At 46.2% G+C, this 142,386-nt stretch overlaps 2 protein-coding genes and 2 long non-coding RNA genes across 10 annotated transcripts; 2 read left to right on the top strand and 2 right to left on the bottom strand.

The window, feature by feature from the left end:
- Positions 1–17,779: 17,779 nt before the first annotated feature.
- Positions 17,780–78,429, top strand: SMARCAL1 (SNF2 related chromatin remodeling annealing helicase 1). Of its 4 annotated transcripts, none has more exons than XM_082689091.1 (18): positions 17,780–18,122; positions 19,462–19,496; positions 19,923–20,797; positions 21,573–21,623; positions 25,061–25,294; positions 27,676–27,726; positions 32,472–32,658; positions 36,161–36,311; positions 38,881–39,039; positions 43,346–43,411; positions 51,175–51,315; positions 55,270–55,488; positions 61,527–61,597; positions 64,896–64,998; positions 72,125–72,307; positions 73,378–73,478; positions 74,431–74,527; positions 77,197–78,429. In XM_082689091.1, the coding sequence occupies exons 3-18, from the start codon at positions 19,981–19,983 to the stop codon at positions 77,434–77,436; spliced, it is 2,871 nt and encodes a 956-aa protein (XP_082545217.1). In that variant the 5' UTR covers positions 17,780–18,122; positions 19,462–19,496; positions 19,923–19,980; the 3' UTR covers positions 77,437–78,429. The 4 variants fall into 4 exon arrangements, with proteins under 4 accessions (XP_082545217.1, XP_082545218.1, XP_082545219.1 ...); XM_082689092.1 differs by having other exon boundaries at positions 17,780–18,204; XM_082689093.1 differs by having other exon boundaries at positions 17,780–18,263.
- An 8,459-nt stretch (positions 78,430–86,888) lies between these two features.
- Positions 86,889–141,669, top strand: RPL37A (ribosomal protein L37a). Of its 4 annotated transcripts, none has more exons than XM_082689106.1 (6): positions 86,893–87,000; positions 87,402–87,530; positions 88,148–88,230; positions 128,119–128,270; positions 133,555–133,733; positions 141,503–141,669. In XM_082689106.1, the coding sequence occupies exons 1-5, from the start codon at positions 86,998–87,000 to the stop codon at positions 133,698–133,700; spliced, it is 513 nt and encodes a 170-aa protein (XP_082545232.1). In that variant the 5' UTR covers positions 86,893–86,997; the 3' UTR covers positions 133,701–133,733; positions 141,503–141,669. The 4 variants fall into 4 exon arrangements, with proteins under 4 accessions (XP_082545233.1, XP_082545232.1, XP_082545231.1 ...); XM_082689105.1 differs by having other exon boundaries at positions 141,499–141,669; XM_082689107.1 differs by lacking the exons at positions 128,119–128,270; positions 133,555–133,733; positions 141,503–141,669 and adding an exon at positions 89,527–89,668 and having other exon boundaries at positions 86,889–87,000.
- Positions 133,131–134,764, bottom strand: LOC309843567. The gene is made up of 2 exons (XR_014300218.1): positions 134,699–134,764; positions 133,131–133,869 (listed from the first exon to the last, which is right to left on the bottom strand). It is a non-coding gene; the product is annotated as an uncharacterized lncRNA (long non-coding RNA).
- Positions 140,343–141,858, bottom strand: LOC309843563. Its single transcript, XR_014300214.1, has 3 exons — positions 141,713–141,858; positions 141,386–141,560; positions 140,343–140,513 (listed from the first exon to the last, which is right to left on the bottom strand). It is a non-coding gene; the product is annotated as an uncharacterized lncRNA (long non-coding RNA).
- Between the last annotated feature and the right edge of the window lie 528 nt (positions 141,859–142,386).

Genomic DNA, 142,386 nt, shown 5'->3' with positions numbered 1-142,386 from the left:
GCCAAGCAAGGAAACAGATTTAAAGGATGAGCTTGATATGGGGCAGGAGTTTTTGACCATTCTCAGTTTTCACAATTTCCTTTCATTAATCCCAGACTTAGAGCAAGTTCTTCTTAAGATATGTAACCTGGTTTCAGTGATGCTGTCGTGGCTGACACAAGCAGCTGGCACCTGTCGGGGACCCAGACGCAGAGCAGTGAGCAGCGTCCCCACTTCCTTGAGGCTGGAGAAGTAGAAATAGTGGCAGTCACAGGGCCCTTGTACCCAGTAGGAATGCCATGGAAGTCAGGGGCTGAGGCAGTGGCTTGCAGATAAGGCAGAATGAAATAACCTCATAAAAAAATGAAACCAGAGAGGGAGACAGACCATAAGAGACTCAATCTCAGGAAACAAACTGAGGGTTGCTGAGGTGGAGGAGGTAGGAGGGGTGGGGTGGCTGGGGGATGGGCACTGGGGAGGGTACGTGTTGTGGAGAGCACTGGGTGTTGTGTAAGACGGATGAATCTCAGACCTGTACCCCTGAAACAAATAATATATTATATGTTAATTTTTTTAATGTGCAAAAGTGAAAAAAAAAAAAAAAGTCGAAGAAGAAGGAGAAAGGAGAGAAATAGGCCAGAGGATTGTTCATGACTTTACTGAAATTCTTCTTTTTGGGATACTCTTTCTCACCAATTGATAATATTACTAGTAATAGCTATCATATTAAATCTTACTATTTTATTTGCAAATGAATAAATAAATAAATAACCTCATAGACTTGTTCCTGAACAATGGGTAAGGCAGCATTCTGGAAAGCCCTCAGACTGGTCAGAGAGAATTAGGATCTCAGCTCAGGCCACTGTAATCTGAAGCACTTTCTTTTATAATATCAAACACATCCTGAGGGGCCCCGGCGTTGTGTCAGGCTCTAAGGGTATAGGGATGAAATGGACATGATCCCTTCCCTGAGGGCCCTTCCTGACTAGGAGACTTTACCACGTCCCTCCAGGTGTCTGGAAACTGAGGGCCACGGTAGGAAAAGGCACTCAGAATCCCAGGCTCAGATGGAGGACTTCACTCCATTCCCTTTGCCTTGTTCACGTTGCCGGGCCTGTGGCTTAATTTTAGGAACCACCAGTTTGTAGGACCTGGGGACAAGGCTGGAGAGTATCCTATTCAGCCCTCTGATTTTGCAGACTTAGGAACATCTATATAGTAGGATCCGGTGGGTGGGGTGGGGGGAAGGATCTGATAGGGCGCGGTGTCCAGACCTGCCCTTACCAAAAGGGCTTTTTCTGGAAGCTGATAGCAGAGCCTTACCCCAGAAGTGAGGGTACATTACCGTTTGTGGCGAAGTGTGCAGGCTCACACGCAAGGATTCAAATCCTACTTCCAGCTCTGTGACCACAGACACATTGCTGAAACCCTTGAAGCCTCATTTCCTTGTCTATGAAATGGGGACAATAACAGCAGCGATTCACGGGCGTCCACTGGGGATCCAATGAAAAAAAAAATCTGTGTCAAGAACTTAGCACTCTGTACAGTACATTAAAAATGCTCCATGAGTTTTAATTATTTAAGAAAAGCTGTTTCTCAAAATATGCTCCAGTTGGGATTGATTGGCCTTTCTTTCTGCCTCCAAGTACGTGTCAGCTATAAACCTTGCTACTTTTGATATCATCAGTCATTACCAATGGATGAAAAGACCCTTGCTGAAGCTCTTGACTCTCATTTCCCTGAAACTCTAGTGCTTTTTCCTGCATCTCACAGCTTCTGTATCACTACTGCAGGTAAGATGTAATGTTCCAGTTAGCTACTCTTGTGTAACAACAGCTTAAAATGCAACTGTCTATGTTCTGTCTCATGGGTTTATGGGTCCAGAACTTGAGCAGGGCTTGGCTGGGTGGTTCTTTTGCTCCATTTAGTGTTGACAGAGGTTATTTGGTGATGCTGAGTTTTCCCTGGTGCAAATGGCTAGAATTCTGGGCTCAGTTGGGATGGCCAAGTGCTTACACTTAATCTCTTGATGAAGGTGACTTTTAAGGTAGCCAGACTTCTTTTTTTTTTTTTTAAGATTTTATTTATTTATTTGACAGACAGAGATCACAAGTAGGCAGAGAGGCAGGCAGAGAGAGAGACAGAGGAGGAAACAGACTCCCTGCTGAGGAGAGAGCCCGATGCGGGGCTCGATCCCAGGACCCTGGGATCACAACCCGAGCCGAAGGCAGAGGCTTTAACCCACTGAACCACCCAGGCACCCCAAGATAGTCAGACTTCTTACCTGGAGACCAGGGACTGTATGAGCCAGTGGAACAAGGGTATAACTTTGCTTCAGAATTCCCAGGACATCAGTTCTACTATATTCAGCAGGTCAGTCTAATCACTAAAGCCAGATTCAAGAGAAGAAGAATTAGACTCCACTTCTCAGAGATAAGAGTAACAAAGCATTTGCAGCCATATTCAATCTGCCAGAGGTAATGAGAGCCTACAGATCAACACTTTTAATGTAAAAATAGAAACCACTGGGGGAAAAATAAAAGGAAATATCTATGATTGTCTGCCCCCCCCCCCCCGTGGATAGGGAAACTCTAAGCATAAGAGAATTGAAAGAAACCAGTGATGCCAATTTTGATAGAGTTCAAACTTTTGTATTTCAAAAGCATTATAAACAAGACAGAAAATAAAACTCAAGCTATTAAAAGAAAACCTGCTACAACATAGATTAATGTTTCTAAGGTAGAAAATTAATAGAAATAAACAAGAACAAATAAAGCCAATAGAAAATCAGGCAAAGTAAATGAATAGACAATTTCCCCAAACAAGAAATTCACATGACCAAGAAACTCGCGGAAACACATCCACCTCAGTCCAAAAATAGAAATTAAAACCATCATAATATATTTTACAATCTTTTTGACTTTGGATGACCAAAAATACTCTTCTGGATCCTGGCAGAGATGGTGGGGAGACAGATATTTTTCCTGGAAATCAACTTGATAAAATATATCAAAAGCTTTTAAAATGTCATATCCTTTGAACAACTAATTCTGTTTCCAGCAATTTATCCCAAGGAAATAATTATCAGTGTGCACAAAGACTTAGAGACAAAAATATTCACTGCAATATTGTACAAACTAAGAAAAAATGGGAAGAAATCTAACATGAGATTGCTTAAATAAATTATGGTATGTTTGCATAGTGTAATACAATGCTCTCATTGAAAACAATGTAAAATATTCTAGTGACACAAGGACATTTTCAAAATACATTGTTGAAGGAAAAATTTACAGTATGATTCTATTTTTGCTAGAAAAAATATATATTTACATAGAAAACAACTTTGGTACCAGACAAATGTCATTGCTTCTACTATGGCCACTTAAAGGTATAAATCTACTCTTTCAGTATGATGGTCATGGATTGAACTGTGTTTTCATAAGGATATTCAGGTCCTAGCCTCCAGTATCTGTGAATGTGACCTTATTTGGAAATAGAATCTTTGTAGATTGCCAAGTTAAGTTGAGGTCATTAAGGTGGACTGCAATCCAGCATGACTGTGCCCTTATGGGAAGGGGAAACTTGGATACAACCATATACCCACAAGGGGAGTGCCATGAGAAAACCCAGCAGAGATGCTGGTGCTAACAGCAGAAACCAAGGAACGCCAAAGATCCCAGCAAATCATGAGAAGTTAGGGAAGAAGCATGGTATAAATCCTCCACCCAAGCCCTCAGAAGGAACCAATCCCACTGTCATCTTGATCTTGGACTTCAGGCTTGCAGAACTATGAGACAAGGGATTTGATTTCTGTTGGTCACACCCCTGGTTTATGGTACCATAAACCCTGGTTTATGGTACTGCCTTCACAAACGAATAGATTTGTGACCCTCACTACCAGATGAAGCTTCCTGGCCTAAGCTGGTGGTCTTCCTGGACTTGGAATTAGAACAATGAAAGATGGAGCCAGTGAGACTGAAAAATCATACAGACCTCAGAGCAGACATGAGGATCACATGAGAACGAGTGAGTGAGCAAAAGAAAGTGGCCTTTGGAGACAGAAGATTGAAGCAGGTGGACCAATAAAGCAGAGAAGCCCTGGGAGGGAGGTCTTGAGGCCCCCTTGGAGCCAGAGAGGGCAGCTTTGGTGTCTGTTGGAGTTTAGTGCCCTTGAGGCCCCGAGACTGTGTGTCCTGTAGGTTTTTCTGGAGTTCATGGCAGCCTTTGATCAATATTCTTGTGTTGGGGCCAGCTGAAGTGGATTTCCATTGCTTACAACTCGGAGGGCATTGAAATGAACAGTCAGGACAGATCCATAGTAAATGTCAGCACTGGGTATTTCCAGATGATGGTTCTTATTTCATTCTTATTTATTTATTTGTCATAGAGAGAGAAGCGAGAGCAAGCACAGGCAGACAGAGTGGCAGGCAGAGGCAGAGGGAGAAGCAGGCGCCCTGCCAAGCAAGGAGCCCGATGTGGGACTCGATCCCAGGATGCTGGGACCATGACCTGAACCGAAGGCAGCCGCTCAACCAACTGAGCCACCCAGGCGTCCCTTCATTCTTAAGTCTTATTATAGTTTCTTATTTTTCTACAAGGAACCCATATCATGTGTTTCAATTTTAAATTAACCAGATTAATTCATTTATTCATTCACTTGATGTAGTTATTGAAAAACTTCTAGACCTTAAGGATGCAATGAACAAACCCACAAAAATCCGTATCCTTGTGGAGCTAAAGATAAGGAAGATGAGTCAATAAAATATAACTGGTGATAAGGGTTATGGAACAAACAAGGCAGGGGAGGGAGAGGAAATTGCCAGGTTAGGGAAAGACTTTTAATTTTAAATACAGTGATCAGGGAAGGTCTCTCTGAGAAGGGGAGTCTTGAACCAAACCTTGAAAGAGGTGAGAGAGCAGGTCACTGTGTATCTGGAAGAAGAGTGATTTCAGGGGTGAAACCCACAAATACAAAATGTCTGGGGCAGCAACATGCCAGGAGGCTGCAGAGCACAGACCTCCGCAACCCCAGTGAGTGACCCAAGACAGACAAGGTGAAAGTCTCAATGTCTTTTCTGACCTGGCCTAAGAAGCCACATTCCACACCCAGTATTTGCCATATTGTATGGGCCACACAGATCAGCCCTATTCAACAAGGGAGGAAACTAAAACAAGAATGTGAATACCAAGCAGCCATTTTGGAGGCTGGCTACCACAGCTATTCTATTTAAATGATAATTTTGAACATATGCAAAGACTGATGATTTGCCAAGTTCAACCCAACACACTTTACAGGGTTTTTCGAAATATAACTAATTTGAAGTAGCTGGTAATTCTCCAGTTGTGACTTCCAAGGGACCTAATCTATGGTAGTCAATCTTCAATCTGCTAATCTCCTCCTGATTGTCATTTGTTCCCAGAATGAAAGAATCTTTAACAGACATCAAGGTAGCCAGCTTGAGCACAAAGAAATGGAATTTTGGGAAAGGATATGACTTTTCACTTGGAGTTACTTTTAATGTAATTCATCTCCCACATCCAAGACTTCCCATCTCTCAGTTCAAAATGCCAAATTCCTGTGAAAGGGCTTGAACTGGGTGTGGGTCCCACCCCAACCTAGACCAATCACACAGGGGTTGGCGTGGGGGGAGCTGTGGGTACGTGATACAAACTCCACAAGTGAGGACTTACCTTTGTGTAAAATGGAGGCAATTCCCAGAGAAGCACGACACCCCAAAAATATTTTCTATAAAGCTCACAGACATACTGTACTCTGATGGTCACTACTGAGGTTGTAACGTGAGACTGATTTGCTTTTTTGTATTATTGTATGCATGTTTGTTGGTATTCTGACACGAAATTATTTCATTTTTTAATATTTCAATATTCAATTTCATTATTGCATTATTCAATAATGAGTAATTGTTTCATTGTTACACTGAACAAAATCAATAGTCAATCTTTCATATCATTCTAGTATCCAGCTCGAAATTTCTCGACTGTTTCAAGGTGGGTTTGGTTTTTTTTTTAACATTTAAAACATCTTCGTTTTCATTTCTTTTTTTTTAACCTTTTATTTACCTTGACTCACATTTTGCATTTAATTAATTTGACTCATACTCTAATTTTTAGCCTAGCACAGGATGACCCCTCCAGGGGTCACTTTGGAAGGGTGTGGCTTATTTGGGGCTGGCTCAGGATTGGATAGGGGGTGGGTGCTCAGGTATAGCTTGATCTTTTGTAATCTGTGGGACAGTCCTGCACATGCCAGACCCCACGCTTCACACAACTTTCCAATGTCCCGCCACACTTTTATAGAGCTGGAAACTTAAAATCATCCGATCTTTTTTTTTTTAAATTTTTAATTTTTAAGAGATTTTATTTACTTATTTGACAGAGCACAGCAAAGGGAGCAGCAGGCAGAGGGAGAGGGGGAAGTAAACTCCCCACTGAGTAAGAAGCCCAGTGTAGGGCTCCATTCCAGGACCCTGGGATCATGACCTGAGCTGAAGGCAGATGCTTAACCCACTGAGCCACCCAGGCTCAGCCCCTCCTCTGATCTTTAAAATATAATGTTGTACACACAAAACAGATAATCATGTCAAAAAATGGGCAGAAGACATGAACAGACACTTCTCCAATGAAGACATATGAATGGTTATCAGACACATGGAAAAATGTTCATCATCACTAGCCATCAGGGAGAGTCAAATCAAAGCCACATTGAGATATCACCTTATACCAGTTAGAATGGCCAAAATTAACAAGACAGTAAACAACGTGTGTTGGAGAGAATGTGGAGAAAGGGGAACCCTCTTACGCTGTTGGTGGGAATGCAAGTTGGTACAGCCACTTTGGAAAACAGTGTGGAGATTCCTCAGGAAATTAAAAATAGAGCTTCCCTATGACCATGCAATTACAACACTGGGTATTTACCCCAAAGATACAGATGTCGTGAAAAGAAGGGCCATCTGTACCCCAATGTTTATAGCAGCAATGGCCATGGTTGCCAAACTGTGGAAAGAACCAAGATGCCCTTCAACAGATGAATGGATAAGGAAGATGTGGTCCATATACACTGTGGAGTATTATGCCTCCATCAGAAAGGATGAATACCCAACTTTTGTAGCAACATGGACGGGACTGGAAGAGATTATGCTGAGTGAAATAAGTCAAGCAGAGAGAGTCAATTATCATATGGTTTCACTTATTTGTGGAGCATAAGAAATAACACGGAGGACATGGGGAGATGGAGAGGAGAAGGGAGTTGAGGGAAATTGGAAGGGGAGGTGAACCATGAAAGACTATGGAATCTGAAAAACAATCTGAGGGTTTTGAAGGGGCAGAGGGTGGGAGGTTGGGGGAACCAGGTGGTAGGTATGAGGACACGTATTGCATAGAGCACTGGTCATGGTACATAAACAATGAATTCTGGAACCATGGAAAGAAATTTTTAAAATTAAAAATAAATAAATAAAATGTAAAGTTTTACATGTAAACAGAAGGGCTTTTTAAAATGGATTTTTGTATACATTCAGTGTACACTAAGAATGGAACTGCTAGACAGATTACAGGAAGATTGAACTTCACCGGGCTCAGTGCTTTTCCAGGGGTTGTCCAGTGTTTTGCTAAGTCACATTCCTGACAGCCATGTGCTTGTGGTAACTGAGTCTCTGACAGCCTGTACTAGCCTCCATCCGTAGCAGTCCTGATGCGGTGATTTTACTTGTAGGGTCCGTTTCATTGTCTTCCGGTGCTGGCCTCTATGTAAGTGTCCGCCAGCCCCTCATTATGGCCAAACTGGACACCGATGTCTCCAGCTGCATTTCCCTTAGGGTAACGTCCCGACATCCAGGTTTGGAGGGGGTCAGGACAAGAGGTGAGCATGCATTTCCCAAGCTCCCTGACATTCATTCAGGGGGCAAGGAATGTCCCTGTGGGTCACAACAGAAGCAGAACCAGCTGGGGCTTACCTAGGAAGAAACATTTAGTTGCCTCCCTCCCACCCTCCCTGCCACCCACTGCCACCTGCCACCACCACAGCTGCCCCAACCCCCCCCCCCATCATCACCACCTACCTTCAGAACAAAACTGCACTGCACTGGCTCCAGGGTCAACTTCTGTCTCTCCAGGCACTTCCACTCTGCCTGTCATTGGGCCTGGCATCTCAACGAGCATTGACGCAGGCATTAATGTCCCCATTTCACAGGTAAGGAAACTGAGACCCGGTTTCCACAATGTGGAAAAGACCCAGAAAAATTCTCCAAGAACCCTCACCTCCTTTCAGGAAGGGCTGGGTGGTCCTTTTCAAGTTCAGGCAGAAACAGGCCTTCTCTCTGTTCATTGCCTTTGTCCCTTTTTATGCCTGGGCAGGCTTGGAGGAAAAGAGGGGCTGGGAGGAGTTCTGGCCAGATGGCAGGGTAATAAATGACTCTGATTTAATAATCTGCTGCTCTCCTCTTAATTAAAAGGCTTTTCCCTAAATGACTTGCTGATCACCCAAGAGCATGCGCTGCTTGGGTGAGGTCTGGGGGCGCCAAGGGAAATCTAAACTGAGAGAAGGAGCTGGTGGGCCAGCTTCGGGGGCTCCCTTCCTCATCAGGTCTCAAACATATTCCATCTAATCACAGAGCAGTGAGGAACGAATTCTTCTTTGGGGTCTGGACTGGCCTGGAAGCTGACTTAGCCATAGGGTTTTTTAATTTCTAGAGCCAGATATTTTATCTAACATATACCTTGGCACTCAGGTTCCCCAAAGCCCTTTCTGGCCTTGGGGGTTGGTCAGATGACCTATGGCCAATTTTGCATAGTAATGTTACTTACACCCTTGCTCTACGGGGTAGTGCCGGGAGGAGTTGGGGTGCCCATCGTTCCAAGCACTGTCTACATCTTCAGCTGCAATCAGATGACATTGTTTAATAAGCCCCCTATTTCGTCTGTACAATTATAACCTATAAGTCCCGGTGACTAAAATCTGCTTTACAGCAATTATCGTTCAGCAGCATGCTTTCAAAGCCTTGTATGTAATTAGAACATGGTATTGATAAACTGTTAGCTAAAGATTTAGACTTTGAGATTGCTCATGAGGGATTGGTATAGTTAACATTGATACTGCCCTCCCCTCAACTTAAACTGTAGTTGAGAAACTGAGATGTCAGATTAAATCGAAGCCCACATAACACCCATGACCAAGAGACTCTGGCCATCACTTACTGCTTTAGATTTGTTCAAAGGACCCCAAAGATCATGCTATTCCAGAAACTAGCCTGTCACACTGGAACTCTTTTAAAACATATTTAATTTAGGGGCACCTGGGTGGTTCAGTCTGTTAAGCATCTGCTTTCGGCTCGGTTTATAATCTCAGGGTCCTGGGATCGAGCCCCACGTCGGGCTTCTCCTCTCCCTCTGTCCCCCACCCCAGTTCATATTTTAAAAAACAAAACACATTTAATTAACCACATTTTCTTTTTAAAAAAATATTTACTTATTTATTTAACAGAGAGAGACAGCAAGAGAGGGAACACAAGCAGAGAGAGTGGGAGAGGGAGAAGCAGACTCCCTGCTGAGCAAGGAGCCCAAGGCAGGGCTCGATCCCAAGACCCTAGAATCATGACCGGAGCTGAAGGCAGACACTTAATGACTGAGTCACCCAGGTGCCCCTAGTTAACCACATTTTCCTCAGCATTTGTGATTTTGTCATATTGGATCATGCTTGTAACTAGCACCCCCCCCCCTTTATTCTTGGAGGTCAAAGCCCTACTTATTCTTCAAAGGCCAGTTCAGACAGCACTGCATCCATTTTGCCTTCTTGGTCCTGCCCTGGCTCTGCCGCCCCCAGGGTTCTAGGGGAGAAGCTCTTTCCTTATCATGTCTCTGACATGCCTCTTCTTTCTTCCCCTAGACTTTAAGCTCCTTGAGACAACCTTTTTCTTTTCAATGTTTGCATTCCACCTACAGACACAAATAAAACAGAGTTACAGGTTTCATTTCATTCACCAGCTTCTATGTTATCAGTACCACACTATTTCCATTACTGTAGCTTCATTGTGTATTGTAATTAATAACAATGGAATAGTAATTTACTTCCATTGATCATTTACTATGTTCTCTGCAATGGGCTTAAAGGCTTTATATTATCTCATTTAATGGTGATAGGCAGTCTCTCAGATAGGTACAATGATCTCCATTTCACAGAGGAGGAAACTGAACTACAAAGAAATTAACTTGCTTCAAAACAAATGCAACAAGCAAAGCACAGAACTGTGTAGAGCCTATTACCACTTAAATATAAAAGGAAGGAGGGATAATTATGTTTTTCCTCAAGGGTGCACAAAATATACCCAGAAAAATAGGCAAGATATGGCCAATGTTTTTTGTTGGTTGGGAAGGGAATGGGGTGGTTGAGACAGGGATGCGGGCAGAAGCAGAGTCAAATTTTGGAGGCACCGAAGTGCATACAATTTGGGCAAGGGAAGCTTTTAAAGAAAAAATAATGCAGGGTGATGAATACAGAAAAATTGGTGTAGGTCTCAGAAGGGGCCTATGCAAACAGGGGTCCCTGAAGCCAAAGCTTCTATAGTTTCACGTTCAATCCACCTCCAGCCAGAAGAGATACCTTTCCCTGTATGGCCTTTTGCATGTTGGACTTTGAATCATGTGACTGTACTGCCTATCCCAAACGTATATAGTTATTTTAGTATATGTGCTGCCGAAGCGAGCACAGTTCTCTACTATATAGTTATTTTAATTAATATTTTAAAATGCCATCTCTCCAACTGACAGTGTGAAACGGGCCCTTTAAATTTTTCAAAAAGCAAATAACTGTTTCATTTATTTACAAGCAGAGAAGGATGTGTTTGCAGCAAGCTGGAGGGCGTGCTGAGAAGGACTTCTGGAGCTGTTGAATGCAAGTAGGGTAGCGGAAGACAGGGATTTGCTCTCATCGTTTAAGAAGTAGAGGCTTGTCCGGAAGCCTAAAATCCTTGAGTGTGTAACACACACAACACTGGACGACACATAATTTGCTGTACAAGTAGGGCCCAGAAGAGAGTCCTGATCTTTCAGAAGCTGACAAAGGAAAAATAAAATAAAAACTAAAATAATATTGAACTGATGGCTAAGAGCTGATTTTCCGAAAACAAGTGCTGGAGGACCAAGGAAGTGAGTGGCTGGATGCTAAAGCTCTTTCCCAAATGGATCTGATAGGCCGTGGTTTTCTAGGGCTGCATCTAGGAGTAGGAGGTCCTTAAAGTACACCAGGTAGAAAACACTCATTCTCTTAGCCACTCAATTAGGATAATTCACCTTCATGATGAATGGCGCCGCTCGTTCTCTCTGATTTAGTCTGTGCAGGCCCCCATCGAGTGCAAATACAGATGGTTCTGTTTGCAGCAGAGAGGACCCTGTGTCCTCCCCATCCCGATGCCTGAACCCGCAGTTGCGCGCATGCTCCGCGGAAGGAAAGGGTAGGAAGCCCCTCGGGTCAACAGAACATAAGGTAGCTAGCAGTTCTTTTCCATTTACCTTTCTCCTGTGGGCAGAACAGACCTGAACTTGCAGAGAATTCGGAGTGGATGCCCAGGAGAGTCTTCTGACAGTAAGAACTGAAATACTGGGATAAGGAAAGGAAGGCTTTCCCCCCAACCCATAGGCACGCCGCACGCCGGGTAGTTATTTAGATGTCCTCTTGGTTACTGTGGAGACAGGATACAGCCGCCAAGGCCTGTTAAATTTCCCCCTACTCTTGAACTTCCTCAACAGTCGAATGACGTTTTGTATGATGTTTTGTTTGGGTCAGGAGTGGGTCACCCTTTCTTTTCTATTGAAGCAGAGGAGGCAATAGATATGACCCTGGAAGTAAAACAAACAAATGAGAGTGGAGACTAGGGGAAAGGACCATGAAGTGTTTCGCTTATACTCCCTGAGAACTGAAAACCGGGAAGCAATTCAACACATACACGGAAATACGGAAAATAAGCTTTGGTTCATGCTGTGGGCAGACTGGACACGGGGTGAGAGGAGCAGGAAGAATAAGAAGTAAATAAATGGGACATAAAACGAAAAAGAAAGAATTAGGAAGAGAGGAACATATACAAGGAGACACACGATGTAAAAAGAGACCCAGATAGAGGGACAGGTGTGCCCAGGGGGACAGGTTAACATGATAGGGCTGGCCAGTTTTCATGGACTCTTCCTCGCCCCCTTGTGGCCTTCAGGGATAGTGCGCCACGCCAATGACAATCCAATGTTCAACTTACACTCCCCGTAGAAGCAAATGGGGTGGCATCACATGAGCAATTTCCGATGGAGAGCTCAGACTATACCCAGAGTAGAATACTGAGCAGGTGCTGGTGGATGACCCCTTCGTTGTAGGATCCAAGAAGGAGGAGCATAGCGAACGAACGGTAGTAAGTAGGGCATCTGAGACAGTTGTCACCTCAGTGTTACTGGTGTCCTTGAAGAAGCTGCTTTGCTTGTCTTTGACCCCATTTTCCATGAATAATCATGGAAAAAAAGGAAAGGTTCCAATTCGTACTTTGGCAATGAAGCTTCAGAAAAAAAAAAACAGCAGTCCCTAAGAGAGTTCCATATAGTACTCTGATTTTCTAAGCCACTTTCATATGTCTTGCTGCCAGTGGGAGGTGAGCAATGGAGCCCTGAGTGTGGGTGTGTTCTGGCCTCAGACATTCAGGCTCCTGGAGGAGAGACGGTGCTGGAGCCTCCCTCCGGCAGCTTTCCAAAATGAGCATCCAGCCAGGCCAGCATCATCCCTTCCCTGGACCCCTGCCATGGCTTCTGAAAAGGCCTTCCTGTTGGCACTCTTGCCTTCCTCCAGGGCACGCTCCACTCAGAGGCAGGAGCGATCGTCTCAAGACACACATTGGATCACACCATTGCAGCATGGAGCCTTCTGGGTCTCCTTACTGTTACCCCAGCAAAATCCAAACTTCTCAGTGTGGGCCTGCAGGACCCTGAAGTTCTCTGGCCTACTTGCCTCTCAAGCCCACTTCTCTCACACTGTCCGCAGCCACACTGGCCTTCATTTAGCTCTGCAAACGTACGCAGCTCTCTTGTCTGGGTGGACTGGTACTGGCCATTGCCTCTGGTTCAGAATCCTCCTTGCTCCAATATCTACAAAGCTGCTCCTCTCCTTCAGTCTCAAGGTTAATGCCTGCCGCCCCCGCCCCCCCCATCCCCAGGAGGCCTTTTCTAACCAAATGGTTCACTCTTTAGTCTCTGCTCGAATCCTCTGTTTAGGTCCTTCAGGCCCCCTTTTTTTCTTTCTTTCTTGTCCGCATAGGTTTTATGGAGAAAGGGTGACATATTCAGGTTCTTCTTCACTGTTGCAACCCCAGTGCCTTTGCACTGTATGTGGCCCCTAGAAGGTCCTTGAATTGTTGTTAAATGAATATATGAATGGATGGATAAATAAAGCAGAGTTTGGGATTTTGGAGAAGCGGAAAAAGTGAAATTTTACAGGTCTAAAAAAACTGGATGAGGGTGTTGAGGGGGATGATTTTGGCAAAGGATATACAAAGCCATCCTAGGCAGAAAATGTGCCAGATTTGAGAGAGAAGCTTGTGAAGTAATCACAGCCACCAAGACCAAACAGTTAGAGAAATTAAGATGCTTGGAGAATACTCACACCAAAATATGGAATGCACAGCATAGAAATAATCCTGGAGTTTCTGTCTTCATCATACATTTCAAGTTTTGGGGGAGAGGAGATCTAGGGAAAGGCAGACCCACGAGAGAGAAAAACTGAACTGTCAGACTCAGAGCAATTAAGTCCATCAGAACGGAACAACCGCTAAGGAAGGTGAATTTCTTGGCTTATAAACCTTCACATTGCTCCTCTGTGCTTTGGATATGTAAATGCCTTTGCCAACTGGCAGCACTGGAGGAGGGAACAGCCTCCTTATCCACCCAAAGTCTTGCATCTGCTCCAGAATCTTATCTGGTGTAATTAACTTGAGCGATGACATGCCCTTGAGGAGGCTGTCAAAGGTCTCTCCCCAAAGAGCTGTCAGGCTCTCTGAGGGGGGGTGGGGTCAGAAACAGAGGGAAGTGGGAAGCCCACCACCTATGTCACTAGCATGTAAGCTCCAGGGAGAAGGACCTTAACCTGTTGTAGGTTCCCACACATACTATCAGGCAAGAGCAAGTATGCAACAGCTGTGTAATTAGTGTCTAGAAAGAGCCCCACACTGGGACCGAGGTTTCCTTTCTATGCTGGCCTCTGCCTGGTCTGTGACATGCAAGCTAACTTCTCTCGTGCATTTTTACAACACACAAATGCGGATCTGACCTCTATTTCCTCCCCTAGGAAACTATATAGGCTCTCTAGTCCCTTCTAGCTTTAAAATTTGATGTATCAATATTGCTGTAAATCATCTGTGTATCAATGTGTATCTGTCCGTAGCTCAACTAAACCTGACTGATAACATGAGTGGACTGCTCGTATGGTTGTCAGATAAAATACAAGACACCCAGTCAAATTTCAATTTCAGATAAACAACCAAAAAATTTTTTCAAGATTTTTATTTATTTATTTGACACAGAGAGAGAGAGATCACAAGTAGGCGGAGAGGCAGACAGAGGCAGAGAGAGAGGAGGAGGAGGAAGCAGGCTACCCATTGAGCAGAGAGCCTGATGCAGGGCTCGATCCCAGGACCCTGGGATCATGACCCGAGCCAAAGGCAGAGGCTTTAACCCACTGAGCCACCCAGGTGCCCCAACAAATACTTTTTTAGTATAAGTAGGCCCATGCAATATTTAAGACAAACATTTAGGACCTTGGCTAAATCTGACAATTTTAACTATTTGTCTTCTATCCTCCAGATGTTGTAAACTTTTGGAGAGATGGTAATAGACCTTACTCATCTTTGGAATCTCTTACAATGGTGTCTGCCAGATTTTTGGATTTCACAGACGAAACATGATAGGATTTTCTTTCAGGGGAAAACAATTTTTTATTTTGGTAAGTAAAAGTATTTATAACCATCATGACTTTACTAAAGAAAACCAGGTAAACATGAAAAAGTGACACAAACTTTCAAATCATTTTAAAAAATTACGTATAATTATGTAATTATATAAATCATTTAAAAAACTTAACTTTACAAAATACTCATTACATTGTCCTTTTGTGTGTGTTTGTGCGTGTGTGCGTGCATTTCTAAGGCAACCAGGCGATGCTTCCAGTTTGCGCTGCCCAGCTGCCCCGTGTTTGGGAACTTCAGCTGTGTAGTGTTTGCCTGAAGGCCTGGCATCACTTTTTGACTTTTCTACTTCAGCTGCCCAGGAGAGTGAGTTCAGTTATAGTTCAGCTGTCTCAGCTATCCTCTCTTCTCCCTCCGTCCCCTGACTCGTGTGCTGTCCTCCAGGCCTTCAAACTTCTAGGAGGGAATTTTCAATCTAAGTTGGCTTAAAAACCTGAACTATGGGGGAGGGGGACCTTGCCTATAGTAAGGCCTCAACAAATAATGCTGTTGGCAAAGCAGATGTAAATATTAAGTGGTACCTGATCATACCACTTTCTGAAGATGATTTTTCTTTTTCTTTCTTTCTTTTTTTTTACTGAATTCTTTTCTTTTTTTTTTAAGATTTTATTTATTTATTGGACAGACAGAGATCACAAGTAGGCAGAGAGGCAGGCAGAGAGAGAGGGGGGAAAGCAGGCTCCCCGCAGAGCAGAAAGCCTGATGCGGGGCTTGATCCCAGGACCTTGGGATCATGACCTGAGCCGAAGGCAGAGGCTTCAACCCACTGAGCCAGGCAGGCGCCCCTTTTTTACTGAATTCTTATTTTAATTTCCCATTCTTAGGATTTTAGAAAGTTAGGAGTTAGAAATGTAATCGGAACTCCCAATGCTAGACCTACTGAACTGGGGACTTAGAGGGATAAGATCCATAAAATCTGGGATCTGAGTTCCCCTGGTCCACATGCCCTCTTAGTAGGTATCAAAGGGCAATCTGTGGGGCGCCTGGGTGGCTCAGTGGATTAAGCCGCTGCCTTTGGCTCAGGTCATGATCTCAGTGTCCTGGGATCGAGCCCCGCATCGGGCTCTTTGCTCAGCGGGAGCCTGCTTTTCTCTCTCTCTGCCTGACTCTCTGCCTACTTGTGATTTCTCTCTCTGTCAAATAAATAAATAAAATCTTTAAAAAAAAAAAAAAAGGGCAATCTGTCGTTTTCCAGGAGAGAAGACTGAGCATAAGAGAGTGAAGTCACTGTTATATAAACGGGGGCAGACATGGGTGAAAAGCATAGCACCCAACCTTCTTAGCAAATTAATGGACTCTGTTGGGGGGACTGGAAGGGCAGGGAAAAGTGTTCATTAGTTTCTGTTCATCTGTATAATAGAAAGTTCATGCTGGGTGTAGAGAAATGAAAGACCAAGAAGATTTACCTCGAATAAGAGCAACATCCATCTGGCATCTGTTTTGGGATTTTTGCGGTTCACTAAGCATTTCTCTTGTCTTGTTTTGATCCCCAGCACAAGATTCGGCAAGGAGGTGGTGTTTTCTACCTTAACTTTGCAGAGGAGAAAATGAAGGCACAGTCACCGTGCTTATGTGGCCATAGAAGAGGTAGAGTGAGACTGGCCCACTTTCTAGGACTTAGAGCCACTCAAGTGGGCGAAGACAGGCCAATGTCTTTATAAGTTCAAAAAAAAAATTTTTATATGTTCCAAAAATGATGTTGTGTTTCAAAAGTCAGACAAGTTCTATATGAGTATTATAAGAAAATCCAAATCATTCAGGAAAATATAGGTTAAAAAGAAGAGTGAGTTTTGATGTTTCCTTTCCAGACATTTTTCTATGAGTTTACATGCTTTTATAGTTAAAACAGCCTCCTTTCCTCCCTCCCTTCCTTCCCTCCTTTTTTTTTTTTTAAGATTTTATTTATTTATTTGACAGACATGGATCACAAATAGGCGGGGGGTGGGGGGGGTAGGCTCCCCGCTGAGCAGAGAGCCCAATGCGGGACTCCATCCCAGGACCCTGAGATCATGACCTGAGCGGAAGGCAGTGGCTTAACCCACTGAGCCACCCAGGTGCTCCCCTTACCTCCTTTTTTTGAATAGCTCAATATATACACATTGTTGTACTTTGTCTTTCTTAAAATTATGTCTTGGCCATTTTTCCAAATCCTTAAACAGAGATCTACCTTTTTGTTTTTAAGTGAGCCATGTTTGAAAACTGAATAGCAACATTCATGTACACTGACAATAAAGAAATATTATATTTACCACCAATACGTAATAACTGAGTTGATTGTGAGAAAAGGGGTATTGATGTTCAGAAATGGGGTAAACTGACTCTTAACAATGTCAGTTTAGTAATTTCCCCTGAAGAGTGGGGACTTCAGAATCACAATCACAGCTAGCCTAGCAGAGCCTTGAAAAAAGTTAGCAAAGAGTTGTCTTAGTTTTCCCACCTATAAAATGGGAATACTAAGAACACACGTTCCATAAGGTCATCGTGAGGATTAAAAAAGAAAATTTACATTAAATGGTCAGCACAACAACCGACGAAAACAAATGGTGATTGACGCCGCCAAAGCTCCTCGTCCGGGAAGGTCAGGTAGGAGTTGGACAACGGGTGGGGCTTAAACGGCGAGGTGATCAATACCTAGAACTGATGCTCCAGGAGATTTTTTTTTTTTTTTTTTAAGAGCTACCAAATCAACCGGCGCCTGGGTGGCTCAGTGGGTTAAGAGCTACCAAATCAATGTCTGGGATGCCCCTTGGGACAGCTGTGACCCCGAGACTCCAGCTTTGGAAACCTCAACTTTCCAGGCTTTCAAGATGTGGTGTTTGGCTAAACCTTTGTGGAAACAAAGACTACAATTCCCAGGCTGCATCACTAGAGCCCCGCTCCGCCCCGCTCACGTGGTTGCGTATCGCCTAATCATCTTCAGGCTCTTGCCCGAAACTACAGCTCCCAGAAGACCTTGCAGCATCGGTCCCGCTCTCCCGGCTCGTCACTCCCACTTTGCGAAGCGTAATTGCGGCCGCGTTGCTCATTGGGAAGCGTAGTTCTGCGGTGACCGGGCCCCTCCCCCTCCGGGCCCAGGCGCCGCAGTAAGGCGGACGAGCTGGCGGCGCTGGAATACCTGCCGTTAACCGCGCACCCGGAAGGGTAACCTGGCTGGGGAGGGGTCTGGAGACGCTCCTGGGGTCGGGGTGGCCGGCAACGTGATTCGAGTTCCACGCCTGTATGGGTGAGAAGGCGGACGAGACCAAATGCCAGCCAGGAAGAGGGAGTGGGCCAAGGGGACGGGTGAATCCAAGTGGAGATAATGGGGGTGGGAGTGGGGCGTGGCGCTCCCTTATGGCCTCGCCTGTCCGAGGCGCGCGCGCGCGCCCAATCCGGTGGAGCAGGGCTGCGGGCAAAGGGAGGCGGTGGGCAGTCTGGGTGGTGGGCTGTCTTTAGGGTTTGGGGCCGACTAGTGAGATTTCTTCATCCTCAGGGCCTCACCTCCCCTAGCTCCTGGAGGCGGTGCATCCGGCCTTGGGTCTGGGGAGTTTGGGGGTGTAGGGGAGCCCTGGTTGGAAAGTTAGGAGTGTGTTACCCAGGGAGCCTAAGTGCTTCAGCTCTGCCCCAGGAACAAAGCCTTTCCCAGATCCTTCCTTATGGGTGGTTGGAGGAAGTGAGAGGTCTCTGGAGGTACCCCAGAGAGGTACCATGGACACTCCATATGGTTTGGAGCTCTTCCCAAAGGGAGTCTTCAGCAGCAAGAATAGCTTTGAACCCTCTCGGTCTCAACAGTGCTGCTGGAGTCATCCCCATGTCATCATTGTAAGCATTACATGGCAGTAGGTTGGATGGAGGCTCAGTCTGAACCAAGCCAGAGAAATTGGGGTCCAGCTCCTTGGTTCTAGAATATTGTAAAAGATTGTATGGTTCATAGAGAAATATCCGGAGTAAATTAATTGAAAAAAAAAATCAGGATACAAAACAATGTGTGTGTATATGTATGTGTGTATATATATATATATGTATGTGTATATATACACACATACATATACAATGTACATTTATATTTATACATATACACATATATAATATACATATAATGTACATAATGATCCTTTTTTGTGATAAATACTCATATCTCCTAAATATGGGGCATGTATCTTTGGATATTAATAGGAAAAACAGAATAAATTAAACCACCAACAGTGCTTCTTGATGGGTGGTGAGATTACAGATTAATTTAACTCTTTTTTGTACATCTTTTTGTGGCATCTGAGTTTCCACAATGAGCATGCACTACTTTTTTTTCCCCTCATTTTTCCAAAAAGTCACGGTTGCTTCACAATGGTGCATTTTGAAGGGGAGGCAGTAAGGCTCACTGCTTTGTGGCTTGCACCTGCCACCTGCAGCTTGGTTTCCCAGAAATGATAACAGGATTGAATTAAAAGGGTGAATTTAGTGTGCAGTTTACATGAAGCTAATGTTTCTTTCCTTCTTCCAGCTTGGCAGGAGTCTGTTAGCAAGTGTCTCACCATGGTATGTGGTTGTTTCGGTCTATGTCAGTCTAATCCATTACTGCTTCTGGTTTCAGATGTCATCCTTCTCATCTGATAGATGAGGTTGCACTGCCTAACTTCCTTGGGGTCTGCTCACTCACATTGGCTGGGGGATGAGGGGGAGAATAATACTACAGCTAAAATACCTGCTTAGTTTTGCATTCCATCTCACCTTGCTCTTTGCTTTTTGTCAGGGTCTTTGTTTTAATATATGCTACTTACTGTCCCTGTGTGTTGGGGGGGGCGGTATGTGTGTGTCTGTGTTCAGTTATAAAAGAAACCTTTCACATATCCCTTGATTGTGCAAATTGTGCATTTCCTAGAGGAAAGCTTTTTAAAATCAAGGTAGGAGCATGAAAAATAAATATATTTAATGTTTATTTCAATATTGTTTTTCCTTTCTCAGCTTCTGCCAAGTTTCTGATTAAAGACTGACGTCCCCGCATAAGCATTTCCCTGTTAAAATGTCCCTGCCTCTTACAGAGGAGCAGAGGAAAAAAATTGAAGAGAACCGGCAAAAGGCTCTGGCCCGGAGAGCTGAGAAACTATTAGCAGAAAAGCATCAGAGCGCAGGCTCTGGCTCCTCCATTGCCACCAACTCTCCCCAGTCCAAGCAGGGCCCTCTCTCAAACTTCCCCAGGGATCCTTCTAAGCCAGAGAACCATGGTGTCATTTTCAGGCAACAGAATCTCAGCAGTTCATCTGATGGTGACCAAAGACCTCCTAATTCCCATAGTTTTCATCTAAGCACTCCAGAGCAGGCAAAGGGGATCTGGAAGAGGCAAGATGTGCCCACAGCCTGCCCGAGCCGCAGTCCATCAGGTCAAATGACTCACACTGCTATCTCTCCTCCCTCCGCACAAGGTCCTCCAGAGGGCCCCAGCCAACAAATGTTGGGTGGTCCATTAGGTAAAGGTCATCCTCCAGCTTCACAGGAGATCAAATCCACACCCGTTGCTCACACAACTCAGGAGCCTTTGTCCAAAGCCAAGAGTTTCCAGAAGACACTAGCTTCTTTCTTTGGACAGCCACCCAGGGATTCACCCAAGGCAGTGAGGCCCTCCACCTCGGGGCAGAACAGTTCTGACACCAACTGCGGTTCAGGGAGTGTGACACCTGGGATAGAAGGAAGGCACCCGCAGAAACTGGGGGCCTCACACCACAAAGCAGGAAGCTCCCAGGAGGGAAGGTGCATAAGAAGCGGCGATCGCTTCCAGGTGAAGATCGGGTACAATGCCGAGCTCATCACAGTTTTTAAGCGTCTCCCCAGCAGAAGTTACGGTAATGAGGCTTCCGTCTTGTTCTTCACATGGTTTTTGGTTTTTTTTTTTCTTTTTTCTATTTTTAGAGTCTCTTTTAATCTAACAGTTTCTCATAAATATGAAGAGAGTGCATTGGCACATTCTGTCCGTCCAGTTGTTGAAATTTTTGTTTTAGCTCATGTTTCCTTTTGTAATAGACGTTCCTTCCAACAGCTGCCAAACTTGGGGGCTGCCGCTTGGCCATATGGAGAAGGGATGAATATTTACTGGGAGGCCAGTTCCCCCCGGGTGCTTTGTTTGTGTTGTAGCACTTAAGCATAACAACAGTTTTTTGAGATAAGTAAATGTTAATTCCATTTTCAAGGCAATAGGGCTGGCTCAGTAAGGTGAAATAAGACGCTTGAGTTGGTTCCTATTGGAAGGGCAGAGCCAGGCTGTGCTATCTCTACAACAGCCCAGAGGGCCTGCTCTTTGTTCGGTGTGCCTGGCTACACTGGGTCCCAGAGAACTTGGATTCTGGTCCCACCTCTGTCTTCTGCCCCCTTAGGCGAGGCCATAAGGTTCCAGGGCCTGATGCGTTGCACTATGTGGAGTTAATAGCCCCGTCCTTATTTGTATTTGCTCTTTGTCCCCCACAGGGAATCTGTACAACCGTAGTGGCTCTCCATTGACTGTTTTTCGAACCGAGCACTCATTCATTCATTAAACCAGCTTTTACTGAATGTCTCAGTACAACTCAGAATGACAGTCATCAACCCCATTATGGGCAACTAAGTACTTCTGTTTCATTTCAGATCCTGCCACCAAGACGTGGAACTTCAGCATGACCGACTATGGTGCCCTAAGTAAGTAGGCACGTCCTTGCCCTGCATGCAGGGAAATCCTGGTATTGGGCGGCCCCTAGAGCAGCAGATGTAGTCTGGCTTATGGTTTAGATGGCGTTTAGGGCACTACCCCAGTGCCCTTCTCACTCACGGCCAGCCTACTGAGGCAACTCCCTGGGTGAAGGTCACTGTATTAACCAAAGCCAGCACTTACTGGAGCCACTCTGCCGGGTTGTTCTAAGCCCCTCATACAGGCATACCTCGGAGACATGGTGGGTTTGTTTATAGACCCCCACAACAAAGCAGGTAGCACAGCAGAGTGACTCAGATGACTTTTGGTTTCCCAGTGCATATAAAAGTTACGTTTACATTATACCGTAGTCTGTGAAGTGTGCAGTAGCATTATGTCTGAAAAAACAGTGTACAAACCTTAATTTAGAAATTGGTTGCTCAAATGTTACAACCATCACCTGAGCCTTTGGCAAGTTGTAATCACTCATCCCAGATCACCATAGCAAATGGAATAATAATGCAAGAGTTTGAAAGACCACAAGAATTACTAAAATGTGACATAAAGACAGGAAGGGAGCAAATGCTTTCGGGCAGGTGGTGCCAATAGCCCTGCTCCGTGCAGGGTCGCCACGGACCTTCAGCGGGTAAAGATCTGCGACACGTGACACGGCACAGAGCAGTAAAATGAGGCATGGCCTTATACACTAACCCTTCTACCTCTCACAACACCCGTTTTACAGATGGGGAAACGGAGGCCCGGAAAGGGTAGGTAGCTAAAATGGGGTCACACAGCTAGTGAGGCATACACCTGGGATACAGACCCAGGCAGCCTGACCTCCGAGCGCACATTCCCACGGGGCTCCTGGCTCCAGCCATGACCACCCTGACAGGACTGCTCAGCGGACAACCACGTCCTCACAGCCCTCTGCACAGTAGGGACAAGGGGTTGCCCGGGCAGGCGCCAGTGGGCCCCTTTAACCCAATGCAGTCAGCCGTCGGAGCTCTCGAGGGGCACCCCTCCATCTTCCCAGATTTTGTTGACTCTTAAACGAAGGTTTCCGTCAGCCCTTGGAGCCTGGAGCCTCTTCCTCTGCCAACACATCAGCCCTGCGTGTTCGGGCCTCCCGTTTTCTGCCTCTCCTCCCGCAGCCATTTCACTCCTCTCTCTTTCCCCACCCAGTTCAGACAGGGGAGAGGTGAAGATGCAGGACCGGGAGGTCACTTCTTTGCAGGTGTGGGGCCTTGGGTGGGAGTCTCTGGAGTCGCCAGCACAGCTTCTGGGGGCAGGGGAGGGGCAGCCCCCTGCACAATTCCCTGTGTCTCTCCGTGGCATCCACTGCTTTAAATGTGTGGCATCGGGTGGTGTCCCTTGCTTGGTAGTTGCTAGTGACCTTTTGCGGGGGAGGGGGGTGACACTCCCTTACTGTTATTTTAATCCCTGTGTTAGGTGCTGGGAGGGGGAGGGCCTGTACTCCCGATTAAGACTGCAGGTTTCAACACCTGCGTTTCTATTTTTGCTCATTTTAAGCCAGTGATTTCCACGACCGTGGTTTTTGTTTGTATTATCGTCTTTCTACTCCTGTACTCACATTGCATGGGGACTTGGATAACTTCTGGTTTTACAGGTTGATTTTGGTTTTCCTTGTGGCATGGCTGCTTTTCATAATGCCCTACATCTTTTTTAAAAACCGGTTATTGGGCACAGAATTCTCTGTATAGCTTTCAGATGAATGTTACTGATTATGAATTAGTTAGCTCATTTGTGTCCTTATCAGCATTTCGCACACTTGACTTGCTGTCTACCGAGATGTCCCTTAAACACTGGTGCAATGGTTGTGGGTTCTGCATATATCCCTGTTCTTTTTTCCCCTCTGTTGAAGTATAGCTGACACACGGTGTTACATTTGCTGCAGGTGTACAACATGGGGATTCCACAACACTGTGTTGGTCTGTGATCAGCACAAAGGTAGCTCCCCTCTGTCCTTGTTTAATTTTCAGATAGGTTTATTGTGTGCCTTCCTAGTAGGTTATCCTTTTTATCCGTGTAATCAGTGTAATGTGTAAAGACTGTCAGTCTTTCTGTCATTTTGCTTTCGGCATACCTGTGGATTTTGCCTTTTTAACCCTCCTGTACATACATTGTAGAACATGTGGAAAGTATATCGTCTTGCAAAGAACAACAACAACTACTCCCCCATAATTTCCTTACTTAGTTAACCACTATTATTATTTGATTTTCTCCTTCCAGCCTTTGTTCTGTGTGTTATAATATACACACTTTATCTACATGATATGATTTTTATCTTGCTGTTTTTTACTTTTTATCTTACTGTTTTTACTAGTGTTCCAGCAGAAGCATTTTTAATGGCTAATTCCAAGTAATGGCAATACAGGTATCCTCTATCAGATACTTTGAGCCCCAAGAAAATGATTTCATACTGTTGAACTAATATTGGTTTTTGTATTTTTGTAACTTTTTGCTAAAAAAATTAATGGTTGTATAACATTCCATGGTATAAATATGTCATAAATGGCTTCAGTCATTTCCTTTTTGCTTCACTTACCTTTGCTCCCGGTTTGCGTAGGATTAAAGTTTCAAGGAGTAACTTTCTCCATAGATCTCTGTATTTTCAGTTGTTAGTTTGGGCAGATTCCTGGAAATGGAATCATTAGGATCACTGTTTAAGACTCTTGTTCCAGATTACTAAATTGTCTTTAAAGGTTTTATTCCCAGGTAGCAATGCAGAGAACTGGTGGTGGTGGTTGTTGTTTTTTAATCTTGCACATTTGATGAATAAAAATGACTTTTTATTTCTCTGATTATTTGTGAAGCTGAACATTTTTCCAGGTGTTTGTTGCTCATGTGCCCCTCTCTTCTGAGTTCATGACATCTCGGTCTTCTTGCATTTTGTGGTCTTAGTATTTTCTCAAGTGCTGGCTCTCCTCAGATTTCTTGCAGAAGTCTCGATTCGGTAGTTTTGCATTTCAATTCCCATTTCTTTGTTGGTTTAGACAGTTTAGTTTTACCTCATCAAATTGACTAATCTGACAGTGCAACCCATAACAGATAGAATCGGGCTCAAACTGCATTTATGGGCTGATGGTTCTGTGTCTCTTTCCCTGGCTCTCCAAGCAAGAGCAGCGGTGACCTGGGGGTTGGGTTCCGGGACTGATTCCCGGGCCGTTGGCTTCAGTAGCTTCTCTGACCCAGCAGCATCAATTACCCATTGAGTTTGCACATCTTGGAGCCCCTCCTTCTCCTGTCATTTCTGAGTTGCAGGTTTTGTAACTTGAACACTTGGGGAGCAAACATTACATTCAGTAAAGACTGGACGTCCTGATGCCCCAGCGAAAGCTCACTTGCAGGCCTTCCTGATCGAACTGTGTTTCTTCCCTCCCTGTGTGGAAGTCAGCCACCTTGTCACATCTCTCCTTTTCTTCTGCAGTGAAAGCAGCCCAGAGTCTCCCCACGGTCACCCTGCAGCCTTTGGAAGGGGCCGAGGACAACAGGGAGTCACCCTCCACTTCTGGGGTAGCCCAGACCTGCCTGCCTTTAGCTCCCTCGCTGGCCTTTGTCAAAGGGCAATGCGTGCTCATCTCCCGGGTCCGCTTCGAGGCAGACATCGGCTACTCCGAAGACCTAATCGCACTGTTTAAGCAGATGGAGTCCAGAAATTACGGCAAGTAATTGGCTCTTGCCTTATTCCTAGGCTACATGATGGTCTGTGATCTCTGGGCAGGTTATTTCTCTCTCTGTTTGAATGTTCGGAAATGACTGTTGTCCCTTAAGAGAGCTTGAAACACAGGCATATGCCATAAAAATAAATGCCCTTGAGTAGACTGAGTCCATGGTTGTCAGATTTGAGCATGCATTCAAACTGCTTGGGGGGCTTGCTAAAGCAGATTGCCGAGACCCGATGAGACCCACTCCCAGCGCGATCGCTGGTGCCTGGTACCCACCCAGAGATGCTGACTGAATTCATTTGCGTGGCCAGAATCGAACACCACTGGCCCAAGCAGAGCAGTTCTGCTTTATTTTTTGTGTGGCTCTTTAGAAAGTGCCCGGTCAGAATCAGGATCTGAAGTTGTTTTGAGATTTGGAGCTGCTGGGTCTCCGCATCTTGGGCCGCGTCACTACAAAACCACATGGCTTGTATGGCTCACTGATCTTCCATCCTTGAGGTGGTTTTAGTCTTTTCCTTAGGTAAGTAGGAATCAGACCCTTAACACCTCCTGTTTCGGAGACCTGTGTTCAGGCAGTGTCGGGGGGGCAGCTCTCTAGAATTACTTGCTCTGTGAGCTGTCCTCCGGGTTTGGGGCTCTTTCAGGAGGAGGGCGATGCCTGCTATTACATTTGTGTTAACTCCCAAGGGCAGCCTGCTGATAGGATTTAAGGGAGAGAGGCCGGGGCCTGGCCTGAGTCATGAGACAGGCCTCAGGCACGAGAGCCAGCGTTCTCTGCCTCCCCTGCTCCCTTGGGATTTTGGCTTCAGTGTGGGGTCGGTCACCCTTACAGGCCAGTGCAGATGGCCTGTGTGCATTCTCCAAGTGGGACCTTTGAAGTCACACTCCTGATGTGGCCTGCTCTGCTGGGAATGTGAATGACTAAAATATCTACCCCTAGTCCCTCCCAACTCAGATATGCAGAAACTGTGACTGGATTTTTTTTTTTTTTTGGCCATAGCTACTCTTTAAAGACTTTCCCGTTTGTTCTTCTGCCCCTGGTCAGGATCAGGCTGTTGTCAGGAGGAGCCTCCCATGCAGTTCCCACGTCAGGAGTCATCTGTGTGCCTTCGATCTGTCAGATTATATCCCAGCTACCTTGCTTTTTTCCCTGACACCAACTTGCTGTATTTGTGCTGCTTGGTCCTTTACCACCTTGTCCTCTCAGTGGTCATGCAGAGAAGACTCAATGTCTTCGGTCCAGAAGGCCTTTATCTGGTGGAAGCTGTCATGATTTTCTCAGGAGGTAGATCAATAAGAAAACTCTAGAGGAACTTAGCCGGTGCTGGGGACTGAGATGCTTGCCTGTCTTGGTCAGTATCGGATGTAGTGTGTGCTACATGATATGCATCAGCAGAGGGTTTCCTACTAATAACAACAATAATAATTTATAATGGCCAGCTTGCTTCTGAGGGCTCACTGTTTACCAGATACATGTTCATAAGTGTGTTAATTGTTTATTTTTTTGAAGGGGAGGTGTAGAGGGAGAAAGAGAATCTTAACCTACTGAGCCACCCAGGTGCCCCATCATAAACATTTTTTTTTTTAAGATTTTACTTATTTGACACAGAGAGAGAGAGATCACAAGCAGGCAGAGAAGCTGACAGAGAGAGAGGAGGAAGCAGGCTCCCTGCTGAGCAGAGAGCCCAATTTGGGGCTTGATCCCAGGACCCTGAGATCATGACCTGAACCGAAGGCAGAGGCTTAACCCACTGAGCCACCCAGGCGCCCCCATCATAAACATTTTGAGGCAGGGGCTCTAATGTCCTGATTTTTGAGGTGTGGGCACTGAGGCCCAGAGAAGGTACATAATTTGCCCAAGGTCACACAGCTAGGAAATGGCAGAGCTGAGATTTGAATGTTGGCTATTTGTCCTCTCTGACAATGTGCTGCTTGTTTCTGTGTAAAATAAAGCTAATAATGGTGCCCAGCTCTTGGGGTCATGAGGAGCAGAGGAATGGCACCTGTGAGTCTCTTGACACTATGCCTAGCTTAAAGTAAGCACTGAATAAGTGTAAGCTACTATTATTACCCCCATCTTGGAAATGGAGGGCATTTCTGACTTTCCGGGCCATCCCTGGTCACGGATCCCTGTAGGTCCCCGTAGGACCCTCTGTCACTCCCTTAACAGCACAGTATTGTTGGGGTGTCTGCTTGTCTTTTCTCCCCGAATTCTGTGGCAGCCTTGAGGGCAGGTACTCTCCGTTTCTATATCCCCAGTGCCAGGCCCAGGACTAGCCACAGAGGCCTAAATTACTGGAGATTTCTAGAACCGGGGAATGAATGACGCATCAGGAGGGTACAGGGTGTCACACTTGCTTTTTTCCTGTCATTGCAGATGTCAAGACCAGGAAGTGGAACTTTCTCTTGGAAGAGCACAACAAACTAAGTGAGTTGCCTGCCTTGCTTTTTTTATATCATGCTGCGTTAAGCTTTCATCATCGGCCTTAAGTTTAACGTATTTTAGAGGAAGACCGCCCCCCCCCGGCCCTGACTTCCCGCCTTTGGTAATTTCACATGCTCGTGTGCAGGACAAGTGAGGGGGAAGATGTTTCCAGGCAGCCGAGAGGGTGGCTTTCCAGCTGCGCACAGACGCAGAACCCCCTCTTCCATCAAGAGTGTGGCTGTACGCATCAAATTCCTAAGGCCCGTGAGACAAGTATTAGTTGGGTACTTGGGCATCAGACATGAACTCAGTTTGCTAGTGTAGGTAGGAGCCACTGTAGATTCCCCCTAAGAACAGGCTCTCGGTTTACTTTAGAACCAGATGACCAGGGAGGGTCAGAGAGTCTGCGTGGTTATGGGCTTTGGAATAGGCCTGGGCGCACACGCATTTAATGAGCACTTTGGAGACTGACCAAGGAAGGGGTGTGTGTACGGGTGTCAGTACAGGAAGCAGAAGCCAGTTGGGGCACACCGTTCGTCTCTGTGCTCTGCACGGGCGGGGCCGTAAATTCTAGTGTGCCTGAGAGAGGGGAACGTGGGCACAGCTCTGCCTGTCCCGGAACACCCATCTGTCACCCATCTACCAAGCTGTCACATGCCCACAATGGGTCCGCAACTGGCACAACTTATGTTCCTCTTGCTTGGACCCCTGAGGACTCGTTGGGCCTCCCAGGCAGTTCTGGTCCCAGTCAGGTCCAGAGACACAAGCTTCAGCCGAGGAGCTCCAGGTCGTTGCCCATCTTGCCCAGCAGGCCAGGGCTGTCGGCAAGAGGGAAGAGCTGGGTTTCTTCCCTCGGTCTCCTCGTGTGATTTACAAGGTGAAACCGGGCAGATGATTAAACATTCTGGGTTCCCTCGTCCTTCCCGTGAAAGAAGGGGTCTCCAATCCGTATCTGCCCTACGGACAGAAATTCAGTATAAGGGAAGTGCCTTTGAGTCCTTGCAGAGAGACTTGGTGCAGACTCAGGGTTCAGTTTGAATGCAATGAGATCCTTATTTAGTATCAGCAAAGGCTAGCGGCGGCAGAGACGATGCCTGACGCGCCGAGAACCCGTGGCCCTGCTGTTTGGAACTTGTGATTTGCAGCGAACTCGTTGGCCAGACCTGAATTATTGATGAGCAATGGGCCTGAGTGTTTTCTTCTTGACCCCTTGTTTTTCAACCACAGAAAGACATATAAATATGTGAGCCATAAAGACTGACTTTTGTGGACCAACATGTGAAGCAGGATATGGACAGTGTTAGCAGAGGATTGTAACGAAAAACCATGGCTTACGACTCACATGACGTTATATAATGATGGGTCCACATCTTGTGTGGGCCATAGACTTTGGAAGGTCTGAGGGAAATGATGGATTCTTCACCCAGAAATATGCACATAATGGCCACACACAAAATTTTGCCTTTTATATTAAGGACTCTATGGGTCTGGAGTTAGGAGTTCTAGAATTAGGGCTCAGATTGCTGTTTTACGTGTTGGCCTGTCAATATAGTGTTTTATAGAAAAGAAGATGGATTCTTTCCACTTCGTAGAGTGTGAAAAGCTTGAACTCAGAGAGAGAAGCCTGTAGTTTTCCCTTCCAGGAGCATTGCAGGGTCACAATAAAGTCCGTGATGGAAATCAGGCCACACGGGTGATCTTGACTTTGTAATGTGACCCATTTGGAAACATAGAAGCCAGACCTGGGAACAAAAGGCTGAGGATATGAGGCACTGCCCAGTGACCCAGCCTAGTCCCGATACCACTGCTCACAGACCGTAAACCTCGGGGGCCCCACGACCCTCCCCTCACCCTGGGTCTTGTTCCTGACCCTGAGCTAGTGAGTGTGTGCCTCTGAAACTCATTAAGAAATGACAATAAGACCCCCTGAGCATATGAATGATGTGGTGATGATTATTTCCTCCAGACATAATCATCTAAGTGAGCTGCCTAGCTGGCTTATTTTATATCAGCAAGGTATATCTAAGGCAAATCTAAGAGTTTCCCTCCTCCCTCTTTTCTCACCGACTTGAGGCCATTTGCCCACAGTGAGATTGGCAAACGGCCTTTTGTTTTCCCCGGGCTGTCACAGTCCAGAAGGGCTCTGCATCCCCCTCACTGGTCTGGTCTTGTCAGCTGCTATTTGAAAACATGAGCATCTCTCTGCTGTGTGGCTCCCTAGCATTCTGCCAAAGAGCTGTTTCACAGAAACGATTTCTAGATGACTCATGAAGCCAGACAGCACACTCCTGTCATCTTCCAGCACCTGGAAAGGACATCCGTGAGCTGGGGGGCGGTCTCAGAAACACAGCCGCGCGGCTGAACTGGCGGCACAGGGTTCGGGAGGCAGGAGCTGGCGGGAGACAGAGCGGAGGTTGCTTTTTCCTCCTGAACGGCTGGAAGAACATAATGCTCGCCGAGCTCCACATTTCGCACCAGCCGGATCGTCAGGCCTTTTCTAAGCTTCCATCAGGTGTGTGAGTGCTGGCGATCAGCAGGATTAAAATGAAAATGGTTTCTGAAAGCACATGCGGTGCTCGGTCTCCCGAAGTGTGCAGAAGTCAGCATGTTCAAATTGAATTCAGAGGCATAAAATGTATTTCTCCATCAGTATGGGAAGTCTTTTTTATATGAAAGCCACCAGCCTCACCTAATTTCTTACCGTGATGATTTTGTTCACCCAAAGCATTTCCAGAAATAGCTGGTATATACATTTAGCAAAAAATGGAAGTGGATTTAAATATATTGAGAATACAGAGAGACTTAAGGTAGTGGTAGATGGCCCGGCCCTCCATGTTCAGATCAGTATTTGCTATGGTAGCCAGCTGATGGTATGGCAGAGAACTTGAATATGTTGTGAGCATATTACATATTTATGTATATTACATATATATATACATATAGCACATTACAACATAATTAGGAAAACACATAGCTATATGGAGTACAAAACCAACAACCGTAGAGTTTTGAATAATATTGGAGAAGAGTGAAATATACCCAGTTTCTTATTTGGTTCCTTTTACCAAGTTCCTGGAAACAGCCCCTTGGAGGATGACAGTGACTCCCAGGGTTCCCACTTAAAGGTAAAGGATGAAGAGAGTCGAAGATCTGCAGACAGTAGTTACTCTCCCAGGTAGATTTTCCAAAGGACAGTGGTAAAAGGGAAGGATATCTCGAAAGCCACCACCCATAAGACAGTGGGCTGTAGTCGATAGGTAGTAATTCTACCACTAGGGATGTCTAGGCCTGTCATCTTTAATTTTTAACTTACCTCTTTCCTCCCCCCAGAATTATCTGTTTTATTTGTATCTCTGGTTTATTCTTTCTCTGTTTCTCTATTAAATAAAGGGGCTTTTTTTTTTTCCTTTCTTAATTTTAAAATCAGATGAGGCTAAATTCCTTCAAAAAGCAAAATCATTGAAATTAATTTGCTTTCATTTCATGAGGATCCCAAGTAATTTTTCCCTTGAGGTAATGGGTCCAACTGGAAGGAGAGAGTTCCCCCCTCTCCAGAGGAACCACTGGAACCACTCTGGAACCACTCACTTGGAAGGGAGGTAAAAACCCCTAAATACAAGCTTTAATTAAAGAGTGAGAGTAATGATCACTCCCAGTAATAGTTGAGACTCTGAGCTTAGCAGAGCTTGGTGAGTTATTTCTGTGAAGATAATAAAGACTTGAGGCTTTGTAGGCTCTGTGTTCTCCCATGTGCTCAAGTCAGCCACTGCGGCAAGCCTGCAGCCATAGATGCTCCATAAGCAAATCGTCATGGCCGTGTTCCCGTCACACTTTGTTTACAAAAGCAGGCAGTGGGCTGGTTTGGCCCACAGGTCTTAGCTTGCCAACACCTGCTTTCGAGGGCGGGTGGGGTGCTGTCAGGTTACCTCCAGACCAAGGGACTTGCCAGCTGCTTCACCGCTGACGTCACTGCTCAAACTCCCCTCTCTCAAGGGGAGATCTGCGTTCTCTTAGGGAAAGGGTCACCAGGGTGCAAGGCCACTTGTATTTTTATCACTCGGTGGGCTTTGGCATTGCTATAGTTGTCTGTAAATAGCCCTCCTATCCTCCTGATCTTTGTTGGAAACACCTAACAGCTGCTCTGAACAGGGCACAGCGCACTTCCTTGCCTGTTGGCAGCAGGTAACGTCGAGTTCTCATGTTCTGAAACATCAAGACCCAAAGAAAACATGAAGAGAATGGAAGCAAGACAAGATTTATTCATTCTATACCTTGCCCTTTTTGTATGGGTCTTTCGGGACTGATTTTTAAGAATGTGGGACCTTACTTATTTGAATGGGAATACTAAAATAATTTCTTTTAAGTTACTTTAGGTCAAAGAAGAATCAGTCACAGAAACATTTTGCAATTCTTCCCAGCATCCGTGTAGTGTAAGGCAGGCGAGAATTCTACCACTGAACCACCCATGCCCGTGTAGTGTAAGGAATCAGTCTGGCGGGAGACAGAGCGGAGGTTGATTGCCCTCTTATTTGCAGGAACTAGGAGTAGAGAGGGAGCTTTAGGTCTCTAGGCGTATGTACTTGCTCAGGATATGACTGTCAGCCCTCGGTGTTCTCTCCAGTTACAGTTTTGAGAAGGTGACACACGGCAGAATTCCAGTCACTGAGCTCTATCTCAGAGCCCCTTCACGGTCCTTCGCTCTCATGGTCCTTAACCTCCAAGTCACACACCTCTGTCCTCCTTCCTAGTCCAGAGCGTGCGCTGCCTTCCGCAAGTTCAGCTGGACCCTCTGCCCAAGACACTCACCCTGGCATTCGCATCGCAGCTAGAGAAGACGTCTCCCTGCCTCACAGAACCCATCCCTGAGGCAGACCTTTCTGGAGTGGACCCCAAGCTCGTGTCCAATCTGCTGCCCTTCCAGAGAGCGGGAGTCAAGTAGGTTCTTGGGTCTTCCTCTCTCCTGGACTTCGTGACTCACACAAACTGGGTTCAGATGCTCCTCCCTCTTTTAAGAACACTCACCTTGCGTGCACATCTGGAAGCATCTAGGCACTGCGCAACCAGGTGTGCTGTAAGCAAAGCCTGATTACAACCATTTATTTCAAATTCCATGAGTTAATCAGGACTCTAGATCGCAGGTGTGCAGAAACCCAACTCAGCCGCCACCAGACCGGTGCCTAATCTGAAAGGGAGCGACCCCAGCTAGGCTTCCAAGAGGGCGAATTCAAAAGACTTCAGCCGCCACCAGACCGGTGCCTAATCTGAAAGGGAGCGACCCCAGCTAGGCTTCTAGAATTCAAAAGACTAGAAACCCAACTCAAAACGGGTTCAAGAAAAGAGATTTTTCAGTGTGCGTAGTAGAAAACCAAGGGTCTCCAGAGATCTCATCAAAACTCTCTGTCCCACTCTCAGTTTGGCTCTCTCCTGTTTGCTTTGTTCTTAGCCAGGTGCTCCTCAGGTGTGGCGGCTAGGGCACAGCAACCCAGTGGAAGCTCTCTTTCCTGATGGCCCGACACTGAAGGGCCTGGAATCCGGTGCCCATGCCAGGACCAGTCACTGGGGACTGGGGAGTCTTACTGGTGAGATTGGATGACAGGCCCATCCCTGGAGCCAGCTGGTAGGGCCCCAGTCCCCAAGTTACTTGGACTGAGAGTGGAAGGTGTTGGTTTTCCAAAAGAAAGTCAGGGTGTTCTTATTATAGACAGAAAAGAAGATAAGCCCACATCGTGACCTGTCCTGTTTTCCAGAGCTTCTTGGGAGAAGCCAAATGACAGGTTTGAACTTGCCTTCTAGTAAAAACACTGAAGGCCAAGGAGAGGAAAGAGATGGTAAGAGCTTCATCTGTCATTCAGCAGTGTGGCTGGGGATGTAAGCCAGGATAAGGAAAGTAAGTCCTTGTGGACCTGGTGAACAAAGACAGCCTGCCCACAGGCAGCCTGCTCATGAGGTTTTGGTAAAAGCTTGACCACTGTCTTAGAGTTTTGTTCTGAGGTTTGGGCAGTCACACCTGCATTCCCGTGGTCCCAGCTCTGTTCACACCCTTTCCCTGGGTTTCCCTCCCAATTCCATCTATCTCAGATAACTCGCTTTGCACAACTTCATCTTGCTTGAGAGGTTGCCCACCCCCAGCCATGGGCAGCCTCTGTCTCTGGTGCCCAAGCTCCTCTGGGCCCCATTAGAGATCCTGGGCCCATGTGGTACATGCTGCCTTGCCAGTTAAGCCGTAACCACCGCCAAGAGGCTCTGTGTGGAGCCCCCAGGCCTGATGTGAGCTTGAACCAGAGCCCGGCCAGCACTTCCGTCTTTTCCCTTGTGGTACTTACAGCCTTTCTTCGAAACTTCCAGTTAAATCCAGATATTAACTGTCATCCTTTAAAGACGAAGATTTGGGTGTTAAAGAACAAGGTCTGGCAGTTCCAAATTGGTCTTGTAAGAGCTACAAGGAAAACACCCTTAAATTTATGTAGTAAAGTCTCTAAGATCTAGATCAGGTTCCTGTAACGTCTAAAACGTCCCTTTGAGCAAATGAGTGAGGTGAGACCCAGCATGACAGTCATGTGCCCAGAGTCACTGAGCTTCCAAGAGTGGAACTGGAGCTGAAAACCACGTTAAGTAATGATGAGCACAGCCCCTGTGGTCCTCCAACTGCCCTGTCAGAAATGTTCAGCTTGTTTCTCTGTTAGGCAGGCATTTCCTTTGTTCTTTTTTGTCCACTTTGTTCCTTAGTTGGGCTACTTCAAAGCAGGAAAAAAGGAAAGACCACAAAATTCAAGGGTCTGTTCTGCTTTGAGAATGCCTGGATGGACAAACCACAGGGACGAAGCCAGTGGCCGAAGCAGAGGGCACTCAGGTGTGTTGCCTAGGTGCCCCCCCTCCGCCCTGGCGGTCAGTTCTGTAAACTAAAAAGTGAGGTAAAAAATGAATCCCCCATCTGTGTGGCAAATCAATCCTGGAGATAGCCGAGAAGATTTAACCAAAGCACATGTGCCGAGAAGAGGCTGGGCCTGTCTGAGAGGTGAGGTGGCCCCACTCTGAGCTCACTTCCTTGCCACTGAAGTCATGTGGTGGTCACAGCCGGCGGTGCAGAGGGGCTGCTACCTGCCCTGGTGGGCCGTCGTGGTCGCTGGGGGTCAGAGCAGTGCTGTGACGTGATGGATGTCATCCGCCGAGCCTAGGAGACGGCTCCCGTCCCCCGCAGACACGCTGCTCATTTTGCTGCCTCTGCTGAGCGGGCGCTGGCTTTCGGAGGGCGGACAGCTCAGAGAGGCCCCTGCAGCTCCTGTCAGCCCTGCTTCTGCTGATCAGAAGGGGCAACACTTGCTGCCTTGGTGGTGTGAGGAGGAAAGAAAAAGGCCTCATCAACTGGCTTATTCTTGGGTTTCTGGGCGAATGATCAGTTTTTGAGAAATTGAGATGGAAGAGGTGCTGGTGTTTGGAGCAGGAGACCAGACATCTGGCACTTGGGATCTTTTCCCTTTTCACTGATTCATCCATGAGTCAAGCAAGTCCTTTTTAGCCTTCATCTTGATTGTTTTTCTTTCTGTGGGGTAGTAGTTAGAAGAGAAACACTTCCCAGCATGTACGATGGTGCCAGGCCCTGTAGTCGGTGTCCTAAACATGAACTCCGTTAAACCCTGACCACGGTCTCTGGGGCAGGCCCTTTTATTCCCATCGCATGGCTGAGGCACTGAGGCACCAGGAGCTGAGGTAACCTGCGGGAAGGCACCCAGCTGTGAAGCGGTGGAGCTGGGATGCCCCCCCAGGCCACTCAGGCTCCCAGAGAGTGGAAGAAGGTGCCCTTCTTCACAAAGCGTCAGCAAGAGTTGTCATGCTGGAGGGCTGAGGGGCCCCAGCAGCTGCTGGCGGAGGAGAAGCTGCTGAGGCTGGTGCTCTCTGGTAGGCGGACACCCTGGTGCTGTCCTTCCCTCCGCCTCTCTTCGGCAGCGCCCTCTGTCTTTGCCAGCTCCTTCCCTTTGCCTCTGTGCATAAATGCCCTCTCTGACCTTGAGAAAGTCTGCTTTTGATGCCACTTTCCTTTCTAGGCATACCTCTCATGCGAACAAGGCCATCCCTCCTGGCCCCTGTTTAGGGGCTGCTTCCGAATCTCCTCTCTCACTCCCCCAGGTCTTGCCTGCACTGGGCTGAGGGGCCCACCTCTCAGAAGCTCCCTCCCTTGGCTTGCTTGACCCATTTGCCTCTAGAGCCTCTCTCTACCTTTTGACTGCTATTCCACGTTGTTCCTATTTGGACTCTTGAATATTTTTTTACTGTCATGCTGGCCCCTGCTGGCTCCTGTCTGCCCTTTCCCGGGGAGCAGGGCCCGTGCTGCGGACTGCAGTGGCCCACACCAAGTGGTATTGCTTTACGTGGTGGCATGATGGCGGGTTAACCCCTGACGGATGCGCCATGCCCCTGTCCTTCCCTCGTCTGCTTTCAGTTTTGCCATAGCGAAGAGAGGCCGCCTGCTGCTGGCTGATGACATGGGCCTGGGGAAGACCATCCAAGCCATCTGTATCGCAGCCTTTTACCGGAAGGAGTGGCCGCTCCTGGTGGTGGTCCCGTCCTCTGTGCGCTTCACCTGGGAGCAGGTCAGCCCCCCTTGTGTTGTGATTTTAACCAGAAAGTGTCCTCAGTGTTGAAGCAGTCAACTAACACTTTGGGGACAGGGCCTGGGGGGGGCTTTAGAAGATCCTGTGTCAGCTGAAGGAGGAAGGGAGAGGAGGTGGCCTTCAGAGGCCAGACTCTTGGTTTTCTGAACTAGAATCAGGTTATGCCCTTAGGGAAGAAAGCAGAGGGGTTAGGAGCTCAGACTTGCCTCTGCCTGGCAGCAGGTGCTTCCTGAGCACCTCTCTTGTCCCTGCTGCTCCCCCTGCTTGCCAGTACCACACAGAAGTTTCATAATGGCTGCCTCCTTTACGTCCCTCGATCCCATAGCAGCTGTGTGAACTTGGATGCAGTCGGTATCAACCCCGTTTGTAGATGACAAAACTGAGTCTCACGAGGTGAAGCAGCAGGCTCACTGATAGTCGGACCTTGAAGGGGCATCTCCTGAGTTGTTGGCTCAGGTTTTGTGCACCTGGAGAAGGTGGCGTGGGCAGGATGGTCACGGTCAGCCGGTGCCGTTAGAGCTGGAGAACCCGATGTGGACACCGCGTGAGCACTCGGCCGTGAGCTTTGTCTTCCATGAATCCAGGGATCAGAGGGCATCTGTGAAATGAACACCCAGAGAAGCAAACCTAGTGGAGAAAGGAGACCTAATTCATCGTCCGTAGCTTTTCCCAGCTCTCTGCTCTTTATGACAGCCGTCCACTTCCTCACACGTTGGCTTCTTACTAAGCTCCCCCATGAGCCACTCGTGGAGAAGGGGCAAATGTCAGACGTGCCCTTCCAGCTGAAGAGAAAGCAAAACTTTAAAAATGTGCATCACAGCAATACCTCTTTTTTTTTCTGTCCTTGTAACCTGAATTCCAACACTGCCTCTAGAAATGAGTAGTTCAACACATATTTATTTGATGTGGTTAGGTTCCCACAGCACCCTCAAAAATTCTCAAAAAAAAAGAAAAAGAATCAGTCAGTTACTTAGAGCAGGATCAAAACTGGAGGAAGAACTAGCCCTTAACATCACCATAGTGTCAGCCCAGGGACCTAGCCACTGACATGCAGGTACCTGGTGGCCTTCCATTGTCTCCAGGCACTGGCTTGGGCGAGGGATGGCAAGATTGCAGGAGAGCAGGTGATAAATATTTTATTTTAATTTTTTTTTAATTTTTTCAATTTATTTATTTTCAGAAAAACTGTGTTCATTATTTTTTCATCACACCCAGTGCTCCATGCAATCCATGCCCTCTATAATACCCACCACCTGGTACCCCAACCTCCCACCCCCCCCTCCACTTCAAACCCCTCAGGTTGTTTTTCAGAGTCCATAGTCTCTCATGATTCACCTCCCCTTCCAATTTACCCCAACTCCCTTATCCTCTCTAACACCCCTTGTCCTCCATGAAATTTTTATGCTCCACAAATAAGTGAAACCATATGATAATTGACTCTCTCTGCTTGACTTATTTGTCATTATCAGTGTCTTTGGTATATACCAGCATCTGCTAAAAATTCCTTTATAAAATTCCTCCTAAAGCTGGTGCAGCCACTCAGCCACTCTGGAAGATAGTATGGAGGTTCTCAGAAAGTTCAAAACAGAGTTACCCTACAACCCAGTAATCACACTACGGGGTATTTACCCTAAAGATACAAACGTAGTGATCTGAAGGGGCACATGCACCCAAATGTTTATAGCAGCAATGTCCACAACAGCCAAACTATGGAAAGAATCTAGATATCCATCAACAGATGAGTGGTTAAAGAAGATATGGTATATATACACAATGGAATATTATGCAGCCATCAAAAAATCTTGCCATTTGCAGCAATGTGGATGGAACTAGAGGGTATTATGCTGAGTGAAATAAGTCAGTCAGAGAAAGACAGTTATCATGTGATCTCTGTGATAGGAATTTGAGAGGCAAGGTGGGGGAGTCATGGGGGGGTTAAGGAGGGAACAAATGAAACAAGATGGGATCAGGAGGGAGACAAACCATAAGAGACACTTAATCGCATGAAATAAACTGAGGGTTGCTGGGGGCGGGGGGATAGGGATATGGTGGCTGGGTTATGGACATTGGGGAGTGTATAAGCTATGGTGAGTGCTGTGAAATGTGTAAGCCTGATGATTCACAGACCTCTATCCCTGGGGCTAATAATACATTATATGTTAATTAAAAAATAATTAAAATAAAATTTCTTCTAGAAAGAGTCCATTCTTGCGCTGCAGAAACTTGCCATCTAGTTGGATATTCGAGGTCTGAAATCCACAGACAGCACAGTGACTGCTAACAAGTGCTTCCTTACCAAAGGCAGGCCGTGTGGTGTTAGTGGAACGTGAAGGAGTGGATGAGTGGGAGGGCAGTGGAGGTGATTGTTAAATTTATGGGCCTAAGGGTGCCAGCAAATACAAGGGCCTGTGGAGAGAAAGGCGCCGAGTTCGTTTTTCGGGAAGCGTTAGCATTGTCTACTGAGAGGGCTGCTCATGGGTGGGCTGGGGTCCCAGCTGGCAGCTGCCGGCCAGATCCCCGAGGGTTCCTTCTCCCCTGTCGTCCCCAGGCCTTCCTTCAGTGGCTGCCGTCTCTGAGCCCGGACTGCATCAACGTCGTGGTGACTGGCAAGGATCGCCTGACGGCTGGCTTGGTCAACATTGTCAGTTTCGACCTTCTGAGCAAGTTAGAAAAACAGCTAAAAACCCCCTTTAAAGTTGTCATCATTGTAAGTGACTTGGCAGAGTCTTTAAGCACTTTATCTCTGGGGAAACTTTCTTCTTAAAAGCTCCGAGAACTTTCATGTCTGTGCTCTCCTGGAGCTTCTCGCTGTTTCTAGGAGAATAGAAATCACTGTCTTTATCTTGTGGGAAACTGGCATTTTACTCTTCTCAAATAGCAGTTCTCAACCCTGGCTACATATTAGGATCTCCTGGGGAGCACTTTAAAAGTGTCATATATTTACTAGGCCTGAGCTGGGGGGTTGCAGCCCATCTCCCTGCCAGGAGGTCATGGATAGAGGCCAGCTTGGGGCCCTGGGCCCTCGGCCTGCATACTAGGGGCGACTGCCTTCATCTGGTGGCCTCTCTTGTCCCAGTGTCTCAGATCAAATAGTAAGTTTTTTTCAAGCCAAAAAAGATACTCCCTCCATCCCCCGTTAAAAAAAGTACAGCTGACCCTTGAACAACATAGGTTTGAACTGCGTGGGTCTGCTCATAGGCAAATTTTTTTCAATAAATACAGCACAGTACGGTAAATGTATTTTCTATGTTTTTTTATTTTTTTATTTTTTATTTATTTATTTACTTTTTTTAGATTTTATGTATTTGACACAGAGAGATCACAAGTAGGCAGAGAGGCAGGCAGAGATAGAGAGAGAGGGAAGCAGGCTCCCTGCTGAGCAGAGAGCCCGATGCGGGACTCGATCCCAGGACCCTGAGATCATGACCTGAGCTGAAGGCAGCAGCTTAACCCACTGAGCCACCCAGGCGCCCCTCTTATGTTTTTTTAAAATCTTTTTTTCTCTAGCTTTATTGGAAAAATACAGTAAGTAATCATATAACATACAAAATATGTGCTAATTGTGCATGTTATCAGTAAGGCTTCTGGATGAGAAGTTAAGTTTTGGGGGAGTCCGAAATACATGCTGACTTTCTACTGCAGGAGGCAGGGGTTAGCAGCCCTAACCCCTGCGCTGTCCAAGGGCCAGCTGAAATTTCCACAGGTTTTTGGTCTGTTTTTTTCTTAAGTAGGCTTTACTCAAGTTCTGCTCTCAGATGAGATTGTGTCTCTTTCAGTCAGCTGGTTTTCCTGCTTTTCATTCCTCAAGTCCTCTCTGAGGAAAGTCTAGAAAGGCCTGGAGCCAGCCATTTGGCAGAACTCTGTGTATTCACGGGGCTCAAAAATAAAGATGAGGAAAAGGCGTGCAGCTCCCACCTCGAGAGCAGCTCACCGTTGACGGACGTTCTGGGCCCCAGAGCACAGTGGAGGATTTTCAGAAGTTTACCTTTGTTTTTCCTCTCGGCAAAATGGGAATCCACTGCCTCCAGATGATATGTAATGTTCTTCTTTATTCAAACCTGTGAATTTTAAAAACCCCTGGTACTTTCTTTCTCTTAAAAATAGAATTCTCTGCTGACAGTGGCTTCCCAAATCCTGAGGCTCAGAATGTGTAGTGCATGTCTTATCTAGAAGGAGGGGAAGGAATGCGTTTTTAGGAGGCCCAGAAAAGTCAACAAGGTTGCGGTAGAGCCTGTGGGTTTCTCAGCACGGGGCTGGCTGTCGGGGAGGCTCGTTCATCCGTGGGTTCGGCCAACACTGAGCACCAGCTTCGCACTGAGGATGTGGAGGGAGGAAAGTCGGCCCCGTTCTCCAAGATACCACAGTCCAGTAGACAGACTGACTCGCGCGCAGAGCATTAGTATACATTTTAGTGCCCAAGTCTTGTGGGAGCTCAGAAGAGGGACGAAGGCACAGTTACTGTCCTCGGGGATCTGCTGTCATTTGGACATAAGAGCCACACTATGTTCCTAGCCTAAGCAAACTTAAATGTCTGTGTGTTTTCACAGCTGTAAGGTAATGAGTCTTTGGGGAAGTTGTTTCTGGTTTGGCATAAATTCAGCTGTGGCTCTGAGAGTATGTCCACATACACATGAAATGCAGACCTTTAAAGCAGTATTCTGGGATGGCAGTGATGGTTCTCGAGTGTGTAGGAAGAATCATGCCCTCATTTCTTTTTTTTTTTTTTTTTTTTAAGATTTTATGTATTTATTTGACAGAAAGAGATCACAAGTAGGCAGAGAGGCAGGGAGAGAGAGAGAGGAAGAAGCAGGCTTTCGGCTAAGCAGAGACCCCTACCCCCCCGATGTGGAGCTCGATCCCAGGACCCTGAGATCATGACCTGAGCCGAAGGCAGGGGCCTTTACCCACTGAGCCACCCAGGCGCCCCAGTGCCTTCATTTCTTACGTGTTCTTCTGTGTCAGGTACTTTACGCATAATTGCCCCTCTTCCCTGAGGCCCCTGAGGCAGACACTGTGTCCTTTTCACCACCGATGGAACTGACCGTGAGAGTGCTCACGTGATTTGCCCACAGGCATGAGGCCAGCAAGATGGGTCATCACTGATCAGAGCCGGACTGCATGGTGTGTCTGGCTCAACACTTCAGTCTGCCAGATGATTTTGGGCAGGCCGCTTATCACCCATGTTAGTTTGTCTTCAGTTATTTAAGAGCCCTGTCCTCTTCTGATTTCAGAGAAATGTTACAGGAAGGAATAAAGTGTCAGCTCTAAGATGTCATACTTCTTAGAAGAGAATTCAGATGGAAGCCACTCTTGGTGGTTAGTTATAATAGTGGAACATTTTAGCCCGTTGGTTAAAAGGGTTCATTCCCTTCCCCATCCTCTGTCTTTCCTGCTGTTTCTCACTATAAACTGTTTCCTTCTTGGCTGTCTTGCGGGCTCATCGTACAGGAGTACGAATGTTACACCCTAGGTTTCTAGGAACAGATGTTCTGACATTTGCGGGTTCATCTTGCACTCCTCTCTGTTGTGCTTTTGAGAACCATATTGGTTCATCATAGCTGAAATGGAACAGCAGGTTTCTTGCAGATCACCTCTTGAGATAGAGCCAGGATCCCCTCTATGTCCCCATCAAAGGGTGGCCCATACCACTGAGTGCTTACTGGGCTCGGTGGTAGGACTGTTCTAAGGGCTTTATGTGTATTAGCCCTTAAGACTTACGGCAGCCTGGTTAGTCAGGTAGCGGTGTCTTACCGTTTTATCCATGGAGAAACTGGCACCGTAGAGAGGTCCATATGTATCTGTATGTATACTGTGTGTGCTCAGGTCCATAGCAGGTAATTTGAATGAGTACCAAAATAGAAATTTCTTCACCAAATACTAAGAACGTGTTACTCATTTGGCTTTGGAAAATACGACAGGGGTGGCTGACTGGCTTTGTCGGTAGAGCACATGAGTCTTACCTCAGGATTGTGGGTTTGCATCCCATGTTGGGTATAGAGATTACTAAGAAGTAAAATATCTGGGTGACACAGGTAAAGCACCTGACTCTTGGTTTTGGCTCAGGTCTGCTCTTAGGGTCCCAAGATTGAACCCCACATCAGGCTCCACGCTCAGTGTGGAGTCTCCTTCAGTTTCAATCTCCCTCTCCTGTGGCTCCTCCCCTCCGCTTGTGCACTTTCTTTCTCTTTCCCAAATGAATAAGCAAATCTTAAAAAAAAAATTTTTTTTTAAAAATAAAGAGAAAATGCTGTATTCTAGTTTGCCTATAATCAAGCTCTGTGTGATAAACCTGACAGTGCCTTGAGGACGGGCATTGTGTCTCCTTCCCTTCCTCGAGTTCCCACAGTAATTTGTCACACTTCCTCAGTGACAGCACTTAGAACGCTGTCTGCTTGGTTGTGGTGTCTGGTGAGCCCCGGGGGACAGTAGCTGGGCGCCAGTGCTGCGCACCAGGGCAAGGCACGCAGTGGGCCCGCTCTGGCGTCGTGTTGTGCAGACGTGAGGCGTTTCTTTTTTTTTTTTTTTTTTTTTTTAGAAATCACAAGTAGATGGAGAGGCAGGCAGAGAGAGAGAGAGGGAAGCAGGCTCCCTGCTGAGCAGAGAGCCCGATGCGGGACTCGATCCCAGGACCCTGAGATCATGACCCGAGCCGAAGGCAGCGGCTTAACCCACTGAGCCACCCAGGCGCCCCGTGAGGCGTTTCTTACTAAGCAGCAAACCACCTTGCGGCAGTTCGTTGAGCGCTGCCTGCAAGGTGGGCTGGGCGGAGTCACTAACCCCGCTTCCCAGTTGGCCAGTGGTCCCAGAGATGGAGCGACTTGCCCGGAATAAAGTGGGGAAGCGGCACCAGAACCTGGGTCCTTAACTGAGGCCCACAGCCCTCTCCTTGAATGAGAAAACAAGGGAGGTGTCCCCAGTGTGGCGCCGTGTCAGGGTCAAGGTTAATGTGGGCTCCAGCTCCATCATCCACTCAGGATTTGGCCTTGTTCACCTGTGTGACCCTTTCTTTCCAGGATGAGTCTCACTTCCTCAAGAACATTAAGACCGCCCGCTGTCGTGCAGCTATGCCCCTCCTCAAGGTGAGTCCTGCGGAGAACAGGCGTGGAGCTTGAGGCCACTCAGCACTGAGGGCTCACTGTATCTTGCTCAGGCTGGCAAGAGGGCCAAGGAGAGCAAGGGCTTCCATCGGGGGGAGGGGCTGGACGTGACTTAGCGTGGACTCCGGCCATCACTTGTTGGGCTTCAGCGCCAGACTTGTTTTTCTTCCTAACTTCTTGCTAAGGAACTGGCGGTCGGTGCAGCGGTTCTTGTCTCTCAAAGATGCTGGCCTGTTGCAGGTGGCAGGCTGGATGGGCACCGCACTATAGGTCCTTCTTAGGCTCTTGGACAAGGGAGAGGGAGCCGCCAGTGCGTGCTGTCTAAACAGCCCGGGAGAAACTGTCTTCTCAGTCTCCGTGAGGGAAGAGCTCTCATGGTGCTAAGAACCAAGGGAGATGAGTCCTACAGACTCGGAACCAGGCCGTCGGGAAGCAGGAAGAAGCCCCACAAAGCTGAGGTGTACCTTGTAAGCTGATGCTTTTTCCTAAGCCTGTTTGGTCATTGAGAGGCTCAGCCATTCAGAGCCCTTCCTCTGGTGGGCTCAGTTGGAGCCCGAGTGCTTCGATGGGTCGAGCCTTCAGAGCAGGCAGCGGTGTGGACCTCGCGTAGCTTCTCATCTGTATCTGAGTGTTCTTTTCCCACATCCCACCCCCGACAGTGCGAAGGCCCCCAGACTGCCTTCCGTCTTTTTATGGTGAGCTTTTTCTTAATATCGGGGAAACTAGTACAATTAGGAAAGTTGCTTTTTCTCAGAACCAGATAGAAACCTCTCACAGATGCCTTCGGGAGAATCTACTTTGGTTTATGTAGACTGAGCAAACAAAAGTCCGTGTTTATCATGTGCTTTCTTAAAGCAGCCTTTGTGTTGTGCTACACTTTCAAACTGCACCTTTTGTTGCTTGAAAGAAGCTTTGCGTTGTATGTCAACTAGGGAAAACAAATATGCTAAGTGTTGGTGAAGCTTATTAACATTTGAAAATTAATTTTTCCAACTCCCCTGTAAAGCATAACTGTCTACTCGATTCAGGTTTTGTTTTCTTCGGGTTTTAGGAATAACAAGTAACATGATACGTCTTCCAAAGCAGGATTAGGTCCTGTGCTCCAGATTTAAAAGTCCTTTACTTAAAATCTTTGATTCTCTGCTCACATTACCTGTAAATATTTATGGACACACTGAAATGAAATGTTTTTCTCAGAGTGGCGGTCCTTCTTTTAGGAGGCTTCAGTATGTTTCCTTTTAAACAATGTTAATGATCGGGGCACCTGGGTGGCTCAGTTAGTTGGGTATCTGCCTTTGGCTGGGATCAAGTCCCACATCGGGCTCTTTGCTCAGTAGAGGGTCTGCTTCTCTCTCTCCCTCTCCCCCTGCTTGTGCTCTCTCTCTCTCTCTAATAAATTTTAAAAATCTTTAAAAAAATGAAAAAGGGGGAGCCTGGGTGGTTCAGTCATTGGGCATCTGTCTTTGGCTCAGGTTGTGATCCTGGAGTCTTGGGATCGAGCCCGATGTCAGGCTCCCTGCTTGGTAAGCCTGCTTCTTCCTCTCCCACCCCTACTCCCCCTGCTTGGGTTCCCTTTCTCTCTGGGTCTCTCTCTGTCACATAAATAATAAAATCTTCAAAAAAAAAAAAAAAGAAAAGAAAGAAAGTAAAGAAACATTAACAGATCTTCTTACTGTGGTTCTAGTATTACAGCCATACCTAGAATTAAATCTGTGCCCCTGATTGCTTAGAAGCAGCTGTGCAGTAAGTAGGTTGTATCACTACAGGTGCAGAGGAAAGCTTTTCTTTAAAAGATTTTATCTATTTGAGACAGAGAGATCAAGGGAGCACAGGTAGGGGGAGGGGCAGAGGGAAAGAGAGAAGCAGGCTGTCCACTGAGCAGAGAGCCGGATGTGGGGCCCGACATGGGGCTCGATCCCAGGATCCTGGGATCATGACCTAAGCCGAAGGCAGACGCTTAACCGACTGAGCCAGCCAGTCGCCTGGCTAGGCAAGCTGGACTACATACTTGTTTCTGAAACATAACACTTCTAGGCCAGACCTTTTAAAGCCATATTTACATCTTTAATATCATGGGTGTATTTCAAATGGATACATTTAAGACCAATCTTTTAGCTCTTACCTAGTATAGATGATTCTGCACTTGCTACAGAACTTGGATGAGTTAACACGCTGAAGGATAGGACCATGAACATAGCCTGCTGATTATGGAGGTGTCTCAAAGCCCCTCTCGTCTGAGATGTTGACTTCACAGGATTCCAGGCTGCTGGTGGGATTGAGTGGAGGCAGAGCTGAGGCATTATGAGCCATTCTGCTAACCAGACCTTTCATTTCTCTGCTGCATTTTCATCTGGATCAGTTTCTCCGGCTTGGCACAGTGGACACTTTGGGCTGGATCATTCTTTGCTGTGCAGAGGTGTCCTGTGCCCCGTAGGGTGTTTCGCAGGATGCCAGGCCTCCATGCACTAATCTCCAGTGGCACCCTCCCACCCCCACACCAGTGGTGACAATCAGAATTGTCTTCCGATACTGCCAGACATGCGCTGGGGAGGGGCAGATAACTCCTCTCCCTCTCTGTTGAGAACCACTGATCTGGATACTCTAAAGACATGGACCTAAATGGTTTTGAACAAGAGGAGACTTGGGAGAAGTAAAATATGCCTTTGAAAAGCCACATAAGGGCTTAATTTAGTACCTCTTGATCCTCTGACTTGTGCATGTCCTAGAACTGTTCTCTCAGAGTTAATGTTTCAAGCCATGTTCAGCAAATGTGCATGATGAGGTAACTTGGTGATATCCTACAGTGTGTGAGCTAGCCAGGCCAGATTGTGTCCTGCAAGTGGGGGTCTCTTAAAGGTGCATGTGGGGCACATGTGGCTTAGGTTGTAGGAAACTGGTGTTGTGGTTCCCTGGGGAATGTGACGTCTTTCTTCCCCTACAGCACTATTCGTTTGGGCTACCAAGCAAGATAGTTCTGTTTTTTATGTACACATGTGTGGAAGTAGGCAACAGGAAGCTATGAGGAACAAAATTCAAATCACCTTAATTCCCTTCGACAGAGGAATCCACCATTACCATGTCCATTGCAGGGCAAGGTCATCATTGTTAATGGCTCCAGAGCCTTCTGCTCGATGGATGTATCCCATAATTTAACCCTTAGTGTTGGACATCTCGTTGCTATTTTATAAATAATTCTGCAAGTGAACATCATCTGCATATTCGTAGCTTGCACACTTTGACCTAGTGGGACAGATTCTTATGTATAGAATTGCTGGGCCAAGAGTTCACTTTTTGATCGATGCCTCTGAAGTCCAGTGTGACCAGGCATAACCATCTTCACTCCCACTCAACCCGAATCACCCAGTCTTCTCCATAAGACTGCAACCTGAAGGTTGTCAGTCTCTTATTTTAGAGCAGTGAGGTATGTGTTTGAGTTTTTCTTTGATTTATAGCGCTTTTTCTTGCCAGACTAGTGTTCGATTATTTCTCCAGAGGGAAAAAGCCCTCAGATTCCCACCGTCCTTTCCTACTAAATAGCTGTTTCTCTTTTTGTGGGAAGAGTCCTTTTTACATCCCTATTGATTGGTGAAGTGAAACAAGAGGAGCGGCCTGAAATGTACGAGCTTTTTCTTTTCTCCTTTCTCATTAGAGGAGTTTAAGGAGATGCTATATTCAAAAGGGTGTCCTGTGAAAAATAACTCTTTCTCCCACCTCTGGGCCCCTCATTGCTTGATTTCTGTCCCAGAAGGCGGTCAGCGTTACCAGATTCTCACTTTCACTTCTAAAATTTCGTCTGTGCCCAGCTAAGCCTGTGCGTGCGTGTTTCCTTCCTCTCTCCTTACAGTATTCCTCAACCACTGCTTTGCTCCAGCCTTTTTTCTGTGAATAGTGTATCTTGGAAATCATCCCACCTCATTTTGGATGACTCAACCTCATGCTTGCAGATAGTATTGTATTGTGTAAATCTATCCTAATATGTATCACCTGCTCCCTTTTTATGGGTTTGTAACCAGTCTTCAGCCATTACATACAGTACTGTGATGACCATCTTTTCACATCATATGCAAGCACGTGGTAGAAAACCCAGTGTCCCTGCATCTAGAAGAGATGCTCTTGGCTCCTCTCAGCCCAAAGGGAAAGTGGGGTCATTGGGAGGGTCGGCTCTCCCAGTGTGACGAGGCTGCAGGAGGAGTCCCTTGTGGTCCTGCTGTTCTGGTGAATTTCCTCCATTTTATCACAGAATCAGGAAGGAAATTACTGGAGTCTCACACTTAAGGGAGAAAAACTGTTTTTTTCCAGAGGAAGAAAATGTATTTAATATTTAATTTGAGCCTCTTTGTTAGATTAATAACAGCTATGCCCATGCATGCCTTGAAACAACGTAACTTTCATTAGCTGTAATTATGCCATTGGATGTGTTCTCATACATTTTGGTATTTTTGAACCAGAACACTTAGAGTCACATCCTTCTTTCTGTTCTTCCCTCAGAACTCGTCAACTTTTACGTAGCGTCAGTATTTCGCTAATGTCAAAGCAATGACGCTTGCTTGCCTTGAAAGCACTCCAGTTCCTGTGCAAATCAGTTTGGTGCTGGCAGTAGCACTCAGACTTGTGACTGGAGCTTTGTTTCCTTTTGGGAGAAGCCTGGATCCTAGAAGGAACCGTTTTATGTGAAATATGCTGACCCAACCAGAGTCAGAAAGGCCATTTATGAGGTATCATTGGGCCATAGGCGGCCCTCTACAGATCCCTGGAGTGGCTTCTGGTTAACAGGGGCCGTAATGATGCCATTCGTCTTGGTTTGGCCTTGGGTGTCCTGGAGAGAGGGAAGAATTTCGATCTTCTCCCAGATTCCAGTCACTGGATGGCTCTTGAAGAGTGAGTTTTCCCTCTTGTTCTCAGGGTTTAGATTTAACCGCAGGTGTTGACTCTTCTGTTGCTTTTTGGCTTGTGCCTGTGATCCTGCCTTTCTTCTTGATCTGTGTACTTTTGGTCCCAGGCCCCCAACCTGTGTTTGCCATTCTCCTTGTTTTTGAAGATTTTATGATGACTTCTGAACTCGTGACAGCGTAGCTCCAGCGTCCCTGTGACACAGGGCTTGTGTGTATCAGGATACTTGGGTGGCATGGGCGTGACCTTCTCTTTGATGTCCCCAGCCTTCTCAAGCGGTACTTCTGAATCACAAGGGACTCCACCTATAGACCAGACTTCATTTAGAGTACCATTAGAAATAACATGGGGCAAGAACAGGGTGCGACTTTGGGGAGCATGACTTTCCCCAGTCTTGAGTCTTGCTGAGGTGTGTTATACCCAATCAGAATGATTTGGTAAAGCAAGTTATCGGCTACGTTGGAAAAAGATAGAACAACAGAAAGTGATGAAGAATTCCCAGGCTACTTCTCGTATGAACTTAAAACAATTTCAACTCTTCTTTGCAACAGAACATTCTCTTGGCTGATCCAAGATCTGTGTGTAGTTTATTTATTCTGAGTTGGATTAGATTCTCCTTGGCAAATTACATCCACTAACTTGTCCTGCTAGCAACTTGTTCCTGAGGGCTGAACTGATGACCTTAATCTCTGAGGAGACTGAACCTGTCTTTGAGGGTCATCTGCCCCCAGTGGCGTCTGCTCCTGTGAATCACACCATTTCTCTCAGACATCACACAGAAATTATTGTTTGCATCGCTCCCTGATGGGTTTCCTGAGTGCTGCTCTTTTGTTAGCCAGAGGAATTGACTGTAAAGTGTTCCATTCCGTGTTGACTTACGTAGTTTTATGCATTTCTGTTTTCCGAAATTGGAGGTTCTCCAGGTGGAGGGTGCCCACAAATCACGGGCAGCTGGGCAGGATTAAAGACCGTTTGACGACAGTGATGACAGTACCAACTTGTTGGGGCTGCGTGGGGAGCAGGCTAAATCATTCCAGAATAAAAAAGACGCTGTTCTGGTTTCTTTTCAAGGCTTGGCTTTTTCTTTTTCCATAATGATGCCTCTGCTTTTTAAGCATCCGCAAATGTCCGTCTTCAGTGGTCACAAACCCCCCTAGTCTGGTCAGTGTATGGGAGAATGGGCTCAGAATGAACTCTGTCCTGTACCAGCCGAGAATCTGGGAGTTATTTTCCATCACCTGATCGGTGAGCTGTCTCCGCCCAGGCTCCATCCCCAGACAACAGCAGCGGTTTGGGATGATAGGCCGATTTTCTCTTATTGATAAGACTTCTCATTTTCCCCGTTTCATTGAAGCGGTCTTGAGCCAAGGCAAGGGATGCTACAGACGTCATTCGAGAAGCTCATTGTTATTTTAATGAGTCTGCATTAAACCGTGCAGGAAATTAGAAGCCTCAGTAATTGAACTGTGGAAAATTATAGCTGGAGAAATTCAGAGCTCTCCTGTCATAATGGAATCAGGTATTGCCAGTCACTGTGAGGGCAAAAGTGCGTCTTGGGAGTTGTATATGTTGTATATTTATAAAGAAACATTTTCCTTCCCTCTGTTGCACCTTTATTTATTTATTTTATGAGGCAACATATCTATTTGAAAACCTCATTTCCTCCCCTAGGTGATTTACTGCTCGCCATTGCCTTATACTCTCTTCATTAACTCAAGGTTACAGTGGTTAACAAGGTGTTTGTAGACAACAGGGCTGAAATGGATTTTACTTCCAAGAATTTTTGGCCGTTCTGTGTCCTCATACAGTGGGGGGGTGTCTCCTTTATTCTCGTCCTCCTTCCCATTTTAGGAAGAGGTGCGGTATTTAGGTCTGATCTCCTTGGGTCAGGTTGGGGTCTAGCTAGTGAGGAACCTGGAGTTCATCATTAGAATCGACCATTTATTTCCATCCTACCCACTGCTGAGCAGGCTGCTGCACACACAGGCTGAGTTTAGGGTAAATGGACCTGTGTCCCCCTTTTGAAAGTCCTTCTTACCTGCAAAATGAGTGAAATCAGGGAGCTCTGGGGTCAAAGCATTGTGCAGCCGAGTTAGTGACAGCCTTTTTTCCCTCCGAAGAAAATCAGGGAGAGGCTGGTGCACAGGCCACCCCGACTCTGCCTCCTAGCGGTGAGAAAGGCTGGCTCCTCCGTGTCAGGATCTGACTGGAAGTTCAACTCCGGTATCAGAGATCCGCTCTGGAGGCTGGTCAGACCTGCTTTCCCTGCCACTTCCACTTCCTCTTCCAATGCTGGATTCTTGGAGTTTATCCTGTCTTCCCCAGGGACATTGGGTAGCGGAATATTTCTCAGCATACAGCAGACATTTTTAAGTGCTTCAGAAGATAGAGGTGACCACAGCCCTGATCTCAAGACGCTCACAGTGAGGGAGATGGAGAGTTTGGAATTCAATATCACATGCTCAGTCCTGATGTAGGGACTTATGACAAAGCCAGCCTGAAGTGCGGCATCCTGCTGCTTACATGGGTCACACCATGAGGGTCTCAGAACACGTGTGCTTCTCTTCTCTGGCCACAGTACCTTTGCTTAGAGTCTCCAGGTTTGGGCCACACTAGGATCTGGAGTGAGGCCAGCCTGTGGAGTCGTTGGGATGTAGATCTGCCTGGTTTCCAAGAGGAGCAAACAGCAGAACTGCCAGCAGTCAGGGTGTCCGGGAAGGGAGGAGTACTCTTACTGCATTCCAGGGGATTTTGTTCTTCCCTGGACATCCAGCTCCAATCCTAGTGGGGCATTTGGGATAGTCCCTAGGTGCTCCTCTGTGCATTCTCAGCACCTTTGGCTCTTTGTCTTGCAGCTTGCGAAGAGAGTGATTCTGCTGTCTGGCACACCAGCTATGTCCCGGCCCGCAGAGCTCTACACCCAGATCATCGGGGTCAGGCCAACTTTCTTCCCTCAGTTTCACGCTTTTGGACTTCGCTACTGTGATGCCAAGCGGGTATTTATTCTCTCTTCTCCCTCTCTACCCCTCTCCCCCACCACCCTGTCCCTCTCCCTGATTTTGATACTTACCTTTTGTTCCTTCTCTTTGGCCATGGTTGATCAGAAGCACACTGGCCAGGGAGCCAGACCCACATTTCGTTCTGCTTTGCGCCTAACTCTGACCTTCCTGTGTCCTTGAGAATAAGAACAGTCCCTCCTAGCTTTAACGCTTATGATTCTAGGGGAGTGTTTCCCAATAAGGGGACCGGTGGCTTTTTTATAGGTGCCCGGAGCTCTGAGAAGTGCCCAGAGGTGAGCTTGGGGTGTGGCAGGGGCCTGTACCCTCTGCACAGAAGACACAGCAGAGGCCTTGAAACAGGCAGAGGGGGAGTGATCTGGAGCTGCCTCGTGGGCTCTCATCAGCCAAAACATGGACTCATCACAGTGAATTGTGCCTGCTCGACAGGCCAGAAGCCCTGGACCTACAGATTACCTGTGGGAACATAGTGCCAGTGGGGCAGGTGCCTCTGACCTACAGATTACCTGTAGGAACACAGTGCCAATGGGGCAGGTGCCTCTGGGGCTCTGGTCTTCACAGCTTCAGTCTTCAAGAATGGCAGAGGGAACTTGTAACCGTGAATGCCGTTGCAATCACACCCTTGATTTCTAAAACCTCAATTTCTTTTAATTGAAAAAAAGTACTTAATGACTGGGGGAAATACAAGAGTGGGGAAAAAAGTAGGATGTGAGATTTTTCCCATCATTCGTTCATTCATTCATTCCTTCTTTCTCCCTCTCCTTCCCAAACCCTCCTCCTCCCCCCACCCCACCTCTCTTTCATATATGATTGGAAAATAATGTACACCAAAGTGGATTACTTTTGTAAGCCTGAAAATGAACATTTTAATGTTTAAATGACATTGTTCACCGATTCTCCGTTCCTCCTGATGGCCCATTGAGTCGGTCAGCGTTCATCAGTCTGATCAAGCCAGCTGAGCATGGGACACTGTCCTTCTCAGCAGAGAGGCTCCTCACCAGAGTCCCCGCGATTTCCTCTCTCCTTGTCTGTGGCCGTGCCTCCCTCTGTGTCAGCAGCATGTTCATGGTGGCCCCAGCCTGTCTCCTGAGCTGTGTCAGGCAGCCATAACTGGCTTGGCCAGAGCCTGTGCATGTTTCCAGTGTTCTTCCCCAAAAACAGCTCGAGAAAGGATGACATGGAGAATCAGCTCCTTATTTGCCGAGGTGTTCCTTTTTTCTTCCTTACTCAGCTGAGCTGTTTTCTTCTGGGACTGGGCCACTTTCTCTTCGGGAGGGGGCTCCTCCTTCTTGGCTGCTAGTGCCTTCTGCTCTCTCTCCAGACCTGCCAGTGGGATACAGCCTATCTCTTTGCTGAGCTGCCAGAGTCTGGTGTGGCTGTGGGAGGTGGAAGCCCAACTCCTGGCTGATGACCTCGCAGATGCAGACGGTTGGGGTGTGGGCCGGGCTGGCTGGCATTTGCTTCCTGGGACCCTGGTAGCTCTCTCTGACCCAGGCTCTGGAACTTCCACAATCCAAAAACCCAAGGGAAGATTCACTACTTTTTCTTTCTCATCTCTGTTTTTGAAAGTGGCCGGGGCAGTGAATTTATCCTTCAGCGGCTGACCTTCATCTCGCAAGGTCCAGCTTTTCGCACTCCCAAACTCTGTTCCCACGGGGGTCCATATGGCCATGAGTTAGAACGGCAGACTCCAGCCCCTCTCTCAAGTGTGGATTCCTTCTCCTTTTCCTCAGTTGTCCTGCTGTAACTTCGTAAACCTCGACACTACAGCCCAAGCTATGCCTGCCTTCTTTCTAGTAGCCCCTGCTGCAGAGGCTCCGACCCGACTTGAAGACCCCTATTAGTTTAGGCCTTCAGGATTCCTGTTTTGTGATCAAATGACAAACATACTGAGCCACTATTTGCATCGAAGATGCTGACTCTTGGGAGAAGTGGCTGTTGCTTTCCCATGACGCATGCCATCTTGAGGAAAAAGCCTTGCTATGCAAGTTTGTGATGTAAATAAGATTGTCTGCCTTATTTTTTAAGAACTTTTTTCAAAAAACTTTTCAAGTACTTTAAAAATACCCACTTACATTCAAACAAAGTACTTATAATGTAAATTGTAGTGCTCTGCAAAGTTAATTGCAAACCATTTTTAGCCGCTTATTGAGGCAGGAAATTTCTGTTATTAAATGTATTTAAAGCCATACACTTCTTTAACAAAATCCGTAATGCACTTTCCCCGTGAATCAGTCCAGATTAGATTCCACATGGTTGTCATGGTCCCTCAAAACTCGTCATGAGTGATTCGTACCTCCATCCTATTTGCAAGTGACCCACTTTCTGGAAACGATCTTTTCTTCCTTGGCTGTCCAGGCTCATGGTATAATGATCAGCTAGTGATGGTAGGGGCCAGAGACAGAATTTGTTGCCTTTACCCCCAGACTGTCCCTTCCCATGTCCCCAGTCTCTGCCCACCATCCCTGCAGTCTTCGTGCCATCCTTATTAAGCTCATCCTTTCTCTCCGTCTCACTGTGTCCCCTCCCCGCCACTAACAACCAAGAAAACAAGCACAGACCGTGCCTTCCTCTCCTTCCACGTAGCCCAGTGCCTGCTACAGGGTAAATTTTCAGTAAAAGCTTGTTGGATTATGACTATTCTAAAATTTAAGTCTTGGGTAATATGGGGTTTTAACCTACAAGATTAAAAGCTGACATAGGAGCAAGCTATCCAAATTAATTATGGTATCTGCTTGTTCCCAGTAAGATTTTTATTTAATGCAGCCCATAGCGCAGGGCCGCCTTTTTTTTTTTTTTTTTTTTTTTTTTTTTTACTGTGACTAGCTTTTTGCATTGAGAGAAGCCGCTGAAGAGAATGCCCCCTGCTGAGCTCATTTTCGACCCCATTGCGTGAAGACAGTTGCTGAAAACTTCTAGTTGATTTCAGAGTGTTTTCTTAAAGAAGAAGCAGTTTTTGGTCATTTCACTTCTCCGCCTTTGACCATCTCTTTCTGTTCTCTGTTTAGCAAAGGACACCTTCCATGTCCTCACCATTGGAGACTAGGTCTACTCACCATTGAACTTGAACAAGACTAGCTTCTACCTGAGGCGGTTTATGGTCACGGGAGGTGGAGACAGGAAGGGAGGCAACAGATGGAAACATAAAGCAGCAGAATACACATCACCTCATTTTCTGCAGGACTGTAGATGTCAGTTCTGTTTCGAATAAGATTGTTAGTGCACGACACGGTTTTCATTTTAACATCTTCTCTAGCTGTGTGACAGGCAATAGATATTCTTGCTCATAGCCTCCCATGAGCTACTAAGTGAAGAAACCATTTTTATGAAGGACTACCTTGGTACCCTCAAACCCACCTCTGGTCTCAGGCAGACTGGCCAAAGCCCGTGCTCGCGGTTCCTCCCCTTCAATCCCCACCACCAGCAGCAACACACTGTGTTCATCTCACTGCGCTTGGTTGTGCTGGGCTAGCTTGTGCTGAGGAACAACAGCTTCTTAAATCTCAATACATCTCCTCAAAGAAAGCTATTACTGAAAAAACGTGATTTATTACCACGTGCAGTGGACTTCAGGATAAGCCCTGGGGAAGACGATTTCCTTATTTAGAATACAGGAGTAGTCTGACAAGCAGAGCGTCTTGTTTTTAAATGTAATGGACACCGGAGCTCTTAGCGTCCTGAATTTGCTGCTGGAAAATTCAGCGTGTAGAACACCAAGATGGATGTTTTTAGTTCGCTTTATTCCATACTCTCTCTTTTCCTTTTTCATTCCCATCTGTATTATATAAGGTTTCATTCATCCTTTAGAGCCACCTGAAATTCTCTGAGCAAAGCCACAGGGAGAGGTCCTCATGAGCCCGCCGCGGTTGCAGCCCTGTTAGCTTGGCCCTAGGAGAACCTAACTGGCTGTGGGTCTTGGTTCTCCCTTCACAGCATCCCTGGGGATGGGATTACTCAGGCTCCTCCAACCTCGGCGAGCTGAAGCTCTTGCTGGAGGAGGCAGTCATGCTACGACGCCTCAAGAGCGACGTCCTTGCCCAGCTCCCGCCCAAGCAGCGCAAGATGGTGGTCGTTGCCCCCGGTCGGATCAGCACCAAGGCCAGGGCTGCCTTGGATGCCGCGGCCAAGGAGATGACCACCACAGACAAAACTGTGAGTCTGGGGCTTCAGGTGGGGATTTGGAAGTCTATGTGTCCATAGTTGTTCCTTCCTTGGAGGGGGTCTGTGGGGGTTACCCAGAGTTCTCTGAACTTGCCGTTCCTGGACCTCTCCCCATGCTCCTGGGCAAGGACAGTGAGCCCATGTCATCTCTCAGCCGACCACTCTGCTTCCAAAATCTTTTCCTCGTTTGTGGTTTTGTATGTGTGTAGATCACTATTGATAGATGGTCATAAAAATAAACCCCATGGCAACTGTAGAATGGTGATGTATATTCAGAATGCCCCAAAGAGAACTGGAATTTATGTGTGGTGTTTTGGGGGAATGCCTTAAAGCCTAGTAACTGTTACTCAGTCTAGTAACAGCTAGAAATTAGTTCTAGGAATATTTGTTACATATGTTAACCTTCTTTTAACATTTTTTAAAAAGATTTTATTTATTTATTTGACAGACAGAGATCACAAGTAGGCAGAGAGGCAGGCAGCGAGAGAGGGGGGAAGCAGGCTTCCCACTGAGCAGAGAGCCCGATATGGTGCTCTATCCCTGGACTCTGGGATCATGACCTGAGCCGAAGGCAGAGGCTTTAACCCTCTGAGCCACCCAGGCAACACTAACCTTCTTTAAATCAAAATAACAAATTGACACTTATATAACAAAAGTAGGGTTTTCAAACCCTCTTAGCCCTTAATCCTTATTATAGTCGTTTATGGTTGGCAAGGAGCTAGTGTTTTCATTTCATGGAAGAGGGACGCTAGGGCCCACAGAGAATGTGATTTCCTCAGTCGTACAGCTGCTCCATGGCAGAACTGAGGCTGTAACCAAGCCTGTTACCCTCCATTTTAAGGTCTTAACACTATGGGGGTTTTATCTTTTCAAAACACTTTCGTATCTGTCTTTAGTGTCACACTGTGCTAAGTGCGGTAAAGTAATTTATACCAGCTCCATTTCTGTCCTTTTGGGATGAAACCTTGCCGTTTTCATTGCCAAGAAAATAACAGTCATTGACATTTTTTGACATTATCATAAAGCATTATCTGGGATTGTTATTACCCTGTATAAAGACAGTTACATCAAGATGAGATTCCAGCCTTCTGGGAGAGCACAAAATAAATAAGAATGACAAGAGACAGAACGCGTGGGGTTTTTTTTATGTTATTTTACCATGTTATGAGCAAGACCACTGGGTAACTTTTAAGAAACAAGAGCGTAGGGTAGAAGATGCACTTACAAGTTGTCAAGCTGTACGTAGTTTATGGTGTATTACATATAATAATCTGGGTAGTCTGGAGGAAGTGAGCAGGTATCATCTCTTTGCTGTGGGGTTTTCTAACAGTATTCCCCAGTACTGGTATGGAGACACGGACCAATGGTTCTCAAACTGTATTTCAGGAGAACACGAGCAGAAGCAGGTCTTCTGTTGGTAAAATCACTGTTGGTGTACCATCTTTTTCTAATTTCTAGAGATAAAAATTCAATTAATGGAAATTCTTTTTTTTTTCTTAGATTTATTTATTATTAGAGAGTGAGGGCTGGGGAGAGGGACAGGAGGAGGGAGAATGAGAATCCCAAGCAGACTCTCTGCTGAGGACAGAGCCCAACATGGGGCTTGATCTCACAACTCTGAGATCAGGACCTGAGCTGAAATCAAGGGTCAGCCACTCAACCGACTAAGCCACCCCTACCCCTGAATGGAAATCCTTTTTCTCAGTTTTAAGCTTTTCCTTATAATTCTCTTAAATCTGTTATGTCTACTAACTGTTCCCACAAGTGAACTCTGCCATCAGGAAAACCAGTGAACAAGTATAGCAAATACAATATTAATGGGAAAAATTCAGATGTGGGATATTTTTAGGTGCAAAGATCTGAATGTTTATAATTATTTTACACTTTAATTGCTTGTGTGTGTGGTGGAAGTAAGCCTATCGGTATTTCGTGGAATTCCCCAGAGGATCCCCTCACCTCTCCCTGGTCTCCCTCCCAAACTAGGCAGAGGCCAGCCAGTGTAGACCACAGAAAAAGGGGTCAGTGGGCATTGAAACTGAAGAGGAACAGTGTATTGAGTGGCCAGGGGGCAGCTGCAAATTGTGCAATGTAGCGCAAAAGGTGTGGGAATTTTTAACTCAGTGCAGCAAGGTTTGAAAGCATTTTTAAAATTTTTTTGCCAATTTATATAGTTCCTTCCCTTAGGTTAGGGAGCTCTTTTTAAAGATGATTTCAGATGCAACCTGGAGTTTGATTGCTGAGTTTATAGGCAATAATGTGAAATTTACTAGGCTAAACCATGGAAATCAGAAATGTTGGGTATTTTTATAGCTTCCAGTAGCTACGTAAATCCCCTAAATTCTTTGGGATATTTTGATATTTTCCTAACCTAGAAAGGGGAGCCATAATGTGCCTCGTAGGCGTGGCGCTGGAGAAGTCCCCAAGGGCAGCATAAGTCGCTCTGAGTCCCTCCTGCTGGGTGATTGTTCTCTCTGCTTCTTCATCCCGGAGTCATACACTGTTGTGCAGATTATGAAAAACCTCGATTGCAGTGGAATTCAAGACTCCAGCAGAGAAAAAGAGTCTTGAGCTCTTCTCAGCCCAGTTCTTGGAAGTTGCCGTTTTCTTGGCATCTTGGGAAAATTAGGAGTTGGTTTCTAAAAGAGAGAAACTGAGTCAGTACGGATGACCTGTGGTATAACGCTGAAGCCAGATACTAGATTCTTTCCGATAAGTCCTTAATAAATTGGTTCCCTTTTGTGTTCTTTAATGTCAGTTCATTTTTATGATCCAACATCCAAGTAGAAAATGAATTTCGGAGCTTTGCCCTTTGGACCGCCAGAACCTTTCTTCCTCCAAAGCCGCTGATGTAGTACATCTGTCTGCTGTGGATCTGATCGGAGGCAACACCCTTCCTGAATTCAGGATGGGGAGCCAGTGTCAGCTGGGAGTTCAGCCAGGTGGCCCTTGACACCCCTTCCAGTGCGGTGTCACCCCTTCCACTGGGGACTGGCTGTGAAGTCCCGAGTTGAAAAAGCGAAAATGGGGGTTGGTGGTTTTATGGTTTTAGGCAAGTCAGGAAAGCCTGTGAATCTACAGAAAGTAGATTAAAAGTGAAGTGAAGACACTTTTAAGTTACTTTGTAGCCCCAAGTTTCCCTGCCGAGTTGCCGGTGGTGGTGGTCCCAGTGCAGCACTGCTGAAATGGGCGATTCTTCCTTCCTTCATACCTTCCCATCTGGAGGAAGACATTTTTTCAAAAGCTTTTAATCACAGAAGCCAAGGTGAAGGGGCCCATTTATAAAATATAATGTACAAAGAAAGCTCTTTCATATTTTCAGCCGAAATAATAGCTATCTCTTCACAGGCTAAGAAAAGCTGACTCTAATCCTCTTTTGTCTATAGTAATTTTTTGATCAGCAAGACCAGGAACAGAAAAATAGAACAAGTCCGTGCAGACTTCTGGTGACAGTATCAGTTCACCCTTCTGCTGTTCGACAATGCATTCAAATTCCAGCAGAAAAAATAAATTCAAAACCCCAGTGAATCTAATTTAGTAAAAGCCTGGGAACAAAGAACACAGGTTATTTGAAATTTCCTGGCCCGTGGCTGGCCAAAGAAGTGAGATCATTAATGCAGTAGTATTGTGTCTACTCAGTTTTGGGTTATTTTTTTTTTTTAAGATAAAACTATTGATCTCTCCTACATTAAAATAGCTGTCTATTGCAACTAAGTGTTTCTTATTGCTATTCTGTGAACAAGAGTCACCTGTCTTTTATATCATATAATTTTGGCATCTGTCATTTGGGTAGTTTTTCTATAAAATGTATGTATATTTTGCTTTAAACTGTGCATTATGTATATACTTATACATAGATACAGGTATAATTTACGTATATAATAGTAACATTTATAGAAGCAGAATTGAGGGCGCCTGGGTGGCTCAGTGGGTTGAGCCTCTGCCTTCAGCTCAGGTCATGATCTCAGGGTCCTGGGATCGAGCCCCGCATTGGGCTCTCTGCTAAGCAGGGAGCCCGCTTCCTCCTCTCTCTCTCTCTCTCTGCCTGCCTCTCTGCCTACATGTGATCTCTGTCAAATAAATAAATAAAATCTTTAAAAAATAAATAAATAAAAGCAGAATTGATACCCTATAAACATCTATCAGGCGGGGAGGAAAACAGTTTACAAAACTACATCCTGAACACTTCTCTGTGTTGTTAAATATTCCTTTTAAGCACAATATGTGTTTTTCTCCCATGGCCATATTAGAATTATGCCAGTAATTTTGAGTTGGACATCTGGGTTATCAGCTCCCAATTCGAAGTAACCAGACACTGAGAAAGCAGCTTCCATAGGAATTTATGAAGACAGACTGTATGGTGAGGGTAGACGTGAAGGAGTGAGTTGCTGTGCCCCAGGGCTGGGCACACTTGGAAGCATCCCCACAGGTGCCCACCAGACCGACCCCGCAGCTGAGTGTGATCGCGGGTTTGCACCCCAGACCTGATCCGCGCTCAGTGGCTAATCTCAAACAGGGAGGTTTCTCAGCATTCTTTCTGCCGATCGCCCATCTGTTTGTTCTGCCCTCTCCTTCTCTGCTTAGCAGGTGTGGAGGGAGCGGGTGAGGGTGAGAGGGAAAGACCTCACGGGAGCAGGGGCCGTCTCCGAAGGGCACAGGAGTCCGTGTGAAGACAGGACAGCTCTCCTTGAGGCATGCCCAGTGCGGGTGAGGTCAGCGCCGGGGAGCCTGGCTCTGTCCCTTTGGTGTATCTTACCAGGGAGCACATTATGTTAGAGGGCCTGGCCTGCTGTGAGGGACCCTTAAAGGAGACGTGAATGCACCCAGGATGTCTGTGAGCCCTTCGTGCAGAAAGGAAGAGTCATGTGTGTCCAGAGCTTCATCAGAGTCTACACTGGTCTGTAGCCGAGAAAGAGTTTAAGACACACTGTCATGGGGTCGCATCTCCAACAAGCGTTCTCAGGAGAGTTCAGCTGGACCTCTGTCACAAGGCAGCCACCACCGCTACACAACAATGACATGGCCCCACTAGCCTGGCAGTGGCCCCCCAGCTTCCTGTGGTTGCAGGTTATCTTCCTTGTTTCTCGTCAGGTCCTCGAGGAAAGACACTGGTGGGAGGCGGGAAGCCATTTGGACCAAGCAGCCTGTCCCACCACCTGTGGTGTCTGTTGTTGAAGGTGCAGCCTGGCTTCAGAGCCACGGATCTTATAACCGTGGGCTCCCTTCTATGTTACATGAAGGAGCTATCGTGTCAGTCAGTGGCCTCACCGGGCCCCAGGGGCATCTGTAATCCACACTTGCTAGTGGAAGGAGAGAGCCACGCTACCAGTGATGGTAAGGGTGTCTGTCATCTCTGGGGGCGCAGAGTGATAGTAAATGTTTTCTCATAATATTGTGAAACTGTCTGCATGTCTCCTGTGCCTGTGTCCTTGACTAGTATTTATTTAGATGCCAACTGTAAGGAAAACGTGGTTTCTTCTCCTGGAAGGTCAATGACCTAACGTGGGAGCCAGGCCTAAAGACACGTGAATAATGGGTTTGAGATGTTACTAGAAGAGACTAGTTGGGGTCAGTTGGAAATGATTCAGTAAGTCTTGGACAGAAGGAAGCTTCGTCAGTGGGTATGGACACAACGTGGTAGAAGAAAAAGGGGAGGCAGAAAGCAGGTTGGGCCAGTGTCATGTGCAAGCTGTCAGCCGGCTGTAGGAAGTGGTTCACAGCATTTCAGCTGATCCTCTGGGCCTGTGTGGGTGGCTGAGATGCTTTTCCTGAGGGTTCTCATGTTGCTGGTCTCACTGGCTGTTCTCAGCAGTTCCTGGGAGATGATAGAGTACCTGCACCGCCGTGTCTCCAGTGACACTAAAGTTTCTACAGCTCCCGTAGCTTGACTCAACTGAGTGGATAAGTCAGAGTCTCCCAGCTCCGATAACTGGCATTGGGATTTGTAAAGCTCCAGGCGGTGATAGTTACAATAGCTCATCCCAAGGCTCACAGACTGGGAGACTTTCAACCCGAGACTTCTCTTTCTACAGAAACGGCAGCAGAAAGAAGCCCTCCTTCTCTTCTTCAACAGAACAGCTGAAGCTAAAATCCCATCTGTCATGTAAGTGGCCACCAAGTGTCGACTTTTCCCTCCCACACTCTGTCTCTCTCTCGTCTTTAAAAAGAAATACCTATTACCTTAATCTGCCAGAATGGTTTTGCTGCTCTGCAAGAAAGGATCAGAGCCTAGAATTCTAGCTGCCTTTGGTATAAAGTTCAGGACAGCATAGCCTCCTCAGCCACAGAGCAAGGCCTGTCACGGGAGCACTGCCAGTCAAGTTTGGGGTCCCCAAGAGCTCCTGTCTTAACCAGTAGTCTAGAGCTGCCACCACTTACAAGGAGGGTAGTGCTGGCCTAACACTAAAGTGAGCTTTTCCCCTTAGTAGGAAACCTGTGGTCATTTGCCTAGAGACACAAGTGTGGAGTTTCATGGAAGACCAAGAAGGCTGCCTTATGGGGAGTCCCTGGTATTCTCCAAAGACTTCATGTCTCAGCCATTATTTACCTACATAAAAAGGCAACTGTCAAAGTTTGTTCAAAAGATACGGGCAAGGGGCCATAGTCACACTGAAGTTTTCCTTCCGCCTTCTAAACTAAGGCTGAAGTCATAATTCCTCTTCTTAAATGTATTCACTGATTTGAAAAATTGTCTGCCTTTCTCAAAGAAAGGAAAAACCCACTCATGTTCAAATATTCACTGTGGTAGAAACTTGAGGCAATTCTCATGACGTGCATTTGCCTGATTTTTTATTGTTTAACATTCATGTGAGACTCTGGCAGGATAATGGTCCAAGTGATTTAATTACAATGAAAATGAATTTAGCGTGGGTTGAGCGGTGCCAGCTTGGCTGTGGGGACCAAGATATGTGGATAAATTGAGACACACGCAGCCTATCCCACCCTCTCACTCAGCCTCCAGATCCCCCAGCCTCTCCGGCCTCTCCCTCTGCACCCCTAAATACAGTAAGAGAGTGCGCTCACCACATGATTCAAATCTAAGAAAAGTCTGCTGAATGTTGGCCAGCTCTCCTTCACCCTCGGGGCACTGCCCTTTTCATTTATGAGACAGTTAGGAGACTAATGAACTCCAGATGTGGTTTTACAACCTGGAAACTTCTCTCTCCAGAACTCATCAGAATTGCCCCCACCAACCCATTTCTCATGAGCTGCTGAAAAACAGATGGCAAGGGTGTGATCCTTTTCCCTCGCCCTCTCTGCTCATGACCTACAAAATTCATGGTCTACTGAGTGCTGGGCCCAGAACCACCCATTTCTCTTAGAAATTTTAAATCTGGCCATTCCGTCACCTCATAAATAAACTTGGGTGCTACCTTGTTTTAGTGTGTATAGGCTGCTGTAACAAAAATACCATACACTGAGTGGCTTGAGCAACAGAATTTTTTTCTCACACCTAGAAGTGTTCTAGAGGCTGAAAAATCCAAGGTCAAGGCAGTAGCAGATGTGGTATCTGGTGGGGACCCTCTTCCTGGCTTGCAGACAGCCATCTTTGCCCTGTCCTCCTTGACAGAAGGGGCGAGGGTGCTCTTTGGGCTGTGGAGGGGTCTCTGATAAGGACATTGATTTCATTCATGAGGGCTCTGCCTGTGTGACCTTACCCCTTCCCAAAGGTCTCATCTTATAATAACCTCACCTTGGGGTTATTATTTCAACAAGATATTGGGGGGGGTGTAAAATTCCATCTATAACATACTTTTTCAAAATTCCGTGATAAATAGTATAATGCTTTCTAATTTCCAACCAGTTGTGACATCTGCTAACTCATTTCACACTTATAGCCTCTTTATGAGATCAGTCAAGTAAGTCGAACTGGCCCCATTTTTAAAAAATGCAGAGACCGAGTAAATTTCATGTATATCTCTGGGCCTCAGAGTCACATAACTCTTAAGTGGAAATTAGATTATAAATCTTAAAACCCCAGTTTCTTCTGCTAATTGTTTTTCTTCCTCTTTTTGCTGTCTTCATTTGTTTTCATTTTAATGGGCGTCTTTTGATATAAAAGCCAGTGGTTTTGTAATAGGCAGATATTTCCAGCCTGGTAACTTAGGGACTCAGGAAGGATAGGAATAAAAAGCCACATCTGAGATGCAGAAGGGAGAGAGGAACTAGGAAGACTGGGACCTGTAGTTGTTAATGAGCTGTCCAACTTGATTTTATGGCCTCGTGACTTTTTGATGCTGTAGCAATAAACTTTCTTGCTTATATCATGGCAAATTTTATGTCTCTCAAACTAATTAAAGTAGATTCTATTAGTACCAACTATTCAAAGATTGAACTCAAATCCATTCCCTGGTTGGCCATACTGTTGCTTGAAAATAACTCTTAGATGCTTAGAGGACGGGTCAGCACCTGCCTGACAGGAAACCTTTGAGATTTGTCCTTCTCCAAGGAGGGTAGTGTCTGTTCTGTGCCCAGACACACCCAAGTGTGAGGATCACCTCGGGCCAAGTGAGTCCTTCTTGTCAAATGCAGTGACTATATCCTGGACCTACCGTTTGTGTCCAAGGAGGCTTACCTGCCCATTACCTGTGTGGGAACAGTGACCTGTCCTGGGATTGTGAACCTCCTGCAGGGCCTTAATCCCAGGGAAGCCATCAGAGTCTGACTGGGTGATCCCCACCCCTTCCAGGGCCTGGCATAGCTGCCCTGCTTCAAGGCCATGGCTAAAGATGGGGGTTGGAAGTCAAGAAAAAACAGTAAATCAAGGGGAGTATGAAGAGCAAGCAAATAAGGTTCTTCACTCCATCTTCTTTGCCACAAAAAAAAAAATTCCCTTACCACCGATTTAGCAGGTGGCCCTGTAGCTTGCCATGCACTGTGTAAGGGAGCTGGGGAGATTTCCCCGAGTATCTCCTCAGTACTATTACTTATGCTTCAATATTACACTTCCAGAAATTTGATTACTGTCTAAAGTCCCGTAATTGCCTGCCTAGACATTTTCAATTCTTAGACGACATTTCAATTTGTATTGAAAACACATTACATTGATAGTAGCAGCGAAAGTGAAAACTGGTACGTATCTTCTGTGATCCCAGATGGTAAGAAACTTTCAGTAACATATCAGAGACACATAAAAAGGAACGATACTTTGATTTATCTGCATATGGGAGATGACTTAAAAGCAGGGAAGAACTCTTTCTGCACAGAGCAGCTCCTAATTTGGCTGCTGCTACTCAGGTGACTTGGCCTGAGGGGAAGGGGGTCAGAGGTCAGCTCTCAGAGAAAGAGGGAAAGGGCAGGGGAGAGCAGCTACCTCGAAGGAGTCTGGTAAAGATGCAGTAGAATAATTTCAGCTGGACGAGTATATGTTAAATTTATTGTGCTCTCATTGTCCGACGCAGTGAATATATCCTGGACCTCCTGGAAAGTGGGAGAGAGAAGTTTCTAGTGTTCGCACACCACAGAATAGTCCTGAGTGCAATTACAACAGAGCTTGAGAGAAAGGTAAGCTCCCTTTGAAATTCAACACAGGATGCTTCTGTTGTTTGTGTGTCGGATGCTGAGTGGTCCTGAGCAGGTTGAGGGCAGGTCTGAACCAAAGAAGTGAGGTGATGTTTCCAGAAACATTGCTGAGGACTTCCCAAAGAATTCTCGCTTGTAGAACCACACTAGGGTCAGAATACTTCCCAGCAGTGTCCTTGAACGTCTTCCTTGCCCTCTACAGATAGGGCTGGAGCCTTGCTTTAAAAACAAGGATCCACTGCAGGGCACCTGGGTGGCTCAGTAGGTTAAAGCCTCTGCCTTCGGCTCAGGTCATGATTCCAGAACACATTCTAGGATGGAGCCCCACATCTGGCTCTCTGCTCAGCAGGGAGCCTACTTCCTCCTCTCTCTCTGCCTGCCTCTCTGCCTATTTGTGATCTCTGTCAAATAAATAAGTAAAATCTTTAAAAAAAAACAAAAAAACACAAGGATCCGCTGGGACCAGGGGCTCTTTCATGACTCTGTAAATAAGTACAAGATTGTCAAAAAAGGAGGTAGCAGAAATTCTCTTGTGTGGAAACAAGTATTTGCGTGAATCCTCTTCTCTTCCTCTTGTTCTTCCTTAGCACCATCAAAGTGGCTTTATTAGTTCTACATGGGCTACATGCAGACTTCAGTACAGAGCTTGTGTTCCTTACTACATTGAATGAAAAATATCCAGAAAGATTTCCAAGGATGTTCATTAAAACGAAACACATCAAATAAACAAAACTTGTGAAGTTGTAACAGTTATGGAAATGTTGCCCAATCTTCACCAGTTTCTCCATGTAGAATTAAATCAGGACAGTTTAAACACATTGTATTTTTACCTCCCTTTTCATTTTTGGTTAAATTTAGGACCATAAATTGCTTTTTTTTTTTAAAGGTTTTTTATTTATTTATTCGACAGAGAGAGAGGTCATAAATAGGCAGAGAGAGAGGAGGAAGCAGGCTCCCTGCTGAGCAGAGAGCCCGATGCGGGGCTCCATCCCAGGACCCTGAGAGCATGACCTGAGCTGAAGGCAGAGGCTTAAACCCACTGAGTCACCCAGGTGCCCCATAAATTGCTTTTCAACTTCCTTCATCTTTTACTACATTTTATGCAATCAATCTTTCTTTCTTAACTTCTTTCTTTCAGAGAGAGCGTGTGTGAAAATGCGTGCAGTAGGGGAGGGGCAGAGGGAGAGGAAGAGAGAGAATCTGAATGCAGAGCCTGAGATGGGGGGCTCGATCCCATGACCCTGAGGTCATGACCCAAGCCAAAATCAAGAACTGGTAGCTTGGGGCGCCTGGGATCGAGTCCCACATCTGGCTCTCTGCTCAGCAGGGAGCCTGCTTCCTCCTCTCTCTCTGCCTGCCTCTCTGCCTACTTGTGATCTCTCTCTCTGTCAGATAAATAAATAAAATCTTGAAAAAAAAAAAAGAACTGGTAGCTTTACCGACTGAGCCACCTGGGCACCCCTGTAATGTTTCAAACATAGAGAGGAGTATAGAGAAACATACAGCAGGCACTTACATGTTCTCCACCCAGATTTAATAAATTAAGTGTTTTGCTATATTTATTTCAAAGTGTGTATGTTAAGTAATAACATACTTGGGCCCCTCTGCAGCCCTCTAACTCATTCTCTGTCCTCCCCACCAGATGTAACCACTGTCCCCAGTCCTTTTCTCCATGTTGTCATATTTTATTCCAAAAGTATGTATTCTTAATATATAGTCTCCTCTATGTATTTAACATACATAAATGGCAGCGTAGTTTGAGTATCCTGAAATTTGCCTTTTTGCTCAATGTTATTTTTGAGATTTTTCCGTGTAGTATTATAGCTATAGATCATCCGCCATAACTGCAGAATAGGATCTCATTGGGTAACTGTAGCACAGTTTATCCATTCTCCTGGGGAGAGACATGGAATTTTACTTACAGTTTTTGCTGTTATATGAATACTGTCACATACGTGTGTGTACGTGCACACATACACACGTGTGTATGTATGTGGGCATGTCCAGGCATGATGTTGCATAACCATTGGATAGGCTTGTCTTCAGCTCTATCGGGTATTGTCAGATTTCTCTGCAAGGTGTGGTAATTCACATTTGTAATCGCACCAGCAGCATTTGGAAATTCCTGCTGTCCTGAGCACTCACTAACAGTATTATCAGACTTTTTACTTTTGCCAAGCCAGTGAAATGAAATCTCAGCTCATTCTTATTTTCCTTTGCATTTCCCTGACTACCACTCACAGTTGTGTCTTTTTGTATGTTTAGTAGTGATTTCAGGGTGTCTTCTATAAATATTCTGCCTGTTTTCCTGTTAGATGATCTTTCTCTTACTGATTTAGAAATATTCTTTATAAGTTTTGGGTATCTATCAGTTAACAATATTTTCTTTTCGTTTCGTTGAAGTTTTATTGAGCAAAGTTTAATTTTTGCTTTAGTTGTTATAAATGAATTGCATTTCAAGTTTATTAGTTTTTCCTATATGGTTTTTAATTTTTATGAATGAGTTAAGAAATCTTTCCTTACGTAAGGTCATAAAGATTTTCTCCTGTGATTTTTTTTTTTTCCTGAGAATTTTAGAGGTGGTTCATTAATACACCTGGGTTTGAATTTTGTATATGCTGTGATCCAGGAAGCCAGCCAATGGAATTAAAAGCTATAATCCCTGGAAAGGAAAAATCAGAGCTGTCACTGTATTCAAGCAACTCAAGACAGTTAATTAGAAAACTATCAAAATGCATAAGAGTTTAATACAGTGCCTAGATTCCAAATGAATATACTAAAATAAATAGCTTTTTTAATGTACCAGTTATAACTAATTAGTAAATACAGTGGAAAACAAGATCAAATTCAGAGCAGCAAAAACATATAAAGCACCTAATAGTAACCTCACCAAAAAGAGTGTAGAGACTGATGAGTTGGAGGGACTTGGGCCATGCTCCAGTGCAAACACTGTAAAATACTGGTCCTTCCCAAATGAATTTGTAGGTCTAACTCAATTCAAATAAAAATGCCAATTGTGTATTTTAAGGGAAGGAATCTTATATTATTATGCTAAAGGAGTCTCAAAAATTGAGGAGAGCTATCTAAGACAACTTTGAAAAACAAGAAAAATGTTGATAGACTTGTGCCTCCAGATATTAAAATCTGTTATAAAATTCAGCCATGCTAGGCCAAGAAATGGTGGTCAGAAGGATGGAATAGAATGGATAGCCCTCTTTAGTATTAATAACTCTTTAGTTGAATAGCCCTGTAGTATTTTTAAAAAGTATAATCAAGGAGTCATCAAAAATTAGGCTTAATTTATTCAACAAATAAAGTTTGGGTAATTGACTAAGTTATTGAGTGGAATACTTAAATGAAACTCAGCTTCACTATTTATTAAATTTCAGACAAACCAAAGCTCATTAAGACCATAAAGTGTTAGAAGAAACTATAGATGAATGTATAGCTGATCACTGGGTGGGGAATGACTTTCTACACATAAAAACAGTGAGAGAAATCACAAAGGGAAAAATTGACTTAAATTACCTAGAACTATGGATCTGTTCTTTCACACATACACACAGTGGCTAGACCATGGGGGGTTTTCATACATGTGGTACCTTTTCTCGGCAATTTGGCATAACTTAAGGCACTCAAATTTTTCCAAGCTCCTCTTCTAGGAACTTATCCTAAGGAAATAATGAGACCAAAGATTTATTTATAAGATTAGTGATGTTATTATTTATAATATCAAATAATTAGAAACCTAAATGTTTGTCAGTAGGTATTCTGTTAAATAAGAGCCTGTTCAGCCATAAAACATAATAATGTAGGTCCATCATTCTTAACTTCGAGGAGATGACAGGAGCCTTTAAGAACCTTAGATGAAAAACTTCAACTCCACTGAAAATCAAATAAATGAAAATTAGCCTATCACATCAGCAGAGGTTTATAAATGTGCAGCGCTTAGCATAATCCCCTCTGGTTCCATCCATGTTGATGCAAATGGTGGGTATTCATCTTTTCTGACAGCTGAGTAATATTCCATTGTGTATATGGACCACATCTTCTTTATCCATTCACCTGTTGAAGGGCATCCCGGCTCTTTCCACAGTTTGGCTATTGTGGACATTGCTGCTATGAATATTGGGGTACAGATGGCCCTTCTTTTCACTACATCTGTATCTTTGGGGTAAATACCCATTAGTGCAATCGCTGGGTCATAGAGTAGCTCTATTTTTAACTTTTTGAGGAACCTCAACACTGTTTTCAAAATGCAACCAACTTGCATTTCTACCAACAGTGTAAGGGGTTCCCCTTTCTCCACATCCTCCCCAACATTTATTTCTTGCCTTGTCAGTCTTTGCCATTCTAACTGGTGTAAGATGGTATCTCAATGTGGTTTTGATTTGAATTTCCCTTATGGATAGTGATGTTGAGCATTTTTCATGTGTCTGTTAGCCATTCGTATGTCTTCTTTGGAGAAGTATCTGTCCATGTCTTCTGCCCATTTTTTGACTTAATTATCTATTTTTTGGGTGTTGAGTGAAATAAGTCAAGCAGAGAAAGACAATTATTGTATGGTTTCACTTACATGTGGAACATAAGGAATAGCATGGAGAACATTAGGAGAAGGAAGGGAAAAATGAAGGGGGAATAATCAGAGGGAGAGATGAACCATGAGAGACTATGGACTCCAGGAAATGAACTGAGGGTTTCAGAGGGGAGGTGAGTGGGGGGATGGGTTAGCCTGGTGATAGATATTAAGGAGGGCACGTATTGCATGGAGCACTGGGTGTTATAAACAAACAATGAATTGTGGAATTATGTATCAAAAACTAATGACGTACTATATGGTGATTAACATAATGTAATAAAAAATAAATAAAAATAAATCTTTCTAGAAGATTTGGAAAAAAATGTACAGCCCTTACCATTGATAACAGTGCAGCAAGCTGGACATGCTCAGACATTACTTATTGGAAAGCAATTCGGCGATAATATCAGGATCCTTAAATTAAGTCTCTCCCTTTGTCATAGTACTTTGATTTTTAGTAGTGTAGTCTAAGGAAATAACCAAATATGGGCAAAGAACCATGAGCACGTTTATTTTAATCCATCCTTTAAAAACGTTTTAATTCTAATAGCTTTATAGAGATATACTTGGCAGGCAATGAGCTGCATTTAGAGTATAGTTTGGTAAGAAGACAGTGAAGGGGCATCTGGGTGGCTCAAGATCTGACTCTTGATCTTAGCTCAGATCTTGATCTCAGACTTGTGAGTTCAAGCCCATAGTGAATGTGTCTGTTGACCTCGGGAGTTTCCTTGGGCCCTTTGAAATCCCTCCCGTTTCTCCATGCCCTCCCATCTCCAGGCCATCACAGATCTGCTCTGTCACTCTAAACTAATTTGCATTTTTAGTGCTCTATATAAATGTGGAATGATTCAGTGTGTACTTTTTTTTTAAATTGGATTTCTCTTAACATACTCTGAGATTCATATCTGTTATTGCACATGTCATCATTTCATTCCTTCTTATTGCTGAGTAATATTCTGTTGTATGCGTATACCATGATTTTTATCCATTCACCTGTTGATGGGTGTTCGCCAGCTCATCTTTTTTTAGTGAACATGAAGCACCTGGATGGCTCAGTTGGTTAAGCTTCTGACTCTTGGTTTCAGCTTAGGTCATGATCTCAGGTTTGTGAGATCGAGCCCCCAGTCTCTGTGATCAGCAGGACATTCGCTTCAGATTCTCTCCTTCTGCCCTTCTCCCCACTCATACTCTTTCTCTCTCTCTCTCACTCTCAAATAAATCTTTAAAAAACAAAAAAGAAACTCCAAAATATGAAGAAATACACAAATGGATAAATTACTTTGTTGCCACATAATGAAATATAAGGATGTTAATAAATATGTTTTAGAAAACCTTAATAATTTCGTTTATTTACAACATAGTGTTTATTGGAGAAAACCAGGATATAAAACTTTGTGTTTAAAAGATTATCACACACATTGAGAAGAGAGCACCTGGCAGAAATAGATCGGTGATAGGGGCGCCTGCATGGCTCAGTGGGTTAAGCATCTGCCTTCAGCTCAGGTTGTAAAAGGGCCACAGAAGAATCCTTTTGGTGTTAGAACTGGTCAGTGTCTCTCTTTTTTTTTTTTTTTCTTTCTTTTTTCTTTTTTCTTTTTTTTTAAAGATTTTAGTTATTTGCTTGACAGAGAGAATGAGCACAAGCAGAGCAAGGAGAGAGGCAGAGGGAGAAGGAGAAGCAGGCTGAGCAGGGAGCCCAATGCGATTCAGTGCTCGATCTTAGGGCCCTGGGATCATGACCTGAGCTGAAGGTAGACACTTAACTGACTGAGCCACCTAGGCACCCCTTTTCTTTTCTTTTTAAGATTTTATTTATTTATTTGACAGGCAGAGATCACAAGTAGGCAGAGAGACAGGCAGAGAGGGAGGGGGAAGCAGGCTCCCTGCTTGAGCAGAGAGCTCGATGCAGGGCTCAATCCCAGGACCCTGGGATCATGACCTGAGCGGAAGGCAGAGGCTTTAACCGACTGAGCCACCCAGGCACCCCTTTTCTTTTTTTAAGTGAGCTCTGTGCCCAACACAGGTCTTGAGCTCACAGCCCTAAGATCGGGAGTCACATTCTCTCCTGACTGAGCCAGCCAGGTGCCCCTTAACTTTTCAATGTCTTGTCTGTGACAGAAATTCCTAGGACATGAGTGATAACACTGGTAGGATACACACATATGAGTTGAAGTAAAACAGGACATCTGAATAAGACTGGTACATCATATCAAAGTTCATTTCCTGGTTGTGATACACTGTAGTTTCACAATATGGTACCACTGGGGGAAAGTGGGTCCAACGTGCAAGGAATCTCTGCATGTTTGCTTAAACAAATGGGAATCTGCAAGTCTCTCAACAGAAATTTCCATTGGAAATGAGAAGACAAACAGCTCCGAAAGCAGGGTCAAGGGAGGGATCGTTGCTGTGGCAGGTCGGAGCCAGAACGGCAGCGTGGCTGTGTCCACAGAGCCGCAGCTGCCGAGCCCCCCCCCCCCCCCCCCCGCCGCCTTGGTGCTGCCCACCTCCGTTCCCTCCTTGTCCCCGCAGCACGTGCCGCACATCCGCATTGACGGCTCGACTTCCTCCGCTGACCGCGAGGACCTGTGCCAGCAGTTCCAGCTGTTCGAGAAGCACGCCGTGGCCGTGCTGTCCATCACCGCAGCCAACATGGGCCTCACCTTCACCTCAGCTGACCTGGTGGTGTTTGCGGAGCTGTTCTGGAATCCAGGGGTAAGGGACGCTGGGGACTTGAATACCCCAGGTGCGCGGGCGCGTGGTTGTGGGGCGGAAGGCCCGGGTGTCAGTCGGGGTTGACAGGGTTTCCAGCACCAGCACCAGTTTTGTCTTCTGGCCTTTTCTGCTTGGCTTCAGAAACGTGTTTCTACTTCCCATGGGTCAGTCTTTAAAGAAGTAAGGACTCGCACATGTGTTGTCTGGCTATTAGATGTTCATGGCAGTCTCCTAGGTAGTAGGATTATCGACTCCATCTTATGAAGGGAATACTGAGGCTTTTGAAGGTCAGGAGGAATCTCAGGAGGCATCCTTCTGTGAGGAAATGGGGGCATAACAGCTCGCATGCACAGCTGTCCCCGAAGGGGAGCCCGTGGCCACAGCAGCCGCAGCCCAGGCCTCTGGCCTTCCAGCCTGTGGGTTTGTATTAACCGTCACTGTGAGCTGCTTAGCCAGTGTGGCCAGTGGGCAACTGCCCACCGTGGGGGTTCCACTGGCCTTATCTCCTGAGCGGAGAGCTGTGACAGCAGATATATCATTGGCCACACAGGGTGCTGTTTTGTGATGGGTGGACTTCGAGGCTGAAGGCATATATAGTAGAAACAATGCTTTGGGGCCTTGTTATTTATTACAGGGCTTACCATGTTAAAGAGCCACCCAACCCCTAATCATCCATGACGTCTCCCTCAGTTCTTTAGAAGGTCATGGTTTCTGTTCCAGTGAGAAGAGCGGAGGCGTGCCGGGCTTCTGTCATTTGCCATCAGCACGGCCTCCTAGCAGAGTCAGCGCTGGCTGTTCGTTCCTCCCGGCACTTAGTACTGTGCCCACCGCTGGCTGGCTGCAGGTTCTAGTTCCCCCAGAACTTGGGTTTGGTTTGGTTTGGTTTTCTCTTGTGTTCAGTGGCAGCTTGTTCGGAGGTAGAGGCTCTCAACCTGCTGACTTGGGGCATGAAGTGAAGTCCTCTGAGGAGGGATGGTGTGCTGGGCTCAGGGGCAGGGGGCTGTGTGCTGTGCTAGCTGGAGACCTTTCAGGCCTTGGCCCGTACACATCGTGATTCCCGGACCCCACAGGTACTGCTCCAGGCAGAGGACCGGGTACACCGAATCGGACAGTCGAGCTCCGTGAGCATCCACTACCTCGTGGCAAGAGGCACAGCTGACGACTACCTCTGGTATGGCTGGCCACGGGGGTGGTGCGGGGGTTGACACCAGTGATCTATTTCCTTCACTCCCTAACGTCTTCCGCTCTTGCTGATGTCTTCAGGGCCCTGTGCGGAGGAGCCAGGAGTCATGCCCTTCCCCTTGCAGCCGTGAGCATGCCGCGCCCCCTTCCCAGCATTTACTCATGGCTTGCTGGGTGCATGAGGATGAAGGCGATGTGACTCCTTTCCCACTGGCCTGAGACAAGGGGGCGGGGGGGAGCCGATGGTGAGGAAACATAGGTGCAGGTTTGCTTATAAGACACTCTCCTGCCCATGAAGGCATTGCTGAGACACGGTGATGTTCCCCTCTGCCCCTTTATGCCATGTATTGGTACATAAGGCCATCCTACAGGGTTGCTGCTGACGTTTGGGAGAAAGTGGCTCCCTGTGGGCCATGTAGTGCTTCCAGATTCATGTCTGGTACCTAAGCAAAAAGATCTGCTTCCAGATTCATGTCTGGTACCTAAGCAAAAAGATCTCCAAATGCTCCTTCCCAATCCCATTTACCCCTTCCTGATTCTAAGTTTCTTGACTATCTCATTAGTTTCCACTACTCACCTGTCTCCAGCTTTATGACTAAGGGGTCTTACCTTTGCCACATGTGTTCGTTTTTCCTACTCCCGCATCTTTGAATTTGTGGATTTGTTCACTGGGCCCTGGTTGAGAATTTTGTTGTATTGAGACATTTGTTTTCTCTACATCTTCCAGTAGAAAGAATTTTGAACCTGATTGACTCAAACCCTAAATTGGTTTATAGCCGAGAGGAGGCAAATATTTGAGGTTGGGCATTGGCGCCTGGAGAGCTGCAAAGAAGTGGAACAGCATGCCTCCGCCCCATAAACACAGGGAGGGGGATTTCCTTTTAATCAGCCCCCTGGCTCTGTGCAGCTTATATTCATTGCGGCGCCTTTGTCCTCAACAGGCCCCTAATTCAAGAGAAGATTAAAGTTCTGGGTGAGGCCGGACTTTCTGAGACCAATTTTTCAGAAACGACAGAAGCTACTAATTACTTCTACAAGGTAACACCAGCAAATGGCTTCTTGCCCCTGGCTGGGGGGTGGGGGAGGTGGAGCATTAAGTTGTCCACTCAGCCCTTGGGTCCCTGGAGAGAAGGTGTGGGTCATTCCTGTGGATCTCACTCAGCCTTATACAGAAAAGCAGCTTTACTGCAGCTCGTCTGGAAACCAAGATGTCTTCTCATGGAATTGCCCAGAATCAGAGTCTGATTGAAATCAGCAAAATCTTCGAGTGACAGGAAGACTAGAGTCTGAGGATTTGATCTTTCATTTACAGTGAGGAAGCAACTAAATGCTTCCTTCCAGAAGTAATTATTGAGATAAAAAAGACTCAGAAGTCATATTTTTATTTATTTATTTATTTTTAGTTCTTATTTAAGTAACCTTTACAGCCAATGTGGGGCTTGAGCTCATGACCCTCAGATCAAAAGTTGCAGGTTCCTCCAGCTGAGCCAGGCACCCCCAGAGATCATATTTTTTAATGTAGAATATAAATTATCATCCTAGATGTAAAGAGTTAATAAGCTAATTGTGAAACAACCTTATTTTTAAGCTTTTTAAAGAACTCTCTAATTCAGTTGAATGATAAATATTTTCACAGAGCCTAGGTTATTATGTGCCCTTTTGAAAGCAAGGAACCTTATTTTTAAAGGATTCTCAACCTTCTCAAACTCAATAATGAGTTTATTTAGAACTCATTTATTTACCCTTACCCTCACTCTGAATTAGTTAAGAATTTCTGCCTGAAATACAAGTACAAGATAATATAAATGCCATTATCAATACTTATTTTGATTAATAATTATATCTATCTTTTTATTCAAGTGGAGCTGGAAATTTCATCAACTACTAGAAAAAGAAAATGTTACCTCTTTGGAGGAGATTAAAGCAAAAGCGGTTATGTCTCGCTGAGACAGCCTGCTTTCCCAGAGGGGAAGTGAAATACTGATCAGATCTTGGACTTTGCTTCCATTAATCAGGCATGCTCTGAAAGCACAGTATTGCCACCACCATAATCAAATGCCCTACTCAAGTGCAGGTTAACACTTATTTTACTTGGGGCAGTGTTTCCTTAACCTTGTAGTTGTTCAGACAGAGGCTGATGAGGTTAGTTCTTAGAGGAGGATGTGCAGATCACAGGAGGCTGACCTTAATGACCCTTAATACCACTCCTCGTTGGGAAGGCTGGGATCCTGACAGGTGAGGGAGTGTTGGGTGCGGGTATATCGGGTAATCTGAAGTTCTCACAGGACAGCTCCCACAGTCAGATTTCAGGGCCCCCCATCACCAATGCAGGAGGGATTGGGGGGCCTTCTGTTAAGGAACAGTGAAGAAGTAGAGACCAGCTGGAATGAGACCTGACTGTAAAGGGGCTGAAAAGCCAGAGAAGCTGCTTCCGCATTGATGAGGTCAACACGGGGGGGGGCTCCAAGACATGATGAGAAAATCCTGTGAGAGGACAGGGAAGGGCAGAAACCAGCCCGGCAGAGACCGGCCAGGGATTGAAATGGGGATGCACCACTGCAAATCTGTGCAAGTGCCAGTGTTGAAGCCTGGGGAAACAGTGTGCCTGTGGAACATCACGGAGGAAACAAGACAGGAGAGGCAAACTTGCTGCCCCTTCGACATGTGGGATAGGCTGTCGGGACGCCCTGGTGATGGCAAGCCAGGGGGAGGAGAACAATGTTAGTAGACCCTCTGTGAAATGCATTCCTTTCCTCTGAGGTCCCAGACCCCTACCTCCGTCTGCTTAGTTCAGATTGACATGTATGAGCTCATTTTGCCTGACCATCTTTGGCATTTCCACATCTGTGTGGGTTCCCTGTATGTATGCCTATTGATTTTCTCCTGTTTAAAAAAAAAAAAAAGTTGGCAGACCATCAAAACTAGGCTTTGTCCAAGAGAGCTGCTGGTTTGAGGATGTAGGAATGAGAGGAGAGATGACATTGGTTTTTAAACTCCCATTTGTTTAAGGGAACCGCGATGTCATTTGAAACACTGAAAGCACACCTGGCATGAAAGACGGTCAGGGTTGGGAATTCACACTTGGGAGAGATGAGCAAAGGGGTGATAGTGAGCCCATCGCGTGCTCTGGTTGCAGCCGCTGAGCATGATTTTAGCACTGCGCCATGGCCGACAACGCAGAGGCGGCTGATGGGTCTTTTGATCATTGGCAGATTTTAGATAGAAACAAAAAAAAACGGGAATCTACTTCTCTGTATGTCTAGTATGGGTATGTTTTGCCAACCACTCCAAAAATTAGGTGTAAGCCGTGGCTGAGCACACGGGTTTGGCAGTTGAATTCCAACCTAAGCCCTCGCTGGAGAACGGCTTTGCAGGAAATGAGAGCTTGGGAGCTACTTCAATACCCGTTTGGAAAGCTAGAAGGAAGAAGGCATTTCCAACATGAATTCTAGTTTGAGAGCAGGTTCTTTATTGCTCTCACACCATTTCTCCACCACCACCCCCCTTTTCCTTTACTCCACGAGCAGCAGAGAAGAAACAGTGTCGGGCGGGAAGGCCGCTCTGGTCTGCGCTGGCCGTCGTGCGGGACCTGATGCCATAAAACGGGCAGCCCCCACCTCGGGGTCTCCTCCCCAGCCTCAGTGGCACAGGGAGAGTTGGTGCTGGAGCCTGCGCTCTAACTTTGTTGTTTTCTCTCTCTGATGAAGGACCCAAAGCAGCAGACGATCTATGACCTCTTCCAGCAGTCCTTTGAGGAAGATGGAAGTGACTTGGAGCTCCTGGAGGCGGTGGAATCCTTTGACCCCGGAAGTGCGTGTGGTGCACCTGGAAGTGATTCTCAGGACCCGGGAGGCACACTGGATGAAATCGCGTTGACGGGCAGCCCTGTGAAGAAAAGGAGATTTGAATTTTTTGATAACTTTGACAGCTTTACCTTTCCCCTATAGGTGGGCAAAAAAAAAAAAAAAAAAAAAGAGGCATTTAAAAATCATGGAAATAAGATCAGGTGTTTTGTTTTTAAAGCTTGCACTCCCCTTGACGTTACAGCAGTGCTGGCGTCTGTCTCGAGCCCCGCGAGTTACCAGGCCTTCCTTCCTGATAAGGAAAGGAAATGGGCATTTCCTTTCTGGCCTTTCTGTACGGGACTGCTGGGGTCTTAATCTTAGCTTTTCTGGCTGAGAAACAGAGACAGCCATTGCAGTAGTGGAATTCGTGTTCTTGAAGTAACGTGGGGCTTCCTGTGAAACCCCTAAAATCTGGATTTTTTAAAAAATGTACTGTTTGGACAAATATTTGTAGAGCACCTGATATGTGCCAGCAGCGTTCTAGGTGCGGCAGTAATTCCCCAAAAGAGAGCAAGCTCCTACCTTTGCAGAAGTTATATCGCAGGAGAGGTAATAGTTACACATCCTTCAAAGAAAAGCAAAGTGAAGGAGGTAAGGGTTTGGAGCAAGAGGTGAAATGTTTTTCTGTCAGTCAACAGACAGTAGATGTATTTGACTGCATGAGCAAGGTTGTCTCTGTTGGAATGACAACTCTGCTGCTGTAGGGCAGAAACAACCATAGGTAATACAGAAACAAATGATTATGGCTCTTTTCCAATAAAACTCTAATGGACACTGAGATTCGAATTCATACACTTTTCATGTGTTGTGAATTTTATTTTTTTAATTTATTTCCAACCATTAAAAAATGTAAAAACTGTGCTTTGTCCATGGGCCATACAGAAGCCTGCAGTGGGCAGGACTTGGCCTGCAAAGCATGATTTGATAACTTCTAGTTTAGAGCGGCACCATCTAGCAGAAATATACCACAAGCCACAGATGTGATTTTAATTTTCTAAGAGTATTTTAAAAAATAAAAAATTAGTATTTTCTTTAACTCATCTTTAAAACATTGTCTGTTCAACATATAATCACTATTAAAAACTTAGAAACTTTCTGTTACATTCTCACCTTTTTTTTCATGCTAAATCTTCAAGACCCAGTGTGTAATTGATGCTAACAGCACCTTCCAGTGTGGACTAGCTCATGTCGAGTGCTTGTTTCAAGTGCACTTGTGGCTGGTGGCTCTTGTGTTGGCCAGCACAGGTTTAGAGAGCAGTGAGGGGTGTGGGGTATCATGTGAGATTATAGGTCATGTAAAGAATCAGATTTAATTTTGAACATGAAGCCACTGACTGGTTTTTGAACAGTGATTGGAGACAATCTGATTATATTTTAAAAGATCCCTCCAGGGGCGCCTGGGTGGCTCAGTCTGTTAAGCGGCTGACTCTTGATTTCATCTCAGGCCATGATGTCAGGGTTGTGAGATCACGCCCATCATCGGGCTCCACTCTGGACATGGAGTCTGCTTGAGATTCTCCCTCTTCCTCTGCCCCTCCCCTCAGTCACGTGCACTTTCTAAAATTTAAAAAAAAAGTCTTAAATCAATTAAGGAATGAAAGGAATGATAGATCCCTTCTATTTGTGTGCATACAATAGATCGGGAAGGATGGTCAGGGAAACAGTTTTGAGAGGAGGCTAGTGAACTACTACAGCTGACCACAGGGCAACACTGGGGTGGGGCTCAGCTGAGCAACAGTGGGAAGGAGGTGAGAAGTGCTTGGATTGGATACATCGTGATTGTGGAGCTGAACGAGTTTGAGATGAACTGACTGAGAGGCATTTGAGAGGGAGGAGTCTCTAGACCTAGGATTTGGCCTGAGCAAAGCTGTAGTGCCATTGACTGAGATTTTTTAAAAAAGAAAAGAAAAAAGATGAGGAAGGACAGCTAGGTTGGGCAGCAAGGCAAAATCAAGGGTTTGGTTATGGACTTGTTGAATTAGATGGAGACACCCCACCCATCGTCCCCTTCGAGAAGCTTCCTGCCCAGCTTCAGGGAGCACAAATAGCATATAGCTTCCACCTGGCCACAACCAGCAGTCCAGGGAAAGCCACTTTGTCCAGGGTTGCACCCTTCCAGGAGCAGCCCGCGTCAGTGACTGAACAAGGCGGGCACAAAGGCCGGGCCACTTGAACCCTGATGCGAGAAACCTCTCTGGGACCGTATTCACTGACAGAGCTGCCCACTGCCCTCTGGGCTGTCTAAGGCTCCAGTTTGCCTCCCTCTGCCTCCCCTCCTTCCTCTTCCTTCGCAGACATTGATCTCTGATGAGCACCTTGTACCCCACACTCTGTGTTTCTCTGGCAAGATGCAAGGGGCTAGGTTATATAGACTGTAGGATTTGGGTCTCCAGCAGGAGAAGGTCACCCCTCAAGCTGTGAATTCTACCCTCACTGGCTAGAAATGGTGTTAATAGTCTGGGACTGGATGAGATTGAGCAGGTAAAGTGGCTTTCAGGGAAAAAGTGGATCTAACTTATCCCAGAGCATGCCAACAGTTAGGCTTGGGAAGAGAAAAAAGAGGGCAAACAGCAAAGAAAAAGGAAGAAAACCAAAATGGGTGTCCGGGAGCAGGATATTTAAAAAGTGTGTCAGGGGTGCCTGGGTGGCTCGGGCTGTTAAGTGTCTGCCTTCAGCTAGGTCATGATCCCAGGGTCCTGAGATCGCGCCCCACATCAGGCTTCTTGTTCAGCAGGGAGCCTGCCTGTCGCTCTACCTGCCTCTCCCCCTGCTTGTGCGTGTGCGCTCTCTCTGACAAATAAATAAAATCTTTTTAAAAATGTGTTTCAGGAAGAAAGGAGTTGGCTGCTTTACTTGGTATCATCAAAAGACGGTGGGCCAGGGTTAAGTGAACGTTCCGAGTTAGCCCCGTTTTCTTGGCAGCAATGCAAGATGTCTAAGTTGTTCCAGCATGACTGTGTATGCATTTGTTTGTTAGCCTTGGATGGTTTTCACTCTCGTACTGTTTGCTATGTGCCAGGCACCAGGCCAGACACTTTACCCGTGTTGACACTGTGAGCCCTGCCTTGGAGGAAAGTAGTTCGATTTTCATGGTGCAGATGCAGAAACCAAGCCAAGGGGGTCTCAGCCAGGAAGTGGCAGAGCAGGACCTCCAGCCAGGCCACTCCCTGCAGAACCCACCGGAGGGAGGGTGCACACTTCCTACACCAGGAGGCTCGGGAGTGCTTTGCTGGGTCTGTGAGCAGTTGACTGCACCGCTGCCTTCCCAGGGGCCTCAGCCTCCCTGCAGGCTCCCAGCTAACTCTGTTCTCACTAGAATGAGACCCTAGAGCGCACCATTTTCTTGTGCCTTTCAGTCCCCTTTCCAGGGCTTCTAGACAGCTCCAGTGGAGAGAGAGATCTTTGAGAGCCACCCAGCCCCCTTTACTTGCTGCTCAGGGATGGTCAGGCACACCGACATGTCAGCACTGTCCAGTCCGGACTTCCGGGCCATGTCCTGTGGGAGGCTTTGGTCTTGACAAATAACCGGCTGGCTTCTTGCCTTCCTCAGTCGGACCAGGCATTTGATTATAGAACTTCCTTTTAATCACTGTATTGATCTACTGCTGGGAGCTTCTCTGCAGGGTCAGAGCTCCTCAGGAAATCCAGCCTGAACACCTACGTCTGAGGACCATGAGTTACTGCTCGTATCTTTTTGCAAAGGACTGTGGAGATTATTAGCAGCTGAGCCTGCTTCCTTGCCAGCTTATCCTGCTCTGAGAAGCTCTGCCATGGTACCAGATCTCCACAGATAATTAGGCCTTCCATTTCCTCTATCACCTCCTGAAACAAGAATGACCCAGTGTTACCTAGAAAAAAAAATCCAGAGTCACGGGCCTGAGAGAGAATGCTTGTCTGGGCCCTCCCCCTCGGCCACCCGAAGTGGTCTTACACTATCTTACCACCTCCAGCTCTCTGTTTTGTTTTTAAATTTTGTTAGCTGTACCAGTTTGTTTATATTAGTGACTATGACTTTGGAAGCTTCCAAAGGACAAGTAATGGGTCTTTCTAAAGTTTACTCTAACATTGTTCCAAATGGCCCCTTAAAATAAATATTTGTCTAAGAGTAATTAAGAGCAATGGCTGCTGTGTCATCAAATAGATTGTCCTAAGTTCCCTTAGGAGCAGGTGTTCTGGAAAGCCAACTTCATCACTTCATGGTTGCTGCTGTTGGATTCCATAATCAATTTGCCACAGACACAGCCGTCAGTGTAGATCTGGAGAAGGATACAGATGATCTTGCCCTGGGTGGCCTGCTGGGCAGTGGCCCAATGGGGACAGAATCTGCAAAGAAGAAATGCTAACATCCTACCTCAACATTGCTCACGGGGTTTTTGCAGTGAATTTTTTGCAGTCTTGGTGACTCATTGATGGAAACAACATGGTCCCCTCATTAGGGAGAAGTCTGTGGAATGAGTTAAGGCCCAGGAAGCAGAAAGATTCTGGATCACAGTTAGATGCTGAGTTATAGGAAGGAGCATTTCTTCCTCGCCTGCCCCAGAGCCTAGCCATAGCCTCTGCTCTCTGTCCTGACATCACATGGCTTGAGGAGCATTACGAAGCCCTCTTCTGTGAGTCTGTGGATGTCTCCAGAGACTTGTCTGCTGCTCGCTCAAAGAAGATTGGGTGCAGCTTTCTCATGAGCTCTGCTGGAGTTTGGTCAAGTTCTTTAATGTCTTGGAGAATGAGATCATAACATCTCATTCCTTATTTTTATTAGGAGTTCCTCTCTACTTTAGAGCTGTGGTTAGTCTGCAATGGGTGTGCTTCAGAAATACAGTGAAAGGTACAGGTGATTTTGAGACATATTTATCTAGTGTTGCTTGGGAGCATCGGTGATCATCGTTAAATGAATAAATCTCTGCTTTATTCACTTTGGGCCCTGCCACAAGGTGTTGGATCAATGCCTGCCCTTGGGAGGGTTTGCCCTTGGTCCTTGCAACTTGGTGTCCATGTGCGAAACCACTATTCCACTATAAATACATTTATAAATAAATAAATGTTGAGCCTCCGTCCGAAGCCTCTAGCTAGACCTCAGTCTCAGCTGCTCTAGAAGAGAAAGACTCGCCATCTCTGAGATGTCCTTGAGGTCCCCCAAAGCATATTTATTTATACCAGGAAGCCTGTATATTCTGTTATGCCATGCTGAGTGTAGCTCTAGAATTTATTGAGAACCATCCAGCCATTTCTGTGTGATTCAGAAAAGTCACTTGGACTTATTTATAGAGAGTGAATGCCTTTGGGTTTAAGTTAGGATTTCCGCAGTCATTCTTTTTCCCCCTTTACTTCACAGCTCAGTCCAGACACATACCTGCCACCATCCGCTGTGTTTCCTGGAAATGTCAGTTCTAATTAAGAAAATCTGGGCCTATCTCATCCCACTTCCTGTCCCTGCGATTAGGTGGCCTCTTAAAGGGTTTTAGGAAAGGTCCCCCAGGCCTACCAGAGCTGGCTCTGCCTACCCTCACCAAGGTCATTATTCCCTGAACGACCCTGGTTAATTTCTGCCTCTGGGGTTGTCATCAGGTAGACTGCTAGAGGGAGCAAGTGATCCTGGAAGCCTTGATCCATTTGTACTCGAATTAATAGTGTGTCTTTTCCTTCTTGGCTTCCCACAAGCCTTTTTCTAGGTTGGAAAGAAACAGAGCTGGAGGCACCGTCCCCTCACTGCTGACTCCTGCCTGGGTTTTGCCTTGTCTTTGCATTCTTGTCTATTGAAATCTTGATGCTTTTCTTTTTCTTCTTTTTTTTTTTTTTTAAGATTTTATTTATTAGAGAGAGAGAAAGAGAGCAAGAGTGCATGAGCACGAGCAAGGGGGAGGCATAGAGGGAGAAGCAGACTCCCCTCTGATCACGGAAACCCTGGGGTCCTGAGCCTCAGAAGGCAGACACTTAACCAGCTGAGCCACCCCGGCACTTTGATGCTTTCTGAAGCTCTTTGTAAGTGAAATTTAAGCTGCAAAAGGGATGAAAATAATTCCAACCTTATTTCCTGCCCTATCTTCTCACTTCTTACCACGTGTAGGATTACAAGGTTTTAAAAAAAAAAAAAATGGCACGGAAGCTTAAAGAGATTTTGTTGGAGCCCTCTCTCATACCTGCAGTTTTGGTTTTGTCTTTCCCTGTGAGGTCCCAGGGAAGGAAATGGATTCCTAAACATAGCAGAAAACATCGAGAAGCCTGTGAGTCACAGTGTTCAGGATATTATAACAGCCAACAGTTATTTGATTTTGCAACACCCTCTGCCCACAACCCCCCTACCTCAACCCGTTTATCTGACTTATGGAGTGCCAGGCTCTCCTCCTCTTTGTTTTTAACTTCCCTTTTCTAGGATGAAATATCATACAAAAATGAATTCATAAAACAAATTTATAGCTTAACAAAATATTACAGAATAAACAGTCATGTAAATCATAACCCCCAAAGTTGTGAATATATATTCTAGAAGCTTTATTGTTTTGCTCTTCATGTTTAGAACTACAATCCAATTGCAGCTTATTTTTGTACATGGAGGTAAGGTCAAGGTTAGTTTTTCCCCATGTGAATATGCCATTTCTCAGCATCACTTATTGAAAAGACTGTCCCTTCATCTAGGGCTCCGCAGTGCTTTCTTTTCACTATTATGAATTTGATGTAAAATTTAACCAATTGGAACATCTGGGTGGCAGAGTCCATTAAGCGTTTAAGTGTCCGACTCTTGATTTTGGCTCAGGTTATGATCTCAGTGTTGTGGGATGGAGCCCTGAATCAGGCTCTGTGCTCAGGGTGGAGTCCCTTGTCCCGCTCCCTCTCCCTTTGCCCCTCCTCCCACTCATGCTCTCTCTTAAATATATAAATAAATAAAATCTTAAAACAATAATAAAAATGAAATAATAAAATAAAATAATAAAAATTAAAATGTATAAGTAAAAAAATGAAAGCCCTGCATTCTCATCCCTTGTACTTCTAGCCCTGCTTCTTACAGGTAATAACTAATATAAATAATTTAGGACGGAGCCATAGGTAATTTATTCCCAATGCATGTAAATACATACATATACATAGAATTATTTCTTCGAAAATGGAATGAAACTCTTCATATTAGAACTGTCTCATTTCACATAATATATTTGGTCATTGTTTCATATTGATTTATCTTATCTCTTTTAAGAGTTACCAAGTAACACCCATGCTGATGGGTACATTACCTGTGAAATGTCCATTAAAACAAAAGGCAAACAATGAACACGATGAATTTAAAGTAAATTTGTGGAGAGAAGAGAAGAAGGAATGAATCCACATACTGAATTCTTTTCAGATACCTGATAATTTCTAGGTGTTTAGGAGTTGGCCTCAGGGCTCCCCTTCCCCTAGCTGAGTCTACTGCCCCTTGTGGAGGCAACCTACAGTGCTCTTAACATTGTGTGCAGACTTCACTCTTGCCCTTGGCCACCAGGCCCTTCCGTGAAGGACTTTGGGCACAAGAGCTCTTTGGGCACAAAGCGAAGGAACAGCATGGAACCTGGGGCTCCCAGATAAACCCTTTGGTCTCCAGCATGAGATCAATTGTGGATGACGTTTGCCCCTCAGATTTCCTTCAAGAATCAAATGTTCCATATACCCCAAAGACAACTGGTTGGCTCAACAGCTAAAAGAACTCACCTCTAGAGACAACTTTTAACTTATCTTTTTAAGGGCAAAAGTGAATTTTGTGACTCAGCAGAGATTTTTACTAAGATTTTATGGGTACATATTACAGTTCATCTGTACACTTGATGGTCTTCTAATGGGGTTGGGGATTTATTAGCCCACAGATAAGACAAATTGAGACTTTGTCCACAGTTTTCTGAAGCCACTTAGAACTGATTTCATGAGAGTGCTATTTGCACATCCTCAAGCTCGCTATTTAAAGAAAATTGTTCAGTTTTGAGAAAATTGCTCTGAGCATGAACAATTTCCTCCTATTATGGAGTGTCTCATTTTCAGGCACTCTACTGCATTCTTACTCAGGCATTCTACCTTCTCTTGCTCTCTCTCAGACCCTCTGAAGGGAAGAGATGTAGGAGGCTACCCAGGAGATGGGAGGGGGAGGAGGTGGTCAATTTCCTAAATGATGATCTGAACTGGGCTCCCAGCCAGCCCAGGAGGGCTCACCTTAGAGATTGCAAGCTGGCCATGCTTACGCACTCACCCAGGGCAGGGGAACCCCACTTCTGCTCAAACTGCACGTGCAGACCAGAACAGGAGGACCATTGGAATGCTTGTTTCTCAACTCTTCTTCCACTAATCCCATTTGTTTGCACTGGTAGGAATATATTTTGCTTTTATTTGTAGTTTTCTAGAAGCAGGACATAATTTGGGTGGCGAAGCGTCCAGAAATCATCCCCAATATGCAGTGTATTTCTCTCCTAAGGGAGGAGAGACTTACTCCCTCCACCCCTTGCCATTCTTCACCCTGTAGAAGCAAAGGGTACTTGGAGGCTCTGGTGGAACTGGGAGATTTTGAGCACATCTTGTTTTCCCAGTGGGTAGATGTGTTTGCACAGTTGCAGTGGTGTGTAAAACAAGGTGCTTGCTGTGTCTCCAGGCATCATTCTTCTTGATGTAGTTTTTACCGAAAGGTTAATGTTTTCAGTATGTACAGGCAAGAATGTTAATGCCAAGGAATACAATATATAATTTAATAGGTGAAAATGTGTATTTATTTAATTAGAACATAAAAATAATGTCCCTAAGTCAGTGCATGAAGCACTTTTTAAAGAAGGGTTGTAGTTATTATATTTTGAAAGATGTGCCTTTGTTTATTATACTTTTTCTGCTTTTGTCTGTATTTGAAATTTTCTGTAATGTTTTTAAAATGTGCTGTGGGGATTAATATCAATAGCTTCATCACTGGACGTTTTTCGTTTGAGTATTTATGTGTCAATTTTAATGTGTACTCGGAAAAACACTCACATAAGACATACGCCCTGGATTCCATAGATAGTTCTGGCTTGGGACGAAGCTTCATTTCGTTAAATTTTCTAAAAGTGACTCAGTTTTTATTTTTTTTTTTTAAAGATTTTATTTATTTATTTGACAGACAGAGATCACAAGTAGGCAGAGAGGCAGGCAGAGAGAGAGGAGGAAACAGGCTCCCCGCTGAGCAGAGAGCCCGATGCGGGGCTCGATCCCAGGACCCTGAGATCATGACCTGAGCTGAAGGCAGAGGCTTTAACCCACTGAGCCACCTAGGCGCCCCTGAAAGTGACTCCGTTTTTAAATAAATGATAAAACAGTTAATCCCGGTATGGCAAAAACTGAAAATGCAATGTTCGGGGGACTGGACTTTGAGAAATACCGGTCTAATATTACCAGAAGCCAGTTAATTAAGTAACAAACTGATCTCCTTCCATACCTAGCAATAAGCCTGTGATAAATAATTTTATTTCTATTTAGCCTGCTTAAACAATAAACATCTTCAATACAGAAAACAAAAAAAAAAACCTCCTTCCCCACGGAAGGCGGCCGGGAGGAAGAGACCTCCCGAGCATAGAGTTCAGTTCCTAGCTGGGCCTCCCACTCGCCACTTCCGCCCGTTCGCCTAAAACTGCGCTTGCGCACTGAGTCTCTTCCTCTCGGGGCTCAGACCTAACTTGAGTCGACATGGTGAGTGTTGGTAGCGGTGAGGCCTACAGGTCTATCCGCCTGCATCTGACCTTTTCTTGCTGTCTTTGCCCCCACCCGGCGTCTGCTGTCCTGTGCCGTCCTCGGCCTTCGTGCCGTGACCGCCACTCTCGGGCACAGACCGGGGCGGAAGGACGGGGGCAGCTTGGTAGCGCTTGGTAGCGCTTGGTAGCGCCTGGCCGATCCGAGCGGGTGAAACAGGGTGCTGTCGGAGCCCGGGGCCCGCTCTGGCCTCAGATTTTGCCAGGATGGAATGAGGGGGACCTAGGACCCGGCAGCGGCTGGGGGTGATTGGAGGAATGGCGTTTGGGGCGGGGAGTGGCTGGCAGAGGCTCTGTCAGCGGGTCCCAGTAATCGCTGGTTTCTTTCTTGGCTCTGAACAGGCTAAACGCACCAAGAAGGTCGGAATCGTGGGCAAATACGGGACCCGTTATGGTGCCTCCCTCAGGAAGATGGTGAAGAAGATTGAGATAAGCCAGCACGCCAAGTACACTTGCTCCTTCTGTGGCAAAGTAAGATGGGGGCGGGGGGCAGAGGGAGGGGAGGCTTTCCGGCACGTGAGCCGGCTCCTGAGGGAAGTTTGTGGATCGTGTGCTGGGTTGTTGGTAGCTGGATTTGGTGGACTGCTTCCCGTTTACACTTGGGGACTGAGGGGTCACACGTTGGACAAGGAGCCCCGGCCTAAGCCAAGCCCCGCTTTGTGGGAGAGGACTCTTGTCAGTTTTGTCTCCTGGTGTTGCTAGAGAGTCTGTATGTCTGTGGTGTGCTGGAATCCTGTTGGTGGGGGTGTCTTTGCCATCCTGGCACTGTAGCATCGTGGTGAGTGCCGGTCTTGCAGGAGAAAATGTAGGGCACTAGGAACACAAAGAACCTCATAAAACACACCCATTTTCTTTCTTTCTTTTTTTAAAGTTTTTTTTTTTTCTTTTTTTAAATCAGAGCAGGAGCAGGGGGAGAGGGAGACGCAGCCCCCCTGCCGAGCCGGGATCCTGAGCCTCCATCCCAGGACCCCGAGGGTCATGACCTGAGCCACCCAAGTGCCCCCCAAACACACCCATTTTCTAGTGCAATTTAGACTACTGGATGTTGCTTTTATTGATTCATAGGGAAAATTGATTGTCTTTTGCAGACCAAGATGAAAAGACGAGCTGTGGGGATCTGGCATTGTGGCTCCTGCATGAAAACCGTCGCTGGTGGTGCCTGGACCTACAAGTGAGTCCCTTTTCTTTGTGACCTTTGAAGTGTGTGGATCACCTCAGAATTCCAGGTTTGACGCTGGACTGGCTAGTTTTAACCCTTCACAAGACTGGGACAACAAGAATGCGTTTGTTTTTTTCATGACTCCTTGAGAGTATGGTTTGTGTTCAGTGTTCAAAGAAAAGAAAACCACTGAAATAGAAAAGTGTGACAGGACTTGAGAATTGCATAGAATTGAAAGGGTCCCACTGAGCACAATGATACCGTACAGGTCCTTTAGTGGGACTGAATCTGTACTGAACTTCGATTTGTATTGCAAGCTGATTTTATAAAAATGAAGTCAATGAGCTTGTTGCTCTATATGGAAACTTGAGGCCACCTAGACCATTACACTTTTGCTGTTCTCAACAGTACTGGCTGGACCTCAGCAGCTTTGTGACCCTGACAAGTGGGTGATGGTGCTGAGATAAATGTACCTGTGCTGGTTATTGATTGAGTGGACTCTTGAGTTAATCCATTTCTGGAATTGAAAGCCACCTTGAAGATCTCTAATTTTGGAATTCGTCGCTGATCTTAAAGGCTGAAGTGTTCTTCCTTTAGCCAGTATCTAGACGTGTGCGGTGTAGTACACTAGCCTCCCATGTATAAAATGATAAGGCTAGTGTGGTTGAAGAGTTGAAATTTTTAATTTTAGTTAATTTATTAACTGCAGCAGTGTAAAATATTGGGAGGTGTTGAAATGATCATTTTCATATATGTGTGTCTTGTGTGAGTTTATGAGGTCAAAAAGGCAAATGAAACCTAGCTTTCTTTTGGTTATGATGATAAAATGAACTAGCATTCCTGTACCCACCCTATGTGATGGTTATGGGTTTTCCAGGTATAGTTCCAGAATCTTCTGGTATAACTTTATGTAGTCACTTTCATAGCTTTCTTCCCACATTATACTCGAGTCTGTTCTTTAGATACTGTTTTCTTGATATCTCTCATTTATGATACCAACTTAGTTTCTTCTGACGTTCTGTCCATTCTTTTCTATGAGTTTAGGTCAGCCTCCTGGAACCATTCATTCCTCCCTGTTCCTCCCTGTTGGTTTTTTTTTTTTTCTTTTTTTTTTTTTAATGCTGCATGATTAAATAAATGCACGAGATTGCCTAATTCTGCAAAACCCTGAAGACACAACTCTTAACTTGCTAAAAGATATCATCATTAAGATTGTAATGGAAAAAAAAGAGGCAGGATTTACTCATTTGCCATTTCACATGTTAGTGTAGCTAATTATGTTGGATCCAACTTTGTTTTTCTTTCCAGCACCACTTCTGCTGTCACAGTAAAGTCTGCCATCAGAAGACTGAAGGAGTTGAAAGACCAGTAGAAGCACCGCCGTTTGAAACATTGCTAGCCTATAATAAATGGGTTAATTTATGTAACAAAATTAATTTGGCTTGTTAAATTTATTGATTAGATCTTTCAATTTATGTTGCATTAATTTTGTGTTCTCAGAGAACTTGGAAATTAAAAATCCTTCTAATTTTTGTTGGAAAAGCGTACTGAGATTGGGTTATCCTAATGTAGCTTCCCCCCCCCCCTTTAGTCAAATATTAGATGACATAAGAATATAAGTCTTAGAGGTTGAGTATGTGTCTTCACTTTCTGTAGGTGTATCCTTGCCATTTCAACTTCTTTGGGATATAGTAGTTCAAATTTTGAGGACTTAGGTCATGGTTCATTTTTTTGTTTCTAAAGGTAGGATGACATATACTGCTTCTTAACTTAATGGGTGTTTTGTCTGACCACATGTTTTATTAGCTCTTGAGAAAACAGTATGAAACAATTAGAATTTTAGGACAAATTTTGCAAATATCTATGCCATTCTCCCATTTTTTAGTTTGCAAAGAATGATGGACAGGACTGAATTACTCAGCCTGATACAGGTGGTCAGGTATACTAATAAACATGAAGATCGAGGGAGGAATTTGAGTTGTGAATAGATAATGATGATGATTAACTTTTTTTCACCTTTATGCAGTCTGTCACTTAATTCTCTGCCTGTTTCCTGGTTCGCCTTTTCTCAACCTTGTCTAAGTTACCCTCTATGGTAAGGAGTCCTTAGGAACCTCCTAACAGGTATGTCTGTCAGTACTCCAAAAACAGTAATTCCTTAGGAATGTAAATCTGATCGGATGAAAACATGGATTTCCTTTGCCCTTAGGATAGAGTAAAAACCTTTGTGGCTCTTCATGGGCTGCGCTTCTCTTTCATAACTCTTTGGCCCATTATTAGCTCTCTTAAGTTCTCTATAACATCCATTTACAGATTTTTTTTACCTTTACTTCCATATTGGCTCTGGCACAAACATTGCCTCAGGGTAATGCTCTGTGTCAAGCTCTTATTAGACCCATAGCTATAATTCTAGGTTTGTATTAATTGTTACCCTCAATAGTTTTGTTCATTAATGCATCCCCAGTACGTAATACAATTCTTTGCACATAGTAGCCTTAAGTATTTGATAAGTAAATGTGTGTGTCTCATTTTTGTGGCAAAATGGTACCTGTAAACAGTGTGATTTTGTACTGTGAAACCAGTGAGTTCTGTGAGTCATTAGGAATAAGTCAGGATTGACAAATCAGGATTTTCAGACTTCCTAGAAATGTTTGACACAGGTCTTCAGAATCCTCAGATTTTGCATTAGCATAGGGAGTTAAATAAACATTAGGAACCTGGGGTTAGCAGGTACCAGCTTAGCCAAACTGACTCCGCAGTTAAGTGGTCCAGGTTATTTAGCCTGTGCTTCAGTTTCTGGAACAATGCCTGGTAGTAGAATGGAGTATATGATGGGAGCTAGGGCTTACTAATTGAGAATCTTGTTTGAAAGCCTTTTGTGTTACTTTGTTTAGGAATTTGGGTGTGATTGTGTGGGTAATAGAGAACCCTTAGAATTTTGTAAGCAGTGAGGTAGTATTTAACATTTTTGAGCCTGAGTAGTCTAAGCGCAGAGTATCATTTAATCCCAAAACAACTTCATGAAATGCAGTTTATATCCCCATTTACACAAATGGGGACAAAGTAACACAAAAGGCTTTCAAACAAGATTCTCAATTAGTAAACCCTAGCTCCCATCATATACTCCATTCTACTACCAGTCATTGTTCCAGAGATTTGAACCTGTACGTTGTTGGCTACAGGATTGAAAATACTGGAAATTTTTTTTTACTTTTAACAAGTTTTTTATGATAGTTAAAGAACAGATGGGGAACATAGAGGCTGTTTTGAAGGCTTTTGAAAGAGTAAATATTTTGTGGATAGGGAATGACTTTCTCAAGGGTATGGTAGGTGGTGAGGGTAGGGCTGAATATTAGGTTCCTGACTCCTTATTTCATGATTTCCCCACTTTGCTAGGCTGCCTTATGAGCTCAAGAGTATGTTTCTTAATTTGCCTCTTTATAGACTAAAGATCCCCACCTTTTACGAAGCAACCCCTGGCTTGTTTTCAGAGCCTTTGGTTATTAAGCCATTTAACTGACTGTGTCAGGATACAAAGGTGAATAAGGCACATGTTCCTCATTAGACAGGCTATCTCATTGTATCTTAAGTATTTTTGTCTATGCTATAATAAATGCACAAGTGGCCAGAAAGCCAAAACATACCTAACTGTAAGTTTGTTTCGGGCTTGGAGATGAGGGGTGGGGACTACTTAGAGATTCAAGAGTTCAAATCCTGGAACCAAAGATCTGGGGCTGAGAAGGGATTTTACAAGGGCCTACCTAAGATTGGAAATAATATATCTGCAGCAACAGTTTTGAAATGTAGCACCCAGAACCAAGCAGTCTGTATGAAGTTAAACATTTTTTTTACTTTCATTGTCTTCCTTAGGAAAACCAAAAGCCATTTTATTGTTGCTAGCACTTTGGGCCAAAATGGAACAACAGGGCAAGGAAATGAATTATGTGTTTTGGGATAAGTTAGCAAAATGAGGCAAGGGTCAAGTATATGTCATGCTATGGTCAACCTATAGGCCAGAGCCTTTGGAGTAATTTTAGGACAGTGAGTGGCATGGCTGATAGCAAAGACCCACAGGTAGGTATTTTTGTGGTTTAGCTATGAAAGGGGTTAGAGGGTAGAGACCTCATTTGATCAGCGTACATTGACTACTCCCTGAAATAGGGACAAGATACGATTGACAATCTTTGCTCAGTAGTGGGGCAAAACAACATGCTTCATTACTCTTAACAAATTCCTGGTTTGGAAAACTGTATGGGAAGTGTTTCAAAGGAACATGATGTGGGGTGCCTGGGTAGCTCTGTTAAGTGTCTGCCTGTGGCTCAGGTCACAGTCCCAGGCGCTCTGCTCAGCACGAGGCTTGTGTCTTTCTGTCTCTCTTTCCCTGTTTCTCTGTCAAAATCTTAAAAAAAAGTAATCTATAATTTATACATGTGGGTGCCTGCTTACATGTGTGGCAATTCTAGTCAGTATGTTAATTTTCAGAGCCCATCAGAATGTTTCTAAAATTTATTTGGAAACAAGTAGAAAGGATCAGAAGAAAGTCAATGTAGCTTAATGATTTAAGAACATGGACTAGGGTCAGAAGTAGTTTAGATTTCTAGTAAGAGACCATGGACAACTTTACCTGATTTTTTTGTTTGTTTGTTTCTTAAAGATTTTATTTATTTGACAGAGAGCGAGATCACAAGTAGGCAGAGAGTCAGAGAGGAGAAAGCAGGCTCCCTGCTGAGCAGAGAGCCCAATGTGGGGCTCCATCCCAGGACACTGAGATCGTGACCTGAGCCGAAGGCAGTGGCTTAATCCACTGATCCACCCAGGCGCCCCAGTTTACCTGTTTTTTGATGTTAAGTTTCCTCCTCTGTAAAATGGATATAATGGTGTTTCTTTCAAGCAACAGATTAGATAATTTTGGTTCCAGAACTCTCATTAATGGTATGGTACCGAAACCCAGGATAAGTGGAACCCTGGATCATGGAGGGGAGAAGTAATAAAGATTCTGTTACTGTTTCAGTGAGGGTGTTAGGTCTCAGGGGATAGGAGGGAGACTGCCTGTGGTAGAAGGAGAAGTAATGTTGAGGAAGGAAGAAAAGACTTGAGGTTCAGGCTGAAGAATCGCATAAAGTACAATTTTGAGGGATGCCTCGGTGGCTTGTTTGGTTGAGCATCTTCCTTTGTCTGGGGTCTTGATCCTGTGGTCCTGGGATGGAGTCCCTCATCAGGCTCCTGCAGGAAGTCTGCTTCTCCTGCCTGCCACTCCCCCTGCTTGTGCTTTCTGGCAAATAAAAATCTTTTTAAAAAATAACTAAAAAAGTACAGTTTTTGTCAAAAAGAAAGGGTTAAGCAAGACCTTTGAAAATAGGAAGCCAGTGTCACACTGTGTGTGTGTGTGTGCATGCACGCATGTGTGCCCATGTGTGTATATGGTCACGTGATGTGCTAACGATGTGGAGCACTGTCAGGATTTCATTTTTGAAGGCTCTTGTGATCCTCTGTAGGGCTATTCTGCTCTCTTGTCTTCAGTCTACTTGTGCTGTTGATGTCTGCAAACTTGTCACATAGACCTGTACATCATGGGTCAGGTTGAAGCACATATGTGCTGTTTCAAGCAATAACTTTTCCAGGTACTTTACATAGGTATTTTAGTCTAATTAATCTCTCTTCATTTTAATCCAGGCTGTAGGGAAAGTAAGTAAAGGTTTGACTACATTTGTACAGGAACCCTAAAAGGATTGCCCCAAGCAATGGGATGGACGTCTGTTAAAGAGTAAATGGAACCAGTCAACTCTCTTCAGAGAATTTCAGTCAAATGATAAAAGAGCGGAGTTACACAAAGGCGGGGTGCTAGGCTTCAGGAAAAGCTCATGGGTTTCTCCTGGTTGGGTCACAGGACTGCCCCAATTCTTAGCTTATTTCAGCTAGAGTTCTTCGGTTGTGTGCAATACAGGCCAACTCAGGCTAATTAAAGCAGAAGAGATCTCACTGGAAGGTAATAGAGTGCTTCACAGGATGGAAGAAAAAGACCCAAGGTTGTAAGGAGGATAAACCAGGGAGGGCTTCTTTTCTAGTTATAACTGGTAGATGCTGAGAGTCAACCCCCCTCCACCAGTCCCCACTGGGGGAAGGGAGATCAGATCAATGTTTTGTCTTTGACACTATTTAGGTGACAGTATTTAGTGAAAAAACTGAAGAAAGTATCTCACTGGCCTAATGAGGGCTACCTTTCCATCCCCTGGCACCTATGTAGACAGTCTCACCAAGACTACACACAGGAAACATCTCCAGAAGGAAATCAGATTGGCAGTAATTTGAGGAAAGAAAATGTCTTTAACATAAAACTTGAATTATCATTTGCATTGTGTTCTTACTAAACCATCTAATTTATTTTATTTATTTATTTATTTTTAAAGAGTTTGGCAGAGATCACAGTAGGCAGAGAGAGAGAGGAGGAAGCAGGTTCTCTGCCAAGCAGAGAGCCCAATGCGGGACTCAATCTCCATACCCTGAGATCATGACCTGAGCGGAAGGCAGAGGCCTAACCTACTCAGCCACCCAGGCGCCCTAAACCATCTAATTTAAAAGTAATATTGGAGTCTTGTCTCTCACCATCTGGCAAATTGTAGCTCATGGAAGAACACTACAACATGGCCACAGTATGCCCTGTAAGTTATTCTCCAGTTCTCCCCCATGGAAACCCGAGGCCACTGACCATGGTCAGAGTAGGAATATATGGAAGTCAGGTGATAATGTGATGTATCAGGTCTCTCTGGGGTACAGAATGACAGCTCCCATCCTGTGGTTTTCAGCCCCCTTCTTCAGGAAACTGTGGGATAGATAGACTTAGTAACTTGTGGGGTACCTTCAGTTGTCCTTTGGCCATTGGCGGGGGGAGCTGTTAGACTGGAATTATCAAATGCTGCAGACCTCTAGAAATGATGCTCTCTCTCTCTGCCCCCCAACACATACAGCAAGATAGAAGGAATCCTTGGAGAATCACAGATTAATGGTACGACCTGAATTGTCAAGAGCAATGGTCTCATGATCGTAACCAATCTCAGTTACGATTTTTTTTAAAAAGATTTTATTGACTTATTTGAAAGAGTGAGAACTCAAGTGGGGTGAGGGGCAGAGGGAGAAGCAGACCCCTTGTGGAGCAGGGAGCCTGATCTAGGGCTCAATTCCCTGGACTCTGGGATCATGACCTGATCATAAGGCAGATGCTTAGCCAACTGAGCCATCCAGGTGCCCCAGTTATGGTTCTGAATATAGTTCTTTATTAGAGGAAATCAACACCTCTGGCCCTGACATACTGCTGTTCACCTAGCTAATGTTTTCCCATAATCCCTATTTGCAATGTAATCAAAATTCGCTTGCCTTCACATTACAGGGATAGCAGTATATTTTTAAAAAAAATTGGGCGGGGGGGGGGTGGCACCTGGGTGGCTCAGTGGGTTAATAAGCCTCTGCCTTCGGCTCAGGTCATGATCTCAGGGTCCTGGGATTGAGCCCGGCATTGGGCTGTCTGCTTGTCAGGGAGCCTGCTTCTCCCTCTCCCTCTGCCTTTCCTCTCTGTCTACTTGTGATCTCTCTCAAATAAATAAAGTCTTTGAAAAAGCTGTATTTCTAAAAAGATTTTATTTGAGAGAGAATGCACAAGCAGGGGGAGGGGCAGAGGCAAAAGGAGGAGGCTCCCCACTGAGCAGAGAGCCCAATGGGGCTTGTTCCCAGGACCCTGGTATTGTGACCGGAACCCAAGGTAGATGCTTAATTGACTGAGCCATGCAGGCGCCCTGGGACAGCAGTATACTTTAATTGTTTCGCTTCAGGGCTGTCAAGTCACATATTCTCTGTCATTACCCTAAGGACATAATTGGACTGAGAGGTTAGGATGTCTTGTGAACCTTATATATGCCTTAATAGACATGTATACCATAGTTTAGGTCTTCTTTGGGATATCCTTTATGAAGTGATAGACAAGTTCATCACCTTAGACACCCCTCAGTTAAGAAAGAGACCTAAAATTGGATCAGTTTGGATTTTGGAAGCAAAACAACACATTTGGATGTGCTGTCTCCCCTTTACTGGGTCAGGCTATCAATTGTGAGGGGAGACTGAAGAAAGCAAGGACTTTGGAGTGGTCCAAGTTACTTCGTTATTTAGTCTGTGACTTAACCAAATTCGAACATACTGGAAAAGTTAATGGCAGACAGATGTTCTCTGATGCTCCAAAAGAGGAATCAGTAGACTAGAGGTTCAGGGATAATGACTTCTGTTAACATCTGTTAACCTTTTGAAAAGTATCCCTTGTTTTCTACTGGACCCTGGTGAAATGCATGAACATAGATCATAGATCTGTGCAACTGAAGTTACCCATTATAAACTTGATGTCACCTGATTTATAAAGGAACACAATCAGATGCATGCAGAAGCATTGTATTCTAAAATGGAATTTTCAGATTTGCTAGATCATAGAGACTAAGTAGCAGAACAACTTGGACCACAACTTAACCAGAGCCTTTTCTTTCTCTAGGCTGTGGGCTTGGACAATGGTCAGCTAGTTAGAAAGTTGAGAAGAACAAGAATCAAGGATTGGTGACAAGATGTTAAGGTGGATAGAATTCTTAGAATAAATAGAGTTGATAGTATTTGCACCCCATGTCAATGCCACTGGAAAATAACCACTATGGATGTTGTTCCCACTAGGCCAGATAAGTAAGAGAACCCATTCTTTGGAGGTCTGTCATTTATTTGCCCCAGCCACTACCTTGGTGCTTGTCCATGAGGCACAGAAACAAAATAGTACTAGCAGAGATCGATCCTGTGTCGGAGCTCAGAAAGCTGGACCTCCCCTTACCAAGGGTGACTTGGCTATTGCCTCAGCTGGAGTGGCAGACTGCAACGAGGAAGGCGAGTGGGGAGCCCTCATAGGCCCCATTCCTCAGGGGCACCATTTAGCCAAGTGATTACGTTAGATACCTTTCATTATGCAAAAGTCAGCAGTTTGTCTTCTTGGGGATAGATGTGTATTATGGGTGTGGATTTGTCTTTCTTGCCTCGAGTATGTCTGCCAGCATCACCGTTCATGGACTTGGCAGAATGCCTTCTCTATCACTGTATCCCATATAATGTAGTCTCTTGACAGTGAAGGAAGTGAAGAAAATACATTACCTGGCTCACACTTACGGAAATAATTTTTACCATGTGCCCCATTATCCAGAAAGGGCTTGCTTAATAGACTTACGTTTGCCAAAATCTTAGCTGTAGAACAGTCTGTGAGTTAATTCATTATGAAGCTAGATACTGTCCTAAAGGACACAGTATATGGTGCTTTCCCGCCTTACCAGGATGCGTGGATCAAGAAATGAAGGGATGGGAGTGGGACTCCCACCATTGAGAATTATGCCAGTTGACCCACTGAAGGCATTTTTGTTTCCCTTGCTTGTGACCTTGCATTTGGAGGGCTTAGTGCCTAAGGAGGTAATATTTCTTACAGGGAACACAACCTTAATTCTATTTAAGTTGAAATCTTGTGACCGATTTCTGATCATCTTGGGCTCTTTATGCCACTGAACCAATAAGCTAGAAAGGAATCTCTCCTGATATATCATCTTTACCACCCAGCTCTGTGCTCCAGGAGATTCTGTGCTCTGTGTGGGCTGGAGCAATGGTTCCCTTGTCTTCTGGCTTCTGGTTAGGTTCAGTAAACAGGAGGTACTAGCAGAAGCCTTGGCAGATAAGAAGTGGTCATGATATTATTTCCCCTGCTCCTTGCAGAGTTGCTTCAAACGTAGTGGTCTAAAATTTACAGCTTGGGGTGCCTGGGTGGTTCCATCCATTAAGAATCTACCTTCAGCTCAGATCATGATTCCAGGGTGCTGGGATTGAGCCCTGTGTCAGGCTCCCTGTTCAGTGGGGAATCTGCCGTTCCCTCTCCTGCGTACCCCACCCCGGCTTGTGCTCTCTGTCTCTCTCTCAATCTTAATAGAATAAAGAATACACCTCTGTTAGGTGGCTCTTTCCTCTCTATAGCTACTCTTTCTGAGATTTAGTACCCACTTTTTTCCCCTTACTTCTGCAGACCTAAGGTGGTAATGGGTCCCCATTGTTATTGGTCCTGGAGGGCTTCGTCCATTCTTGATTTCCCTTAACCCTGCCCACATTGTTTACCTTAGTCCCATTATTCAGCCCCCCTCAGTTGCCCCATTTGAGTGTCCCATCTGTTTTATGCCAGGACCCTGACCAAATCAGATGTTTCACAATAACCTGTTTGGACATTTCTGGAGCTGAGATCATACTCTCCCCCAAATTTGTTCCCTATCCTGTGTCATCTATTATTTCTTCCCCTTACGTTCTTGTTCCCCCAAATCTCTTTTTTTGAGCAACTACCTCCTCCATTCCAGTTGGTTAGAGTGGAATTACCAATAACAGGATCCTTTCCTTTGGCCACAAAGGGTTGGTCACATGATACAAACTGGTATAACTGATCAGATTATTTCTTCTGAGAATTTATAGATTGTGCAGCATAACACAGAGGTGGCTAGTTGGAATTGCGTCTTCTAGTGGAAGTATCCAAAGAAACAGACCATGAATTGCTACCTCTAAGATTTCCTAAAGTTCTGGTTCTTGCCTTGGTATTGGCTCTTCCTTTGATTTGATAAGATCCCACTGTGGAGTAAGACTCCCAGCAGCCTACACTCTGAGGCAAGTAAACAAGAAATACACAAGCCCTCACTTTTTGGGGATTGAAGATGAGTTCCAAATCATCTTAATGATTGGATTTAGTTAATTAGAATTAACTAGTGCCCTAGCTGCCTACAAGAAGCAAATGCAAATCCTCTCTGGGAGAAGAAAGATACCGTAAACTTCAAGTTATCTCTGTACGTTTTTGTATATGATGTCTGGCACCCAAGTAAAAATAACCAAGGAGACAAGACAGTTTCCTTTAAAAAACCAAAAGAGGCGCCTGGCTTGGCTGAGTCGGGAAGGCATGTGGCTCTTGATCTCAGTTGGGAGTTCAAGCCCCACGCTGGGTATAGAGATTACTTAAAATACTTAAAAAAAAAAAAAGAAAGAAAGAAAGAAAGAAAAGAAAGAAAAAGAAAATAAACCAAGAGACACAGTAGAAAACTGAGAAAGATACACAGGGTATCCAAATAATGGAGCTGTTAGACACTGACTTAAAAATAAATGCTTAATAATAGACAAGGAAGTGAAAGACAAGACTAAGAATTTCATCACAAAAAAAAGACTATTCTTATACGTAAAGATTTAATAACTAAAATTAGAACTCCATAGAGGGATTTAACAGCAGATGAGATGAAGGTTAAGAGATAATCAGTGACTAGAAAGATAAATCAAAAGAAAATATCCAGGAAGGAGCACAAAAAACATAGGAAAGGGACAAGTAAGTATAAGAGACAGGAGACACAATGAAGAGTTGTAATACATGTGTAACTGGAGTCCCAGAAGGAGAAAGGAGGGATGATAATGGTTAAGAATTTTCCAGAACCCTCCCCCCAAAATTAGAAAGTCACAGATGTAAGAATTCCTAGAAGCTTTAAGCAAGATAAATACAAAGAAAACCATACCTAAGGATATCACAGTATTAAGTATCACAGTATTAAGAATACCAAGGACAAAAGGAATACCTTAAGCTAGGAGAGAAAAAGCACTAATGCTGTCAACTTTTTTTTAAAGGAAATCTCTGCACTCAACATAGGACTTGAACCCACAACCCAGAGATCAAGAGTTGGGTGCCTCACCAACTGAGCCAGCCAGGTGCCCCTAAGACAGTTGACTTCTTAACAATAGACTCTACAAGACAATTTATATCTTCAAAGTTCGTCAAATTCTGTATCCAGCATCCACATCCTTAAAATATGAAGATAAAATGTCAAACAAACAAAAAAACCAGAGTTTTTATTACTGCAGACCCACCCACTGGACAGAAAATAAATATGGAGGAGACTTGAAGATGTGGGAAGGAATGAAAGTGAACAAAAAGGAACACCTTAAATACAAGTGACTGTAAGGTGTATATATAATAACAATTAGGGAATAATAGTATTAAAATATAACAGTATTAAAGCAACAGCGTATAAGCCAAGACAGAGGGTAAATGGCGTTAAAACATAAGGCTCTTGTATTGTTTGGGAAGGGGTCAACTATAAATCAAATACATGTTGTAATCTCTGGTAATCATTAAAAGAATAGAAAATAATGTATAACAGCACTGTGGACACAATTAAAAAGCATTCAGGATAAGAAAGAAAAGAACTAGTAGGAGAAATAGTGCACAGTAAGGGAATAGCTTTAAGTGTTTACACATATACAACATATATTTGTTTACATTGTATATATATATCATTAATAGCATTACTTACAAATAGACTAAATGCTCCACTTGAAAGATAAAGTTAGTCAAGTTGGATTACATACACAAAGTATCAAGATTAAGAAAAGACATCTAAAGAATAAGAAATCATAATACAAGGTTGCAGACACAACCAAAAGATAAAGAAGGGTTTAAAGTAAAAGGATGAGAAAAGATATACCCCACAAACACTAATCCATGAGCTGAAAGCTGTATTAATATTTGACAAAGTGGATCTTAAGACAGAAAAGCATTGTTAGGGACAAAGAGGAACATGAATACAGTGGTCCTCCTTTACCCATGGGGATACTTTACAAGACCCCCAGTGGGTACCTGAAACCGTGGATAGTCCTCGACCCTATGTAAGCTTCCCATACACACAATTTAATTTCTAAATTGTACACAGTAAGAGATTAACAACAATAATAGAAAAATTACAACAGTATACTGTAATAAAAATGAGATGAATGCGGTGACTGTACTCCCGCTTCTTGTGAGATGCTACAATGTCAACCTGACGAGAGGAAGTGAGGGGAAGGATGGAGGCATTGTGATGTAGCATTAGGCTCCTACTGACCTTCTGACCCCATGGCAGTAGGAGACTCATCTTTTTCCTGACCGCCGCGGACTGTGGGTAACTAGGAAGCCAAACTTCCGGTAAGGGGAGACTACTGTATGGTTACACATGTAGAAACATATGTGTGCATTTTTCAGCATTTCCATTGAGGAAGACAAAAAAAAAAACACTACATAATTAGGTGATGATGCTCTGAATTTCTTGAGGAGCAAATTGAAGAATTAATGGAAGAACTTAGAGAAACACCGAATACAGAAAATTAAGGAGAACTGACAAATTCTACAAAGTCAATGCCAATTGACCAAGGAGACCCCTCAAGTGGGAATCAATATAAGCTAGAAAGCATATGAATTAGTTAACTTCTAAATAATAGATATTTCTATGAAGTGAAAACTTAAAAAATGTTTCAGCAGCTCTAAGTATAATAGATGGTAATCATCAGAAAAAATATCAGTCTGAACTAGAGCCACCCCCGCCCCGGTCTGTGGTTTGTTCTCTGTTACTAAAAGCCTAGCCGCTCTATTTGTTTTCTGGTTTGGTATTAAACACTGATACATCCCTACAAATGTCAACAGAGGGAAACCAGTAATCATTTGGTGTCTGTATCACAGTATTCACTATGTGTTTTGTGTCTTGACTAGAAAACAAACTTCATAAGGTGTCAGGTATAGTTCTTTAGGTATTTTTGAAAGTTTACATAGTGGACTTGGGCATTAGAAGCCAGTGGATTTACATATATTCTTTGGGAACCTAATCTGTAAATCAGGAAAGTACTCATCTACAGGTAATATATTTTCCCTCAAAGAAGCAGAGCATTTGGTCAACTCGTGTGGGTTGCAAACTATCAAATATAACACTAGGGGGCGATGCAGTGTAGAGAAGAAAGGAACATACCCTGACAAGTAAGCAAAGTTTGGAAGATTGAACTTAGGGCATGTATAAAATGGTTAAGAGCTTGTGTAAAATTTCAGTTTAGTAAGTACCAAGTACCTTTTCAATGTCCAGAATGTCATAATGTGACCAAACCAGCTAAAGTTAAAAAGAAAAGTAAGAAAAAAGAGAGACCAAAAGAAGTTAATAATTAGTGGTTGTTTGTCCCAAACAACCCACTAATACATAATTAAGATGGACTTGGGAATATTTTCTAGGGCCTGTTAGTTTGAAGAGAAAATTTTAGTATTTTCATTTTGCTAATAATACTAAAAATTATTTTTTTGTAAGTTGTAAAAATAAGATTTCTTCATTAGTAATGCATCGTTGAAATATGTTTAATTGAATAGGATTTTATTTATCAAGCACCTCTCAATCTGGGGTGTACAGGTTTCTAACTACATTTTCAGAGTCTTCAAGAATTTTTTTTCCTTTAAAAGTTTCAGTACTTTTTAAAGGATGAAAGTATGAAATACACTGTCACAAAACACTGGGCTTTGTAATTGAGTAACCAGAGCAATGAAGACATGAACCAATAGGGAAAGCTAAGTGAGAGCGCGGCCTCCCAAGAAGTGGGTCAGAAGGTTGCACTGATACAGGGAGACACCCTAATGGTGCCACCACTGGGCAGAGCCAATGGGATGCTCGGTAGAAGTATGACTTGGAAGGGAGCCAGTAGGAGAGGGACTTCCTCTGGAGGGGGAGCTGTGTGTGTTTGTGTATGTGCATGCACATGTGCATGTGTGCATGCATACACAAGAGATGGTGTAATTTGCCAAGATGCAAAGGCCAGTATTATATGGGTGTCCTGAAGATTTTCTCTCTCCTGATGTTCCTTTTCCACAAGCACCTGTTTTTTAACTCATCAACTCAAGGCTGTTGTGCACATAAATTTCCCTGCTTTAGTTTCTAAGTCATGATTAACAGTGGTTTTATTCATTTAGGTTTCATTAGGAATACCTAATCATAGACCTTGCTGGGAGCCTGGCTGTGTTCTAAGGGCTTGACCCAGGTAAGCTCAGCCCTCTCAGTAGCCCTGCACTGGAGAACTGTAGGACCATCTTTTACGAGGCTCCTCATGACTTGACTCCTCATTACCTTGCCAGCTATCTAGATAGTGAGGTCCTTTTCCTCTCTCAGCACCAGCCATGCTGAACTTCTTCCAGTTACTTGAATACACTGCACTTTAAGACCCTAGCTCGTGTTGACCATGCTCTTTCTCTTCTCCTTTCCTCTTGCCTGGTCTCCCCTTCTCACACCAAACTCATGGGATCAATAACGATTGTTTCTCCCCTCCTACAGATGGGGGGGTGGGATGGGGAAAGAAGCTTAGGGAAGTTAAGTATTATGTCTAAGTTCACACACTTCAGAGAGGGATGATAATATGGAAGAAGGATGAGCTTTGGACCCAGAAGTTAGGTTATCCAATTTTCCCTTTGTTTTTTACGGGCTTGAACTTCAGAGAATGTTTATTCTTTTTTTTCAGATAAAGAGACAGGTTTTCTTGAGAGTGGATTTTGGTGATGGGAGGGCCAACCTAGGCATGAGACAAAGGCATACAATTTGGGGAAGTAAAACAGAAAGGAGAGGAAAGAATGTTTTCGAGAGACGATGTTGTTGATGAAGTCAGGGCACATGCACATTCTATACCCCGGGCCGAGAGACGTCTGGACACGTCCTGTTTTCTATAGGATGGCGAGTGTAGAGAACAGACAGCAGAGGGAGCCCTCGAAGGGTTTTGCTCCTGTCTGGGGACAGAAGAATGAGAAAGTGTCTGCAGGAACTTGTTTCTTCCCTTTCTAGTCTCCACTCAATGGCCGCATAGCATGTCCCTAATGGAAGTACCTGTCAAGTGCTAGCAAGGCCTGGGGAGGGGCCTCCTTATCCCTCCCGGCTAGAGGAGGAGACCAGCCCCAGAGGGATTGAATCACTGCTCCCAGTTCCGTTACACAACTGGAAAGTTGTTGAGGCAGGATTCCAGGTCATAGGGCTCTGGGACTCAAAAGTGCAACCTCCTCCTCCACGGTTGTTCTTCCGTGTCCCTCATTCCCTCATGGGCCTGTGTCCCCACTCTGTAAATGCCATCCGGGGCACAAATGGAGTTCGAGAGTCCCTCTCAGAGTAGCAGAGTCGGTTCAGTTTAGCAGGGACAGTTAAAACAATGTTTTAACTCGAGTTGCCCCACACCCAGCAGGAGAGAAATGTGGGCTGGTGGCGACAGCCGTTCCAAGGGTGTGGGTTTTGGGGCTTTAAAATCCCCCCATTATTTCCATTTACTTCCTCTCTCTCTCTCAACAACTGACGTTATCTTAAGCTTACATCCAAAGCTTTGCAAGCACAGCTTCAAAGCCCTACCCCGGCTGCTCTCTTCCAGGCTGCCGCAGCCTCTGTTGGCTGTCCTCAAACCCTGCTCCTGGGAGCGATGATGGGTTGTCTACTTGGGTACCCCCAAAAGGAAAGAGCTCCAACTTCGCATCTTCAGTTGCAACAGAATAAAGACTCCTGTCTTCTCCCCTTCCTCTTCTGGGACCCCACCTGCAGGTCGGCATGGGACCAAGTCCTGGGGTGGGTGGGGGGCTCAGCAAAGACTTGGTGACAGGCTGATGGATAGGTTTCCCGCCTCAGCTTGCCCTCCCGCCCACTCCTGCAGGCTCTGGCCCAGGGCCACCATCCGGCTGCCTGAGGGGTCTGCTTTTCTTTGTTGAGTCAGCACCAATGAGTCAGGGCCAAGATCAGCTGGGGGTCCTAGGGAGCACTGCAGGACACTGGGAAGGGAATACGAATTTAGTGGCCCAAAGGAAGGCATCACAAGGAGCATGCGAATGGAGGGCACTGGGGTTGTGGTCAGAGGAGCCTGGGCAGGGAGCTGACCTGTGGATGTCACTGACCATCAGCTGTCGGCAGATCGCTTTCTCGTAGAAAAACACAGGTCACCGAAATCATAGTGCTTAGGCCCCTAAAAATCCCAGGCTTGTCACTCTTGCCTTTTTACTCTTTTAGAGATTCTAGATGGAACCAAACTCTCAGCCAATGGAAGATGAGGAAAAAGCAGACAAGTGAAATTCTCAGATACACTGCAGTGGCAGTTCAGCCATTTCTTCTTGTCAGGGCTGCTGAGGGTCAACACAGAGTGGCTGATGACATTTGGTGGCATCCTTGCATATTGCCTCATGCATAGATAGGTTCCATGCACTGGTAGTGGGGGCGGGAGGATAGTTGGATGTGGCTAAGTAGAGGGACAGAAATTAAAGAGACATCAGCCTTCCAATAACACTTAGGGAGGAGCAAGTGGAGGGGAAGAGGTGAACCAATGATGCTATTCTTGCTAGTTCAGGCATGACAGTTACACCAATGTCCCCAGAACCACAGATTCCAGGGTAGCCTGGAATCACATTACTGGGCGCAAACTTAGAGGCCATCTCCTCCAACTCCATCGCTTTAAAGAGTAGGAGATGCAGATCCAGAGAAGGGAAGTGACCTGTTACAGTCATATAGCTAGATGACAATGACAATGCTAAAAGCCTAATTCCAAGCTCTTTCCATGACAAGAACCCAGGATCAGATCTGTAATAGGCCTTGGCGGAGTTCAGCATTGCCTTGGACACAGATTTGTGGATGAGAGATTGATTACTGCTCAGGGGCTGAGAGACTCTAGAGGCCCTTCGTTTGACATTTCTGTTCCTCTGAAGGAACTAGTGTCTTAAATAGACCAATCTGAATGATTGCTTGGACTCTTGAAATTTTTTCATTCTCAAAAGCCAGGTCATCAGGAGAAGGGGCCATGAAGAGTAAAAATGTCTTCTCAAAAGAGTCTCTTTTTTTCCTAACACCAGAAGGGAGATCATACAGGAAGAGGGTCTGGGCACAAGATATGGGAAGTCCGTATGTGTTCTACCAATGCCATTCTATGAAAATAGTAGGGTTTCTTTCTTTTTTTTTTTTTTTTTTTTAAAGATTTTATTTATTTATTTGACAGAGAGAGCTCACAAGTAGGCAGAGAGGCAGGCGGGGAAGGGGGGTGAGCAGGCTCCCCACTGAGCAGAGAGCCCAACGCGGGGCTCCATCCCAGGACCCTGAGAGTATGACACCTGAGCCGAAGGCTGAGGCTTTAACCCACTGAGCCACCCAGGCACCCTGAAAATAGTAGGGCTTCTATTCTTTGGAAAATTATTATCCCTTGCACCCTTGCAAGGGGGCTGAGCAGTGCCTGTTGTGAGGATTAGTAGGGTAGAACGAACAAAATTCCCTAGGATGAAAGGCTGCAAACCCAAGTCCAGAGTCACATGATGAGGCCGGCCCACCCCACACCAGCCTCCCCAAGAGAGACCCCGCCCACAGCCACCCCTTCTCTGATTTTCCTCTCTCTACTTTGTGCTTTGGTGGAACTTTTCTCCCACAGCAAGGCAGCAGCTCAGACAGGAGGGTGTCTGAAATGGACCTTCTGCTTCTAGGGGGAGGTTTATCTTCCTCTATTGATGGGGGCACCCCGCTCCATTTTTCCAGTGCCTCAAAGATGTTCAGAGCACAGCATAGATGATTTTCTTAACCCTACAAGATTTGGGCAGTAGTGAAAATGGGTCTTGGTTTCAAAATCAAAGACCTGGGTGGGGGGCAGTTGTTCCCATAAGGCGATGTCACAGACTCTTAGCAGGTCCAGATGGACAGGATCTTAGAAATGACCCCACAGATGTGGCACAGAGGTCAAGAGACTGGGCTGTTGTGTTCGACCATCTGCATGACATCACTAATTATTCTTAGTATCCTTACTCCCCTGGGCAGCTACCTAACCTCCTCAGAGCTCTGTTTCCTTGCCCATAAATGAGGACAATAATCATTCCAATACCTTCATCTTAGGTTTGTTGTAAGGATAAAATGAGATACTTTTCCTTAAGTGCTCAGCCTGACACATGATAAACATACAATTAACCTTTTACATTGTTATTATTATGTCATTACATTTACAGAAACTGAGGTCCACAGAAGCATATTTTAAGAAATAGATTTTCGGGGCGCCTGGGTGGCTCAGTGGGTTAAAGCCGCTGCCTTCGGCTCAGGTCATGATCTCGGGGTCCTGGGATCGAGTCCCGCATTGGGCTCTCTGCTCAGTGGGGAGCCTGCTTCCCTCTCTCTCTCTCTCTGCCTGCCTCTCCGACTACTTGTGATTTCTCTCTGTCAAATAAATAAGTAAAATCTTAAAAAAAAAAAAAAAAGAAATAGATTTTCTTATCTTAAAAATCACAAAACCAGCTTAATGGTCAGTGTATATTTTCATTGATTTAAAAAAGGGGGACATGTGGGCATCTGGACTTGAGCCAAGCAAGGCCAGGTTATATGCAGTAACAAATCCCAAATTCTGGCTTTACAGCAGAAATGTTCACTTCCTGCTCAGACATTTTGTCCACTGTGGGTTGGCTGGGGGCTCTGCTCTTATCATCATCCTTGTTCTGGACCTGGGCATTTGGAGCACAAGCCTACTCTTATGGCATCCACCTGGAAGTGACTCTGATAATTTCTGCCCATAGTTTTTTTCTGGCCAAAGCAAGCCATATGGCAGTTCAGCAATGTGGGGAAGCATGATCCTCTTATAGGAGGTAACTAGATATGGGGTGGAATAATACAATTTATGATGATCTGCTACATAAACAAATATAATCTTAGTGTAAGTGATCATCTGACATGAGCCCATTGAAACACCTGCCCTAAGATGTCAAAATTGTTATGAAAAATGAGAAGACCCTTTACATAGCAGTAAAAGAAACATCTGTTGATGCCTAATCCTTGAAATAATTTCTCAAAACCCCCAAACCATGGCCAAGATAAAAATCTCCATTCCTTGCAATGCCTGGGTGGCTCAGTCAGTTAAGCATCCAACTCTTGGTTTTGGCTCAGGTCATGATCTCAGGGTCTTGAGATGGAGGCCCGTGTGGGACTCTGTGCTCGGGAGGGAGTCTACTTGAGATTCTCTCTCGCCCTCTGCCCCTTCTCCCTATCTAAAATAAATAAATAAATAAATAAGCAAGCTCTATAAATAAATAAATGTCTTTTTAAAAAGTCTCCATTCCTTGGAAAACCAACCACACATGGTGATGTAGCTCATCCTAGAATGAGAGGGAGCTTGTAATAGGATATCACAGAGGGTTCACATCCTCTCCTGCCACAGATTGTTTGCCACCCACCCATCCCACTGCATACCCTTGGTGGTTCATTCATTAGCCACCACTGATTTAGTGATGATCACTGATCCAGATGATGGAAACAAAAATGAGGGGGGACACAGCCCTTGTCCTCAAGGAAAGGGGCCAACTTCCTACAAATCGGTAAAGACTAGCCGTAAAGCCAACAAATAGAATATAAAATAAGGGCTAGTATGGTCTGTGAGCTGTCGAACCAAAAAGAGAGGTCACTTACCTTAGCCTGGGGTTGTCAGAAAAACTCAACATGGGAAGGTTGATTTTGCGGGAATTTTATTCTTAAGCAAGGGCAGAGAGGTATTGCAACAGGTTGAAGTTGTGCAATGATATTGGGGACAACGTATTCTGTCCTTCAAGATGTAATTGTTCAGCCTTACCAGTATTTCTCACTTATCAGCAACTATCTTCTGCGTGTTGGCCATTGGTGGGCATACAGAGGGCAGTTAAGTGACACAGGCTGTGCTCTTGAGACTCAATGAACCCAAAGGTGGGGTTCTGAAGGAATGGGTCAGGGTCACCCACAGGTGCAGAGTTGTGGGGCCCATGCCAGAGTCTCTAGGCATAGATCCCAGAAACTGGCATTTTAAACAAATTCCTACGATATTTTTAATCACACCCCAACTTTGAAGGCTGCTGCTGAAAAGGCAGCCATAATATTGATAAATGTGGAGAGGACCCAGGGGAAATGGGACGAGGGTACTGAACTAAGAAATACATTGAAGTAAAAAATATTTGTGTTACCCTTGGTTCAGGGGCCAATGCCCTTTGAAGTGGGGTGCAAAGGTTAGGGATTTTGGCATTTCTTTGTGGGCATACAGCTGTCTTTGTCAAGACAGCTCCTGGCTTCAGCGCACCCACTGGCTCTCCAAGGCAGCTCTCCTATGCTAATGTTTGGTTTTGTTTTTTAAGTTTGCATTGCCTTTTTCTCTCTTCCATTAAAACAATTTAATGGCAGAATCATTTTGTGCATAACAGCCGATCATGCAGGTGATAAATGACTGAAAAACAATGACATCTCTCTGTTGGCTTGGAGTTCACAAAGAACTTAGATCATCTCATTGGATCTCCACCCATTGGATGTAGGTCTCTCATCGTTGAAGATACTGAATTTGAAGAGGACAGATAACTTGCCTGAGGTCACATTAGGTAGCTGGTAAGCTTAGCTGTGTCGAAAATTGATGGACTTCTTTTGAGATTTTAGCCTTGGGGATTATTCCTTTGACTTTAAGGATCTGGGTGAAGAGTTTGCCTCATTTGCCGCCAGACTGCCGCTAACAGAGAACTCGCTCCATCAAGAAAGCCCCATGTAGCCCATCCTGACCATGTGATTCCCCCTCTTGAGTCCTGGTGTCCTCTCACACTGCTAGATCAATAAGAATGAGGTGGCCCAGGTTAGTGTGAGGGACAGAAAGCAGAAGAGAAGATCAAAGAAAATGTCAGAAGATGGAGGCCCCCTTCTCCCACTGCCTGAATTCAGGACCCTGCCTATAGCATGCTGGACCAAACTTGGCAAAACTATAAAGAAGTTTTATGTGGCCTGTAGACCCCTCCTCTCCCCTCAGCTGTCTCCCTAACCCCTGTCAGTGGTCCACTTTCTGTCCCAAAGAGACTGTGAACTTTCTCCAATTGGAAGAATTAGGGGGCTGAGATGTGACTCTCCCTAGGGACATGTTTGTGCTTTGAGCCTCAGGCCAACAGTGGGAACTGCAAGACCGGAAGGAGCAGATGATTAACGAGAGTCTCAGCTGGGAAGGCATGGCTGCCCTCGGTCATTATGGAGAATCCCAGAGAACTGTTTTTCTGACCTCTGGTAAGAGAAGGACCAGCCATAGAACCCAGGACCCTGGAGGGTCTCCTTCCCCACCTCGTTACAACCTTGACATAGCAGAAAGAGCTGATAGCTTTGGCTTTAGAAAACTGGGCTAGAATTCCAAAGCCACAAATGCTCGAAGTGACCTTTGGCAAGTCTCTTACCCCCTGTTATGCTCAACTCCCCTGTGTGTTGAGTGAGGATGGAAAGGCCTGCCCTGCTGTCCTTACAGGGTGGCCACGAGACTCGAAGGAGAGGATGTACAAAGTAAGTTAATGCCAGCTGCACGGGGGAATGGAGTCGAGTGAGAATGGAGATGGGCCATCCCTGAGAACAAGCATTTATGAATGACCACTCTGAGATCCCTGGAGGATTCTTCTCTTATCCTATAAAGGGCAGGAACACAGGTCACCAGCCAACCTGTGAAAACAATGAGAAGTCTGTTAAAAGGCAGTAGATAGGACTGGTTCAGAGGATGGGCTTCACCCCCACTACCTGGGTTTTTAATGGTTCTGGCTCTCCCAGCTGTGTGATGCTGGGGAGATAGTTAACTTCTCTGGCCTCAGTTTCACCCTCACCCATGGGTGAAATGGATAGAATAATGATCCCCATCTCAGTGAGTTGCTCAGAAATTTAAATGAGACAAGAGTGGAATGCTTAGCAAAGTACCCAGCACAAGAGAGAAAACACAAGTGTTAGCTGGTAACATTTCTGTTACATTTGACCAGGGGGTGAGCTAAGACCAGCGCTCTCTGAGAGCTGTGGTCTAAGCAAGCAAGGAGAAAGTGCAGGAATTAACTAAGTGGACACTCGATGCAGTAAATGAATAATACATCGGCACTTGTCCGTACCAAGGACCGGGTCAGTGTCTATCTGCTTGGGTGCTCTGTCTCCTGTGTGCTCTCGGAGGAAAAGTGGTCACACAGCAGTCCCTGCACTGCCCCACCCTGTGTAACACACAGAATCCGACCCTTTGTCTTGCCTTGCAGTCTTCCAGCGTGTCCCTAAAGGGAAAAAGAAGTTGTGACACTGTGTCTGGGAGCCTTTTCATCTTGGCCATCTGGCTGCTTCCAACCACGCCCGCACCTTCCTCTGCAAGTATACTGCAGCACTGAACCCCCCTCCAAAGCGCTCCCCCTTCCCCAACCCCCACCTCAAGTGGAAATGAGAATGAGGCTGCAGGAGAGCTGGTGGTGCTGTTACTGAAAACAAAGGCCTGGCTGGCAGCTGCCCTCGTCCCAAGCTCACAGTCTCAATTTCCTTTTACTTGTGCCTGGATCAGCCCCTCGGGAACACCACCCTTGCCCATTGGTTTCACTTAACAGTGATTCTTTCTGGGAAACCTTGGAAGGGGGATTTGTGGGGTCTTGGTGATTTACAGAGTCAATGGGAGGCTTGATGGGAGGCACTGAAAGAGGCAGATTATTTCAGGGATTTCAGGGATGCTGGGGTGGGGCTGGGTGGAGGGGGGGCTGGACTCTCTGGGCTCCCATCACCTCCACCAATGAGCAGCATCTGTGTTGGGTGGAAGTGGGCAGGAGACCACCCCTCTGTCTGACAGCAGCACTGCTTGGGAGGGTGGGGGGGTGTTGGAGTAGGGGAGACCCGTGGTCATGGGGTGCATTGGTTTGGGAGGAGGAGAGTGTTGGTTTCAACCTCCTGTGCACTAGTTCGCCATGCCTGTTGCTTATGAGCTTTGCAGGAGTTAGGAAACTTCTAAGTCTTAGGAAAGAAAAGATAGCAAAATGAAACTGCAAGATCAAAATTAATACATGTTCAATGAAAACTTCCCTTATGGCACCTTCATTAGCTATTAAATAAACATTTACAAATTTCCCGTGAAAACATTTTTTTAGTTGAGGTTTTTGGACTTTGCAGGAATCTCAGGGAACACAAGTATCAAGATACCCTGGGATCACAAGCAACCATAAATTTAGTAAGTTCCGAGTAGTCAAACCACCTCAAAAGCAAAATTAGAAATATGCTTTAGAGATTGTGTGACAAAGTTTCTGCAGTGCGGGTGCATTTGGACCTGCCGGATATGATGGAGAGCCCCCCAAAGCCCAGATGCCCAGGGCCTACGAGCTCTCAGGCCACTCTGCCAACAAGCCTGGACCGGTCACTTTTTGTCCCTGACTCTTTCTTTTTGCTTGGTGAGGTCCCCCAGTGAGAAGCTCCCTCAGTGTCTTCTTGATGTAAAAAATCTGTGAATAGTTCTGCTGTTTTTTCCTCTCTTGTTAGTTTATTTTTCAGCCCATAAGATTTAAAGGGTGATGAACAATGAATCAACAATAGGAACCCGACTAGGGCTCCACTGCGGGGAGGCAGTTGGATGAGGCTGGCGATGTTTTCCTACACTAATTATTTGCCCAGGACCTTTATGACTTTTATCATAGTCACATAGCACCTTGCTATTATTCAAGTCAATAATTTCCCACAAACCATCCCATTCTGGTTTTTTCTCCAATTTATTTTTTGAATAAGTACAACATTCACATGTTTCACCAGTAAAGCAACAGAAGCAGAAGACAGAATTCCTCCCCCTGCCCTGCTCCCATCACCCCGTTCCCACTCACTTCTTGTTGCCCACAACCGGTTGGTTTCTTGTATAACCTTCCCAAGATATTTTGTGCGCATATGACAACATGCAAATATACTTACTCCCCCCATGTTTTTTAAACAAAAGTTTTGCAAGTTAAGTAGATACATACCTACTCGTTTTACTTAGCCATATTCCATGGCAGTATTTCCCCAGCAATACACAGAGAGCGTCCTCATTCCTGCTTGGTAACAGCTGCAAAGAATTTTCACTGTAGGCATTTACCAGAATTTATTTAAACCAAACTTCCTATTGATGAATCTTCGGTTTTATTCCAGTCCTTTGCTATCACAATAGTGTCCTCATGAATATATCTCTAACTAAAAATTTGTGAGTATCTTGCTGTTTTTTTCTTCCCGTATCACTTTACTTTCAGCCCACAAGGTTGAACATATGTTGTTGGGTTTGTACGGAAGTGTCACGGACTGGATGCGTGTGTGGGAATTCAAATGTTGGAGACAGGGCCTGTGAGGAGGTGACAGAGGTGAACTGAGATGGTACCTTGATCCCGCAGGGCAAGTGCCCTTAGAAGAAGAGGAAGAGACGTGGGAGGACATGGGGATGAGGCAGCCGTCTTTGTCAGCTTCTCCACTATCAAGTTACTCTTTTTTTTTTTTTTTTTTTGATGTAGTCTTTTTTTTTTTTTTTTTTTTTTAAGATTTTATTTATTTATTTGACAGACAAGTAGGCAAAGAGGCAGGCAGAGTCAGGGAGAGGAGGAAACAGGCTCCCCACTGAGCAGAGAGCCCGATGTGGGGCTCTATCCCAGGACCCTGAGATTACGACCTGAGCTGAAGGCATAGGCTTTAACCCACTGAGCCACGCAGGCGCCTCTGTCAAGTTACTCTTTTCCCCCATTTGGGTTGCTGCGCTCTCTGGAAGGAAGTCACTATGCATAGCCCATACTTAGAAAGTGGCGGGGGGGGGGTTATGTTCCCCTCTTCTTGAGAGAGAATTGTCTGTATAAATCACTTGGAATTCTTCTTTAAGAGAGATTTTTCTCTTTTTCCCCATTTATGTATTTATTCATGTATTTATATCATATATATTTATGTCTGTGTGGATTCATGGCGATTTTACATTTTGGAGTAGAAAGCATTACTGCTTTACTTCATGGCTCAAATTTTTCCAGCTTTGTCCATTGGGAGCTCTTTTGGTTGGTTCCTGTGTCCCTTTGACATACCCCTATTAATGCGGGTTTAAAAAAATATTTTAGAAATATATTTTTAATACTTCCTTATTTTTTGGCCTTATAAGATGTTCCAGGTTCATAATATGTGTGTGTGTGTGTGTGTGTGTGTGTGTGTGTGTGTGTGTGTGTGGTGTGTGTGGTGTGTGTGTGTATTGCTGCAGTCCTAGAATTAGCAAGTTATCCAAGGAGCCCAGCTTCCTTGTGTTGGAGAATGATACTAGAAATCAAGATCTGGGTGTTAGGTGTGTTTGTGGCCACTAGTGTGTCAAGAAGGACTTTTAATTCACTGAAAGCATTCAAGATGCCTATATTTTCATTCTCTTCCTCTTAACCCTGATAATGCCTGTCAAAGACAACTGGTGACCTCACAGTTTCCTCAAAAGATCTTGGGGACTCCTCCTCGCTCTTCCTTCCCTCCTCCCTCCCTCTTTTCCTCCCTTTCTTTCTTCATTTATTTATTTATTTTTAAAGAATTTTTTTTCTTTAAAGATTTTATTTATTTGACAGAGAGAGATCACAAGTAGGCAGAGAGAGAGAGAGGAGGGAGCAGGCTCCCTGCCGAGCAGAGAGCCCGATGTGGAACTTGATCCCAGGACCCTGAGATCATGACCTGAGCTGAAGACAGAGGCTTAACCCACTGAGCCACCCAGGCACCCCAAGCATTTATTTTTGAGTAATCTTTACACCCAATACGTGGCTCAATCTCACCAGCCCAAGATCGAGAATCACACTCTCTACTAACTGAGCCAGCCAGGAGGACCTCTTTCTTCATTTGAATTGTGACCCACGCTTTGCCTAAATCCTTCCCATCCTTCATGCCTTAGTCCTCCCTTGGCCACCCCAGCTTCCTTTCCGACATGCCTGTCTTGTTTCCTGTTGCAGGAGGCTTGGAAAACTCAAATTCAACAGAAGCCCAAATTACTCTTGGAAAGCAAATGCCACGGAACCCAGGCAGGTTTAACTTAGTTTTGTGGTTTGTACCCATATAGCTCAGCTGTCTGTGCTTTATTTGGGTTTCTCTGCCTTTCTGAGGTTCTGATACAGGCATCAGGGTTGAGTTTTGTGATTCAGAGGCAGAGCTGCCTAGTGCAGCACTGGTGCCAAAGCAGTGAAGGTAAGCGGGGCTTCGAGATCACTTCTTCCAGCTTCTCCAGGGGAGACAGGGAAACTGAGACTCAGGGAGGAAAAAAATCTCACCCAGGGCTATAAAACTCATTAAAAGGCAGAGCTGCGTCTAGAAGAAGTTTTGATCACTGGCCCAATGACCTTCCTGTTGTTGCGTATGGGCTCAGTTAAGATTTTTCTTCATGGAGTGGCTGGGTGGCTCAGTTGGTAAAGCTGCTGACTCTTGATTTTGGCTCAGGTCATGATCACAGGGTCGTGAGATCGAGTCCTGTGTCAAGCTCTGTGCTGGGCATGGAACCTGTCTCTGGTTCTGTCTCCCTTCCCCACCCCCCACCCCCCGCTTTCCCTTTCCCCCTAGAGAAGATTTTTGTTCTCTAAGAATTATGTCCTAACATCCTAACATCCCCATCCTGCATCCATTGAGACTGCCAACTGCCCTCTGTTGGAGGGGGGCAGCCCTGTTCTTTGAAGCTACTCAGGTTTTGGAACCAGTAAGACTTGCGCTGAAAGCCTGACCTCACCTCTTAACAGCTGCTTAATCTCAGGCCTCCTCTCAGACTATCGGTTTCCTTAACTGGAAAATGCGTCTAAGGATGCTTGGTCCACAGGAGTGTGTAAGTAAAAGCATGGGTACCAAAGCACCTGGAACATGCCAGAGAGATAATGGGCTCTCAGCATTTGCCCAAGGTGTCTGAATTTGCTGGACTGTTCTATACCTTCCCAACTAATACATTTTGTATCCTGAAACAAATGGAAAGCTTCTCTGTTACTTTTACTTCTTCTATGCCCTACAGAACTGGACACATGATGCTCAAAAATTCTTGCTGAATGAAGGAATGTCATAGAGAGCAAAATCTGCTCTTTGGAACTCATCCCTCAGGGGAAAACGGAAGGACAAATGGTGTCGCAGAATTTTCTGGAGTGTTTATGCATTCTGAAGGGGAGGGCCTGCTTCCTGCAGGTGTGTGGGGCAGGTGGGAAAGAGAGCAGCCCAGATACCCTGTCATCTTACAGGTGTGGAGACTGAGGTCCAGGGCAGGAGGGAATTGCCTGAGGTCCCCCCGGGAGGGCTCTACGGATGGGCATTTGCCGGCTGGCCAGGCGGGAGGCCTGATGAAGCATCGTGGGGAATGGGGCCCTTGTGCTTTCATGCGTTCTAGCCTGCCTGTCCCTGCTTGGGGCCCGGGCATGTTCATCGCCAAACAAGATGTGGCAGGAAACCATGAATCAAGGGGAGGGGGTGTGTGTGAAGGCATTAATGACGTCGAGCTGACTTCTGGGTCTAAATCCCTTTCCCTCTCCTTCAAGCTTGCTCTGACCTGTCCTTGCCTGGTGGAGTCTGGAGGCTGTCCTCAGCGCTGCCTTGCAAATCGCACCCCAAGCCAGGCGATGGCTGTGAGACCCCACAGCTGGCTTAGGATGCACAGGGGAAGTCAGAATCCGAGACCAAGCTGGACTGTTGCAAGCTGGACTCTTACGAAAGGGGCATTTCCTTTGCAGGAAGTTTATCTGTAAGAGGCAGCATGGCATTGAGCAGGGCTCGGCAAACTTCTTCTGTAAAGAGCCGGGTAGTAAATATGTTAGGCTTTGAGGGCCACACAATCCCTCCTGCAAATATTGCAACTCTTCTGTTACAGTGCAAACGTGGCCGGACAAGACACACATGAACAGACGTAGCTGCCTTCCAGTAAAGCTTTATTTATAGATGCTGAAATTTGAGTTTCGTCTAATTTTTGCACGTCACAAACTCTTAGTTTCCCTTTGATGTTTTTCCCCCAACTATTTAAGAGTGTAAAAACCCTTCTTAGCTTGATGGTCCATACAGAAACAGGCACCTGGGCAAATTGATGAGGGAGTTTTCGGAGTCTGTGGACTTGGGAGTCAGACAGCACGAGGTCTGAACCCCAGCTCAGTGGCACACTTGACATCTGCTGTCTTGCCGGGTGACAGGCTTTCTGAGCCTCAGTGCCCCCATTCGTAAATAGGGATAACAGTGTCTACCTCATAGGGTTTTCGTAGGCATCAAAAGAGACTGCGAGAGAAAGAACCTGACATGCGCGATGTGAAGTCCTTGAGAGATGGAGGTGGCTCGTGCTGCTTTGGTCAGCGGTGGGAGAACTTGTAATGGGGCCGACAGTGATTCCCTGCGCTCTATTTCTACTCCGAGCCTCTGAGATCTACTGGGAAAGGCAGTCACCACACGCCTTTTACAAAGGCTGTAACCCTCTTCTCCTGCTTGCATCAAAATCCCGTTTGTGTGCAACTGAACACACGCTCACGAGGCACTTGCTTCGTGTGGGGCTTAGGGTGCAGGGATGTGGAAAGACGAACATGGCCCAGTTCCTGCCAACAAGATAGGTACCTCCTTTGGAGGGGCGGTAAGATGCAAACCCAAATAACCATAAATCGAAACAGCATGCAGAAGAAGCCCTCCCAGGGAATCGATCAGGCCTCCCATTTATGGAGTGCCAGGCGCTGTGCTAAATTCTTAATGTCCATATGTTAATCTCATTTATATAACCCCGAAAGGAGAGGGTGATGATGAACCTCATTTGGTAAGTGGGAAAATGGTGACAGGGAGACCATGAAGGTACTCGTGTGGAGATTTATAGCCAGGCTGACTGGTGTGGGAGCCAGGGCTTATCCGTGGGAGCCCGGACAGCCATTCTGGCTGCGATGGTCCTGTCGCGTCACAGAGAGGAGCTGGGAAGGTTTCTCCAGGTGTTGATTGGGGAGCAAGGGCGGGGATGGGGAAGGATTCAGGCAGAGAGAACAGCAGCGCAAATGTCCATTGCCGGGACTATGGAATGCTCTAGGCATGTTTGGGGAACGGCAAGTGGCCTGTTGAGCCTGGGGAGAGCATTCCGTACAGGGGTCCTGTCCCTCATGGATCTCTGTGCCTTCAAGCGCTGCTGGGGAAGGAGCAAGGCCACTCGGACTGCCCTGGGTTCAGAGAAATGGGAACTTCCTTGCAACAAAGGAAGACCTTCTCACGGTAAAACACCTGCCATGCAATGTTGCTTTTTCACCCATCGTTCCCCTGCCCCCGTCCAGACATAACTATCCTAGGGTGACGAAGAGGCGAATAGGGACTCCAGCGCTGGCCTGGACTCAGGTGTCTCAGCGGATGCCACATGATCCTGGGATTGGTCACAAGCCTGCTCCTGTCTCAATTCCCTCAAACATGACATTAAGGGTTAGGTGATCTCTAGGTCCTTTCCAGTTCTAACCTTCCACATTACAGCACAGTATCCCTGCACCAGTAAGGGAAGTAAGTAGCTTTGGGGGCTGGGGTGGTGTAGGTGGGGTTTTGGGGGGCAACGTGAGGTGACTGACAGCAGCTACTCCCTGGGCAACAGGGGGTACTCCCAGCCTTCGTGTTGTCCCTGTGCCGCTTAGTTAACCCACCCCTACTGAATTCATGTCACTCCTTCTGGACTTCTGGAGGTTTCCATATCCCTGTCCTTCATCCATCTGTCCACCAGTACATCAGCTTTTTAATTTATTTAATTTATTCATTTATTCACAACTAGCCTCTGGAGCCGGAGTTGCAATCCAGATCTGCCAGCTCCCGGACCCGGGGTGCGTTACAAAACCTCCCTGTGCCTTAGTGTCCTCCTCTGTGAAGATAATGGTGGAATTTGCCTTACGGGGTGGTGAAGGATTAAATTAGTCATCCACACGAGGTGCTGAAAATCATCCTGGCAACCTTTACCTGCTCACGATCATCATCATTATTATTTTAACTAAGCGCTACGCCCAATATGGGGCTTGAACTCACAACCCTGAGACGGAACGTTGCGTGCTCCACCGACGGAGCCGGCCAGGTGACACTACTCTTTGTATTATTATTTAAACCATCTCTCGAGTGGATATTGTGTGCCAGGAAGGGTGTTAGGAGCTTTTCCTCTGTGACATGTTCACCTCCCCTACAGCCCTACAAGGGAGGCATTACTGAGCCTTCTTTCCCCAGGAAGGAACCAGGGTCTAAAGAGGACGTGACTTGCCCACGATGGGCTTCTGCCCCGCAGGGCAGCAGAGGACACGTCAGTGGGGCTGAGAAAGAGACGGCAGGGAAGGGCGGGCAGGTCACCTCCTGCCCCTTTCCCTGAACACCCATCTCAGGGTGCCTCCCCCTACACGGTGTGGTTCTTTGCTCAGACCTGGACTCCTGCTGCTGTCTTGTCTTCAACTGTACAACCTGTCAACACCTGAGAATCATTTGCAGTGGGGGTAAATGTGATTTAGGAGCCAGAGGGGGCCGGGGGTGGGGGAGAGCGGGAGACAGGGAGAGGCTCCAGGAGATTGGCTCACACTGGAGCTGCCTCCCGGCCAGAGCAAACGGGAAACCTCCAGCCTGGGACCAGTCAGGATGTTAATACTTAGGTGAGTGAAGACACACGTCTCAGCTCTTATCCCAGGCATATCAGACTGATCCTGCTGCGCCACAGAGCACTTTCCTCTCAGGTCTTCTTTCTCTGGCCCGATGCTGGGCAGATGGTGTGCTCTGCTTACTGGAACTAAGTGTGGAAATGATAAAATAGAAACACGAGACATGTGAATGTCGCTGGAACTGAAACTCGACACTATAGGTCTGATTGAAAATCCAGCAGGCCTCTCTCCTGACCCTTTGTCCCTGCTCCCCCTTCCCATGGCCGGGGCTTGCAGGGGACACCCCCAGCCCCAGCTCTCCCCAAATCCCACTGTTGTTAGCTCTGGCTTCATTAGCCCTACTCCTCACAGATATCTGGTGAGGTAACCCCCTCATGCAAGTCCATGACCCCCGCAGGTGTGCACACGAACACACACCCCACTCCTGTGCCACTGGGGCTCCCCTCCCAGCTTTAAAATTTCATTGAAGACTTCCTGCCTGCTGTCCACCGAACCTTCTGGAGTTTCTCTCTTACACTTTTCATGGGGAAAAGCAGCTTTCTCGCTGCTTTGGGGTCCATCTCCTTCCCCCTTCGGGGCCCAGCTTATGTAGCACCTGCTTCAGAGAGTCTCAGACCCCTGTCTTTAGCCTTTGGCTAGCCTTCTCTTTGTTCCTGTAGCCTGAACCTATTTCAGAGTCTGCTCTCCACACAGAAGTCCAGCTGTCTTAAAGTTTTAGGATGCCCCCTCTGCGTGCCCCCGTTTCCAGACCCCACTGTTGGCAACCTGGAGCCCACACTCATCTGTACTTCTGGTGATTTCCATGTGGACTTCAGATTCTAGGGGTGACTTGGGTCTCCACAGGACCCACATCAGGGGCTGACCGGAACTCTCGAAACTCTCTTTCCCCTCCAATCTCTGACTAGATCAGTTTTGATTGCCCATGACTTCAGACTCCATTTTTGCCTTTTCCTTTAAAGTCTTTTTTAAAGATTTTATTTATTTATTTGACACAAAGAGAGAGGTCACCAGTAGGCAAAGAGGCAGGCAGAGAAAGAAGGGGAAGCAGATTCCCTGCTGAGCAGAGAGCCTGATGTGGGACTCGATCCCAGGACCCTGAGATCATGATCTGAGCTGAAGACAGAGGCTTAACCCACTGAGCCACCCAGGCATCCTAAAGATTGTTTTTTTTAAGATTTTTTTAATTCATTTGTCAGAGAAAGAGAGAGAGTGAAAGCAAGCACAGGCAGACAGAGTGGCAGGCTGAGGCAGAGGGAGAAGCAGGCTCCCTGCTGAGCAAGGAGCCCGATGTGGGACTTGATCCCAGGACGCTGGGACCATGACCTGAGCCGAAGGCAGCTGCTTAACAACTGAGGCACCCAGGCGTCCCTAAAGATTTTTTTTAAAGGAATTTCTACCCTCAACATGAAGCTCAAACCCACAACCCCAAGATCAAGGGTCACATGCTCCACTGGCTGAGCCTGGCAGGTGCCCCATTGCCTTTTCCTTTAATGATGAACTTGCTTTGAGGAATCCAGAAGCCTGGATGTATTGACGACAGACCCAGTTACTGACTCATCCTAAAGATGTCTCTCATGAGGTCCATCCTTCAGGCTCCAACACACTTCATGTTTTGGGCACCAGTTTTCCTTCTCAACCCCAGCCGAAGTACTGATCTGCCTCCTTGACCCCACATCTCACAGAGGTTTGCTGTATAAAGGCCTCTAGAGTGGAAAGATTATGATGGCTTTGCTTTGTTACAGGTTTCATGTTTTATTTTAATCTCTTCAGACCCCCGTTTTGGGTCCTATTGATGCCAAGCCCTCATCCTGGGAAGGGAGAAGCCATCAATTGCCCTACTCTGCACAGCTCCAAACCATCTGGGCCGTGTCACGCCCAGAGCCGGGGAGGCTGAAGGGTCCTCAGGTTCCCCACAGCCAAGGATGAGGCAACAGTGGTGAGTTCCTCTGTGTGAGCACGCCACATGCCTGTCTCCGACTTGCTTCTCCCAGCTTCTCCGAGGCGCTTCTGGGCCACTGCTCCCCGAGTCAGTCCCTCCGGGCCATCATAATAGGGCCATAGCTCTGGGACTCAAGCAACAGAAATCCCTGGCTTTCAGTTGCAGAAGCTGGAACCCCAAGTTTAAAGTGTTGGCTTCTTTTGAAGATTCTTGCCTGGGCTTCTCCCTGAGTCTTCCTATGGTTCTCCTCTGCACCTGTCTGCAACCAATTTTTCTCTTATTAGGACCCAGGAATGTTGGATTAAGCCCACCCGAATGACCTCATTGTAACTTAATACCCTCTTTACACTCTGTCTCCAAATACGGCCACATTCTGAGCTACCCGGAGTTAGAACTTCAGCTTACGAATTTTTTCAGGAGCCTAAATGAAGGTCCAAGAGGTCCTAAAACCAGGCAGTGGGTATTTAAAAATGGAAAGCGTTAGGGGCTGATAATTCAGCCCCTAGCACTTTATTATTTATTTGTTTGAGAGAGAGAGAGAACACTCCAGCAGGAGGAGAGCCAGAGGGAGAGGGAAAGAAGCGAACTCCTCTCGAGCATGGAGCCCTACCTGGGGCTCAATCTCATGACCTTGAGATCCCAACCTGAGCCGAAACCACGAGTCTGTTGATTAGCCAACCGAGCCACCCAGGGGCCCCCATTTTGCTCATTTCTTTCCAAAAGAGGCTGCCCGGTGGCTGCTCAGCTCCCCAAGTTCAGGCCCAAGGCACTCTGCACTCCTACTCTGAGGACCTTGAAGTGTTCCAGCAGGAGGAGACACCAGGCCTGCCCCAGCTCTCCCATCTCCTGGGTAACCTGGAGGCCCTGGGGCTCCCTTCACCACAGCTCACTCCGGTGTCTGTTTTTGACCTTGGCACCTTCCCCTGAGCTGTGCCAGGTGCCTGGGTGCCTGCCAGCTCTCCCAGCCTGACAAGCTGACTCTCTTCTATCACTCAAGTTACCTGGGAAATCCCAGCTCCCCTCCAGCAATCCGGCAAGAGCAATCCCAGGGAAGGGGCTCCCGTGTGAGGACTCGGGCCTACCACCCTCCCCTACACACGCGAGGCTTGGCTTGCACTCCCAGTCCCTGCTCAGAAAGGCTTTCTGCTCAAGACTTTCTGTTTACATGCCTTCTAGCGTCCATCTCTCTCAATGTTTTTTTTTTTTTTTTTTAAATCTTGAATTGGAGCGCTGGGTCTCATTTCGTTCTCTGTCCGAGGTATCAGGCATTCATGGACATGCTGGTTAGGGAGGCAAGGTCTCCCCAGTTTACAGAGCAGTCACACGTGAGCTCTTGTTCCTCTCTCCACCCTGCTTCTGGCTCCTGTGCTTTAGTCTCTGCTAGTTCCCCTCTGCCTGGAAGCATGTCCTCTGCCTCGTACCCTGGTGGCTGCCTGTCTTCAGTCAGGCCCGGGGCAAGGCTTTGGAGATGCATCGCTGACCTTCCCCAGCAGAGCCGAGGCCCCATCCCAGGTGGCTCCAAGGGACCTCTGGTGGCTTCTTGGCCATACTTGCCATCCTGTACTGGGATGGGCTCTTTGTGCAGCCTCCCCAGCTGGACCGGTGGCTCCACGAGGGCAGGCATGACAATTTACTGGACTCGGCAGCCCCAGTGCCCAGCACGGTGCCTGGATGCAGATGAATGGAGCCTGCGAGGAGGGTTCTAAGCCCTGGCAGTGCTGGGCAGGGCCTTTCATGGCATTTTCCGTTTGGCCTCACCTCTTCCTTTGTCCTGTTTTTAGCCTAATTCCTTTCAAGGAGCTGGCATGGGACTCTGAGCTCATTTTCATGATTGCTTTAAATATTTGGGGCTGTTGGCATGCCAACACGAGGACCCACGCTAAGGAGGGAGAGGAATTCTCCAGCTCTCTGGGTCCTGCCCAAACACAAGGAATGTGCCAGAGACAGGGGAGGATCTAAGAAAGTGCCAGATAGGCTCGAACTAAACCGATTTTCTACCTGACTGAAGGAGCCAGGAATTTTGGCAGGAGATAAAAAGTAAGAGGACACAGAGATCGGGGGAGGGGGGCGGCAAGGGAGGGACAGCATTCCCGGAAGCCCAGAGAGAGCCCTAGATGGCAGTGAAGGAAGGGGTGGCAGCAGCACCCATCTGGAGATGGAGTGTTCATGCCCCGAAACAGGGAGGACCCCCCCGGAGCAAATGCGTGGACGCCCGAACTGTCCCAGGAGCCTGTTTTGAAAATCAGAAGATAGGAGGAGACGTAAGGAAAGTCTTCTCGTGGAAGAACTTGAGAGCCCCCCAAAAGAAGCTCACGAACATCAGCATGAGAAGGGGCCTCCGAGCACAGCCCTAATGCCATATGGATCAGCTCAGAGAGGAATGGGATGATGGAGAGTACACGGTTTAGGGTAGAAGCGCTAGGACTGGGACCCAGATCTCCTCCTTCTCTTTCCAAGACTCCCACCTGCTCAAGGGCTGGTGGGGAGTTGGAATTAGGTTCTTCAGGTTTTCCCTAATAATTGTTACATATAGGCTAGAAAGCCTCGATTCTGCCTGGCGAGCTCTTGTTACCTGCCAGGCATCGTCCTAATTGGGTCCCATGTTTGATCAGAGCAACCTGACAGACATTCATAACTCCATTTTAAAGATGGGGAAACCAGGTGTAGAGGCTAAGGGATTTGCATAGATTAACCAGCTACTGAGCATCGAAGTCCAGGTTTTAACCTAGAGACTGCCTGATTCTGGAAGGTGTGCTTTTAATAGCTACTCTCTAACACCTTCCCCGCCCAACTCTGACAGATGCCAAGAGACTGGGTCAAAGGAAAGCTAGCCTAGAGCTTCTGGATGAAAATGCGACATCACAGCCCTCCTGAAAGTGAGATTTGAGGTGGATAGATGTGGGCATCTGAAGGAGTCTTTCCTAAGGACACCTCAGTCCAAGTGGAATATTATGCAGCCACGAAGAGGACGAGACCTTGCCATTTGAAACAACATGGATGGATCTAGAGGGTATCATGCAAAGTGATATAAGTCAGAAAAGACAGATTTCATATGAGTTCACTTACATGTGGAGTTTAAAAAACAAAACAAATGAATAAACAAATCAGCAGATAAAAAGCTACATCAGACCTATAATACAGAAGGAAAATGGATGGTTGCTAGAGGGGGAAGGGAGTGGGGGAGACCCAGGCCTCCAGTTATGGAATGAGCGAGTCATGGGAATACAAGGTTGAGCATGGGGAGCACAGTCAATGGTCTAAGAGTGCTGTGTGAGGTGCCTGGGTGGCTCAGTGGGTTAAAGCCTCTGCCTTCAGTTCAGGTCATGATCCCAGGGTCCTGGGATGGAGCCCCGCATCGGGCTCTCTGCTCAACAGGGAGCCTGCTTCCTCCTCTCTCTCTCTCTCTGCCTGCCTCTCTGCCTACTTGTGATTTCTGTCTGTCAAATAAATAAATAAAATCTTTAAAAAAAATTTAAAAATTAAAAATTATGAGTGCTGTGTGGTGACACATGAGCGCAGCATAACATACAGGCTTGCTGAATCACATTGTTGTACCCCAAAACTAATGTGTCACCATGTGTCCACGATACTCAAACATGTCTTTCAAAAAGAAAGAGAACTAAAACAAAGACTCCTCAAAGAGCCCTGCCACCACAAAGGTAGAGATGGACAGAGGGCCCCCAGTGGGGCTACTGATCCAGGAGCAAGCGTGGGGAATGAGACAAGAGAGCCCAACACAGCAGCTGTGTGGATGGAGACCGATTCCTGACTCATTTCCCAAGTTGGCTGCTGAATCCATGCCTCAGAGCGTGGATTTGTCAAAGAGGACAACAGCCCTCTGGAATTCACTCACTTCCCATTGCCAGAGCAACTTCAAGCTCACGAAGTGCTCTCTCTCACAGATTCTCATTGGATTCTTACAACAAGGCAGAGTAATTATTTCCACTTTAAAGAGGAACACACTGGCCCAGAGAAGTTCAGTGACTTTCTCAGAATCACCAGCTAGCTAACAGCAGTGCACAGACCAGAACCCGGGTCTTCTGAACTCTACGTGGAAATCCTTTATTTTGGGACCACTTCTGGAGGACTAAGGAGCCAGTAGAGATACCGCTGAAAGCTGCGCTGTTGTCTCAGGGGACGATGACTCCATTCCCATCTCTACGCTTGCCCTGATCAGGCTACAGAAAATCCTCTTTCTTTTGCCGTTAGTGGCTTCAAGGATGGTCACGTGACATGACTCTAGCTCATGAGGCAGGAATGGGGGTCTGCCAGGAGCCTATGGGAAAACTTCTCTTGCTCCTACAGGCCATGGGAAGGGGCAGCTTCTTTATTCCTCTGGTTGCTGTTATGCCTTGTAACATGATGGCTGGGACCAACTTGCTGCTTGGAAGCAGCCAGCACATGGAAGAGGAATGAGAAAGAGAGGAGAGAGCCTGGTCCTTGATGACATCATTCAGTCAACACTGAAGCCCACTGGCCTCGGGCTGCACATCCCAGATATCAGACTTTGGATATGGCACACTGGAGAAAATCAGAGTCCAGAAACTTTTTGTTTCCTTCTGAAGGGTTAGCATAATCTCCCAGAAGGTCCCTAGCAGCCTGCCCTCATGACTTTTTGACAAGTGCCCTGGGAATGGCATGACTGTCTTATGAGTTGGGGTAAAAATAGCAAGCTCTCTACAATATAACTTTTATCGTGTACCAGGCACGCTCCTAAGTGCTGTATCAAAATGCCTGAGAAGAGATACTATTATTATTCTCATTTTAGATAGGAAGAAATGAAATAAAGAGTTCAGATAATTTCCCCAGGGACCACATAGCTAGGAAGTAGCAGAGCTAAGTTTTGAACTCAGGGAGCAGCACTTGTGTCCCTAACCATTAACTCAAGTTGCGAATGTGGGCAGCCTCCCTGGAGCACGCGGTTGTGTGAAGCAGAGGTGAGATTTGAAAAAATTTAAGTTCTGTTGGGAAAGAGGGACAGACAGACAGATAGATGTTGGTTAGCAAGAGTGTTTGCTACCGTTGACCCTGTTGGCTACTCTTCCTATAGGTTTCCTTTGAAAGGAGCCTGCAAATATCCTTGTGGTTGAAACTAGTTTGAGTGTTTCTCAAACCATTACCTGTAGCTCAGCTGTCCTGACTAAGATGAGTTATCATTGTAGGCTCGAACGGAAAAGCTGAGAATGATTTAAGGATGGACAGGATTTAAAGCAAATGGACATTCCAGGCAAAGAGAATTGCAAAAGAAAATGTGTAGAGGACACAGCTGTAAGTATACAGTACGGTGAGGTCTTTGAAGTCCTTGAATGCCAAGTGGAGGAGCGTGGGCTTTATTCAGGCCGTGAGGACTGCAGGGGATGTTTGAGCAGGGGTGCAGCTGGGCATCTAGAGATCCATTCCAAGGCTGGCAAAGGAAGGAGTGTGGAGAGGAGAGAGTTGGTTGACAAGAGGACCTGCCTTATAACAAAAGTTTGAATGAGAGAGAAAGTGTTGGAAATGGCAAGGGAGAGACACTCTAGGAGCACTAAACAATGGTTTGATCTGATGGCTGGTTAGGTGTTTGAGGAGGAGGAATCCACGGTATCTTTGAAGCTTCAAGCTTTGGAGGCAGGAAGAAGGAAATCAAGAACTTGCCTGGCAGAGGGGGATGACAGGCAGCAGGATGGGGCAGATTTGGTGTTGGGCTTGGAGATTTTGAGACGATGGACACCCCCATGGCAATGTGGGATTGGGACATTCATGATGAGTGAGAACAAGACATGTCAGTGAGCACGCTGAGGGCGTGGGTGGAGGGAACGAGAGCTCCAAGGAAGAGCGTGTGGAGAGTGAAGTGAGGGCCCGGACCTGAGGAAATCCCCAGCACTGCCTGGTCCCAGGGGAGTGCACACAACGACAAACATGGAGGCAGATCAGAGGCCTTGAAGGAAGACCCAGCAAGCCTAGAGAGAGAACTGGGCATTAGAGGGCTTTGGGAAAGAGTGGTCAGTAGTGCTCAATCCTAGAGCTACAGAGAAGTCCAGGTTGGTGAGAGCAAACATCTTAGGTAAATCAAAAGAAGAGATTCGGAAGACCGTGGACAATCCAACTTCTTTACAAGCTGCCGGTGGGGATATAAATTGGTAGAATCCTTCAGAAGGCCCATTAGGCAAGATGTTTTAAAAATCACAAAAGGGCTTTAAAAATGTATAAAATTGCTGATCCAGAAATTCTTCTTCAAGGAACATAACCCCAACGGCATTAACGATTAAAGCTTGAGTACCTTTTCAACCCATGACACTGTCAAGGAGGGCATTGTTTTCAGGCCTTTATATTTAATAACTAACTTAATGATCAGGACAACCCCGTAAAGTAAGTAGTATTTATACTTTTCGTGGGCGAATCGTCATTTTACAAACAAAGGAGGCCAAGAGAGGTTATGTGATTTGAGCTAAGGGGTAGAGATCCGGGGTGAACAGCTGCAAGGCCCTTGGTCTTCACCACCAGGTCATCCTACTTCTTGAGAAGAAGAGGAATGAGCACCGCACTGCACCCCAAGCGTGTTCCGCTTAGTATTATAACAGGAAACACTGACTGCTTAACAGCTTGAGGTTGGCTAAATAAAGTCTGACTTCCAAACGAGAGCACGACGCTATATAGATGTGAAAAATCATGTTGTAAAAGAACACTCAGTGACATGGGAAAAAGGTTGATGATACATTTTTAAGTGAGAAAAGCTGTTTTCAAAACAGTATGATCTCAAAGTTGAAGAAAGGAAGATGTTTGTTATCACTCACAGGTGTGTACGTGGCAGACGGATCTGGCCTGTGCCCCCACCAGGTGCCTTCCTTCACACACCCTGCCCGGCCCAAGAGCCCGGACCCACGCTCCAGTCACTGGGCGGGGTCATCCTCATGCCTCTGGATTGGAGCGCTGTGTATTTTAACAAAGGTAAGAGGGATGCGTGGCAGAGTTTGATGCCCCCCAATGTCATTGTTTCCCCTCGGGTCACTCCTGGAATACTTTTTCGATGAGGCAGGATCCCGGGGAGTGTTGACCATTGGAGATGGTTGAGTGGAGCTCACAGGAAGAATATTTCAGATCTATGGGACCTCTTTGAAGTGGTGTAGAGGAGAAGATAGGTCCCTCCAACGTAAGAGATGCTGGAAAGTACCTGAGAATAGGGTGTCCTGATTCTTGGACTAGGGAAGGTGGGCCCGTCCCCTACCCCTGGAGTCACCAGCTTTCTGTTGTGGGCAACTGAGCTCCAAGATGATTCAGAAACCCCACTCAGAGTCCTCTTGGCTTTCTGTCCTCTGCTTCACCCCAGCCCCACAGCCATGTTCAAGCAAAGCCCAGAACTGACGGCTTAGAAAAATATTTAATTGAGATTCCTCCTACAGTGCTTATTTCTGTCTCAATAAGGCCTTGGCATGTCATGGGTAGCTAAATATATTGGCTGTTTCCTCTCCAATGCCAGCCTAGTTTTTTAAAATGTTCCCAAGTACATCTGCCCAGTTTTCTCTTAGAGAGAATTTACAGCATTAGCCCTCTGTAACCCAGAATGAGGGTGGGGGGGGAAAAACAAACTATGGAGGAGGTTAACTTAGAGAAGAGAAGCCAGGGCAGTTATGTCTGTGCAGGATAAGCATCCATTCGTTCCTTCATTTGTTCATTCGGGAACCATCTGTTGAGCTTCTCCTGAGTTACTGGCACTGTGCTTAATATGGAGACCGAACAGATGTATGGAATTAGACCTGGTTCCTGCCCTCAAGGTGTTCACGGTCCAGATCATCCAGTGACACAGAGTGTTAATGATGGAGGATGAACACAACAGAGCTGAAGGCAGGCTTTATGGTGCCCCAGAGTGAGGATACACAGAGGACATTTCTAAATAGCACCTCTACCTGTCCTAGCAGGGCTTAGGAATTGGAAGGGGGAAGAGCTCAGCAAGTATATAAGGATACACAGGATTTAGGTGCACATCACATTAGTTTGGGGTCAACAGCATTAGGCTCTTTTCTCAACAGAATTCCTCCACTGGGCTTGGCATTTGATACTAAAGAAGACTTGAGTACAGTTCATTTTTCCTCTCTAAACTTTGGTTTCTTTATCTATAAATATATTATTGCCAGGCAGATGTTTTAGAAACATTTGGAGAAGCCCAGGATTCCTTTTGTAAACAAAAGCATATATGGAACCCTAGGAGATAAGACAGGTAATATCAGAACTGCTGTGTTTGAGGCAAGGGTAGGGGACCCAAAACTAATCCTGACCTACCCCTGTTCTCCATCAAAATACCTTATCAGGACTCCAGAGTTCCCTAGGCTGCAGTGCAAACTAACACACGAGTTAAGATGATGTTCCAGGTTTTCTGGCTCTAAGACAGCCCTCCATGTTCTTTCTTCACCTCCATTTGAGCATGGGGCTGGTCCTGCCTCCTGGGGAGTCTGCACCTGCTACCTGGGAGCTCTGATGGAAGGTGGTGGGAAGTGGTCTTGGAGGACTTGGGATCACCCAGTTCTGGGAATGGTCAAGTCATGGTTCCTTTGGTGAAGGAAATAAGCTATCATCTGAAAGCAGGAATGGAAGGATAAGGACAGTCTGTGAGTGTTATAGATGGTGCTGGCCCCATTTATTCACCTAAGGCTTCTGGAAGATGACCTAGGGGTGAAGGGTCCTTTTGATATGTCAAGGTCTTTAGTATCTAAACTGGGTTTTACTCTCTGTGATAGCAATGATGCAAGGTGGAGAATGTTTTCCCCCATATTACAGATGGGGAGGAGGCTAGTGTGATTGTCTTTTCAAAGAAAGAACATCAAGATTCCCTTTGGAGGGTGGGGTCTATACGTCACACCTTGTTAGACTTCTGAGAAGCGCTTTCTATTCTCTAATCTTTACTCATTTCATCAATGTGCATTACTTCCCCTGCATTTATCTGTTTCCTTCTATTTCAGAAAAGCCTGAAGTTTGGTTTTTTGGGGTTTTTCTTGATATCGCCTAGAAAGTCATAGAAATATGAGGGTGTCTTGAATGAATGACCTGGAAGAGTTGTGGCAGATTTCCATCTCTGATCGTGGGACACTGCTTTGGTGATCTTGGCAGGAGGCTGGAGTATGGACATGAGAATTTTAGGGTGAGGGTGATTTCCATCCTGGGGAGCCTGTAATTCCTCAGATCTTATTAATATAAGGACTAAATACCAGACGTTCCTTTGGGTCTGTGTGCCGATGCTCTCAGCCGTTCCTAGCAGACTTTCTCCACTGGTCTGGAACCTTTTAGGGCATTCCAAGCCGTGGCTCCTCTCCCCCCGCCCCGGGGCTGGCCTGCAGTCAAGCATCTTCACACTCTGCTGCTTCCATCTGGAACTCTCTTCCTTGATTCTCGATGCTAGCTGCATCTAGGCCTGTTCGCTGTTCCAGTGCCCAGAATCCCACAGAGCAACGCTAGTCGAGCAGCAGATACGGGTGGGTTTCCCCGGGGGGAGAAGGCCTGGGCAAGAGGATGCCTCCCAGGGACCTCTGACTACTCATCAAAGGGTATCTTACAGAAAGAGAAACAACACAGTCCCCGCTGGGTGGAGAGATCAGGAGTACACATAACTGATGAAGGATATTATCGAGAACATGGAAAAGAACATCTCCAAGTTACCTTTGGATTCTAAGATTCTCTATAGCATTTGACTCTCCATAAGACATGAGACTTGCCCTGATGTGGCGTCTCCAGAAACTCTTATGTTTCTGCTGCAAAAGGGAGGGAGTCTGAGCCCTTCAGGGCCCACTAGCGGACTATTTCAGGGACTCAACTAAGACTCGGGAAACACAGGTGTGAAACACGCTCTGGCTTCCTCTGGACACTTGCATAATATCCTTTGTCCAGGTAGACCCAGTTAGGAAGTCTGTTGAGGTTTTAGGGAACAAAATGCTGGAATAAAGTGCGAGGAGGGGTAGAGTAAAGTAGATGCTGGAAGGAAGCAGGCCCCCCACCCCCCCGCCTCCAGCGGTTGTGCAGTCCCTGGGACCAGACCACCTGCCTCACCGCAAACCTGCCCCACGCTGACCACGTAGCTTTCTTCTTCAGTCAATCCCCTTATCCGAGGACATCTCCATCTCTAGATTGACAGCAAACTTCCCTTTCTATCCTGACCCAAACCAGGGCTCCCCCGCGATTCCTCTCCCCTTGTGTCCCTCACTTCCGAGGCCCTGGAGAACCTCACCCTTCCCTCCCTTGTTTGTGATCCTCTGCTCGCTCTCTCCTCCTTCGGGGCCTCATGTCTGGGGAGGGAGGAGGCCTTCAGCATTCCATGCCATAAAACTCTGATCTCATGATAGCAGACTCTGCAATTAAGCTCATTTCTGATGAACTCATGACCACCTGCCTCGCCTGGCTTCTCAATGTCTCCACCCCTCGCCCTGCACCTTCCCTGCGGGAGGATTTTGTGTGGCTCCCCTCCGTGGCTTCTCCTCCCTGGTCAGTCTCGTCCTGTCTTCCTGCTCTCTTCCTCCCTCCACAGCTGGGCCTGATCACCAGCCTTAGCTCTGCTCCCAACCCCCAATTCTTGGAAGCCCATCTTCTCTGGCAGGCGGTCCTAAGGGGGGCCAGCCCCTTTATGACCTGACATTTTACGTGTTGATTATCTCCAGTCTCCCACCAATTTGGCCGTTTACTATACATTACTAAGTGTGCTCTTCTCAACAGGGTTGTAATCTTGATTGTAAAGATGTGGGGATACCTGTTTGAATGATCTCTCTGCTGCACCCAAAGCAAGGATGTGGGAGTGAGGGAAATTAGCATTTAGCAAAGGCTTTAAGACATTATCTCATTGAATCCTTTCAACCCTAAGAGCTAGATATTTTTTGTCTGTGTTTTGTAGATAAACCCAAAGCTCTACAGTATTTTGACATCTACAGCTGGTGAGTGGCTGAGTCAGGATTTGAAACCGGGGTTGCTTGATAACAAAGCATTTTTCATGACTCCCTGTGTTTATCCTAAGGTGGGGCAGAGGGCTCCCATAAATGTACTGAATCAGAAAAACAGTGGGACACCGGAAGCTGAGGCATGTTTAAAATCATCGCTAGTGCTGAACATTCTACCTGTGTTTCTTTTCTTCCCCACCTGAAAACTTGAGCCCCGATCAATCTACCCCAGTGCTTATTTTTTCCAAAGATGCTAAGAGCGTGTTTTATGATCGATGTCTTTAAAAGTGTCCTCTTTATTTTTCCAGAATATGGTTCTTCTAAAATTTTTGCTTGGTCAGAAATGGGCCTGGGGATGTGTGATGTGGCCTCTAACTGAACACCCAGGCAGGAAGCTCTGATAGCTGCTAGTTGTCTCTCTCAAGGCTAGTGTCCCAGCAGAAGGTGCTCCTGCACTTGCATGGGATTAGGGTATCAGTGGAAGAACAGGGTGAAGGTGAAATATTCTTGAGATAGAGCTCAGACAAAGGTGAAACATTCTTGAGATAGAGCTCAGACAAAGACATACACCTTGGCCACGCTGCCAGATGTCAGAAATTCCCCACGGAGCCCCAAAGAAAAGTATTGAATTGAATGAATTAGATTGTGAAGAAATGAGAGAGGGAGAGGGATGGGGGGAGGTGGAAAAGGAGAGAGGGAGAGGAGGAGGGAGAGAGAGAAAGGTGAGGGGGAGCGGGAGAGAGAGGCAGAGATCATACAAGCACTCAAACACTGATAAGGATGACGAAAACAAGCAAAGGAAGAACAGGAGGGATGAAGGAGGTTGGATGGAAGCTTGGTGAAAGGTTTTTCCCTATGAAGTGAACAGGAAAAAATACCTTGACTCTTTAGAATGGAAGGGAAAACAATTTTTGTATTACGTGACAACCCTCTTCAAATCCTTTTTCACATCCCAGTGGGATGAAGAGAAGGCCTGGTGCTTTGGGATTTTGGCTGAATTAAAGCAACTTGACTTCAGCCTGTGCTGCTCTCTGCCCACGATGCTGGAACTTTCTGACTGAATAGGTCAAGGCCTGGGCTCTGCTTGACCATCCTCTGGACTTCCCTGGGGACACAAGGAAGGATGAGGTTGACTAATCCCATCTCAGGTACTCTGTGGTTCCCTGACCTTGATTCTCCAGGATCTACAGTACAGAAAACAAACGTTTCCGGAGCATTACCACAGAACAGACGCAGAGCTCTCTGCGCTTCTAAACATGGCAGCATGCTCTCTGTTTCTCTGACGCTACCCCTGTGATGCTCTTCGTTTGCCTCCTCAGCCCTCCTTTGGCTCCAAAAGACGGGATTCGAAGGCCCAGAAATCTGGAGGAGGGGAGGTTCAGGCCTGTCGAGGAGTCCTATTTCTCTCTGTTCCAGCCTCTGGGTACCTCATGGTTACTCACACCACAGCCCTTCTGGAGCCTAGGGGAGAAGGCAGAGGCAAGGGATCAGCGCACAGGTAAGAGCGAGTCTCTGTTGTCTGCACTGGTCAGGGCTGATCCCAAAGGGCAAACATTTGCCATGGTTTGTCCAATGCCCAGACCTTAGGCCATTGGGTCCCATTCAGTCACTGCTTAGATGAAAGTGCTTCCATTCTAGAAAAGGAAAAAACCTGTTATACAAAAGGCAACAAACCATAGGGGAGACAGAATGGGGTGTGGAATCATATGGCCCTGGGTTCAAATCCCAGTTTCACCATTAACAATCTGTGATCTGGTGACTTCTGTGTGTGCACAGAGGGTGGTTCTTCTTCTTCTTTTTTTAAAAGATTTTATTTATTTGACAGAAATCACAAGTAGGCAGAGAGGCAGGCAGAGAGAGAGAGGAGGAAGCAAGCTCCCTGCTGAGCAGAGAGCCCGATGTGGGACTCGATCCCAGGACCCTGAGATCATGACCTGAGCTGAAGACAGAGGCTTAACCCACTGAGCCACCCAGGCGCCCTAGAGGGTGGTTCTGAGGACAGAGTCGGACAGACACCGGACTCACAGTCAGTCTTCCTAAGCTTTCTGCCAGCATGGGGAGAGCAGGAGCCCTTTGAGGTCTCTCCAGGTTCATTTCCTACTCCCCCTCCCTATCCCAGCACCAGTCCAGCCTCCAGCCATGCCCTCCCCACCAGGGGGGAGGGTGGTGATGCTCCACGCCTCGTCGTCTTGGGTCTTGCTGTCACCAGCTCTCCCTGTGGCTCCTTTACTCAGGTCTCTCCTTCCCAGAACATCACCTCTGCAAGGTCTCCCCAGATTCCGTGGTTGCAAGCAGTCTGTCCAGCCGTCTCCAGCCCTTCCTTACTCTCCTGTCCTCGAGAGCTCACCGCCCCCGACTCGATGTTGTCTCCTCCCTGAGATCACTAGCTTCACAGGGGCAGGCATTTGGTTTGCCTGGTTTTTCACTCCCTTCCCAGGGTCTGTAATAGTTCCAGGCACATACCTGATAGCCAATAAGTATTTGTTAAGTGATCCTCCACCAGAACTGTCCAGAGGACAGGCTCTCAGTGCGGGTGGGGAAAGGCGAGGGGCATGGGATCCCCGTGGCCCACAGGGCAGGTCCAGGCAAGTCAGCCCCATGCAGAATGTCAGCCTTCCCTTGCTCCTTCCTCTGGGGCCCCAAGGCAGGTTCCGACTTGCACAGCCATGTGGGTGACCTGGCGGGGTGTGCTGAATAGCCGTGAGAGAACTCTAACCCTCCCAGCTCACGGGCCCAGAACCCTGCACTCAGGGGCCTCTTCTCCCCGGGGCCCCTGTGGCTTGATCCTGAAGTGAGAATGCACTGACCTGGGATTCTGGGGCGCGGCTTCTTCCCCTCTCCCCACAACCCTGGAGAGGGGCGTGGGGGCTGCTGTGGGTGACAGAGAGGGGCACTGGAAGCCGCCTGTAAGCCCACAGCTTCCCATGGCACGCTTTCCACCCAGCGGGAATTTATGCAAAACGTTATTGTAATCGGTTGTCAGGTGGTATTGTAGAACGTACCTGTCCCTGCCTTTACAGACAATGGCACTGGGGACTTCAGGGCAGCTTTGCTTTGGGTGGGGCTGAGTTGGCTGCTAATCATGGGATGCGGGCCAGGGAACCCAGGCTCTGCAGGTTGCTCAGCTGCTGGCTTCTTTAGAGGAAATGGGTAGGTGCCCTGGCAGGGGGTTCTGGGCTAGAAACATGTTCTCATCAGAGATGAGCTCCTCCTCACAGTGCGAGCTCCAGAGGAAGGAGGGAACAGATATGCCCTGGGCTGGTACGGGGTACCCTGGGTTTGGGGGTAGGAGAACTGAGTACTAGGCCCTCTCTTTCCAGGCCAGCTTCTTTCTTGCTCTGAGCTTCAGTGTCTTGTTCTGAGAAGGAAGGGCTGCCCTCCAACCGTGAGGTCATTTCTCAGTGGCTTAGGGAATCACTGTCCCACAAGAAGGGCAGTCCAACAGGGCCGTGTCCCACAGGGCTGCACCAAGCACAGCTAGCTTCCTCGTCCCCTTCATTATTTGCTTGGAGACAAGTGGCCTGATTCTCCCGCCACCTGGCTTCTAGCATATTCTGAGGAGTCACAGCACACTCCCTTGGTTCACACAGGCCCTGAGGACCATCAGGGACCGGAGATGGGTCAGCGCTGTTAGGGACAGAGGGGACAGGAGGAGAAGAGCCTAGAGGCTGGAGGGATCCATTCTGTGGGTCCCCTGGGAGGGGGGCAAAAGAGAGATACCAGGCTTCCTGTTCCCTCCCTGAGCAGGCAGCTTCTCTATGGATGTGTTGTAATGTGGCTCATTCCACAAACTTCTCACCCCATCCATCCTGCATGAGTGCCATGATGCTGGAAACAGCTTGGCCTGAAGGAACCACCCCCTTGCCAAGAAAAGATCTTGTCTGTGCCCCTGTGGTAGTTTCAAAACATGGCCTCCAAATTTTTTGATCCAACTTCCCCTTGACAAGGGGGATGTCTCCCCCTCCCTTAAATCTGGCCTTGTGACTGTCTGACAAATGAACAGAGTACACGAGGTGCTGGGCCAATATCTGGGTCCCGGCCTTTCAGACGCTGGCAGCTTCCACTTCCTGTCTCTTGGGATGCTTGCTCTTGAAACCCAGCCCATGCTGCGAGAAGCCAAAGTCGCCTGTGGGGGGAAGGAGCCCATGTGGAGAGGGACTGATGCTCCCAGGCCTCGGCCCTGGCCGAGCGCCCAGTGCCAACATGCCAGCCGTGTGAGGGAACCATCCTGGGGCTCCCGGTCCAGAGGCCCCGCTGACAGCACGTGGACCAGAAGCACGCTGTCCCCAGCACGCCCTGCCTGACCGGCAGGTGCGTCATCACAACAGACACGTGGGGCTCTTGGGCGACACTAAGTCACCAGCTGTTACTGGACTAGAGAGGACCGGTCTAGCAGGTGCTGGGGACCAAGAACCCTTGTGTCCTCCCACGCCTGTAAGTCACTTATATATTTTTCTTTCCTTTTTTAAATAAGATTTTATTTATTTATTTGACACACACAGAGAGCACAAGCCGGGGGAATGGCTGGCAGAGGGACAGGGAGAAGCAGACTCCCCATGGAGCAGGGACCTGACTCGGGGCTCGATCCCAGGACCCTGGGATCATGACCTGAGTCGAAGACAGACGCTAAACTTACTGATCCCCCCAGATGCCTCTCCTTCTATTTTTCTTAAAACAGCAACCCCCCTGCCATCCCATAGACTAATTTCTCTGGCAAAGACTTCCAGCTCTTCTCTCTGAATGAAGATGATGATTAGCAGGAATTGAATTCCCAGAAGTCTGTTCCTCTCCCTCCAGCAGATTCCTTCTTCCCAGCCTCGGGCTCCTGCACGGCCCCCAGGGGATGTCATTGCATGCCTTGGTAAAATCTCAGGGTGTGCCCAGGTGCATGCGTGTGAACATCTGTGTACACGAGTGTGGGAGGTGTACGCAGAGGCTAGTGTTCAAACACTAGAGGTGGGCAGCAGCTAGCAGAGGAGCTGACCGTTTCCATGTTCTTGCTGAGGCCACTGGAAACCAAACTTTTTTTTCTTTTTTCTTTTTTTTAAAGATTTTATTTATTTATTTGAAAGACAGAGATCACAAGTAGGCAGAGAGGCAGGCAGAGAGAGAGAGAGGGAAGCAGGCTCCCCGCTGAGCAGAGAGCCAGATGCGGGGCTCAATCCCAGGACCCTGGGATCATGACCTGAGCCGAAGGCAGAGATTTTAACCCACTGAGCCACCCAGGCGCCCCCCAAACATTTTTCTACTAAAATATTTTAAAAATGAAGACAATCTTTTCTGGTTATACCATTTTGCATATTTCAAATTTTCTGCAATGGACATGGATTACTTTTGTAATGAAGGAAACAAAACCCACTTCCAATTCCAACTCTCAGAATTGAGCAGCATTCCCATTCTGGTGAATTTCCTTCCAGCCTTCCCTCTGTACTCAAACATCCGTCGGATATTTGAGATCATGCCATAAATACAGTTCTGTGCCTTCATTATTCACTGTATTCAATATTTTAAGACTCTCTCTCTAAATTGTTTCCCAAGCCTAATTTTTAAATGGCCTGATAGTATACTAGAATGAATAGATATTTGTTTAACTTGTCCGGCATTATTTATTTGACATTTGGTGTCAATGTATTACACATTATTACTATAGTATTTATATGATTATAATATTATATATCATATATAAAATATATAACATGCATTGTATATTATTATATTATAATCTATATATACTATATATGTTGTACTCAATTATTATATATTATATATGTAATACCACACCTGGAATGTCAAATAAATATGTGCGTCAAATGTGTGTGTGTATCTCAAGTCCTTGTACCTTTAATCTTCCTAGAAATGGAAGCTTCAGGCGAAACACTGAACGTTGGGGGCTCCTAATATGAACAAAGTTCAAAATGGCAGACCCCACCCCATCTGAGATGTCTGCTTGGCTTCAGGAACCATCTCCTGACTGGGCATCTCTTGCTGCTCTGGTCCCGGGGAGGGGGTGACCAGAGATGGGGAGCCCAAGGGGAGAAAAGACCAGGTGAAGTCGTGTGAGGAAGTCTGCCGCAGCCAGGAGGAACCCCTGAAGTGACTTTACGCAGACCCGGACTGCTGGGGAAGTAGTTTTTGTTCCCTTGTGTGACTTGCTATGATGAAGGAAGAGAAGAGCTCTGACACTCGTCACAGGGGGACATGCCTTGCCTCCGCTACCTCATCTGATGCGTCTAGGGCCTCAGTGTGACGGTGATTTCTCTCTTACAGACGAGGAGGCTGGACTCTGAGAGGTTAGGTAAGCTGTCCGGAGTCACACAGCTGGTGAAAGGGAAGAACCGGGTTGCGCACCAGGGCTGTCCAGCTCCAGAGCTGGCGGGATGAGCTGCCGTCCACATTCCCACAGCAATGCAGGAGAAGGGCCATGGGCTTCGTCCCCTCGCTCCCCTGCCTCCCTCTCTCCCTGTCCTACTTTGCTCTTTCTCTCTTCGAACTTGAGGGCCTGAGGTGAAGACCAGGAACCCTTCCCCCGGTCATAAGCCACAGGACACCCTGGGAAGGTATCAAGCCTCCTTTCCTGCAAATTGCCCGTTGCTGAAAGCCTCCTGCCTTGGACCCTGATGGGGTGGCCTCTGGAGGACCCTGCAGGGCAGAGGGTTGGGTGGGTTGCTGGGGAGCGCTCTGTGGCAGCTCTGGCCTGCATGCTCCCAGCATGTGTTGTCTGGGAGCATAAGCCCTTGGCGTGTGCAACAAGGGGACGGAGGACACCGCCAGGATGGAGGACGGAAGGTCAAGGAGTATTAATAACGTGACCGCTGGCTACCGGATACTGGGCTGGCCCTCCAAGTCTGTCACAGGAGAGGGGCTCAGGGCGGCAGCGGAGGGCAAAGAGATGTGGGAGGCGCCTGAACCCTGTGTTTAAACCCCAGGACGCCGCGGGAGGACCCTTAATCAGAGCTTTGGTCCAAACCCTCACTCTCCGAGCCACTAAATTGCATCTCTTACCCCTCTGGAGTTCCTCTGCAGGATCTGTCCTCTGGGGAGCCACCCAAATGGACCCCATGTGGTTCTGTTTAGACACTTTATTCCACGTGGGGAGCTTCAGCTAGAGGTGACTTCCAAACGTTAAAAACAGTGAGAGTGAGGGGCGCCTGGGCAGCTCAGTCGGTTAATCCTCAGACTCTTGACTTCAGCTCAGGTCATGAGCTCAGGGTCCTGAGAGGGAGCCCTGCGGATCCCGTGCTCAGCGTGGCTGCGCTCGCTCTGGGCCCCGCCCGCAGCTCCCGCTCTCCGTCTTGTGTGCTCTCTCTCTAAAATAAATAAATAAATCTTAGAAAAAGAAAAAACAAAACAGGACAAAACCAAAAACCAGCCTGTAAGAATGGATTCAGTCCTAGACCATTGGTAACAGCCAACTCTGAAGGCAGGAACAAGCTACTAGAGGCCTCTTCCAGGGCAAGTGTTAACTGTTTAATTGCTGGACTCGGGGGAGAGACCGGGGCGGCCAGGGGCACTCCCAGGGTTCAGGGCAGTGGCTATTTACCAAGTGGTACCGATGTTTTCAGTATTTTGAGAACTGGTTGGCTGTATCTGTGCACGGGTGTAGCTGGGCTCTGGGGAGGTGGCGAAGAAACGGAGGCCTGCCCCTGGTTTCTTAGGATTATTATAACTGAGTCTTTCCTGACCCCTCTGGACAAAGAGCACGGGTCCCCCTCCTCTAGCTCTCCACACAGAGCCTCACGCTGGTTTCTCGCTCCGTGTTCCTACAGCTGCCTCCTTCTAGCTCATCAGAGATGAGCTTCCTGCGGCCAGAAGCCCATTCCCAGGTCCACACAGAAGTGGTCCTCCCTCTTTAGTACCACCCCCCCCCATAGTGAACACACTCCCTGATGTCTCCCTCATGGTCCACACCCCATAAAAGCTTTGGTTTGTGGGCTACCTTTGAGGATTTGCGTGAAGACCCCCAGTTCTCCGGGCAGGTGACCAACCAGCAGAGCAGCCTCTCTCCCCAGCAGCTCGGACCGGCCCTCTTCTGGCAAGCACAAGACTGCCTGCGAGTCCGGGTGAGGCTGGGAGAGAATTTTCCTTCCCTGGGCCTAAGCTTCCTCCTCTACAAAACAAATCTGGAAAAGCTCATGTCTCAGGGCCACTCAGTTTCTAGAGTGCTTTTATTCCATTGTTCCTTTTCATTGCCACAGGGATGGAGCATTCATCATGGATCACAAAGGAGACTGGGGAGCCAGATGGTCTGGGTTCCAATGCAGATTCCGCCGCTCTCCAACTATTTTTTTTTTAATTTTTAATTAATTTTTTATTTTTTATAAACATATATTTTTATCCCCCGGGGTACAGGTCTGTGTATCACCAGGTTTACACACTTCACAGCACTCACCAAAGCACATACCCTCCTCAATGTCCATAATCCCACCCCCTTCTCCCAAACCCCCTCCCCCCAGCAACCCTCAGTTTGTTTTGTGAGATTAAGAGTCACTTATGGTTTGTCTCCCTCCCAATCCCATCTTGTTTCATTTATTCTTCTCCTACCCACTTAAGCCCCCATGTTGCATCACCACTTCCTCATATCAGGGAGATCATATGATAGTTGTCTTTCTCTGCTTGACTTACTTCGCTAAGCATGATACGCTCTAGTTCCATCCATGTTGTCGCAAATGGCAAGATTGCAGCCATCAAAAGAAATGAAATCTTGCCATTCGCTCTCCAACTATTAACTTGGAATAATGGTAGGACAGTAGTACGCATTCGATCATGCTGATAAAGCGTTTAGAACACTTGGTCCTTAGCGAACCCTTGATAGACATCATCTGTTTTTGCTGCCTCTGGTAGGTTTCCTATTAACTGATAACCCCAGTTGCCACATTCTGATTCTTAGTTGAGTGACTGGGCAGGTTAGCACAGGCCCTCTGTCCTCTATCAGAAGCAGCAGAGCTACCATCCCGACTCACTACCAGACACTTTCTCATTTCAGGTAAGGCTCACACCCTATCCTTTCACTCCTAAGGAAATGGAGGCCCCAAAAGATGGAAGCCACACCGTTCATAAATGGTGGGTTGTGGATTCAGGGCCAGGTCTGTGGGGCCTCAAGCCCACACCAATGTGAATGGAAGGGATTTCTCTGGAAAGACAATTCCGTACCAGTCCAGTCTGTTCCTGGGGCAGAAGGCGGACACCTGCGTGGAGAGAAGGAAGCCATCCTGTGGGCGGAGGGCTGAGCATTTCCCCCAATGCCTGCTCCCTCTTCTTTCAAGCCAGGCTCGAAGATCCAAACCACAAAAAAGATGAAGGAACCTTGTTGATGAAGTCCTCCACCCTGGGAAAAAGAAGATAAAAAAAGAGAGAAAGGAAGAAAAGAACAGAGAGAGAGTGAAGGAACAATCCTTGACAAATATTTTCTGTTAATAAATTCCATTTTGCCTCTACAATGTTTGCCAACTATCTAAGCAGGAAAAATTTTTCACATACCAGGGCAAACCGTCGCCGAAACGCCTCTCCAGTTGGCCTGCCCACAGCCTCTGTTTCCATAACCTCCCGGGAGGCAGCCTGTCATGGACCTCTGTGGTCTTCCTCTGGGAAGACCTGCCTTTTCCATGAAGAAGATCCAGAAAGATTCAGGCGCGCTCTCCTCCGAGCTTGGGGGAGAAGCGGCCTAGTAACCTTGTAGGTCTTCCTGCCTCCCCAGCTCTCCCCTCCTCTCCCTCCCTCTTCTCTCCTCCCTCCCCTCCACTTCCCTCCTTTCCCAGCCCTGCCCCCCCCCCAAAACTTCCTGCCTCTCCACTCTCCTCCTGCCTTTCCAGGGTCAGTCCCCTGTCTCCAGTCAGAAGCAGGTCTCTCCTAACCCCATTGCTCTTCGTCCTTCTTCTCCATCCTCCTCTCAAACTTGGTTGGTTTTATTGGCTTGGGAAAGGAAGAAGCTCCCAAATTCTTGCTGTAGTCTTCCCACACTTGTCACACTCTGTCTTCAGGCACTCATACACTCAAAAAGCACTGAGGGCCTACGGGTGGATTCCACTCTTGGAATATGCATCGGGTCTTGATATTGGGTTTGGAGAACCTTCTAGCTAGTGCCAAGGACTTGTTCACTTTGTTTTATTGAATTTGCTTAGGGGTAAGACCTCTTCATGATCCCATGGATATAT

Source organism: Mustela nivalis (assembly GCF_964662115.1).
Source record: "Mustela nivalis genome assembly, chromosome: 11".
Classification (NCBI taxonomy): Eukaryota; Metazoa; Chordata; class Mammalia; order Carnivora; family Mustelidae; genus Mustela; species Mustela nivalis.
This window is presented reverse-complemented; position numbering and strand designations above follow the sequence as displayed.

Excerpts from the sequence above, each read along its gene's own strand:
- SMARCAL1 (XM_082689091.1), top strand. The coding sequence starts at position 19,981 with ATGTCCCTGCCTCTTACAGAGGAGCAGAGGAAAAAAATTGAAGAGAAC. Across the intron at positions 39,040-43,345 it reads CCTTTAAAGTTGTCATCATT|GATGAGTCTCACTTCCTCAA; the intron begins GTAAGTGACTTG and ends CTTTCTTTCCAG. Across the intron at positions 74,528-77,196 it reads CTACTAATTACTTCTACAAG|GACCCAAAGCAGCAGACGAT; the intron begins GTAACACCAGCA and ends TCTCTGATGAAG.
- RPL37A (XM_082689106.1), top strand. Across the intron at positions 87,531-88,147 it reads CTTGCTCCTTCTGTGGCAAA|ACCAAGATGAAAAGACGAGC; the intron begins GTAAGATGGGGG and ends TGTCTTTTGCAG. Across the intron at positions 88,231-128,118 it reads GGTGGTGCCTGGACCTACAA|GTGTGTACGTGGCAGACGGA; the intron begins GTGAGTCCCTTT and ends TATCACTCACAG.